Raw genomic sequence first — 106,461 nt, 5'->3', positions numbered from 1 at the left:
CTGCCCCTCTGCAGGAGCACAGAGCTCCCAGGCACTGCCTGCAGCAGCCCCTGAGCTCCTGCCAGCAAAGGTTACTCACACCTGCAGCTGAGGAGACTCCCCAAATGAAGAGAAATAGGGCTATCAATCAGACACAGAAAACGTGTTGGCAGCCTCAGGCTTTTGGGTGTTTTCACAGAGAGTCAGACAAAACAGAAAATATAGGTTTTTCTCAAGTCTATTTCGAGTCCTCAGAAATAATTTCCTAGCTCAGCAGTCCTAGGCAGTCAGAGCAGGAGACAGCAGTGCCCACTATCCAAACAAATGGTGTGTTGTCCTTCTCTGTCTTTACCTGACATCAGAAAAATCAGCTCCATTAACACAAGGTTACTCTTTAGAAATTTTTCGTCTTGATTATTCCATTTATGTAATTTATTTTGGTCCTCTGATTCCTATTAGTGGGATCAATATTAATTTAAATCACAAGGCATTTTCTCCTGCTCCATTCATGCAGATCAGGCACACTGCATTTTCCCTGCTTGTATTGCTGACAAATTAACCTCAACTGAGATTACCAAGATCAAGGGAGAAGAATGACTGCAACCAGTTTCTCCACTCTGTTTTAGGCAGGGATTAAATGTGCACAGGTAAACTTCTGCAGAATTCCATACATCAGACTTGGGGAAAAGCATAGAATAAAACTGGTCAATTCCTGAGAAAACCAGATCACACTTAGATAACACCTTCCTCCACAAAAAGTGACCAAATGCTGCAGCAGTCATGCTGTGGGCAGGGAGGAAGGATTTGGTGTGGAGCCAAGGTGGGACTGGGTGTAGAAGGGGGCACAAGCTGAGATAACAGAACTTTAGCTTCCAGGAAGAGAATAATTTAGATAGGAGGGTGGAAAATCATGGATTCATAGAATGATTTGGGTTGGAAGGGACATGAAAGCCTATTTTGTTTCTCCCCTGCCATGGGCAGGGACACCTTCCACTATCCCAAACTACTCCAAGCCCCCTCCAATCTGGCTTTAAACCCTTCCAGGGAGGGGGCAGCCACAGCTCCTGTGGGCAATGTAAGTCCTTACAAACCAAGGGGCAGCACAGTGAATCACCTGTGTGGAAGTAGGGGGTAAATACCACATGGGCAGCAATGCAAAAGGCACAGAGACTGGAATAGCCATGGAGGGCACTGGGCAGCCTTAGGACACTGCTCTGAGCAGATGTGGCTGTTCAGGATGTGGCTACTGAGGCAGCCAAGGCTCATGCCAGTGACAGCCAACAGCTGATGGGTCATTAGCCTGTGCTGGGTCACTGAGCTGAGTGTAAGCCAGGAGTTAAACTCCAGATAAATCTGATAAAGGGTCAAAGGCCAAACTATTCACTCACTACAGCATGTGAGCTCTGGGGGCCACACCACCCCTGGCAGGTACCCCTGGGGACCCAGAGAGATCCACCTGTGAGCTCAGATCTGTGCTTTCACATAAAACCTGACCCAATCCAGAAAGACCCTCTTTTCAGTTCATTTAAAATTCACTGTTTGAGAGACTTTCTCAATGCAAGAAGTGAATGATTCACATCGTTCAGGAGTTTCAGATTTCAAGTAGGTTTTTTTAAGAAACAAATGCACTGAGAGGGAATGTGTTTTATCTTCCAGTTTTTTGGAAGGTATAATGAAGATGATACAGCAACTGCCATCTACTCAAAAAATGTCTCTGCCACAGTCTCTCCAACAAGTCCCTGCCAGCCATGGTGGGAAGCTGCTCTCATGTGGGCAGGCACCTGGGAGTGGAGCTGCTGCTGCCAGCACAGCACCCACAGCCTCAGCCAAGGCTCTCCTCACCACTCACACACATTTCATCCAGAAAATGATCTCGGAATACTCCTGTGATACAAGCAGTCAGTAGCATTGTTAATGCAATCATTAATATTATTAACTGGTGCAGTGTCTGTGATGAAGGATCACCGAGCCCCACGCTGAGCCCTGTGAGCAGCAGGGTTTGCAGCTGGCCAGCAGTGCCAGGGCTCCTGCAGCTGACTCTGGGGCACAATCGAGCTCCACAGCTCAGCAGCTCCAGCCTGCCACTGATTCCACTTTTTCTTGGCAGACTCAGCTGTGCCAATGACTTCCACTGCCAGATCTAAGTTGGTCTTCACAGAATCACAGAATTAACCAGGTTAGAAAAGACCTTTGGGATCATTGAATCCAGCCCATGACCTAACACCACCTTATCAACTAGGCCACAGCACTGAGTGCCACGTCCAGTCTTTTCTTAAACACCCTTCCTCAGCTTTCATAACTATAGTGCAACCATTTCCAGCCATGTACCACTTCAATTAATTCTTTGGCATTTCTTGCATCAGAATTAAATTATCTTTGCCCAGCTCTGGGCTCCCTGGTAAACTTCCCACCACTTTGTAAATCTGGCCCCTTATTTTCTTGTTTTTCCCCCTGAGAAGAGTGGAGTTGCTTTATTAATGCGAGAGAAATGAAGTCCAAGGTGCTAAGACACTGAACCAACAAGAGCTTTTGCTATTCTAGACTTGGTCTTGTAAGCAATGAAGGCATGACATGTGTGACTTTGAACAATAAATTGCTATTGAGTAGAAGAAGGTGATTCTGTTTAAATTAAATGGAAAGATAATCAAAACCAAACCTGAAGGACAAACTTTGCTATATTCAAGAACCTAGAAACCATTCAGCCAATGTGTTCAGGGTCCATAGGTACCTGACAGCCTGGAAATTCTTGAATTCAGGATGGTGAATTTCTCAAGAGCTTTTGTCAAAGTCATGGAGAGAAAAAAATGGAGGGCTCTAAGTCCAGATGAACAATCTCTCAAAAAAACCCCAAAAACCATATAATAAGTAAACAGAGAATGCACAAAGAATGGGGAAAAGGTACAATCAGCAGAGAAATCCTACTCAGAAGATACAGAGAGGGGTGGATATTTACAAGTCAGAATTGCATCTTCAAAGGGCCATAAAACCACACAGCTACAGACCCTTCAGCAGTGTAGCCATGGAGCCCTGAGACAATGGAAGAGTGAAGCAGTCAAGCAGTGACAATGAGGTTAAAAACCCCCAAAGTTATAATTACAACTCAAATACTTTAAATCAGTTTTCAATCCCTCACCCCTTCTATTCCTCTACTTCTGTTTTAAACATCCCACACAGCTTGGAAAATCTGAGCCAAGTGAGCCATTCCCTGCAGGGTTTTCACACAATGCTCCCAGCTGGCAGCTAGAAATAAAGCACAGTGGTGGCACTGGGGACAGCCAGTGGTGCTGCTCTGAGACAGCCAGGCTGAGCATGGACAGGGCAGGCTGGCCCCAGGAGACACAGCTGGAAGTCTTCGTTTCGGTCTAAGCAGGGGAAGAAGTTGGTGCACAGATGACTTTTCTTGAATTATGCATTGGTTGAAGTACATTTTTTAGCAATGAATGCTTTCTCTTTTAGGACTACATCCGACTTATTTAGATACTTTTTTTCCTGATACATGCTTTAGCTATGGCAAGTGATCATTCTATTGTCTGATGAGTAACTACACTAAATTGTACTAAACATAATGCCTAAGAGAGCTATTAAGAGATTTACAACAAACAAGATTTTTTCAGGGCAGTTTTTCTGCCTTATCTCAGCAAAGCTGATGTGGTTACCTCCACTCCTGCATTACAAAATCCAGCACAGACCTTTCCTGCTTGCCTGCAGAGGACAGAGGTGGTGCCACCTCTGCCTGGGACTGGCAGAAGAGCCAGTCAGTGGTAAAGTGCTGCAAAAGGCACAGCAGAGTTCAGGGGTTTCATTGCTCTGATGCCTCCTGGAGCCAGTGGGTGGGCCAGAGACCAACTGCAAATTCTGACTGCTGGAGACTGCTTTAAAGCAATGAGACCAGACCAAGCAGAACAAAAATTCACCTTCTGCCTGTGTACTGCTGGAACATAGCAGCCTAGAAATGATGAATTTCAAAGTGTGCCCATCCCTTTGTACATGCCAGTGACAGCTTTGTTACCTGCATAATAAAATACTCATTTGTCCTGCAGATCTCACTGTTGCCCTCAGCCTTGCAGCTCCTGGATTGTGGGAGTGCTCCTGGTCTCTCCAGGACAAAGTCAGCTGTGGTTTTTTGCCTCACATATGGATTCAGCCAAAGCACAACTGCTGATGCTCAGAAGGCAGAGGGGTATAGCAGCATGCAGAGAGATTGAGCTGGATGAGAATCTTGCTTAGACATCTATAAATCAGTTAAGAAAAACCACCTGCCTGCCTTGCATTCAATCTCTTAAAGGATTTATCTGACCTTCAGTCCCACAGCAAGCCCCCTGGTCAGTGGGGAGGGAGAAGCTGTGTCCTGCTTTCCTCCCCTATGCTCTCCCTCCCACTTTCCTGCTCAAGAAGAAAACAAGTGAAAAAGCCTGATGCTTCAGGATTCAGCTTATGCCACCTCCTCAAAGTCATCAATAAATCAGAAAAGAGCATAGGAAGAGAAATTGTGGTCCAGATCCATTATCACTGAGAGTTTCCAACTCTGGAGGTCTTTTCACTGCACAAAGCCAAGTGAGTGCTGCAGCAGTGACCTGACAGAGCAGCCCTTGGTGGCTCCTGTGGCTCCCTTGGCTCTTCTTCCTTTGATTCATTTTAATGAACTATGCAGAGTCTGAAACATAAATTTCAACCTTAATTCCTTTTTTTTTGGCTAACCCCATGATCAGAATAAAATCTTGGCTTCAAATACAGTGATTTTGGAATATGCCATTTATGTCTGGATCAATCACAGATTATCAAAAACTCCCAAAGCATTATGTGTGGGGGGTTTCCCTCCCCCTTTCATTAAATACTAACCTACAAAAATGAGACGCCTAAATGAGCTAAGGTGACATTCTTTTATAATAAAAAAGTTCCTCACATTCTCAGCTCTTTCCCTCTTAGAACCTCCCATCATTTTTCACTATTTGTTAGGTTTTCATGACTTTCTCAGGCAAGTTATAGACATTTTTCCCTTACACACTGAGGGTATCTAGGAATTACATTAACTACATTTGATAGGAAAGGCTGTATTCACCCATGTGACACATGAGGCCAAAAATCATGTTAGAAGAACCATGAATTAACTGTTTAAGTGGCACAGCATAACCCTGAATGAGTCCCAAAAGACACCAAAATATGGAGACCCCAGTTTTAAATCTCAGATTGTTTTTCTGAAGATTTTGCTTTTCTCTCAGGTCTGGCTGAGACTGGCGGTTCCATTGAACTTTCAGAGATCTATCTAAAATGAGGTGTGAAGAAAGATACAATAACAGGGAGAAGCATCACCTGGATCCATCAGGCCATTTCTCATCTCATCCTACATGCTGCTCAGACACAGCTATGAAATGAGCAGAACTTGATGACAGAAGTCTTCAGGTTCATGAAAGGTCTTTTCTGTGGCTTTAGAGTAGAAAGTTTTGAAGATGAGAGTTAGGCAACAATTTCAGTTCAAACTAGGTGATGTGTTTATTTTGTTGCCTTCTGGAAATTTCAGTGCAAAGCAAGGACAGCTGGGTATCCCAGAGGAACCCTCACAAGCAGAGTGCTCTGGTTGTTGGTTTGGTTTTGTTCTCTGAAAAGGTTCAGGCCTTCAGGAAAAGATCTTTTGAATTTGACTGCACCTCTACAGGGACCTGAGTGCTCTGTTGCCCTTGCAGTGTCTTTGGTGGTGAACATGAAGAATCTTTGGCTTCCACAAGGCTTTCCTTGTTTGTCCTGACAGTTAAATGCCATCACCTCTTCTCCTGAGAAAAAATATTAATGAAAGATGAGACACTACATTTCATAGTAAAAAATTAATGCTCCACCAGTAACTGCTGAGAGCTCACAGCATGGAAAGGTGAAGCAGCAAGCCAGCTTGCTTCCAAAGGAACAGTCTCCTCAAATATTTGTCTTGGAAGCACTCATATCTTCCTGAAATTTCAAATTTCACTAAGCTCCAAGTCTCCTGCACTCATAACTTTTAAAAAGCAGTCATATTTGGAGAATAAGCTTCTGTACTGAGCTCTGTGGGTATCTGACACATGTCAGGCCATGCAGTCTCCTTAAATCTGGCTGAATGACATTACTGAGGCTTCTTTCTAGGAATTCCTGCTGATAATCTGTGTCCACAATGCTCAAGGATTTTGGCTTGACAGAGACAAAATACAGGTTGTGTGGGGTCCTTCAGAGGTCCAGGTTCCTGTGCCTAGGTGCCAAGGGCAGGGTGCCTGACATACCTATCCCCTCCAGGGAGTGAGAGCTCCCTGCTGTACCTCGTGTGCTGGAGCACAGCTCAGATCCTGCAGACCCACAGGTACCACACACAGACCTCTCCATGAATGTGCCTCTGCTCTGAGAATTCACCATGCTGCTCCTTCCATCTCCACAACAACAAATGGCACAGTTTCACAGCTCAGAACAGCTCTGTGAAGAAGAACCTCCTTTTAGTTGATCTTGATCTTAATCCTACCTGAGACCATCTTACCTGAAGGTGGCTTGCTCCCAGTGGTGTCATCCCTTTTTGAAATGAAATCTGTAGGATATCAAAACTGGATAAAGTGTTTAAAATGTGGGCACACAACAGATCTATACAGCTGCATAGCAATGCTTTCTTGCTTACTCACCAGTCTTTTCCTAGTAATTACTCCCATTCTAGCTGGGGTTTTGGTTTGTTTAGTCTTGCTTTGTTGCTGAATTGACAATATAACGGATAGTCCTATAAAACCACCCAGGAAAGGGATCTTGGAGTTAATAGCTAGTTCAGAAACCATCACTGAGTGTGTTTTTCCTCCCATGTGCATCACTGCACATTTATCAACAATGAATTTCATCTGCCATTTTGTCAGAGTGTTTGACAATATGAGCTTGGGGATCCATTCCTGCAAACTCCACTTGCCCTGCAGGGTTGGCTCAGCTGAGCTCAGGACAGGCTGCTTGGAGCTCTCTCATCAGCACAGGGGGAACAAATCTGCTGGCAAACTGCACCAACACAGAACAGTTAACTCCAGTTAAAAAAAAAAAAGTGGCCTAAAAGAGGTACGGCAGGGCTGCCTTTCAGAGCTGTGGGAAGCAGGAAGGAACTGGGGGCTTTGTCCCACCAGCCTGGGAGCATGGGGACTGGGAAAGCACGTAGTCCCAAATCAACACTGCTTTTGCAAACACCAAAACACAGTGCAAACGCACATTAAGACAGAATACAAATGAACAAGCCCTCAAAGAGGCACTGTATCATTTTTATGTTACCCTACAACTCCCTGTGGTGTGATTTGATGTACAGAGCAGGCTGCTTTTCTTACTTGGTGCTTTCCCTGAGAGAGCTTGCACACACCCCCACCCTACACCCAGTTCAAGGAATCAATAGTGACTCCTATGGTTAATCTGTTTCTCACAGAGACACTTGCCTTCCCTTCTCACAGTGCCCTGTGCTTCTGCTGAAGGCAAGCACAGCTCCAGTGAGAGACAGTTGCTTTTGGAGAGCTGATTCAGACAAAGCACCTCAGAGAGAGGAGTCATCTCAAGGCAGTGAATAACACCACAGTTATCAGCCTCTATAAAATAGAAAAGAGCCTACAGTCTGGGACAGGAGTGTTTAGTCATGTCACAGCTCCATGGTCTCCAACATGATGCAGTTGTTAGTCATGAAAGACAAGGACTGCTCTAAATTCAGGAATTAAGCTTTGCTCCAAAACCTAGCAAAGTGAATAGAAAAACTGGGTTTGGTTTTGGTGGACTCTGAGTGGTTCAAGCTTTTAGATTAATATTTTAGCAACAGTTATAAAAAAAGGCCTTACATCAGACATATTGAATTATATCATAAAGGATATTGGATTATATCATCATTATATTATATCAGACATATTGCTCAACTTGTGTGTTCAACAATCCAGACAAAGAGACCTCAAAATTCAGCCCACAGAGAGCCTGGGTTATCCTTCCTGAAGGAAAAGTCACAGCAGGAGACACATGAGAAACATATGGCCTTACCAAGAGCTTGAGCAACACAGCTGCAGCCAAGCCTTGCTGGTGCAGCACGCAGAGTGCAGGTGAGAGTGCCCAGGTGGTGCTGGAGGTGCTCCCCAGGCACAGCCTCTCTGCAGAGATCTCCCTGCAGCTGCACAGAGGAGCACCTGTGTACAGACAGGGGCACACACACCTACCAGCTCAGGAGCAGGGCCTGATTTCTGCAAATCCAGACTTTGACACAATCTAATGAGCTGATAACTTCACTGGCACTGATCAGTGCATAATTTTTTTTTTTCTGACTTTCAGGAAGGAGAATGCTGTAGCTCCCTCCTATGGCATGATTCATACCCTTTTTCCTGGTCATTTTTAACAGTGATCATCCTATTCTAATATTTCATTAACGTTCTTCATTTAGTAAATTAACCTGCAGTGACAATTTCAGGGAAGCCAGACACTTTTTGCACTGTGCCATTCTGCTTTCCCTTAAATTAGAGATATCTGTCCATAGGCATGCTGGCCAGGATATAAATTACTTAAGGAAAATGGATAAAACTCATCAATCAGGCAAAATAATTTATGATCTTTCCAAACACGACAATCTATCTTGTAATAATTTCCTTCATGAAATGTCATCCTAGAGTTGAATGGCCCAGTTCAGGACCACATTGGGAAGAGACCAAATGCAAGTAGACTGACACTTTTGGCTCGTGAGTTTTGTCAGTACAGAGGGTACTGGGTTTCATGGGGTTTCTGTGACACTTCTTGTTTTCAGAGCCACCTTCCCCACACCACTGCCCTCCCTGATCCCTTCAGTCCCAACAGTTGTTGTGTTGTCCTTCAGAGTATCTGCTTGAATGGCAGCCTAGAAAACATCAGTACAGGCAATGAAGCTGATGCCATTATATGAAAAGGGCCATTAAATCACCATTTAAAAAATAATTTTTAACCTACACTATTGGGGTCACTAATTAAAAATCAATTCCTTTCTCTGTTGCAAATCTGACAGTAATTCTGCCTCCAATGGGTACAGGCAAGATTAACAGCACATCAGGTAAATGCAGCTGGGAAATGACATTTTCATTAGTGATTTATTGGGTGTGAAATTTCCACCATGGTGAAATATTCATGAACAAAGCAGGTTAGAATGTCTCCATAAATATCCATGTTACTAATTACTGCTGAAGCCCACGCTGGATTAAATGTTCACAAAGCAAAGCATTCACAAGCCACAGGAGAATTCTCTAGGACAAGACTTTTAGGGAGAAACCAAAAACACACAAAACCCAATAAGCAGCAAATTAAGAGCTTTCCTACTAATCACAGCATATCACTTCTCCCATCCCCAGAAAAACAATCAAACCAACCCCAAAACCCCAGTAAAAAGCAAAGCAAAGTGATACAGTCTCCATTAATGAAGAGAGCCAGAGAATGATCCTGGGCCTGAGGACCAAATGGTGGAAAAGGCAGCAGCTGCTCCATGTCCCCATCCCTCCAGCTGGGGCAAAGCATGTCCAGGTGAGCACGTCCAGGTGATCTCACCCAGGCCCCAGGACTGGAGAGCCCTTGCTGTGTCCTCACCAGCAGCCCAGAGTGGCCAGCAGTGGCCAGGTCACCTTGCCCCTGTCCCCTGTCACCTCAGTGCAGTGACACCTCACTGAAATGGCCCCAGCAGACAGAGATACCTATCTGCTTGCCTTTAGCACCTGGCTGCTCTGAGCTATCCTGTGGGACAGGATCAGAGGAAGCTGGATTGCCACAGCACCCAGAAAGCTTCAGACAGCCCGTGCAGCCCCAGCCAGCAGAGACCTGCAGCTTCCTCAGGGCATAAAGGGCAAAGCCAGCAGAGCAGGAGGCACTGATGGGAACAGCCCAAGCGTTTCTGTCTGCTGACTGCAGGCAGACAAAGAGTGGGACTGCAGGTCCCACTCTGGCACTGGTCAGCGATTGTGTGTGAGCTTGTGCCAGCTTTCATGAGCAGCCACATCAGGTCTGGGCACTTCCAGAACCTGAAAAGGTGAATTTAAGCCACACTGGCTCCCAGTCGTTGGTACTGGATATTTTTGTATTCAGTTAGATCACATCACAGCTTTGTGTTAAAGCACAACCACACAGATGTGCACAGAGACCAAAACTCTGGTGGGAAGGGTGAAGAGGAGGCCACCAGGGAGCCCCTGGATTGGGATGGACACCCCATAAACCACTTCTGCTCTTGACAGATTGGCAACATAGGGCCCCAGACATAAACACATTTTGTCTTAACATGAACATCTGCATTGTTGAGCAATCTGGCTTTTCCTTTTTCTTCACTTTTGTACAAATCTTCCACATGATCAATTGCTGAAGCCAAGGTAACTTCTCTGTCAAATATGGTACTTGATCACACCAAATATTTCTCATGTTTGGTACTTTCCAACTGGCACAGCTTCAGTAGGATTCATTTCCAGTGGAATGAGCTGCACTGTGCAACAAGGCCCAGAATGGGAGAATCAATAGCTGGCCACAGTTAAAAATCTGTTAGGTCTCCCCTGGCTTTGATAGCCCCTGAATAAAAACATGAAACATAAAGATATTTAGAAAGAAGTGCAGTCCTCAGAGTGCTTCATGTCTTGTAGACTGGAAGATCCAAACTGTTTAAAAATAGCTTTATGAAATCCAATTTTGCATAGTTTTGACTAAATAGAAGAAACTGAAGAAGCTGATGAAAATGCAAAAGCAGCAAGTTTAAATGAATTGAGCCTCAGAAGCTCTTGGAAGATAATGGCTTCAGGAGTCATCTATTCTGTTCACTGCCAGCTTTACACCAGGGCTTCTGCATCTCTTTTTGAGCTCATTGCTAAAAGCATCACTACATATTACCAACATTGTTGTTGCTGACTAAAATACTTAGTAATGACACAAACATCATTCAAAATCAAATTATCAGATGCACTGACAACATACTCTAGAATTTAATAGCATGTTAAATGATTGTGGGGAAATGTTCTGTGAAGTCAGTGAAGCAGCAGCAAAAACTAATTCAATTCTCAAATGAGTAAAAGTGAGAAACTGTTCTTATAAAACCAATATTGTACAAATACAGGCTGGCACACACTGCTCACTTCTAGGGGAAGGAGAAGGAATTTCTTCCTCTAGCAATAACCACCTAATTTTGGTGACTTATGTAGTTCACCTTGAATCAAAACTGCTGCATGTGCCTGGAGAAAGAGTGTCCAAAATAATACATTGAGGAATGTCATACATTCAAAATACCAGTCATGACTCAAAACAATTTACCATTGATACAATGAACATATGGATCTCAAGTTAAATGAAATTCATCTTAAATTTCTGGAAACTGCTGAAGAGCAAGAGCCAAGTCTGTCTCTTACCTTCTGGAGCAAACAGCACCCTGGCATGAAATTTGCATGGAATACAAAAGTTTCACATTTCCCTAAATTAGTGAAATGTGCAGTGGTGATCACACAGCTCCATCAGCCTTGCTCTGGCAGCATGTCCTAGGAGAGCTGTAATTCTCCAGCCATTGCAGCTTCCAAACACCTCACGCCAACAAGAAAGAGTTTTCAAAATACACCACCCCTTGGAGATGGGTTATAATGGTGCTTGAGATTAAGTAACATGTAATTGAATGGAGACAATAAAATTATGGAAGTTTTAATAAATTGATGAAAGTTTTAATAAAATATGTGCCAAAACAAAAAAAACCCCACAAATCTTGTTATAAACAAGAAATCACAGTATGTTTGCACTTTATGCCTCTTATAAGCTCTTTTTATTAATGTTTTCTTTACAAAGCTCAGCATGTCTTTAAAGCATTGAGCAAGTCACAGCATTCACAGTGGGCCTATATATTGGCTTAGAATGGCTGGTGAGGTGCTCCTGTCTGTAACAGAAATCGAGATTTATAAACAAATAAAGCAGGCAAAAAAGCTGTAAAGTTCAACAAATTCATGCTCCCTAGTTTACACAGAGCTGGTTTGAGTGAATGAAGAACACCAGGAAACTCACTCCCATTTATGCATTCCTCCCAGCCTGGGATCTGCTGTCCTGCACTGGGTATCCACCCCAGGCCAGGCTCCGGTCCTGCCTAAATAACAGATGCAGCACCCAGCAGAAGGATTGCCTTCACCCAGACCTGCTGAGCCTCTGTGGGTTTGCAGCCTGCTCATCCTCTATTCTCTCCTCCTGCTGGAGGCAGACTTCAGCTCTGCAGACACAGGGCAGGAGCAGTGCCCAGGTCCCCTGGGTGCAAACACTCCATTTCAGCTCTGCAGACACAGGGCAGGAGCAGTGCCCAGGTCCCCTGGGTGCAAACACTCCATTTCAGCTCTGCAGACACAGGGCAGGAGCAGTGCCCATCTCCCCTGGGTGCAAACACTCCATTTCAGCTCTGCAGACACGGGACAGGAGCAGTGCCCAGCTCCCCCGGGTGCAAACACTCCATTTCAGCTCTGGAGACACGGGACAGGAGCAGTGCCCATCTCCCCTGGGTGCAAACACTCCATTTCAGCTCTGCAGACACAGGGCAGGAGCAGTGCCCATCTCCCCTGGGTGCAAACACTCCATTTCAGCTCTGCAGACACAGGGCAGGAGCAGTGCCCAGCTGCCCTGGGTGCAAACACTCCATTTCAGCTCTGCAGACACAGGGCAGGAGCAGTGCCCAGCTCCCCTGGGTGCAAACACTCCATTTCAGCTCTGGAGACACGGGACAGGAGCAGTGCCCAGCTCTCCTGGGTGCAAACACTCCATTTCAGCTCTGGAGACACGGGACAGGAGCAGTGCCCGGGTCCCCCAGGTGCAAACACTCCATTTCAGCTCTGGAGACACGGGACAGGAGCAATGCCCAGCTCTCCTGGGTGCAAACACTCCATTTCAGCTCTGCAGACACGGGACAGGAGCAGTGCCCAGCTCCCCTGGGTGCAAACACTCCATTTCAGCTCTGCAGACACGGGACAGGAGCAGTGCCCATCTCCCCTGGGTGCAAACACTCCATTTCAGCTCTGCAGACACGGGACAGGAGCAGTGCCCAGCTCCCCCGGGTGCAAACACTCCATTTCAGCTGGGAGCATCAGGAACACCCCACAGCCCTGCACTCCCCAGAAATCACTATTGCAGAGCTTCCAGCAGAAGTCTCACACTGAAGAAACTCCCCCACATCTGGAGAAAAAGATCATAGTCCTGGGTCTGTGGCTTTGATGAGCAAAATGCCAACACCAATGGAGAGGATTTATCCCTGTGGTACAGAAGGGGAGTGTGACAGGAATGTTAACAATATTCCAACACTGCTGGAAGCAGGGAGCTCACACACAGCCCTCCTCTCCACAGCAGAGCCTGACTGAGGTGCAGACCCGGCCAGCACCTGAACTGAACTCAGAGCTGCAGGACAGTCACAATTCATTTTACTTATTGCATATTGTACTTCACATTTAGTCCTTCCTGCTTCTAGCTATATTATTTAATTAATAACATACTAATAGCTAAATTACAAACCTTATTATTTTGCTGATCTTCTCAGGGTCAAAAACTATCCCTAATGAAAAGCAATCTCTAGCTGCTCTCTGTATGTGGGGAAAACAGGCAGCAAAATTCAACAGATATCATGCACTATTGTTTTGACAGGAATCTGTAAATCATCTTCCCAGAAACAGAATTTATTTGCATTCTAGCAACAGCATCTTTTTATGCCATTTATGAACTCAATAGGAAAAAGATCAGAGAAACCTAATAGATATTAGATATTCTGTTTTCTGTTTCTGAATATTTGAGAATATTGATATTTGTAGAGCTGTTACATTGTATTTCCAAACATTAAACATTAAAGTATCTGTTTTTAGGCAGATACTTGACAACAGACATCAAATTTCCATTAGCTGCTTTCTTGTAGAGACCTTGCTTTTAGAAAAGTGCTCAAGACAAGGAGACAAATCCCAAGGACTTTTCATTACACTTATAATCCTGTCTCTGTCTGATATTTTTAAAAATTAAAAAAGCACAGAAAGACAACAACAACAGCTCAGGAAGGGCAGCCCCATGGTCAGCACTCAGTGCCTTGGTTCACTTCCCAGCTTTGTTTTTAGCTACGGGCCATTCAATTTGTCTTTCTTTTTCTCCCCTACAGCAGGTATAACACTCTGATCAGGAAATACTTAACAGGCACATCTGGGAAGAGGCAATTGTGCTGACACAAGTTAAAGGGTAAGAAAGACTGCTTTAATAGTCAAATAGCATATTTAAAAATCCAGGTAGGGGGAAAAAAAAAGGTAATTCCAAAAGAGAAGGTAGCACAAATAGCCACTCTGAAGTCAATGGGAGTTTTGCCTTGACTTTACTGAAATCAAGATTTCTGCAGAGATCCTGTGTCCAGTCCCTGAACCTGCTCCATCTGATGCAGTATCACAATATCTGCACATATTTCACAACATGTTAAAAGAAGTGTACAAGGGAATACTGAAAACCTGCAGCCAGTGTGCTCAGAGGAGGACAATGTGCTGGCATGTGTGAATTAGGATTGTTTCAGCTTATAAAATCATCTTTTATAAAGACAGGAGGATGACTCCTGCAGCATTCACACTTCCAACACAGCCAGAATCTTTCAAAGCCCAGCATGCTCAGAATGAGATCCCAAGTCCCATGTATTACATTGATTTTATAATTGATTATCTTCCCAGGGTCACTATCTGGAAAGCTGTAAGACATAATTTTTTTTCAACTGATTTGTCTCCCTGGACAGCTGCTGCTTACAACTTCCAACTTTCCAATAAATGATGACAGCACAGTGAAGGATGGCTCGAGTGCTGTGATCATTCACTTCCACCCTGTGGGCTGCAATCCAAAACTTTCCTACACCTCATTTTTTTCATGCAGTAAATCATCATTGGGAAGAAAGTATCCAGATTTCCACTAATTTAATTGCTCACCAAAGTGTTGTGAGGGTTGATTCAAACACATCTGGTGTGAAGCAAGGTGTTCACTCTCACTACTGACCAAGGTTCCCTCTGCTCAGCAGCTCATCTGAAGACACATCTTCCATTTGCAGCTCAATATTTCCAATACCTTGGTATTTTAAAGCCTGTCTTTCCAGGCACTTACTGCCTTGTAACTATATAGCTAAGAATCCAAAGTCCACTAAAATCAATGAGAGTCTTCCACTGGCTGTGTGAGCTTAGATTTAACTCCAGAAAGATTTGGCAATATCAGGCTTTCATACTGAAGTACTGTCCTTATAACCTGACAGCCAGTGGCTGATCTGGGAGGTCCCTTTGAGGGTCACAGACACCAAGGACTGTGGTGAGGCTGAGGATGTGGCATTGCCATTGCTCCTTGCAGGAGTGCAACTGCAGGGAGCAAAATCACACGTCAGGAGCAAATGAGTGGGTCTGTCACCTGTCCCTGCTCATCTCCCAAGGCAATCCATACAGGCAATTCCTGTGAAGAATTCACTTACACACCCCAGCAGGACATTGCCAGAGCTGTGTGAAAGCAGGGGCCAGCACTACTCATCCTGCAGGGAAGATGAAATGGGAAAACCATCCACAAAAGACTAAGAATGCAGAGAGCACTTCCTCTTAGTGGGGGCTGTGCAGCAGCAGCATCCCCTCTCCCATCCCAGCATGCTTCCAGCAGGCTGGAAAAGGAGCTGGCACTGGCCCCTCTGGCAAGGACACCCAGCTTAGTGAGCCTGACATATCCAGAGATCTCAGAGACCCTGCAGGTGAGGAGGTCACTGGTGGGGAGTCCTGCCCTGCAAGCAAGAAGGAACCAGGCTGGTGGTTTCTCTCCAGACCCCTGGCTCCTCTCCAGAAATGGGATTTGTCTCTCCAAGTGCAGAGGTATCACTTTGTAAGTTTTACTAAACATCACCACCCTAGCTGGCTTTAATTCCTGATTACTTCTTCAGAGGTTACCACTACACCTCAGCTGGCAATTATTTTGCTGTGATTAATTACTGGTTTCAAAAGTACCACCTTCATATTTACTGGGCTATATTATAAAGAGCTTTAAACCTTTGCATTTTATTCACAGTAGGACAGAAGTCCAGTTATGATCCTCTAGTAAAAATGCACTATACAGACCTACCAGAAACCAATTGCTGCTCCAAAGACATTACAATTTAAAGCTCTGATTGAACATTTGTTCACATCCTTATCTTGAAGGAGGTAGGTTGTTCCAAAGACTCCAAAGTGATTATTCATCCTATTCATGAATTCAAGAGCATGCATATGTATTTGCACAACTGGAAAAGGCCACAAGAGTTGGAATAACAGCAGGAGGATATAAAGAGAGATAATTGTGACTAATGCAATAAGCAGTGGTTAGAGAAGAGGAGCTGCCAAGCTGTTGCTGAATATTTTATTGGCAGTGTACTAGGGGCAAAAGTCAAGGAGAGATTTGAAAAAGGACATTGTAGTATTTTGGTTGGCTATTAGGAGAGTCTTTCTTGTCCATTATTACAGGAAAAAGCACAAAAATTTCTGATGGAGATTGGGTTAATGGCTTCATTTCTAGGGAGTATTAAATTACCTGGCATATTGTAGAAACATTTATAATTTATAATTTATAAGTAAAATGACATTAGCAATTTACATGAAGCTTACAGAAATAGTCTAGACAAGAATAATTATATTGAAATCCCAGGTTCACACTACAGGAGTGTGTTTAACACCCTTATCCTGTAAGAGGATCCACTACACAGAGGAAGACATCAGTTTTCCTTCTTTCCTTGCCTCTGCCCTCATGCAGACAGGAGTCAGGATGGAACAGCAGTGCTGGGAAGAAGCAGCCCAGGGGAGCCACTCTGAGAGTGCAGGTGAATGCAATCCCACTCCAGCTGCACCACGTGTGGATTGCAGAGCACCAGGAACTGGGCTGGATCCTTCACAACATCATCCATCACTGAAATGCATTGCAGAGATGGAAGCTAGAAAACAACATAAAAATCTCTTTCTGCTAAATGATGTTATGGATTGTGGGTTTCCTTCACACGTGTCAGCATTTTACTTTTAGAGGCATGCTTCCCTGTTGTGGCTAAAACAAATGTTGCAAGCAATAAAAATAGTACAAGGCTACAAAGAGCTATTTATCACCTTGCAAAGGCCACACAGCTGAGATCTGCAGGTACAGGACAGGAATCATGGCTGGCTCAGAATTACTGCAGGCTCAGGGATGAGGGTGTCATCCCCTTCTCTTTTATTGCCCATTGAACATCCACATTTCAAAATTCACTTTACTCCCCTGTTTTATAATTCCTAACCCTCCCTATTTTTAGCTACTATTTTATATTCCCTCATTTTTCAGGCCATTGAGACGTGCAGACAACATTGCCTGCCCTTTTAATAGGCATTCTGGGATTTGTAGCAGTAAATTTTGCCCCCAGAAAGCCACACCAGAGTGATGAGCATTGCTGATCAGAGGTCTAGCCATGCCACAGAGATAAAGGACAGGCTGCCAAGAGGCTGACTGGCAAACAGGCATTGTCACACAGAGAGCAGGGTAACTCTTCCTTCCAGGGGTGCAAGGAGGTCACAACCAGCCCCCAGCTGCCCTGTGACCCCACAGGGCTGCCTGCAGAGTGGCACTGTTCCTAGAAAAGAGGGGGACACAGCCTAGGTGCAAAGCATCTAAACTCCATTCCAAGTCCTACTGTCTGAATGTGAATTAATCCTGTCCTCTCTTCATGCCCAAAACTCTCTGTGCTGGGTCAGGGGGATCTGGCAGTGCCTGGGTTTGTGGGAAGGTGCCCTGTACCCTGTCCTGTGCCAGGGATGGGGAGCACGAGGACATTCCTGCAGCACTGTCACAGAGCTGCTGTGAATTAGGGCTGAAAGTAGGAACAACACGGTAGTGACAAGGAGGTAATGAATACCAGATAGCAAAAAATTTCCAACTGTTGGCTAGCTGGTGAAAAAAGGGATCAAAGCTCTTGGGTTTTAATATCTTTATAGATAGCTGTGGCTAGGCAGTTTTCTTCAGGAGTTGCCAATACAATTTGTTTTAAAATATTCTAAATATAATGCTAAAAATAACGGAAAATTAATTACTCACAAGGAATGCCCTTTCTAATAATCTAAAACACATCTACACTTAATGTCACATTTTCAACTTCTGCAAAATGCACTCAAGCAATGGATTCTGTGCAGCAGGGAGGTATTAATTTAACATTTTAGTGTGAGCCTGTTGTTGCTCAGTTAACTTTAGGCTATTGATGTTTTATTGAGTGAATAAATTAGTCAGGTTCTATTTATTACATATCTTTATTTGGTTTTACATCTTCCTGGTGAGCATTGAGGGTGAATAGAGGCAGTTGAGGCCACAGACTGGTGAGTTCTTGGGCACACCAAGACTTAGACTCTTCTGAGCCACTGGCCAAAACCAAGAACATCATAAACTACATTTTATCCTGTAGGAAGCCTGTGATGGGCAGGGGAATACCATGAGCCTGCCTGCTCAGGAGCTGCCTGGTCCCATGAGCAGCACCTTGCTGTAATGCTTGGTAAGGGCTGTTTATACTGGAGACCAAATCAATGTCCCAAAAGGGAGAAAGTCTCTGGAAGCTCAGCATGGAAGAAATGCAGTACCTCACTTGATAACTTTGAATAAAACACAGCTTTAAATGCTGGAAGAGGCAATGACTTTGCTCGTTCTTTAAAAACCCTGGCAATTTCAGTGGCATTGCTTCTGTCTCTCTTGCCCTAGTGTGATTTCAGTGTCTCTGCTGCACCTTGGAGCATTCCAGAAATGGAGGAAGCATTAAAGTGTTTGGGTGCAAGCAGCACGCTGGCACTGCTGGGATTCAGCATCTCCTAGCAACCAGGAGGGGCTGGTTATCCCCAGAACACTGTGCTTGTTTTGAGGAGCCACGCTGGAGCTGAGCTTTAAACAGAAGGCCTAAGTAAATCGTTTTACCTGTTTTGTAACTCCTACCATATAACCAAGAAATAAACCTGCTCTTGTACAAACCCTGAGCTGAAGCAGCTGCTAAATCCCTCTCCTCTAACGACTTCTGCTGTGAAGCAGAGTAATTGTTTTTAAATGCTGCTCAACACTTAGCAAAACTAAACTGAAGATTAATGGTTTATAGTTTTTATTTGTATTTCCACTAGAAACAAGAAAAGCAGCCAAGCAAATATCCAATTGCCTCTGTGCACAGCTCTGATACACTATGATCAAGCAAACGAGTTCTATGTTTTCCAAAGAAAAGGAAAACAAATCTGTCCTACAACAATCTTACCTTTACCTCTTTGAAGTTTGGCTGTTGTGAATTTTCAAGCCAATAGTTTCCCTTCCGAGATTATTTCTTTTGCTTGCAGGAAAAAGGCCAAATATTGGGATGAGGTTATTATAGACCCATCTTTTCCACAGGGTACAGTAACTGATCATGTGTGTTCTGATCCCTCCTCAGAGTTCTGTTTAATAAATGCTAATGACTAATATAAATAAACAGTATCAGGTTTTTATCTAAAATAGTTTTAATTCAGGACTGATCAGAAGATTTGGGCTCCCTGGCCTGCCAGCCAGTTTGGATTTGGACAGGGGCATTGTGGATGGGTCACTCCAAGGTTTAGAGGAAAGTTTCAAGAGTCCCAGTGAAAACAGTGCTTATATCTTTGAAATATTTTAATGACTTGTTTTCCCCCTATACACTATTAGTCATGAAATTCATTAAGGATTTTGCAAGAAGTATTTAATTAGTATGTAGTTAACACAACGAGACACAAAACTTCCAGGAGCACTGGCACATTATAAAAGTGATTTATAAAACACCATCACTGTGGTCAGTGTAGCTGCAGTTACCCCACACTGCTCTGTATAACACACACCTTCACAATTACCCTCGTGTCCTTCTCTCTTTCAACTCAGATGATGCTGAGAAATCAGAAATACCTTGCAAAATAGTTTTGCAAGTTCATAGGTTAAAGTCTTCAGTATTTGAAAGCATTTATGGACTAGAATCTCATCTTTTCAGAATTTAAAACAATCTCAAAACATAATTTCTTGGAATTTACATTTCAAAACAGAAACATACTATAAAATTGTAATAAAACAGCATTTTCCACTGAATCCTATGTTATTAAATGCATTGCTTGTAAGGGATCTTTTAAATACTGACTAGAAAGATAAATAAAACCCTGCACAGGCCACAGGTCTGCAAAATCTCCCCTCAAGGAGCAGGGATGCCCCAAGCTCTGTGTTTCTCTCCAGTTGTTCTCCAGAAGCACAAAATCTCTTCTGCTGCTCAAAGGGCTCATTTCAGAGCCTGTCTTGGTCCTGACAGCCTCACAAACACCAGCAGAAACCATTCTGTGAAACTGAAGTCTTGCCTTCAAAAAAGAAACAAAGAACTTCTGTACAAATATTGAATTCCGTGAACAAATTCTTTTTTTATCTCCTACTTCAAAAAGTCATTTTACAGCAAGTGTGTTGCATGAGCTCACAATATCATTTGTCACATTGGACAATACCAGTGCTGGTATCGACCTTCCCCCTGCTGCTCACTGTAACTATGAATAAGATATTAACTTGTCCCATTTAAGTGTTTCTCCTGCTTTTACTCCACAAGCACAAAGAGAGCTGTGCATAAATATGTCCCTTTTTGTTAAATATAAAAATCCATTTTGCAGGGAGGTGAAACACAGCAGGGACTATTATTGCATGTATCATGAATTAACTGAGTCATCTGTGGGGACTTTCATATTTTCAAGACTTCAGCAATTACATCTATTTACAATTATTATGCAAAGCATACTCATGGCTGAGTACTTAAAAATATCTCGATGCAACCACTTGGGAATCTACTCCCAAATTCTGTATGTGTGTGTGTGCAAGGGTGAATGTGAAAACTCTCCTGGCAATGTGTGCATTTGTGTGCATTGCACTTTAGAAGCTCCTTCTAGGGGCCAGCCAGGACACGAGGCACCAAGAAATGCACTCCTGTGACACTGATAGGTGACTCCAGAAAAGGACCAGCCCAGCACTGCAAAACCCACAGTGAAGTCTTTTTCCAAAACACAACTCCTAAGCCCCTGAAACTGTTCGGAGGAAAAAAAAAAAGCAGTAATGGAAGAAATAAGAAAATAATGAAACCACAAATATGACATCTATTCACAGATGACTATAAAAAGATTAAGCTATTATTACTGGACACATCTCTAACACAACAGCAGTTTCTCTCTAACACAACATTTCAGGATTTCAAGTAAGAGTAGAATAATGTCACGTTAGTGCCTCTTGCAAACATGTAATGCAAAAAGGTGATGTTTCCTCTATAGAGGGAGCAGGTACTGGCTGCTGCTGGGTCTCTGAACCTTCCTACCCTGGGCTAGCCCATTTTGGGGAAAGAAACTTTAATCTGACATGTATTTAAACTGCCTTTCAATGTAAGAATGCATGAAATTTTCTTTCTTTGATGCCAATCCCTTCTCTATGGTTATACCAATGCAAGGGATCTAGGATGTAGCAGACAGTAGGAGAGGATCTAAGATGCTCTAAGTGGAAATTAAAAGCAGTCTCTGGGTAAGGATTGAAATTAAGCTATAGCAAAGAAGATAAAATCTGATTCAGGTGTGAGTTTTGGTTAACCATGTAGGTACCATGTAATGGGAAAGGAAGCACTTCAACACAGTCATCAGGAGTTAGCGAGTCATAAGTGATGGAATTTGACAAGGAAAATTAAGTTCCCAAAATGCAAAGATTTCATTTTAAAAACCCCAAAACACCTCACACTCACTGACACTAAAGTAAAGGTAACTCTGTGCAGTAGGCAGTATCATTTTGATAGGCTGGGAGGGAAGGAATGTTTTAATAAACTAACAAAGAGACACAGATGATTAGGCCAATAAAACCAGGAAGATGGAGTTTCATTATCCTATCCTGTTCTGCATACTGTTCACCCAAGTGTGCACAGCAAGTGGAAAACTTCAGCTGTACAACTTCAGGATGTTCAAAACAACACAATAACAACATGTACTTGGGGGCTAATAATAGCACTGTAAATAGACATCAATTTCAGCAATCAAGGCCACCAGAGCACAGCTGTCATTAAATGCATAATAAAAACCTTCAACTCAACAAAGTGGGAGTAGAAAGCAAATCAGAGCTGCCTGGCTGCTCTGCAGGCATTGGTTGTGCTGACACCACACAGAGTTTTAGCACACAACATTAGGTATGGACTTGTAGCACTGGACTCTCAGAGTTTTTTATCCCCTCAGAAGTTTGTTGGTGCCTTTTGGAGATGATTTGACTTCACCCTTGATGTTCAAGCTGATCACTAAATTTGTTTAAATTTATTTTTATATTCTTAATATTAAATATTTATATTTTAATAAAATTTTTCACTAGAAAGTGTTAAATTTGAGGAACATGAAATTATTAGAAAGGGATAAATATAAGAAGGACCATCAAGACCATCCACTGAACAGCCAGTGTAGCAGTCTATTTGCCAGCATGGAATTTTTACTGAGATGTCTCAAGCACCAGAATCCTTTCAGACACATTTGCAAATAACACTTTAACCAATCAATTAGTTTGCTTCCCCAAATGCATATATCTATAAAGTGAGAGTTCATGCTAAAAAGTCACCTACCAACAATTAATCATCCCACTTTCCACTTAGAGAGAAAGCACCAATGCCTTTCTATCAATTTGTTTCCATGACATTACTAAGTACAGCAGAAATAAACAAGGGTAAGATTATTCAAAGCACTCAGCATATCAGTCTCCTTTTAATATGCTTTGATGAGGCAAGTCACCATCATAATGCTGTTTAGAACTAATTTGTATGTTAAGCACAAACCAATTAATATAATCCAAAAAGCCATGCAGAGTGCTTTTTTGTGAATAAAACTGCACAAAGCAATGAGCTCCATCCCAGTTCTGTCTCCTGGCACACTGATGGCTGCAGACCAGGCACCAGCTGGTGCCAGTGCCCTCCCCTGCTGCCTGGTGGCACAGGTTCCCTCTGCTGTCCCCCTGCTCCAGCCATCCTTCCTGGGCACTGCTGTCACCACTCTGAGACTGTAAATGCTCAGAGGTTTGTAATGGAACTCCCACGGGACTAAAATACTGCCCAAAGTAGGACTAGGAAAAGGTTTCGATTTAACAAAAGGCTTCTGCATTCAAAAAGAAATTAACTACTATGTGGTTTCACTTACACCATATTAAAATATATTGTGATAGGATTCTGTTATCCAAATGTAACTTCTGATACTACAAGATTTTCAATATAAAAAAGAAATCTAGGGAATTATCATGCCTGGGACTCTGTGCTCCTGTACTCAATTCTTACCAGATTTACAAGGCATCAGTGATGCTACTCTGAATTAAGTACAAGTGAGCTTTGCTTCACTCTGCAGAACATGTCACTAATAGAAAATGAGAGGCTGCAAATACCACAAAGCCTCAGAGAGGAAAATGGAGACACTCCTTTCCTATGATCCTTTGTAAATGGTCTCTTGAATTCTCAATCCAGCTCTGCCATTGACATTCCCAGACTATTCAAAGTCTGTCACAAAACGTTTTAGACAATGCAATGCACCCACGGATGGAGAGAAGAGACATGCTGTGCTATCTGCCACTGGCAGAGACTTCCCCTCCTGACACAAACACCTCAGTGTGACAGCAGCTCAGGAGGTGTGAATATCATGTCCCACCCAGGAAGTTAGGACAACTGTTTCAACCTTATTTGGTTTGGGGTTTTTTTTGTTTGTTTGGTTGGGTTTTTTTGCTTGGTTTGTTTTTGGGTTTTTTTCTTTTTTTGTTTGTTTGGCTTTTTGTTTGTTTTGGTTTAGGGTTTTTTTTTGTTTTGTTTTCCCACAATTGCAAACAGATTTGGGTATTCACAAAATTCATTCTCTTACTGCTCAGACTGGTGCAGTGGCAGTGACTGGGCACAAGGATGCCTGACAGTCCCTCAGAGCGCCAGCCAAGCCCTCTCAGGGTGCCTGGGTAACTTGTATTTACTGCCAAGTGTGTTCTAGAGAGCACACAGGTCTGGAAACATCAAACGTGTCATTCAAAACCATGCAGCACAACGTGAGCGTGTCCAGTGCTGAGAGCACAGGGAGAGCTCCCAGCCGAGGCTCAGGCACAGCCGGGGTGCCCAGGCTGCTGCAGGGCTGGCTCCCCACTGGATGGGCACTGCTGCCAGCATCCTGCCGGGGCACAGCTCCTGGGAAACGGCTGAAGTGACAGCCACTACTTGGAGCTGCTCTCCAGACTGGCATTTAACAAGCTGTCAGGATGACTTAAAAATAGCACAGGATCTAACTGCAAAACAGAGTTCTGCTTTGCTTGTTCTGCTTTCCCTGCTGTGATTTTATCAGGAATTGGCCAGCTTAATTTAGCTTTGCTAGTTGCCAGGAAATAGCATAATTTTGTTTTAAATTTGCTTCTTGGCTGGGTTTTCCAAACTAACCCAGCCCTAATTGCCCCTCAGTGACAGGCTGCAGCAGTTTGCACTGGAGCAGGAGTGCAGGGCCCTGCCCTTGCTCTCACTCTGAGGACACGTGGCCACCAGGCAGCCCTTGTGTCCCCTGGTGCTCCCCTGCCCACATTTATAAAAGCAAGTTATAGTTACTGCCTATAACAAATCTGACACTTTTATAAATGCTCAGAAGCAGAAATGCCTCATTGCTGTGTTACCTTGCGAAGGTGTAAGCTTTGGGGATGAGCTGGGAGGAGGTGTGAAATAAAGGAATATAAAGCACCTGCAGCACTGACACTGGAGCATCTTCCAGCTGGCTGTGACTTTGCATTGCTTGCAAGACTGAGATCCTCCTCCAGCTCAAGCAAAAGCTGTTTTGTCAGTTTGAAACTAATCCAGCCAAGGTAAAAATCAACGTTTAACTAGCACAGATAAAACGAGAGTGATCATGCAGTTCTTCAAAAGGTAATCCATTACCTTGCTTAAAACTTAATATTCAGACAAAACAATAGCATGCTTTTGAACAGGATTTAAGATTACTAAAAGTAGAGAGATCATTTGTAAAATGTCATAGCCTTGGTAAACAGATCTGGGGATGGATGAAAGTACCTAGGGGCATATTAAAAGATTAAAAGATATTTACAATTCCTCAAAATATAGTATGAGGATCTCTTGGATTTCTGGTTTATCTATCTCCATCTTTCAGTTAGCCTTCTTGCATTATATTTCAATGTTTTGAACTTGACTTTCTCCTTCAGATACAAATGAAAACTATCCCCAAGGAATTCACAAAATTCTTCTAGTAAAGAAGTGATCTACTATCTGTTTGCAGAAAGACTTCAACACAGCTAGTCCCTGGGTAGCTTCTCTTTTCAATTTCCTTTAGGTGTTCTGGTAGAAAAATACTTTCCAATATTTTTGAGATCAGATTCTCTTCTAACAATCCTATTTTTATCTTGCTTTTATGAGACTCTGAAGAACATTGCTTGGTCATCATCCAGAACTGCATTTCTTTTCATGTATCAAATTCCATCTGTAACTGCTATTCAACTGCACTAAGACTATTCTTTAGCTAAGCAATCTAGAAATATTGCTTTTCTACCCATTTTCCTTTTCCAGTCTTTCCAGTTCTGTAACACAGTCTTCCTTGGTAAAATCTAAAACCACCCCAGCCCTGCCTCATTTTTTGTCCCATCACACAGAGCAAATTAGTCAAAGGCTCTTTTGCAATCAAACCACATGAACTTGTGTTGCTGAGGTGTTATGTAAGAAACCAAACCTGACCTGATTTCCCATAGAACATTTCCTCCACCTCCCACCTTCACAGGTGTCTGGCTCCCTGCCAGGCACTTTAGGGACCCAGGACTTCCCAGACTCTGGCAGTGGCTGCCTACATTCCCAGTTTCAAAAATGGGAGCCAAGATGTCTTCATGTAAACCCCAAACATGATCCTCCTGCTCTCTCTGGTTCTCTGAATTCTTACCTGCCTAAAATCCCCCAAGGTTCATGGATCCTGCAAATGGTAATATACCTCAAACAGCAAATTTCTATTTGTTTTTGTAGATTTTAATAAATCCCTCCCCAAAACAATGCAAACTCTTCCTGGTTTTACTGAAAAAACAAATTAATTTACACATGTATGGAGGATGCTGCTGCTTAAAGGAAGAGCCTCTTGTGCACACTGTAGAGGAAATTGGGAGTTGTCAGACACGAGTTTCTCTCGTTATTCTGACATAACCCTCCCGAAAAGAAATAATCAGAAAGAAAAATTCTCAAAACTCAAAGTATGGAGAGGAAATGTGGGCAAAAAATATTTTTAAAGGTTCCAAGAAACATAATTTACATATCTTAAATCTGTAGGCAGCCCTGCAAACCATATTTCTTTCTCTTTTGAAAGCAACTTCTCTCTGCATTCACAATTCATCCTAATAAATTTCACAGCAACCCTGTAAGGTGCACAAATAACAGACCTCAATAAGTCACAGTAAGAACTCAGAGAGCCTAGGACAGAAAGAGGTCCCAAAGCTGCCTTGAAATACCTGTTTTCTCAGGAGAGTTACCCCCCAGCATTGACACTGCCTCTTCCAAAACTCCAAATGGGGTCTGTATCTCAACTGCCTTCATTTTCCTCTGCAGCAATACCAACTGCTCTGCAGGACTGTGCACTCCCTGCAAGAGCAGGGCTTGAGGTCAGTTCTGGCTGTCACAGCATCCTCACAGGCAGCTGTGAGCAGGGACAGGAGCAGCCAGAGGCAGGGAAGCACCCATCAGGAAACAGGCCATTGATCCACTGAGGATCAATGATCCATTGGTCATCATCCAGAGCTGCATTTCTTTTCATGTATCAGATTCCATCTGTAGCTGTTCTCCAACTGCACCAGCCCTAACCCAACAGGCCACTGATGTGAATGGTTTGCGTCGTAACACAGATTTGTGATCTGGTCACAGTAACATAACAAATACCTAAGAAGTAACACAAGATATAAGAAAAGCATATTCTTGGTTGCAATAACTATTGAAATTTTTTTTAAGACTTACATTAATATTTATCCTCTCTCAATCTCTTGCAACTCCCCACTTAGCTGCAAGAAGGAAATACTTAGACATGAACATTATCTGGTCCAGCTAAGTCAAAGAAAATGAACATTAATAAAAACATTTCAGGGCTAAAATTATTTCTTAGGAGATTCAAATAACTGCTTGTTATTCTAGCAACACTAAGTATTGACAGGGATAAACCCAGGTAGAAGATTGCTTGGGTTTCCTGAAGAATAGACCAGGACCTGGCTGTCCACTTGGAATATTGCAGCAGCCTGGGTGCACCTGCAGATCCTCATCTTGTAATGTAAGGACTGAGTGTGAGGGCATGGCAAGCCCTTGTAATGGTTTTTCAGGTGCTAGATTAGGAACAAATTCCACTGGAGATGCAGATGAGAGCTGGGAAGCCAGGGAGAGGACACAGCAGGCAGCCTTGGAGCCAGCCAGAGGGAGCAGCCTTCAGGGAGACCATGCCAGGAGCACACAAAGGCTTCAGTCTCCACAGCTGCTTAAAAAGAACACAGAATCCTAAACACAACTCTCTGTATACAAAACACAAATCTTCTGGTTTAAAAACACATCCTACCTCCCTTCCCACCGCTGTGTCCTTGCAGAGTTACCTTCTTTCTCCCTCTGCTTTCCACACACCTGCCCTGACTCCCCAGCAAACATTCCCTTTGTCTGCCTGCAGCAATTCCTTTCCCCCACTGCCATCTGTGCCCCCAGCTCATGCCCTGTGTGTGGCTGCTCCTGGAGTTTGTCCTACCCCAGTGCTCCGGAGGTGAGAGCTCCATCCATCCATCCATCCATCCATCCATCCATCCATCCATCCATCCATCCATCCATCCATCCAGGAGGTCTCTCTTGCCAGACCCCAGAGCTCCACAAAGCAGTCCTGACATCACAAATGCTTGTCCTTGGAAAATTCAAAACACAGGAACAAGGTTCCTCCTGTCATGCTGTACAGGACCAACACAGTACTAAGAAACCCACCAGCCGCTTGCTTCTCCTGTAATGTCAGCACCAGGTCGGTACACTGAGCATTTAGGAGAGAGCAGTAATAATCTGGAATAACTGCATGCAGGCAGAGAGACAGCTCAGAGGCAGCTCTGTGCATGCAGATCATCAGGTAAAGTGTCCCATCAAGGAAACAATCAGGGCTCTCCCTCACAGGAAAATGTCAACAGGCACATCCCACTGCTGCCCTGGGGGAGTCCCAACCCATCAAGGCAGTTGTGATATCTCCAATGGCTAAACCACTTCTGGTTTACAGGATTTATGTTTTTACTTTATTTATCTGAAAAACTGTCAAGATCCTCCTTCATGAGACCAGCAAACTTTTAGGAACACACACACACATCTCATGCTGAAAATATTTGCAACTACTGACTAATCTCATGCTGAAAATGTTTGAAACTACTGACTAATCTGCTTGAAATGTGATTACTTATTAGTACTTATCTAAAAAGCAGTTCAGGATTCCTATCACAATCTCATTTTTCCTGCATCTCCCGGTGTTACTATTTTAGGTACAGAACTAAGAATGGGAAAACACAAAGAAAGGAATGAATATACTTCCCAGAAAAAACCTGCTCTTTGAATTTTGTTCTAGGAGCCAGCAGAAATCCAATCCTGTTGTGCTTTTTATCTATCATTTTCCCTGGAAGGTGTTATTAGCTCAATTAGCAGAGCAATCCATAGTGAAATTTCTCCTTCTATCTATTCTTACTTTACAGCTCTTGAATGTAAAATTCAAGAGGCAGAACTTTGAGACACAATTTATGGCAAGTTTGAGAATCTTGCAATCTTTTACCTTGTTGCCATCCACTAAGCTGTGTATTTAACTCTATTCCAGGCTGTGGTAACAGAGCTGGTCTGCAGTCAGGCCACCCCACAGCAGAGCCCCTGTGGACATTCAGGCACTCAGAGTGTCACTGCAAGGGCCTGGAAGCTCCTCTTGGGGACATAGGACCTGTGTTGCCACCAGCTGTGGGATGGGCAGGTGAGGTACCCACACAAGAGCACAGGGGCACAGAGACCACCTTTGGAACAAGAAGTTAATGATTTGATCAAATGCTAGTCCTGCCTTGCTGCAGCAAAGCCATCTCAGGCCATAAGGCAGCCTTTCAGCACTCCTATCATTGTTATTCTATTAACACACTCTACCTTTTATTCTGCCTGAAATAACATTGACTTATACCTTTCCTTGAGGGCAGTTTTAGGATGTGAGTGAACTGCTACCTCTGGAGTATCTGAAACAGAGCAAACGTTTTCTATCAAGTCTTCACCTCTTCAAGAAACACACACCTGCACTTGTGTGCACTCAGTGCTGTGCCTGGGAGGGATGCTCACAGTGTCCGCTTCAGCTGGGGACTCAAAGGGAAGCAGATTCCAGGGGCTGCCTGCCTGCCGTGGGTGGTGCTCAGCGGGAGCCAGGAGCGAGTGCCTGACATTTCCAAAGCTGTGCTTTGTGACTGCACAAACCAAGCACTCCTTACATCTTCCTGTGAGCCCAGCAGCTAAGGCAGAGAGCTGCCACACAGGAAAGAATAGTTTTTTCTTCTCAGTCTCCCTTTCCCTCCAGATCCATTCTCTCATTTCTGTGTACCCTGTGCAGAACAGGATGTTGAAGGATGCAAGCCAAGATCTCCCAGTCCTAGGGTAGCCCTACAAACAGAACCCCTACAAGAACTAGATTTTGAGAATGAGCTTCCAGGAGAATTCCAAATGCTGTCAATAGGGTTGCTCAACCTTTGGAGAGGGCAAAAATACTAATAAAGGAGTCAAAAGAGATTAATTGTGTGAGTCAATGTGGCCTGTGCAGAATACATGTAGTACTTTTGCAGAAGGCAATGCAAGTAAAGGGGAAGCATTCAGTAGCTTGGTGTCATATTGTCAGCATTGTTACCATCGCAGCATAGTGGCCCCAGCAGGATCTGTAAATTTGTCTGTAGAATAAAGAGGCTTTTCAAATATTACGACTGTATATGAAAACATCGTACTTTCAACAACACAAATTAGGTGTTCATTTTCGTACCTCTATCTAATAAAGTCTAGTGCAAAATATGTCAAAAGCATCCCTTTATCTGAAGTCAAAAACATCCTTTATTGGTAGACTGACAATCACTGCTGTTTCTGTAAACTGTGAATCAACTTCCCACACCTTAAATCAGCAAATTACTGTATTATTTCTCTTGTGCTTGTCATTCAGAACACTTCACCTCAAGAGGAAAGAAAGAATTTGTTTCTTTGACAGTGGCTGATAATGAATGTACTTGTAGAAAAGCATTTTATAAGGGTCAGTAGCCTGTTACAGAGGGATTCTTCTATAGCTTTTCATCACAGAGCAAATGGAGACCATGCTTTTGCTGCTATTGAATCATATCCATTCCTGAAAATTACTGTGCTTCCTCAATTTACAGTGTGATTGAGACAGAGAAAGAAAAATATCAGGTCAGTACTCGCAGCATGTATCAACAAAATCAGTATTACAACAATACAGAAATTCTGAATATCATAAAGCACTAGAAAACATTATGTTACCGTGTTGCTCCCATTATCACCTGCCGTGCTGGACGGGAATGGAGGTAGGACAAGGCTTCAGAGCACTAAATACATCAATCCATGAGGATCAGGCAATTTGTCTTGTATTATTCTAGTTGTACTAGAGCTTCCATAGGTTGGTCATGACTTCGTTTGAAAAGCAGGTATATACCTCTATAAAGGAATACTAGTCTTTATTTATTTTATATTAATTTCTTTTGTATTATCCAACATTTGTGGAATGTCTCTCATTAAACCATAATTCTGCATTGAAATAGGATTAGTAATTTTTCTGCTCTGAATCTACTGGTGTTCCTATCAGTACTTTGACATACAGAATTTAATTTCTGCTTCTGAACCACATTTCAGAAGGTTATTTTTGCCAGCAATTTATATTGTATTATTCTCATTAAGAAACAGGCTTAAAAAGAGAGCAGTATCAAAGACTTTTGGTTTTCAAAAGCTGAAGAGCTGATGGGAACAGAGGGAGCTCCATATCTAACCCAGAACCACAAACTTAAATTGGCACAATGTGTTAGCAAAACAAAACAATTCAGAAGAACAGAAATTAGAGAATGCATCAGATAGAAAGAATTGATTAATCCTATTGATTCAGAGCAGCACTATCTGCATTTAACACTATTTAGAAATAAGACTCTTCCTAGTTTAGAATTTACATGTCTAATAGAATCATCATAACATTAAGGACAATGCACACTGGGACACAGAGCCACCACCCCCAGCTCCAAACAGTACAAAAAACTTTCCAACTTGAGGCCTAAGACAGTTGAGACCACACACCTGAGCAGCTTTTCATGATACAGAAGAACAATAACCTTATATGTAATCTGGTATCAGATGATCAGCTGATCTTTAGTCTTTGCCAAGGGTCATCTCTTTCACAACACCTCTGAGAGAGACACATCTCCAAGGCAACTTTCTAACTCTAGATAATAATCATTATGTGTGTACAAACAGTGGACATTTAGTGCAGATAAGGACAGAACAAGCTCACTGTTTGGTCCAAAGTTGCCTGGAGAAAAGGGATAATGGGATTCCAGGTGACTAAATTGATTTCAAGCTACTCTCACATTCAGCTCACTGTCCCATGGGCCCTTTCCTCAGTCACTGCAGTTCATGGCCTAGGATATTTAAACTGCCATTCACATTAAAATGGCAGACTGTGAATTGTAGGGGCAAGACAGAACCAGAGATTTGTCTCCAGCATCTCTGCTGCACAGGCTGTAACCTCTGGCAAGAGGGCAGAGCTGGGACCCAGGAGTAGCAATGGCTGAGTCACTGTTAACTGAGGCAAAAACTGTACCCAGAGTCATGACGGGTGGAAAGCAAGGATCTGGAGGATAGAGATATCAAAATTTAAGACAACGCGTATTTAAAGAAATAGAACTGAAACTGCACCATCAATTCTCCACTAAATCTCTTGCTGTAAATAAAAATCAATGATAATCTTGTCTCTAACTTTTTAGGATGTGTTCAACAGATCTATTTCAAAGACTCTGGAAGCTAATGGAGCCTGGAATATGAGTTTCATCCTTAAAACGATATGTAACACAATTATGCATAATGTTCTACTGTGTTACAAATTTACAGCAGAAAATTGACTTCTGTATAATTGCTTATTTGACATTAGTGTCTGCGTAACTGAAACCACATTGAGCTTTCAGCTTGTCAAATATTTTGTGCCTTTCCACCTGTGAAACATTAGAATTAGCCTGACTTTTGCACTCAAATCTAGCCCAAGTGAAATGCCCCTTCTGATCTTCATGGCTTTTGGTATTGTTTGAAGCCACTCACAGCCACCTACACTGTCACCATGAGAAGTAAATGTCCTTCTCAAGGACATGAGGCACAAACAGTACACCAAATCCAGAAAAGACAGAAACATGTTTCTCATGTTTCTCAGCATTTCCTGGGCTGAGAAAGAGGAAACCTGATTACAAGCAGCAGTATTTACCCAGTTGTAAGGTAAAATAAAGGTTAAGAGAGTCCCCCCTCTAGGACACAAGGTCATCACTCACACATGGGTGATCAGAATCCATTCCCCTCTGCACAGGATTTCCTCTCCTACACATTCTACTTTCATTACGTGGGACAGTATTTGGATCCAGACAGCACAAAGAACCTGCAACAGTCCCATGCTAGGCAGAAACTTGAAGTGAGCCAAAAGAGCACCCTTGGTCGGCAATTAGCTCCTTCTCACCAAAGGATCTACTTAAAAAAAAAAAAAAAAAAAAAAAAAAAAAAAAAAAAAAGTTGGGCTGAAGATCAAATAGACTGGCAAGTTTAGCTGCAGTCAAAGGTGAACATCCTCTGCACCTAGTATAATACCAGTAAGAGGTATTATAGCCAAGTGGCTCCAGGCATTGCTATATGAGCACATTATAACACCAAAATAATCAGGCTTTAAGTATTCTGAATTCTTACTTGAATGCACTGCTACATTGGTAAGGGATTTCTGTTTTAAATTAACAATAAGGACAATATGAATAAAGATGATTTTGAATTCATAAAGATGAATTTATTTGGATTAAAGGAACAGGCATGCAAACATCTGACACAGCTAAGCTTCCGTTATCTGGCAGCAAAAACAAAGGCAACACCACAGAATCACTAGGAACTAGGTTAAAAAAGACAGTGTGAAAAGAAGATGGAAAAGGTGAAAACCAACAGCAATGAAGGTTAAAACCCAATCCACATACTCTGCCTTTCCATACACATAATTCACCGCAAAGAAAAAAACATAATCTCCCACCAGTGGAATGGCTCATTGCCCCAAGGAAATACAAAACAATTATTGTCACAGAATAGAAAAAGACCACAGGAGAAATACTGTAAGCCCCACCCCGCCCCCCCCCCAAAAAAAAAAAAAAAAAAAAAACCCAAAAAAAAAAAAAAAAAACAAAAACAAAAAAAAACCCCCGATAACAACTTTACTGCATACAAATGAATGAAAACACACAGCAAAATGACATCACAAAACCCAGGTTGAAGTCATGTGATACAAACACTTACAAACTGAGTTCTCCAAAAAAAAAAGAGAATATTCTTTCCACATTAAATTTTGCCCACTCAAGCAATCAGCCCATGCAAAAATCCCAGGAACATCTCATGAAGTTCTACCTGTGTCTCACACAAAAGAAAATAATTTCATAATGCATGGCAACAAAAGAAGAACTGATCCTGATTTTTCATTGTTATTATAAATTAGGAAAAATTTTACAGCACCCACTGAAATTACTGTACCCAGACAGAAACTCTGCAGAGGAAAAATGAAGTTCAGGTTCAAGAGGAAACATTGACTCCCTATTTTTGAATCCTCCTGCAGCAGAAGGTCTTTTTTTATTGACACAAGGAAGGAAAACACAAACAGCAAATAATTTTTGACCATGTTTTCAGTTTATGATTAACATAAAACAATTTCCTTTTTTTTTCATAGCTGTTTTGGTGCTTATAGCACTTCCATCACTGATCTAACATCATGGAATGAATATTTTAAAGAAAAAACAACACAAGTGGCAGGACAAAGTTTGTTTCTCAGGCAGGCAAGCTGCCATCCCTCAGAAGACAGCTGAGTCACAGAGTGTATAAATAACTCTGTCAGGAGAATAACTTAGCCTGACTGTGAAACCACTGAGCAGAGCCAAAGAGGTGGGACACAGCAGGTGTTACCAGGGCTCAAGCAGTTCCCTTTCTCCCCACATCAATTGCAACAGCTTTTGCCTCTTCCCAGCAGCATGAAGGCAGACAGGAATGTTTGCTCCCAAGTGGAGGCATCAGGTTTTGTGAGAATTCATTAACTCTGACAATTCACCAATCTTAACAGTGCTGGGAGGTCCCTGGAGCGACCATGTGTCAATTAGATGTGAAAAGAAAGGGAGCCATACACAAACCTGGTGAGGAGAAGTGGAGGGTCACATCCCACCCAGCAGGATTTCCCTGCTCCCAGACACCCTTCACCTGCCCCTCCCTGAGTAGCCAGAGCACACTGAGTAGGAACTCAAGGTCATTGGATCACTGGCACAGAGAGGCAGGGATTCTCTGGACCACACTCATGGAAGCATAGAAACATTTGCCTGCATCAAGTATTGCTTTGGGGAACAGGCTTCCTTTAAATTAACAAAGTTTATACAAGAGTTTAGGTGTATGACACCATATATAACTTAACTCATGACCTCAGCACTTTATATAAAAATTAAGATGTAAATACACACATTCTTCAGCTAAGACTTTTCTTGTACCTTAACTCTTTGTTCTTTACATCCAGAAGTAACAAAAAGGCTTTTAAGCCTGTCTCTAGAACTGTACTTAGCCAAACTCTTCTGGTACAAAGTCTTGGGAAATCCACTTCATCAGTGAGACAGTCTCACCACTTCCAACATTAACACAATATTGTCTCATCTGTTGGCAGGCTCAAAAAACACAATACTTTATATAACTTCATAAAAATATGCAACATAAGGCACTAAAGCACCACTTTACAAACTGTTTGCTCTTCTGCTCTTATGTTCCTTCAAGTCCATTTGTCTCTCAGGAATTTCAGTCCTCCAAAGAAATTCTGAAAAAAGCTCCCAATCTAAATGCAAAGTTATGCCATGGATTTCTGACAGGTGAAATATGAGGAGTCCTTTGAGTCCCATCCTGAAGTCTGCGTGCACTCACTATTTCCACTGTTCAGGGAGAAGTCTGATGGAAATATGAGCCTAAAAAGAAATGTAAAGATCCAAAATAAAGATGCAATTCCAGATGTACTTTTAAGACGTGTCTTGTATGACTTGTACTTCCTTAAGAGAAGAAACCAATTTCTTGGTTCCTAGGCTGCCAAATTTTATTCCAAACTGTGTGATGCATTATGAATAGCTGGAAACATCAAAACATGTTTTGCTCTTCATCTGTAATCTGCCCTCCATGGTAAACACCATTACAGACCTGAATACTCAGCTATACCAATTTCTTATTTTTAGCTGGAGTAAATGTAGAATTAGCATAATTCATGGCCAAATATTATTTTATTTTATTTTCTTTTAACAGAGGCAACAGCTAAGGTCAAGTCATCCATAGCCCAATGTCCTGTCTCAAAAACAAAGCTTTCTCTGGGTAGTAATGCTCATTATTCTTTTTTATCCACTCCTTTGCCCTCCTCTATCCTCTCCATCTATGCTGCAGATATTTTTCTATTTTCTACTTTATTTTTACACTCATTTTACATCTGTGCCATTGATGACCTCAGGTAAGGATCACAAAAATGATACTGAAGACCTCCACACTGCTGACATTTTCTTTCTATTTGATTTCTATAGAAAGAAAAACTGGGCTTCTACCTACTGTCATCGCATTATCATAACATGGCAAAACGTTTCAAGCTTGAAATGAAAAATTAACTTCTCTCCTGTATCTTAGGAGTAATTGGTGCCCTGGGGACAATGTGAATGCAGAGAGGGGCAGGCAGTGCTGCCAAGGCTGCTCCCTGCCCGTGGGACTGGGAGGTTCCTCGCTGCCAGGCTCCAGCAGGCAGGCATGATCCCACTGCTGCATCCCACCGGGAGAGCAGGAAGGCTGCAGCACAATGCAGCTTTCACATTTATCTCCCTTTCACAGATGCCCAACATCCATGAATACAAATGAAGGGATACGATGAAAATAAGTTTGTTTGTCATTGAGAGTCAACTGTGAATGACTAACAATCAATGAATAACCCAGTGGGTGTTTGATTACATGGCCTGCATGTTAGGTTTTTGAAGACTAACCTCTCAAAGCATATTTCCATCCTCTTGGCTCCCTATGAGAGGATAAACTTTTCAAAGAAGGCACTGTCTCCTGCAGTATTTGTTTGTACAGTGCCCTAGCACAATGGGACTCTGTTCTCCAAGCAGTTCTTAATGAGAAGTTCAACACCCATTTTCTTTTACAATCACACAATAAACAGTTTGTGTTTAGTCTTCTACTTTCGTGGTAGGCAAAAGCTTTATTGATCAGATCCCCTGTTAGTTAGTTAGTTGTTCACCTCAGCAAGAATCCTCTTTCTTGGTAAGAGAGGAGAAAGAAATTGTTTTCCTCAGCAGCTGCATTCTTGCTTGTGTTCACTTCCACTGATAATTTCAGCTAACAACTGCTTTCTTTTTTTCCTCTAAGAGAGGCATTTGTTGAAATTCATTTTGAGAGATGAGTTGAGCAGAAGTGAAATTTTTAGAGAGCACTTCAGCTGTGAATACTGGTCTCTTTGCTTTGCACCTTTGAAGACATGTCTTCCTGAGCTACTAGTGATCAAAATTCCGAGCTGAACTGTTAGAAATGAGATGTTCTAAAGAGTGAGCATGTCTGCAGCACCTTTGTGTCTCTTTAGATGAAGCATTCTTAGGCAGGTTGACTCCCAGATGAGCCTATACCATACTTTATCTCATCAGTTTTTGTTAAAAAAGAAAAAGTGACTTAAGCTCTGTTTGTGTGTGCTTCTAGGCTTGGAGATCTGGTTTTGTGCAAGAAGCCTCCCCAGGAACAACTCCACTGCAGCAGCAGACACGCAGAGGACCAAGCTCCAGCAGTGCCCACCTTTCCTCTGCCCCAGGGAGGAATGGGCGATTCTCCCCAGCAGGGCTGGAAGAAGCTGTGCAGTGTTTGCCAGGGCCACCTGCAAATCTGCCTCCTCTTCTGCCCTTTGTGCTCCTCCATCATTTTTTTACTGATAATTGGTGTGCCCACTTTCATTTCATAGTTCTGACTCATAATGGTTTAGTGCCATTTGGTGTTGGAAGGCAGATTAAATTTTTTAAAGTGTATAAGAGGGTGTACCACCCTCCTATAAAACTGAGCAGTTATTTATCAAAAATGCAAATTATGTAAAGCAGTAGAGGAATCTGCAAGACTAAGACTAATAAACTCTGGGTTTGTACCCTTTTTTGGACATATTACTGCTGGAAATCCTGATAAATAGGAAAGAAATTCCCAACATTCATTGAGAAATGTGTAAGCTGAGGAGCAAACTTGAGAATATTAATTTTACAGAATGTTAACTGCCATGAGCATGTGAAGTGGGGAGGATGATGAATTTGCAGAAATGCTATCTGGTCACTTTTGTAAGTTTGAGAGCTTGGAAAGATTAGTAAATATAACTGGCTTACATGGCTGAAGGTGCTGCTACCAGTGCCAGCTGGTAATATAAAGGACAAACTACTTGCTCTAAATGCAACAGAGCCTTTGAAGGAAAAGGGGTTGAACAACATCTAAATATTGAGGGAAAGGAAGAAGTCCAAAGGGCAAAGAAAAAAAGAGAGGACATCCTCTGTTTTGGTTTTCCTTACACTGACTGTAATGCTTTTCATAAGCCAAACCACTTGTCAATCTACCTCAAGAACAACATGAATGAGGCTTTTGAAGCTGTGGTAACTCAGTGAAGTTGCACCTTTTACAGATGAGCATCAATGGAAATTCCTCCAGGTGCCCACTGTTAGACTTTGCACCGGACCTTGTAGGAGAGCATTGCCCCAGATATGGTGAATTAGGACATCAGTGGAGAGTAATGAGATCTATGAAACCAACATAGCAGAGACAGAAATAGTCCCTTGATAAACGCAACATTCACTTCTTATCTGCTTTAGACTCACTGTCAAGCTGAGACAGCTCACAAAACTATCAATTTAGAGTCACCTGTAAGGGTAGTTTCCATATAATGGGCAGCTGGTCTGCTCCCAGTGAGTCTGAGCCCACCAATTCATTTCATGCAGCAATCAAACATTAATAGGTTTCTGTTTTAACCTGTTCAGAGCAGAAATGGTGACTGAAAGAGATTAAATTGCATTCCATCATGGGTCTGTACAGTCAACGAGGTCCTTTCATCTTGCAATCACTTTTTTTCCTTTGTGGTAAAAGGAAAGTTGGGATCTGTAAAAACTTCAAACACATTGCATTCTCCAAGCAGGAACTTCCCTGTCAATTTATCATGGATTTCAGCCTCTTGATCTTTTCTTTGTGTCTCCTGATAAGACCCAATGCCAAGAAAAACTCTTCTTAAAGGGCCAGGCTACAAAAACAAGAAAGGGGATTTCATTTCATACCTTAAAATTATAAATGCATTATTGATAGAATCATTAATTATATATTTTGGATTTATAACCAAGATTTGAAGAAAAGCACAATATTTGAATGTACATAATTGCTATCACAGCATACAATCGCTTTTTTTATTAAGCACAGACCCTATTTCCTCCTTGTATGAATATTTTATTCTGAATATGTGTTCCAGTTATTTGGCAATATCTCCTTTTCCACTTCAGCCCTTATTTTGAAAGAAGGAAAGTCAGATGTGAAGATTTCCTACTGATATAATCTAGTTCTACTTCTAAATCAAAATAAATTGGAAGTGTGGTGTCTTAAAAAAACCTCAAATCCTCCCAGCTCTCTCCAGGCCTCAGACCCACAGGCTGGGGATCCTGCAGGCTCTTCAGGCCATGGATGCATCTTCCCAGCCCTCTGGAAGTCACAGGGCAGGACCTGCCTTGCCACGGTTTGCACAGGATATTCACATTGCTGAAGGGTTTTGCATGGCCCTTCAGAGAGCTCTCTCTGTGTTTGTGTACATGTGCATCATTTCCTCTCAGAACAGGAGCAGAGAAGGAATCTCTACCAGATTTTCAGCCACCCTAAGGAAACTCCACTATCTTCTAAGTGAAGGCTTGATCCAAGACTCCAGGGAGATTTATCAAAATAGAAACCAGGCCAAGAAAAGTAGATGTACCAGAAGGAAGATTATAAACTTTTGTGGACATATGTCCCACCATTTTCCCCAGGTGTGCTACGGTGTGTCCCAGGAGTTCTGGCCTAAACTCTGGCAGGGGAGGATGAGCTGGGGGAGCCAGGGCACAGGAGAGCAGCAGATCTGCAGGGCTGAGGGGCCATGATTCCCCCCAGCCTCACAAACTTCTTTGTTCTGTGACAAAAGGCAGCTCTCGTACATTAAATGCACTGATGAGTGACAGTGTAGGTCAGGCTTCCTTCACATAAAATTAGAGCCTTGCATTGAAGGATATTTGGGTTACTCTTTTCCTTTCATGGAATAATGAAGCTGTTTGATTCCCACAAACACACACACAACTTCCAAGCTTAGACAAGTACAGCAGAAGTAGGAGATGATGGACTATGCTTTAATCTTTTCATTCATTCAGCAGTGGCAAATATTTACAAAACCTTTATTTTCAGAACCACAGTTAAGAGTCCAAGCTCAGCTGACACACTTTGAAGATGCAGATTCAGTACCCCAAGTTACCACATGGGATTTAGGAGTGAAAACCTGATCTTCAGCCTTGCTGTTTCACCTCCCCAAGGGTACAACAGGGAAGCCAGCAGACGCTGCACCAGCCCCAGCTTGCTCAAGGCAGGGCAGTGGAGCCAGGAGCAATGCATGAGTACAGGTAACTACAGAAATCAGTGGTAACCAGCTGCTACATTGAGTAACTGAGAGCAAAGGATCTGATATTCTACAATTATTTTGCATTTCATGTCTCTAGGTATGACTACACTAATAGAAAAACTTTAAAGTTACTGAGACTGAGAAAAAGGGATCTTTGATGTCTTTTATGCTTACTTCATTTGTAGTGCAGGTACTAAACCTCCTGCTTTAGAAACTGAAGACTGCTTCATTACTAAATGGCTGTGCATCATGGCCCTTACAAATCTCTATTAAACTGAGGATTAGGCAAGGGCTGGAACAGATAGACAGTATATTTTCATTCAATCTCCTTTAAAATAATGATGCATGCAACTTCATATCATTACTCTTTAATGGTCTTGAGCCTATTTAATAGCACAGTAATATTCCAAAAAGGAAAAGGGAATTATTTCCACATTTAATTTTCATCACAAAAGTGAATGTGGTTCTTTCCATGGCAGATAAGCAGCTAAAGCTGCTTGGTACCTTAACTGGGATATGACTGCATTAGCTCTGCTACATTACAGCTGGGCTAATGAAACAAAGCAAAATGATTAGCTTCAGACTCCCTGGAGTATCTGGAAGTAACATCTGGCTTGTTTCTAGGGATGTCCTTAGGGGCAGTGGGATGTGCAGGTGACAGACCCGGATGGGAGCAGGCTGGGTCTGTGTGACCAGCCTGGCTCCCCACACCTTGGTCCCTGGCACAGGCCCTGTGTGGCACAGGGACTGTGATGGCCCTGGCCAGGGGACCTCTGGTGCAGCAGGAGCTGGGTATTGCCAAGGGAATTGTTACCCTACCAACACTTTGTCCTGCCCCTATTTCCACTGCTGGAACTCTGCCAGTGCTGTAGATCCACTCCTGCTGCACCTCTGCACAAAGCTGCAGAAACCTGGGCTTCCCAGCTCCTGCATCTCAAGTGGAAATGAGAAGTCCTTCCTTCTTAAAAAAAAAAAAAATTCAAATCACAATCCAGTAGTTGTTACCTCAGAGAATCTCCTACTAGTTAACTTTAAAAAAATAAGATTCAGATGGAGGTTATGCAATTGAGAACACAAAGGGTATCTGAGCCAAGGCTCAAAATCTTTCTTTTAAAGCAATAATGTGATTGATTTTTCCCCTCCTGGGGGTGTTACTATATTAATATTTCAGCTTTAATTATCTTCTCCAGGATTGCTAGTGCTTCCACAAGATTCCTTCCAAGTTCTAATTATACCTACTGGATAGATTAGCCAGTGTTTGATAACCTTTTATAGCCAATTGACTTCAGCTTCAATGTGTACAAAAATCCAAACTGGAGAAGGAAGAGAAGTTGTATCAAATGACTAAAATCAAATCATTGAAGCAGAGCAGCTCTACCTCTACCTTCTTGTGCTGGTACATGAGCCCCACCAGAGAGAAAACTCTCTTCAGGCAAAGAGCCTGCTTATAAGCAGGGCCCAGGAGATATTACACAGATATTTAATATAAAGTTCTACTCTTTAACAGAAAAGTTGTCTGTGGACCAAAAATATAGGGTTATTTGCACTAGGATTATTTGTCTAGGGTAAGTGGCACTACAATCTAAAATATTTAAAGATTTTCCTTGCCAGGCTGCACTAGTCCTTAAAATCTACAAGCATTTCATTGACTTTTCCCAAGGATTTTTCCCAAGGATGTAAGAACAAAAATTGCATTAATTTTTATCAAATATATTATTTTAATCTATGAAAATTCTAAAAAATTCCACAAAGATATTATAAGACTGTAAATGTGGACAGAAACACATAAAACTGGGGAACTTCACTAGGTAAACACACTGACTGGTAAAATAAAACATAATTTTGCTCCTCATGCAGGAATAAAAATCTGTTGGGTTTTTTTTTTTTACCTTAACCATTAATTAATGAGGTTTCAACAGTATGAATGATTTACAGTGACATGCTCTGACAGGTTATACACAGTGAGTAATGCCTTGTCAGATGCCTCAGTATTTATATTGAGATGAATGGCACATAATGTGATGCACATGCTAACAATGAACATCAATATTTAGTACTCCCAGCAAAGCCTGCTGGTATGATAAACTTGGCCTTAACTTCATATCTATCTGCAGACTTGCCTATCAGCTATTTATGTAAAGAAATGTTTCCAGAGAACCCTTATCAAGTACATTTATACATCCTCACTGCTTTGGCAAGAACTTTTACTTCTCCTTGGAGCTGTGAGCTTTGCTCACATCCCTTTACAAGGGCCTGAAGTCCATCAAGGCCAGCCAGGCTTGCAGCATCCTGGTAAGAGCCCAACAAAGTCACAGTAACCAGCAAGGCTGCTGGCCACACAGACACCTCTTACATTTATACACCAACATGGACTTGGTGATCTTGAAAAGACCCCTTCCAACCCCAGTAATGTTGTAACTTCCTTCAGGAAAGGCAATGACACAGCAAATGCAGTTCTGATAAAAGCCATGGAGAAGGTACCATAACGCCAAGCACCATCACACAAATCAACAGATTAAACATAGGCAACAGCTACATTCTGCAGTTTTGTACTGTTGTTTCCTGCCACCCCAGTCCCTTTCATCCTGTGGTAAGATGGTGCTATTCTCAGTGACTGGGCTCAAAACCTTACTGCTTTGTATGGTCTGAAGTGATCCTGTAAAGAATTCTTTGAAAGCTACTATTAGGATGATGTATGGCCTAATTTTGGTTGCTATAGTATTTAGAGTCAGACTTATGACTGGGGAAACAATCTCCCACTCACTTGAAATGCAGGAAAAGCTTTCAGTGCTGCAAGAAAAGGCTTTCTGGCTGAAAAGCCATATTTTAAAGTTTACAGCTCCTGCTTCTGGCTCAGCCCTGCTACAGCAGCAAGGAGAGGAGAGCCAGCCTGGCAGGGCTGTGCAGGGCTCTGGCTGAGGCCACTCCAGAATTCTGCTATAGCTGCTTTATGGGATGAATGTAGCAGCAGTTTATTACCAGAATTACCAAGCTGCCATTCGAATTTTTCTACAGTTTTAAAAGCAGTACGTTTTTATTAAGATAGAAATGACTGTGAGGAACCAAGTGCATTTTAACACAGGCAGTGAGATGGAATGCAAGAACACTGAGCAGGCCTTTATGGCTGGCAATACACACCATTGCTATCAGCCTTTTCTGTTGCCTTCCATCAAGTTTAACGTGCATAACCTTGGTGGCAGAACCTCATCTCACACTCTCTGGCCTTGGGGCCATATAAATAAATAAATCATGCTAAAGCCAAATCCCAAAGCAGACAGGAGAACCTCCTTTTCTCTCTTCATTCCACATATATCTGTTCATATGACAGAGAACCTCAAAGCACTACTGAATATATGCATTGTACTCCATAAAATCCAATATTCATTTTAGAAATGAACATAGGAAAGTCAAATTTAAAACCTTCCTCCAGTTCTGAATGCTTCAAGTTATCCATTTTTAGCTGGATTTTACAAGTGCTAAGCACCAGTTTCAGAAGCAGCTTATACTTGTACCTAGCTTCACTGATGTTCAAACAGACCTTTAAGAGTCATGAACTAGGTTCTCAAGAATTAGGAAATGCATTTAAAACATAATTTTCAAGGCAGGAAAAATGTCCTGTTATTAATAATGTACCTTAGATAAGTCCAACCAAGCCAATTAGAATAATCTGTCAATTTCTTGGATATGTGACAAACACTTTTACATGCAACCACAACTCTCCAGACTGAGAATGTACACGAGTCATTTAGTTCAGCTTAACTTCCTTTCAGGTAACTTTTCCAGCTGGGGAAAAGAATCTTTTTTAAGAACACACCTATTTATGACAGATACTAAACTAGTTAATGTGCTTTGTGTTGCCTCTGCAGATTTTCACCAACCTGATGCATGAGGTGCATGTCGCTTACAGAATACACACGGTTGATGAATTTTAGTTAAACAAATCTCTGGTACAGTTCTCACTCCCAGCAATTTTAGCAGTGCCCACTCCCATTACTACACTGAAAAGTCATTCCCTGATCGCAAAGCAGATGTTTGGATATCTCCCAGAGGACAGAAGTATGGTTCCAGGGCTGCTAAAAAACTTATCATTTCCTACCACTGACACTCTATCCTGCCTCTAAACCTTAAACAGGTGCAACTCTGAGTTCTTACATACAACACAACCCTTTCCCCAAGAGATTCATGCCCTTGTTTAGTTATTACCAGAATCTTTGGTCCAGCCAACCATAGCACACACATGATTGCAAAATGTCACCTCCTGTATCTCTACCTTTCTTACTCTCTCTCCCTCCCTCTGAATGCCAGCCTGCTCTGCTGCAGGAAAGCCATCGCTTCCTAAGGGTTTCACAGGCAGCTCCTGCAACCACGCAACACTCCAGATCCAGCAGAGCTGGCAATGCAGCATCCCAGGTGACAGCACTGCATTTAAAATTCCTGTACTCTGGCACAATGCCACATTTGCACTAAGCACTAAACACACATAATACAGAATATTTCCTATCATTAAAAATACTCTCCAAGAAATAAGAATTTTCTTGCAATATTCACTTGGGACTTTGTGTGGTCTGATTGTTTCTTTGGGGTTTGTTGGGGTTCATTTGTGGTTTTTTGGGGGAGAGGAAGGATTTTTATTTTTTTTCCTTAAGGAAAACCCCATAATTTAGTGACTTTTCAGTGAAATCCTTATATGTTTCCTTCAGAAATCCACAACACATTATCCAGAAGGTCTGTACTGACAGACTGGATGTTAAAAGACTTTTTATTATTTTGTTTCTTCCTTGTTTTACTTCAGACATTTTCCCAGCAGTTCTAATCTGTAATAGAATATTAAGCTGTATCTCCTGTAGCTCTGTTGGTCACAGTTACTGATAAGATTTGATTCCTACTGTTCTTAAAATGCAAGGGACAGGCTTTGCCAGGGCATGCATGACCTTTCCAAAGCCATGGCCTGGTAGGAGCTGCGTTGATTGCTCTGACCTGTCAATGGGCAAGAGCTGCAAAGCCAGCAGGAGAGCACGTTCTGATGCCTGTAGTTAAATAACAGCACCTCAGGAGAGCACATATATGAAATATTTGAAAGCTGAAAGGTCACTCTCAATGAATCTCCCCTTTCTTGGGAGCAAGAGCTGCCATTTCCCAGGCACTCCTCTGGCTGGGCAGGCTGTACCACAGCGGCCTGGGCTCCAGGCCACTTCAGAAGAGGAGGTATTTTCATAGATATGAGCTTTTCTCTATAATGTATCCAACTTAAAGCAACACCGAACTTCTGGCAGAAATTTTAAACAACCCCAAGGGGTGGAAGTTCTTTAAACCAGCAGTAAGGCCCACCTGCCTTTTCACACAGGTTCACCGAGGTCTCGCACTCTCCCTTCTGGGACCAAGGGCCTCCAAAGACCACCCACAGCAAGTAAGGCTTTTATCCCTTCAAACATCCCACAGTCAGAGTTTGAAAACCTTCCAAAGCTTATCACAACATGCTAGGAATCAAACTTCCTCCAAGTTTTTAACCTGGACAGCTCGGCACACCCACAGAGCCCTCATCACACCACGCTGCTCTGGCCCCAGCTCGGCAGCCCCGAGCTCCTGCCCCACTCCTTTCATTGCCAATTCCTGCACATCCTCACAGCTCCATGCAGCAACTCTTCACTGAGCAGAGCCTGACTTGCAGGAAAAACGGGAACTTTCACACACCCAAAGGCTGTAACTCCTACATTTGCCTCTTTCTTTGTGTTTTCTCCTGATTTCCATGCTGCTCTCCTGCTGCTTTTTAGGTGCCTCCACACCTGTTCAAATGACAGATGCAAATCAAATTGATAGCGTGTCTCTGTTTGTACGCACTCTGGTCTTTGGATACTTCAGCTTACTTTTACAGAAAGTACATTTAGAGTTTTCTGTTCTTAGTCCAAGTGAAGGGAGCTGGTATGGGTACCAGTCTCTATGTCTGGTGTGGTGCTTTTTGGACTGTACACATCCATCAGCATAACAGGCACATCTAAGAGCTGAACAGTATTTTTTTACCATGAGCTGTTTTGTTGCCAGCTTAAAGAGCAAGTGTCTCAAAACTAGATCTGTTGTTACAATCATGAGCTTGAAGTAACACAAGTGGTTTACCTTCTTAATTTTTTTTTTTCTTTCCTCAAATCTGCCATCTCTTGACACCTTCCCTCCCTTGTTTAAAAGCTTTTCTAATCCAGAATGGCATAAGAAACAGAATATTGTAAAGTGTATACACTGAAGTCTGACTGGGTAATTTGGCAATAGTCTTACAATAACTGTTTTTTCCAAACCCACTAGTACACTTTCTCAGTGTTCCAGTTAATATATAAAAAATAATGATTAAACTGTACAACTTCTATAAAAACCTAGAGCAGGCAATGCATTCCTTGACACAACCACACATTTCAAAAATGGGATTTTTATCACAGTATTTCATTTCCAGTCAATCGAGGTCTGCATTCATAGATCATTTTGCACACACATTACTCAGCCACTGCTGCTTCTATCTCTACTCTGGTAAATATTTTCTGCCTTGTGCAAAGGATATATGGGCAACACAGCCAAGATGAATTCTTGCATTAGTCTTGCAGCCCAGATGACAGTGACATACAGCAAGATATTAGAGCACTATGGTATCAGAAATGTACAGTAAGCCTGAGTAAAGGATGTAGCCTAGAGTTTTATAGCCTAAGACCCAGGAAAACAAAGATAAAAGGTATACTTCCACTGCAGCATACGGCCAAGTTTAGTCATTCAGAATAATACACCACATCAATTAAATTTAACCTATTGATTCATCATCTTCCTGGAGCCAGCCCAGGTGCCTGAGATGACAGCTTGGCCTATTTCATGCAGTGCAAAAGAGATCAATAAGGAGGTGCTATGGGGTAGTAGATGGTGCCCATGTGTCTAGCTAAGAAAAAAAAAAGTAACTTAGAGTTATTAAACTGTTTTACTGCTCCTAAATGGCCATCAGTATTCAATAACATAATCCAGTGATAAAGCAGTAGAGAAGTGTGGCTCTTGAAATTGTTAAAAGGCTGCTGTGATTTTCTAAGGGGCAGCAGGATGTTGCTCCCAGCAAGTTCCCAGTTCTGGGAGCAGGCTGCTGTCAGTTTTATGGGCACACCAGAGGCAGCTGCAGAGCAGTGCATAACCAGTCTGTCACGAGCAAAGAACACTTTGTTTTTCTACACTGATGGGAAATCTTCATTTCTTCACAGGCATTAATGCATTGAAATCAGGCATATTTAAAAGAGAGTTCAGGTTAAGCCATTCTTTCTACAGCCCAGCAATGCTGCACATACAGCTTTATGCTTCCAGCCTTATCAGCATTCAAAGCCACATCAGTTTAGCTAACAGTACTAACATTTTTAAACAGCTAATGAATTCTGAGCATGGCCAGCACTACTTTAATTCAAATTTGCCTTATAGTGAGTTCTCTCAGCTCAGCAAAGAAGGCAGTTTAATGTGCAATTAAGGCTCTCTCTACTATGTAAGCTGTTTCTATTATATCAAAAATCATAAATGAGAAGAATTAACACATTGGAGAGTCAGTGTAAGGTGATGAAGAAGAGGCAAGTTTATACAAAATACAGAGTGTATCCAAGTTTCAGTCACCTTGAAGACCATGGAAACACCAAACATCTCATTTAACATTTTATTAATCAATTTGCTAATATGATATGGAAGAACCATAGAGCTATAGCAGCGTGACTGCTGAAATCCCATCATATGTGACCTGTACTATCCTGTTCTTATTTGTAAATTTATATGAGATGTCGTAAACACATAGATAAATAGCACAGAAACAATCTTGTGATAGTAAGTAATCCACACAAATTCTATCAGAGCAATAAACTCTCTCAGAATTTTATCCTCAGGGTACCAGATAACCTCATCCAGTGAGGAATTCGATAACTCCATCACTCAAGAACCAGAAAGCTGGGTGGTAACTGGGTTTGGAAGTAAAGCTAGTGAAACTCTACAGATGCAGCTTTTCAAACTGAATTAATTTGATGAGAATAGAACACAGAGAATCATTTCAGGCTTATTTTTTGACATCTTTCAAAGTTAGAATACTTCCAAATTTATATGCTTGAAACCCTGGCAACTGCCTCAATTTTCTAATGTAATGTCTTTGTGAGTAGAATCCTGGAAGACAAAAATTTATTAGCACATGGCAGTATTATTTAATCTAACTTGGTCTGCAGGCTCAAAATACTTAATCTAAATTCTTGTGGAGGAGGGAGACATAAAAACTGAGCTACTAATTTTTTGCTTTCAAACACTTGCAAGTTCTTAATTTTTAAAAAGTGAGAGAACTCCAGGCATGGCAGATATCATAGTTTGGCAGGTAATCTATAAAATGAGATTAAACTAAAAAATGAATACTTTTCTTTCTTCCAAATAACTTTGAATTAAAATATGAAAAAAAAATTTAAAAGACCAAACAGATCAAGGCATGAAGAAACAGCACTGCTTTATGAAAGCTTAGTGGTCTAATGCCAAGTGTCCCTCATTTTTTCCCAGCAGAAATATTTTGAGGCATTTGATGATGTGATGGGCTTGTGTGGAAGTGGGAACGTGGAAAAATTTCAAATAGGTGGCTCACAGCAGCACACTTGGAGGATGAACTGGTGGGAAAGGCTGAAGAGAGGGGAGGATCTTAGAAGAGAAGGAGACATGGTAGAGGGGTCACATTGAGAGCCTGCGTCAGTGTTCAGTGGAAGAGAGGGAAGAACTCAAAGAGCTCAATCCAGAGCAGGATGAGCTCAAAGAAACTGTCTCAAAACTTGTTTTAGCAACTGCACAGGGTAACTCATGTATGCCAGAACTCTCCTGTTTCAAAACTTAGACCACAATTACCTTTGCACTCAGAAATACAAGTTAACTGCGATAATAGACTTTGTAAATCAGGACTAAGGGGGGTACAACTGTGCTGGCTACTGTCATTTCTGCTGCTAAGGCTCTAACCACATCTGGGGGAAAAAACACATCTGCTAAAACATTATAGTTTTGGCATGTGATACTAACAGTAAAGTGGCACAAGTTTTCAAGGGTGTGTTGCCATGCTAAGATGCAGAATCAAACAAAACGTTGTAACTTAGAGAAGCTGCATAACTTCAGGCATTTGTCTTTGACAGGAATGGCCTGTGGGAAGCACATCTCTCTTATTTATACAGAAAAATTCAGGCTTCTAAACTGAGAGGGTCTGCATCTCCACATTGACTCAGGCTGTCAAACATAGCCACGATAAAAAGCACCATCCTATTTGGATTTCTTATTGATCTGTGTTCTGCCATGAATGGCATTATTTTCTCCCTTGACCTCAGTTCAGGGAACAATTTGGAAGCTTTTCAAAATCTGCTTTTCTATTATTCAGAGACAGATCTGAATTTATTGAACAAGAACTCTTTTTACAAATGCTTTTTTTACTGGATTATTTTTTTTCTTTCCATCTTGCTTTTCTGTTCTCTCCCTCCCATCCCAAGGTGGAAGTGAACCTCAGGCTGCCTGAGTAGCTTTTAAACATTAAACAAAACACATCAGCTTGCCATGTCTGTCTCAGCAGAAAGTCAATATTCACTCCAGGAGCAATCAAGCACCCAAGCACAGAGGCTATAGCAAAGGGCTGTAAAAAATGTAGTAACAATGCCTGAAAGTGCTTTGAGTAAAGGTTTTCTTGTAAACCTGCAGTTGAAACCAACTTTATGTAAGAATAACAAAGGTTTTGATCAATCTGATCTAAATTTTGATATTACAAACCCAATATGTGGCCAAGTGTAATTTTGAGCCATGCAATGTATGAGGACCTTCTACCAAGTTTACTGAAATTCTAGTAATACATTTTTTGTATAAATTTTGCAATTCTATACCTTTGATGTGCACAGAATTTTAGCTAACCTGCACCTCAGGATCTTTATTGCTGCTATAAATTCAAATAGTGAGAAAAATATTGGTTTTCTAGAAGTACAGCTTTGAAAATCTTTACCTAATGAACTTATTTCACATATGTCACTGATCACGCATGGGATGACAAATGCTTTTTATCACTACCAATTTCAAGAAAACTTACAATGAAGAAACACCTAAGTAAAGAAGAACACACACTATAAATTACTTTTTTCCCCAGAACAACTCAAAAATAGTGTAATTAACCCAGCAAAGATTTTAACCTTCATCCTATGAAAGTAGAAATGCTTTCTTTGTTGTGAAAAAGATGCATAAATAAAATGACTAAAAATTCTACAGACTTAAAGATAAATTGCATATTATTGACTAGCCAGTTAAGTGCTACATCATTTTACCTTTAAATAAGTAACCTTGAGAAACATTTCTAAATCTGGAGATTGGGTGGTCACTGTCAAAGCTACATTCTGAGATGCAGAATGGACAGGAAATTGGTTCTGTGCTTATCCAGCTCTCACCACCAAAGGATAAAAGCACCTGTGTTCTCAGGTACTTGCTGAGGTACAAGGAAGTGATTTAATTTCTATTTAATAGCATTTTGTTTCTTCAAAAGAAAAGGCCAAACTAATTCTACTGTCATTTATCCAATAATTCAGACTTCTTAAATTGCTCTCCATTCCCAGACATGCAGTGCTCCTGGCAAAATGGAGAAAAGAAAAGGAAGAACTCACAGGAAAAAAATACATTATGAAGAACTAGGATTTTCTGTAAAGACTACAACAGTCTTTACAGACTGTTATAACAGACTAGCACCTAACAAGGTAATAATTTCTTTATATCTAACAAAGGCCAAATCCCACCATGATTTAGGAGCACTCTCAGCATTCCCTGCAGCTGAATCCAGTGAGTGCAACCAAGTCACACCATGAAACAAAACAAATGCTTGTAGAATGAGAGGCTTATGAGATCAAACAGAAAGCTATTCAAATTAAAATGGGGTGAAGCAGGCACCTGATATGGGTAAGTATGTCACTGAATATAACTGGTTTTCATTTTTCTAACAAAAAATTAATCTTGACATTATAAAGCAGCATTCAATGAAAGAGACAGAGACTAATCCTGGGAAACAGGAGTGGGAGGTGAAAATAGGACTTTTGCCTGAAATACAATCAGAGTAGCAAGCATTCAGCTTTCCACCTGAAATTTAGAAAATAACTCAGCCTCAAATCTCTGAAGGTCTAATATATAATCTAAAAAAGTACTCCCCAACACAGAGCATTACACTTGCTTTCAGAGAGAGCACTGCTTAATTTACAGCCTATTCAGTAACAAACATGTAAAAGTTAGGATCTACATTCTTGCAAGACACCATTGAAAATCCACCTTTGTTCATCTTTAAGAGATGCCTTTTTTCTTTTTATTCCATTTACTCCATGTCTGTTCTTTGTACAGAAAAATAAGTAGCATGTTTCAATTTGATCAGTGGCTCATCCACCCCAGCTCTGCTTTGCAGGAGCTGCCCCCCAGGTTCTGAGCACATGTGATCTCAAAGGGGAGCCAGGCAGAGCAAGGGACTCATCCAGGGAGTTGATGAACCTGACAAGTGCCCTGGCCAGCTGGATGCCACCTCTAATGGAACTCTGTCACCAATTGGGCAGATCTGATCACTCTTATAAATCAACATTTTAAAACATCACACAATGAACTGAAGAATACTCAACTGCTCATCAGCATCCCCAGTGCCACAAAATATGTTTTTACTTGATAATGTTAATAGTAACGTTCCCTTGAAGACTTTTGAAGCTCAAGATGATTGTGGAAAGTGCTGAAGGCCTGAGAAACACAAATCTCATTAAAATTGCAATCTTAGTTGTGAAGAAAGGTTCATTAATATGAGTTAGACTGTGAGTCAGCAATGCTGACATCCTTGCTAACATAACAAGGTGGTCTCAGCTCAGGAGCCTTAAATGTGGGAGCAAACAGCACTAGCAGAACACCGGCTCTGGAGTGTAAACATTTATCATCAAGAGAAACTGATCCTGCTCCTGACTTTCTGGGCTTTAAATCTTCTTATAGTTTGCAGCATTTGCACAAAAATACTGGTGAAAAAAATTCTACAATAATGGGTAATGTGTAAACTACAGAGTTGAAACATTTCAGACAAGGAAAGTCATATCAAGGAAACACCAATTCCTCATGCTTTCAGAATATGTAAATATTTTACACTTAGAAAAACATTTAAATGCTCATAATTGCAATGGGTATTTATCCCCTGAGAGCTCCAGTTGATTCAGGAACTGACACATCAGCAGACATGCCTGTTCAAATTTAACTTAAAAAATAAGTGAGAAGAGTATTTCTATATATCTAACAAAGAATCTATCTATGTTTCTATCATGGAAACATTATTTTACAACAGGTGTCGTGGAAACACTCATCAACCCCAAAAAAAAGCCCCACCAAAAGAACAACTTCAGCACTTTAAATCAGGATTTATGAGCAGTCACAAGCTCCAAATTATCTACAAATTATGATTATCTGTCGCAGAATTGCACAGCCATCTTGCACACAAGCATGACTGCTCTGGAACTCATGATTTTTTTAAAGCCAAACTTCTGTCTTGGCAGCAGAATTTAATCTTTCTTATTTATGGTTCTCCCAATTCCCCAAACAATTAGGTGGCAGCAGAAAGAGGGAGGCACCGACAGAGGCTGATATCTCTTCCCACACCACAGCCATGGGGCACTCCCCCTTTCTGGCACTCTGGAGTCAGGGTGGCATCACAAGGTTGTGATGATTTGTAGCACCAGAGGATTGCAGAAGCCTCAGGCAATTGTCAGAAGCCTTGGCTTCCTAATAGAGCTCACTGAATTATTTCCAAATTTATTACTATGGCAAACAGCTGCCGAATAATCTCAGCGCCCACAGCCCAGAAAAGCAGAGAGGAGTGAATTAAGTTCAGAGGAGATGCAAAGTTTCTGTGTATACAAGATGTCACCATCACATCAACACAGGCTGATTTACTTTTTAGTGGCCCAGCTGCATCCTTTCAGTGCCTGATCATTCTGGAGGCCATGAGAAAGATGACACTTCTCCAATAACAGGTTAATTATGAACTTATATGGTAGGAGACAGAATACTGATGTAATAGATCAAGATTCTCCCTAATACTTATTTAAAAGAAAAGAAAGAGTATTTCTGCAGCTTTAGTTAGCAACTGTTAAATAAGTGCAAAAGGCAAAGCCTGAGTTAGAGACTGAGGGGCTGTATAACAGAGCAGTTCCAGCACACCTGGAACACAAACACCAGGTTTTAGTTCACACTTCCTCTTACCTCTGCTTACTTATCTCTAAACAGAACTGCAATTTCTTACAATCTTAGCTGATACATTTGGAGGATTTTGGTATTTGAGAGATATGGCATGGTACCAACATGGGCTGTGCCTGTGATTGTGACGGAGGAATGGTTTGCCCAGCCAGGGAGGGGATGTGTCACCAGTGTGTGTGCAGTGCAAGCCAAAGTGTCTTACTGTCCTCACCCAGCTCACCTTCCTGCTGATGGAAGAACACAGGGATGGTCCCACCTAGAGCCTTTGGAGAAGCCAGAGAATCAGTGATGACCTCCAGGATTTTGGAGTTGGGGTTATAGGGAGCCCAAGGCCCACTAAGACCTCACTGAAATAGAGATGCTAGCAGCATATGAAGGGGTTGGAGCTGCTTCAGAAGCAGTCAGTGGAGAAGAACAGCTCCTCTTGGCACCACAGTGTTGAATTATTTGTTCCCAACACTTGTCTGTTTTTTCCTTTACCTGCTCCATCACATACTCCCTTCACTATATAAAACTCACTATTTTCTTAAATAATGATCTGCCAAAATTTAAAAAAGCATTTTATTTTAATAAGATATTTTCAACTGATTACGAACAACAAAACCAAAAAACAATACCTTGAATAACAATATAAGTAATTTCGGTAGCTGATCCATGTCTTCAGAAATGACAAACAGAGAGCTTGCTAAAAGCCATGTGTAACTCTAAAAATGTCTCTACTAGCATAAAAAAGCAGAATGAAAAACTTGCAATTGCTGGTCCTTAAAATTGTGTATTTCTTAAAAAAAACTACTCTGAATGTTCATAGTCTTCTCACATTAAATAACTATATTAATAAAATATCAGTTTATATGTATATTTATATGCAGCTCAATGACTAATATGCATATTTTAAAAAGAAACTGCTATTTGGTTTGGATAGGGTATTTAGAAAATACTTTTTTGCATTTGGCAATCTAGATTAGCAGTCTTTGAGAGAACATACGAGAACAGATTTTAATATGTGAAAGAAATTAACTACAATTGTTACAGAATTATCCTAACCCTTACACCACCACTACTGCATTTTCTCTTGCATTTCCTCCCTTCTGCAGTATCCTCTCCTACTCTGAGACAGGCCTAAGGAAAAAAGCACAAATGTACTCAAGTCCTTTCAGCCAACCAAAGTCCATCCCAGCTAATTCTCTTCCAAACTTCCCCTATTTACCAAACTCAGCAATGCTGTGTACAGTGCTGCAGTAATAAAAATATCATCTTTTGCACTTTGCTGCTGGCACAGCTGTTGTGTCATCCCTTTGATATAACATACTCTCCCTGCCTACAATGTATTAGAAGTCTCTCCTACTGCTGCTATGAGTTTTTGCTCTCAAATGAGGTGCATGAAACAAAGGACATCAGTGACTAGTATCTGGTAATTTTGCTTTCTCAGTTATGAAAGAAGTTTTCCAATATAGCTGCAATCTCTCTCTGCTCTCAGTAAGGACAGTTCCACAAGTCAAGGGAGCCAAACCCATCTGTCATTCATTTGCACTGAGGATTATCCACAGCTGCCTGGAAACAGCTCCTCCTCCTCCTCCTCCTCCTCCCTCACCCCATTCTCTCTGACAGTGTTTGCATCTTCCTTTTACCTACTACTCATTTAGAGAAATTAATTCATTTTTAGCTCCACATAATTTCAAAAACTTTTCATGTGTCACACTCTGCCCACAACCCGGTTTGCTCCTCTCTGGGAGCAGCAGGGAGCTGCACAGCTGCTTACACACAGGCTTGGCTATTTTCACCTAAACAAAGGCAAAACTACCCAAAACCTTCACATGCTCCATGTGCCCAGCCCAGCTGCTCACTCCCACCACGGACACCAGCCCTGGGAGCCCTCTGCTGCTTTCATTTGGTTACTCTGATCTCTGACTTTTACTTCTGGAAGATATTCCCATTCAGGACACCTCTCTGTGCCTCTCCCCTGCCTCTTGTAAAGTGTTTTTGTAATTTCTCTTCCCTGGCTGATCTAGGTCACTACAGAGCTGCTGTCAGTGTGGAGAAGCCTCACTCACAGGGCAGAGCCAGGGTCTGACCTGGAGGCTTTGGAGCTTGACAGGACAGCACGGGGAGGAGCACCCACGCAGTCCTGGGCTGTGAGAAGCCTTGCCTGAGCCCAGGGACACCGAGGAGCTGGACACAGCTCAGGGACTGCACATCCTGAACAGCCAGCACACACTCACCTGCTGGGAACACTCCTTGGAAGGGCATTGTCTGCCTGTAAAGCTGCAAGGAAAAAATAAAAAAATCAGCCCACGTTTTTTCCTCAGTTTCTTTCAGTTAGGTGAGTGAAGTCTAAATGCATCTGGACATGAACACATCTTTATCAGGCAGATTAATTGGAGGGATATTTTCAAAAACTTATCAACAAAATATAGGGGTGTTTGGCAGGCATTAAGGATGGCTTCGGACACTTCTGCCTTCAGAAAGTAGAACATTTGAACAGAATAGGAGAAAAAGGGTCATGTCCAGCAAATGAAAGTATCTGTAATGGTACAATCAGTCTGAACCAGAAAACTGCAGAAATCCTGTGCACAAAAGAGAACAGTTCTGCTTCAAATGACAACCTGTCAAAAAAGGTGCTGCCTCCCTAAACATATCAGAGAGAGATTTAGCTTTAAAATTATTGAACAAGAAAAGAGCCAAGAAGGGGAGAGGAGGCTGCTATGATGGAACATGCAGTAACAGTGATCTTAGGGAACAGGTACCAGCTATTCCCAAGGGATTAACAACTACAGCAGAGCCACAGTGACAGGCAAGGAGCCAAGCATGGTAAAGAAGATAGATGGAAAGCTTCCAAGGTCTAGTGATCATGGTAATATTACTTCTAAATTTTCCTGAGGTAATATTAACTTCTAAATGTTCAGAAAAAGCAATTCTAATTTATTAAGACTTCTTAAGAAATCCACACTTGAATGCAAGCAATAGAAAACTGATAGTAATCAATTGTTTTCTACAACAAAAAAGCATTTAACTCATGGTTAAAGACAGAGCTATAGTCAGCCTGCAAACCACACATGAGTAATTTTTGAGGACTTAAATCACTCAAACCTTAATCACAATTCATGCTGAAATTTCTGCAAGTTGAGTTTTGTGGCTGTCTCAGTACACACCTAAAGCATCATAAAACCTGTAAGAACCAGCAGTAAATAAATGAATGTATAAATAGTTGTTTGACATAAAGGATCAAAATTCTTTACAAGCATTTAGCCCTTGGATGGATGAGGCCAACATCTGATAAGACAGGAATATATCAAGAAAAGCAGAATTAAACATCAAATTGCAGGACACTTACAGGCAGTACCACCTTTTTCCAAGAGGTCTTGAAAAAGAGAAGCCTGTTCCCCTCTTGATTCTTTGGGCCAAGCTCACAACACCACCACACTTCTTTTACTGTGATCAGGTAGGATTAAGGACCTCATCTGAAAGCAGCCTTAATAAGGACTTTTCCTCTGTGCAATTTACCCACCTATGTTCTCAAATTTAATTCATAATAATTAATACCCCATTCCCACATAATATCTGTGAAAAGAGATTAAAATAAACATCACAGAAGTGGACAGCCTTATTTCTTTGGCAGCACTGATGGTAATAGAAACCTCAGAGATAATGGTATCATTCTCCTCTGCAAGGCCACTCACCAGTTTTTGCGCTATCAAGGAAAAACAAATAAAGGAAACCAGGAAGAATCCAGTTCCTAAGCAACGCTGTATTTCTGTACCCCACTCAGGCTCTGGCAGAGGTTTATCTTGCTCCAGGCTCTGAAACAGGACACAAAAGATCTGTGGGACTGTCTGGGATGCACAGTCCAGCTTCCAATGGCACCTTATTAAATCACGCTCTTCTTGGGCTGTTATTACTAACCTGTGTAATGAAAATAATTTCAGGCTTTTGTGTTTCTCATCTATCTACCCAATAGAGCCATCAGAGCAGTGATCAGACCTTTCTGTGGCTGCACGATGCCAGGCAACAGGAAGCCCTGAATTCAGAGGGAGGATCTCTGATGTGACTGCAATGCAAAACGTAACAGCACCAAACAGCCTGGACAAAAACCCAAATTTTCTTCCTGCCAGTTGCTACATTTGGTGTTTGTTTCTCTGAACACTTCACCTGTAGCAAACAGAGCTTCTCCTGCAACCAGAATCAGGTTAAATTGCAGCACTGCCACAGACCAAGAGCACAACAGGGCACAATTCATGAGGAGTCTCCATATGCACAGGAGAACCACCCAAAACACCCTGGGCAGAAACTGCTGGCCTCCTGTCAGCCCCTCGTCATGACAGTGTACCAGGACCTGGGGAAACAACAATATCTGCCATCTGTTCAGGAAGATATGGCACAACTAAAAACATCCAGGTAAGGAGGGGAGGAAAAAAAATCACCTTTTCATAGTTATCACTACAGTATTTGTTACAGCAGCCACAAAGCAGTGGCATAGACCACCAAAACATCACTGTTACAGGACAACAAACCAAAAAAAATTGGTTTTCTCTAGCACACAGACACACACAAAATGCATCCTCTGATTGTATAAAGCTCCATGGGCAATTTTGTAGAAGGATTATTTTGTCTTCATGCAGTTGCCTAGTGATAATATTTGTCCATCTGTTGTAAGGCATACTTCCATATCCAAAGGCACAGTACACATTGCCATGTGCTGGAAGGGATGCAGGATTCTTGCCTTGCAAATCAGCCCATTGATCATGATGAAAAATGGCAAAATGCCAATAGTTCATGCACTGAAACATCTCAAGAATTCACAGCTGAATAGCTATTTAAATTATAAACCTACTCTACTTCAAGTCATATTTAGAGCTAAGATCACCAGACTAACAACTTTTTCAGCAGTACAATGTTCTTTATAAGTAATAAGCAATGTAAATTTTTGCAAGCTGAAGCATAAAACCATAACTATCCAAATAATCACTGCATATAAAAGTAGAACTTTTGACCTCAGCACAGTTATTTCACTCAGAGGAATACTTCTATTTATGAAAGGTGTATTTGTTCTGGCCCTACTTCTTTTAATGATGGTCTGCTATAATCACAAATAGATGTGAGGTTGATTTGAATGATTTCTTTTGTTCCTAAAATTGGTATTTGCATCTAAGCATTAGTGCACAAAGTCCAAGTTGTTCCACTACATGACTTTAATCACAAGTAAAGGAGAAAATGCTCTCCAAACAAAATTTTTCCTATATATCTTATGTTTCAACAGCAGAACCACCCATTACTAATTGGAAATTATCACCTTACTATTAATCTAACCATTCACCAATTACAGCATTGAACAGGTGTCATTAGAGAGCCTGGGTTCACTCTGGTGACTCCCTGAATCCCAAACAGACGAAATTTCAATTCTCATCCTGCTTTTCAGGAGTCCCACGTACTCCTGCCTTTCTAAACTACATCAGCAAAGCTGTAGCATTCAGTTACAAATGATTAGCACTGAGGAAACACAGGTTTAACCTTTATGGAGATGTTTGCAGCATAGGCAAAGCACAGCACTCTCAGAGTTCACCACTAATGACTTTAACCCAGTCTAGATGAGCCAGACTTCCAAGTGGAAAGGTTCAGGGTATGAAAAATGCAGTTTTCCAATATTTTCCTTCCAAGAGCTCTGCAGCCCCTCTGCCCAGAGCAGGTCTCTGACACAGCCTCGGGTGGCTCAGCTGTCCCAGGGGACAATTTCCATGGCTGTCACCATGAGGGGCCAAAGAGCCCCCTGCTATGGAGAGTCCCACTGAAGGGACATTTTTGCATGGTAAGACACCTTTGTGCACCTGCTGCAGAGGATTATCTGAACCTCTTGATACCCCATGGGAACCTTGCTGTAAGAAGCTTCTCCCTCTTTTTTACACAAGTCCTGCATTTACCTCAGTGGTGCTGCTGTGAGACATCAGTGTCATTGTTGAGATGGTCACGGTACAAAGCAACACTCCATTTTCAGAAGGCTTCAAACTCCATTTTTATTCTAGCATATATGCTTTTTATACATTCTTTAAAAACTCCTGAGTTTACACTTTACTCACTGGTCAGAAGAGGCAAAGTGCTCATTGCAATAGAGTTGCATGTTTCTCTTGTTTATCCTTCTGTCTTTCTTGGTTTCTATGTCAACAACCTTGGTAGGAAATTCTTTTGGAGTAAACATGAATTCTCTTCTCAAACTTCTCTCTAGCCCAGAGAAATTCCTGTAAAACCTCTCCATCACGTCAGGGATGTGCTGCCAGCACTGGGGACTGACTCTCAGGGAATGAGCTTGGCTGGCAGGTGGTCTGGAGAAAGGGATATTCAGTACAGGAATGTGACACCAAACAAAAAAGATCTGTGTTATGTATGCTCAGCCTGGTGTTGGTTTTGACCCATCAGCAAAGAAAATTGAGAGCTGGATGCTGAATGTTGTTAAAATACTATTCTGGGTCAAACTCCAAGGCCACCAACCCAACTAAATTTTCCTCCAGTTTTTCCCTGACCTCCCCATTTTCAAGTCATAATTGTATCACCTTCTTTCCTGCACAGGAAATTAAAAGTACATAAAAATTATTACCTATGCCAAAAGTTATCTGTATTTTTTAATGCACATTGAAGATACTATAAAAATGTGCAAGGCTTGTAAAGAGTGGAACACTGAAATTGCAAGCAGGATCTCCACTGAAAATTGATACCAGGAGTTTGCTGCCTTTTCAAAAAAAAATTCAACATGATGCTACCAATTCTTTTTGCTTTACATAAAAATACCACTGCAGAAAGTCAGATCCCCTCTACCCCCTCAGAGGTGGAAAAATGTAAATGTTCAGAGATGTCTGGATCATTATTTTAAATGTCACCAAATCCAAACCTCAGCATTACAGGAGTTATTAGCTAAATCCATGCTCTGTACGTGCCAAAACATTTGGTCTCTCATAAATCAATCAATTATTTTCTACTTTTCTCTTAATTTACTAAGTTCTGAACTCACAGATGGCTTCAGAAAGTTTAGCTTACAGAGAAAGCAATACAGGAGAAGAACTACACCAATGAACAATGTTTTTAACAAGTCACATTTAAGGAGATCCATAACATCTGACTTCTGAAAGAATGCAGTAAATCCCTCTCACCTGTCTCACATTCACATACTCACAGATAATCATGAAAATCTGAGTTTATTTGGATAAACTGAAAACATAAAACTGATAATTTAAATCACTAAAGCATATTCACTTTTGCTTTCACCAATTTTAAACAAGTAATTTGCAGACAAGATATCTTCATTTATGGATGGATTGGATAAGGAGCAGAGAATCTGACCACACAGAGGAGAAATTAAATTCACTTAATACAGCCTCTCATGAGAGGGGGGAACAGGAAGAACTCTGAACAACCAAAATACATGGCTTTATTGGAAACCTGCTCATCATGATGATTCCATTAAAATGGAATACCAATAAAAATGGCAGTGATGGTCTCTAATGAACCTGTGATAGCAGATTATATGTGTGAGTGAGAAATTTTAGCCCAAGAGCCAAATGCTAGGCTGAATATTTTGTGTTTTCACAGCTCCAAGCAGTTTCTCCCCTCACTTTCAGTGAATACAAGAGTAACATTTGGAGCAGTCACTTGCTCATACTGTATCCCAGTGAGCTGGAAATATCCTCTTGGGAGGGGTGATAAGGTTATAGCTCTGCATTTCTGCTCTCCTCTTTCAATTAAGGTTTTTAATGTCCCCAAAATACGTTTTACATAAATGCTAATCAAGGATTTGTTACTGAGCTGCATTTGGTATTTATAAACTTCTGAGAGAGCAGACAGTGGGGCTCGTGGTTTATTGCTGCTTTAAGCCCATTGTAATCTACAAAATATGATCAATTATTGTGGCAGCTCCGAGTATTTAAAGCAAAATCCATTTTTCTTTGTCAACCACTTTATGTGATATGAGATGTTAGACACACAGACTGAGTCATTTTCTCATTAGCCCAGCCAAGCATATACATCTTTCCCTATCCACTCCTTGAATTTATGTTATGAAAAGATACATATTTTGAAGCAAACCATTTTCTTTGCATGTTAAAAACAAAATGAAGGTGGGGACTGAGAAGGGGAGAAAGGGAACAGCTGAAAGTAATCTGAATCCCAGAATACATTTAAAGGGAAGAACAATGTATACTTCTACTGGAGATAAGCCATATTGAGCTTATCAAAAAGACAGTCCTTGGATGCCACAGTTTGCATGTGGCTTAAAGATAAAGAAACAATGCTGCTTTCTTCCACTCTCTAATCCTTCAAATGTGCAGCTTTAAAATATCCCATAATTTAAGTATGGATTAATGATCAGAAATCAGGTACATTTATTTTTTACAGCTAATTACATTCAGAGTGATTAAGAAATCAGTATATTCTAGAGCTTTTGGAAAATAAGTAGTGAAATTCTAGGACTGTTTCTACAGTGCTGCTCACTGGGCTCATAGTCAGGATTTCTGTACCAAACAGAGATTTGCTAAACTTTACCCAGAGAGTTCTGCTGCGTTCTATTTATTCAAAATTAATATAGTTTTAATTTAATTAACTGCAATAAATGGAGATAATAAATCAGGAATTACATTTGCAATGAGTCAAAGACAAAGAAATTAAGTCTGCCTCAAAAAAGCAAAAGACTGAAATTCCAAAAAACAGATTTCCAGCCTCTCCAACACCTGAGTAACTTAAATACACAACTCATCCCATTAAAGCCACAAGACAGGAGCGTGCTTGGCTAGGACCACATGCTTTTAGACAAATTGATTTGTGTGAACAGAGCTCACTCCTCTGCCCACAGCCTGGGTGAGACTGAGGTGGGAGTTTTTCCATCAGGTCAGTCAAGGGCCAGGTTTTCACTCTGGAGGCACAGCAAAGATCTCTCAGCCTCACAGAGTTTTACCCCCAGTAAAACACAGCTGGGTCCTGTGCAGGCACAGCTCTCCCCAGGGAAACAGAAGTGCCATTCCAATCCTTCCTTCCCAAGCTGGAACAGGACAGCCTGCAAACTGCTGCAGGGAGGGGGGGTGCTCTGTAAAACTCCCCTGCACTGCAACATTTAGTCTCTGTTGTTCCACAAGACATATCCCCATGCAAAAATAACGCAATATTCCATTCAAATTGTGTTTTGGGGGAACAATAGCTTGTTATTTTTGAACACATCAGAAGCAATAGAGATTTCAAGGCACAAACTGCATAAGCAACAAACACTAATGCCTGCTTGAGCTGCTCTGTAATATTTTATCTGGAGATCTGCCAAATTCTTTGTCTGAAACTCAGCTGAAGTTTGATGATCACAAGTAGACTGGGCTATTTTTCTATCCAACACGCATATTATCAGGAATAAAAAGACAAATTGTCAAGTGAATGGCACTGTTGTTACAAAGGTGGTATTTAAACAATTGGAGAACTTAGAAGTAAATAGAAGGCAACCAGCCAATTCCACATTGCTTCAAATGACATTTTCACAAAGCTCCATATTCCAATTATTTCACATAACATGCTCTGCTCTATGGGATTGGATCTCCAGTGCAAGGCTGCAACACAAACTCCATAGAGTGCTGGGAAAGAGACTTCTTAGGCTATTTTGAAAAACACTTTTTTAAAAAGTAACTAAAGCCAGAAGGACAATTTTCATGCATAAACACAGCTTTCTGGCTGTTTATCACTGCTGTCAGGCAAACATTAGCTGTGCTCAGCATGGCATTTCCCCTCAGCTTTATTTTGTAACTTCCATTGCATACTGGATATGGGGCTCACCAAGAAAAGTGTTTATAAAAGGTTTACTGCTAAGGATAAACTAATTCAAGAAAATTTCACCCACACTCTAAACATCCCACAGCATGATAACAATTACAATCTCACTTTCTATCCTATCTGCTTCTCCAAGTCTGGAAGTGCACATTCTCTCCCACTTTTGCATGACACTACCAACACACACAGACTTGTATCACACCCAGTCCCTCAGGCACCCTGCATTTCCTTTCCCATATCACAGTTAGCCCAGTATCTCCTCTCTTTCAATGATTTTTTTTAGACATCAATTGTCTCTAGATGCCCTGTGCCCTTGTCCTTGTTCTTGTCTTCAGGTAGTAGCAAAGTACAACCTTCTCACAAAACAGACTCATCAGGATAAACTTCCTTCTTCTGGTTCCAACAGGAGAAAGAGCAATGGATCAAGAGTTCAGTGACAGTGACCTCCCTAGAATAATGAATTCTTCTAAAGCCCTTTAAAACAAATCAAAAGACTCATGTTTCATTTTATTTATTAAATAGTACCCATGGCAATATATCTTTCGCCTACAGATACTTGCTTTGGGGGTCACCAAATACTAAGTTTCACTTTTCACCTGTGGACATTTTCCCCTCTTGACCTAAAAGCTGTTGGAGGAGAGGAAAAAGGAATGACTGAATTAGCATAAAGACGGTCTCTCTTTGTTCCATTAGTCATAAAGACACACATTTTATTAATCAAAATAAAATGGTTTTAAGTTTTGCTTGCTAAAACAGTGCTGCCACCTCCCCCACAGTCTCCCAGCCATCTCTGCCAGTGGCAGATGGGCTCAGAAGAAACCTCCACAGAGCAGCCATCAAGAGCATGTGCAAAGATTTGCTCCAGAGGAACACAAAGGGAAGGAGCTCTCTTCAGCAGCAGCTGTTCTAGGAACAGCCTCACCAGGTGACTGACAACAGCCTTATGTCATCTCAGACTTATCCACCACGATTTATATTTTCCCTACAGCTAACTTTTTGAAAGAAGATATACACTGATCATGTCGTCTGCTCACAACTCAGTGTCTATTTTTTAAAACTTAACTTGCTCATCTCTAACATGCACAGGCTCTTTCATCAACCACAGACTGCCTAGACATATGCTGTGTGACATGTCCAACCTGAGCACTTCATGCAAAATCCCAAATCCTGCTGTATTGTGGTCGGAGGTTGTTCTGGTTTGCATCTCTCTGCCTCTGGGCATCCCACACTCTGTCCCTCACCTTAACAGCTGGCAAGCCAGATGTGAATTTGAGACAATCTTGAGCATGTTCCTGTCAGAAGCACTGTAAGCTGGAATGCTGATTCTGGCTGCAGTGACCTGATCTGCCTCAATATTCCCTGGAAGACTTTTCCCTCCCGCTGGGTGCGCACCATTATCTCTTGCCTGCAGCACTGCGACTGAGCTCTTGCATTTTCAGTGCCTCCTTGCTTTATGTCATGAGGACACTGGTTTAATAAATAATATCAAACAGACCTGTGGTCCCAGACAGGTAAACTTCTGGCAGTATAAAAATGCAACAAATAATTACATTTATGCTATTGTAAGCTATTATGTAAGGCACTTGCAGCAAAGAAATTAAATTGACAGATACCAAAATCAGTATTGAGAGCAGCAGCTTGAATTAGGAAAAAAAATAAAGAACAAGAAAAGAAAATCTCTCAGAGATTGAGGTTCAAATGTTCCCAAATGTGCAGACACAAGCAGCTGCAGCAAATGGGATGTCCTGGGTGCTCCAGCACTGTGGCTTACCCAGTTCAAGCCACTCTTCACTTTAACACAGGTGCAATACTTCAATTCCTCCCCACGGAGCTGTAACAGCCCTCAGAATGCCCTTAAATAAGAATATTCATTTACTGAGCAGCATCACCCAGGGAAACCAAGCTGACTCTAAGCACTCCACTCAGTTGCCAGCCACAACCCTCAGCATTCCTGGGCTCCATGAGCAATCCTCAACTCCCAGCACCGAAGGGACAAGTTCATTGTAAACACTCAGTTATTCACCCAGCCTGATAAAAGGCCTGCAGGCCACCTCCCTTGCTCATTCACAGAGAGTAGCATGCTTTGCTGATTAAGTGTATTTCCATTCTCTGAGATGATAATTATGGCTGCTGGAAGTGATTATAGCCTCCCAGGATATTATCATCATTCAAAGCCTGCTTTGGCAAAGACATTTATTTAATTATCCAAGGGGCATTTAGGAAAATGTTTTTGTTATATATATGTAATGAATGAACACTACACTGTGGTTATCACTACATCAATCAAGTGTGATTATGGGGTGACTGCAACATTCTCCCCCAATTTTTTAGAAATTAGGAAACGATAAAACAAATTTTCTTTTAAGCCTCTTCTTTTCCCATCAAGACTTAGGCAGATATAATTTTCATTATTCTGTAAATACCAGGTCTCCTCTTCCCCATGTCTCATCCTGTCTAATTATTTCTGTCAGAAGACCCATTTAAGACTCTATACCTAAACATTTCAGCAGAGAACCTCGGAAAAAAAATAAATTGCTAAGCACTAAGCTTTTTTTTTCCCCAAGTATGAGACTTCAGATGACCATAAAATAATCATTCTATGTGGACAGAAGTAAAAATATCTAAAGACCTGACTATACATTTAAAATAATAATTTATTATGGTGTCATAGACATAAGGTATATTAAGTAGGATTAGTTCAGAAATGTATTTAAAATGCCTATTTTAAAAGTACATTTCATTTCTCAAAGAGAACACACCACAGCCTCTCTTGCTTGAATACAACAAAATTTATGAATGTGGATGAGGATCCTCAGCAGGAAAGGCTTTTGAACAGGATCAGGTTTTTACCTTCAAAAAAAGAGCAATTCTTTTCTCCCCTGCCAGTCTCACATTGCATGGAGGTTGTGCTGAAAACTCATCTCATCAGTCAGTGCTTTGATTTTACCCTTGTACAGATATTGAAGACAGAGCAACTCAGAATGTAATCACTGGTATAGCATGATATACACAATAATTTAGGAGGTTCAAGCCTTCCACTTATTATCCTTTGTTATAAAAGATGTTTGTCCTTGTCAAAGGCATTTAGCAGGGTGTGAAAAATAACTATAACATTTAACAGTTCACATTAATGTGTTGATACAACTTTAACTTCTAAGCTGAAGTTTTTGCTGTTTCATGCCCATTTCAAAACCAAAACCCAAATACAGCCTTTTAGCCATTTTGCTCTGCTTGCTCTGAAGGTGCTAAGTCACTGGGAAAAAAAACCATTATTAGACTGCAGTAAATTTCTACCACTTCTACTTGGACTGTACTTCACTGTCCTTAGTCCCAGCTTTCTCCCACTGCTTACAGATTGGCCTCAATCTACAGGTACAGGAACTCACATATCTACATACCTATCTACACATCAAAAACACAGTTTATTGTTCCTCATTTTAATTATTTAGTTGAAATTCTTAAGGAGGCCTTAAAGGAATTATTTTTCTGCAGAACAGAAACACTGAAGGAATTCTGATCCTGCCAGCACAGAAACCTGCATCTGAGTGCTCAGTATTTTCAGTAAGGCTTGAGTGACTCATACAAGCACATGGCTGCAGAATAAATGTTTTTATTAATTATTTATTAATCTTCAGTGTTTTGGTGCCATACTGAGTTAGCATAACTTTCTGAATAAATTATTCAGCTTCTCACAGTTCAACCCAAGCACAGCACAGCTCAGAAGAGATGACAAAACCTGTGACATATAACACATACCCACTAAACCCCTTCTCTCTTTGAGCTCTTGATATTTTCATCACATTTCTACCCAGGGATGCACTCCTTAGCATCAGGCAGTGTAAATCAGAGGAATTCAGTTGTAAACACTACAGAAATTCAGCTGCTGTCCCAGTTAGCACAACAACAAACTGAACGAGCCCTGGAAGGAGGAGGAGGAGGTCCCAGCATGGGATGCTCCCGCAGGGCAGCCAGGCTGGCTCAGGGTCCAGCCTTGCCCTGACCCTCTGGCAGTCTCACAGGGGCTGGCACAGCCGCCAGGAACTTCCCCACCTGCAGGGAAGTGCTCCCTCATGAACCATTGTCTGGTGACCTGGGGCTATGGCACCTTTGGCATTCGCCAAATTCTCGTTTGCCACTCTCATACTGCAGCTCTGAAGAACCTTGCACATGCATAAAAGGCCAGTTGAAAATCTTGCCAAGTCTACAGCCTAGGTGGTGTTGTACAGCCATAAAATCCAGAAGCTCGCTGTGTATTATGGTGCTCAAAAATAAAACAGGGAGCCATAAAATGTCAATGCCTGAGGAAAAAATTACCCATAATGCAAACTAGATGAGAAGGCTTTTGAGCATTTCTTCCTGCAGAGTTACCTTCACTGGAACAACCTCTCCTGCCCAGGGAGAGCAAACTGTGCCCCGCTCATTCCTGCAGCTCTGCAGATCCTGTGCCCAGCCACCCACCCAGAGCAGCTCAGCACAGGAGTGGAGTGAGAAATTGCAATGCACCCTGTGCTGCTGAGTAAGGTACCCTCCAAAAATCAATAAATCCCTGATTTAATTTACATTGGCACAGTCCCCAGGTGCAGGGAGGATTTGGTTCCTCATACAAACTGCTCCCCACAAAGGGATAAGAGTGTCCTGCTTGAAGGACTCCTGAGATCCTCAAGAATGTGCCTGCAGCCTGGGATTTCTGCTGTGCCCAAGGACTCATATGCTTAGGGCACTTCACTCTGTCCAGCTCCTTTTCTATGCCTGAGGCTGCACAAGAAAACTACTACAACAGAAAATACAACCACTCAAACCAACCTCCAGCCAACCTCTCCCAGCAAAGCAGAAAACTCAGATAAAGGGAGTAAGAGGCAACAAAAAATAAATAAAATAAAAAACCCAACTTCCTAATGGATTATAAATTATAGAAAGAACATTCTTTCCTATGTAATTAATGGAAATTTACTATTTTTAAGCTTCCTGAGGGAAATTTTCCATGTCAAATCAATTTGTAGGTAGGACCCAAGAGGCAGAAAATCACAACTGTTCCAGTATGCTTCTTCATTACACTGTTGCTGGGGGTTTAATTTTCAGTCACGTTCTTTGGTGACTTTGATCTTTGATGACAGTGTTAACTCTATTTGGTTCTCAGTACTGCATTGATTTTAAAAAGCCTTTTGAGATACCCTCACTAATTATTTCAGTGGAAGTTTAATTAAATCTTGTCACACAGGAATAAGCTGCTTCTTGGAATAGCTGCTAAACATTATACAGCATGTAATTGGAGAAAAAGGAGGATGGATAATTATAGTTGGACAGACAAGCACATGAAGAAAAAGAAGAAAGCTATTTCTAAATATGAATTTAAGTGCAAGTGTCTGTGAACCTTCTCAGCCTCCTTTGTGCACAGAAGTAGCAGTCTTCTTGCACTTGTTCTGTTTTCTATCTGGATATTTCTGTATCAACACTTCAATTCCCAGATCTCACCCGAATTGCTGCAATACAGGCAACTTTGTGATATACAAATTTATTGAGATTCCTACTGAAAAGGAATCATTAACATTTAGCCAAGAATACTTTAGGAGTGGATGTCTTCCTTCAGACAACTGGTCTGCTTATGTTTATTTAACAATGCAAAAAAAGAGAAGTTGCAAGGATTTCTTTTTCATTAAATTCTTGTACCCACAATTCCTCCCTGTTGATCTGTAACTGCCTTTTATTTTCCATATGGAGTCCCATAAATTTATAAATAAAGGATATTAGATTTTAGCAGAGATTGAATTTATTCCTCAGCCAGATATACACACACAAAAATGGGGCCTGTTATTTCTTTTTGTAAAAGATTTCACTATCTTTCTATTTCCTTCTGATTCTTTGATCCCCTAGAGCAATGAATAAGCCTTTTACTACAAGTATTTCACCCAGCTCTAATGTTGAATGTCACATGTATATATTTCATACTGAGCCAGCAGCTAGTCTAGTATGTTCCACTTGGAAAACTCCGCAAAAAAAGAAATATATGTGCCTAAGGTTAAGCACATACTTTTTGCAAGCCAATATATTTTCGTATTAACTGATATAAATATGGCATTCATACATAAACACCATACTTTTATGATGATGCCAATATTTCTTTTTGGGGGAAAAGAAAGATAACCTGATTTTGAATGAGCCGTAAGATCAGAACAAGCTGTTTGGAAGGTGTATCAACCAGAACAAAACAGGAAAAGGAAAATTAAAGCTTAATGGTAAATGAAATGAAACAGCAAAATGTATTAATTTCCTAACCTAAATTTTGATACAATAACTGCATAAGACTGCAGGATCAAAGTTCCCTAGAGATTGAATAAAAGCCTCAAGAGGTTTGTATGATAAACAAAAATGGCCAAATTGGACTCAACAGAAGGAAAGAAACACCATCTGTTTTGAGGGGGAGGGTAACAGCAGTGGCAGCCACCAACAGGAAAGCCAGGCCTTGGTTTGTGTTCTCAGAAACCCCTTAAGGGAAATTAAGGACTTGAACAAGGCATTACTTTTAATCTCATTAATACATCTACAATATGGCTGGAACATTCAAGAACAGGAATTTGCTTTCCAGCCCTTGAACAAATGAGTGTGGCCATCTGGAGAGATTGTTCTTCATCCAAATGGGCTGGAAAGACTCTGAGAATAAACATTCCTGCTCGGAAATTAAGAATAAAATCTCTGTCATTGGCACTGTTTTGACACCTTTCTCAGGTCTAGAAGAAGCACCACAGGGCAGAAGTTTGTTTCTTGTTTAAGGAGAGAAAAACATAGCACTTCCTCATGTTACTTCAGAAGTATTCCAATAAATACTTGTATTTATTGGACTGGTATCCCCTGTACAAGATGTGGGGGCTCTCTAAATCCCCCCCAGCAAGGGTTTAATTATCAGGTTCTGCAGAACTTCATCATTCTCTTCCTCATTGTGCTGCACAATAGTTTTTCCCTCTGCACATTAACTTTATTTTACTTCTATTAATTATTATCTTGTGTTCTTACTATAGGTCTCTCACCTCTGAAATAAATGCTTTAAAATTTGTCACCTCTAAAGCAATATCCAAGCTTTTCTGTCACACTCATCCTACCTGAGAGAGCTTCCAGCAGGATGTCTGCAGGGGCTAAACTCACTAACAAACCCTTCAGAGCAGTTGACCTCGTGTCTGATCACTCCCAGCAGATTTTCACATCACAATAACAGAATTCAGTTGGTTTATTTCAAAGTACAGCTTCAGACCACTGATCTCTCCTCTGACAGGTTTTTTACTTTGCCCACAGGTTGTTTTCAAGCACTTGCAGGCAGGGAGAGGTTGATCCTGCAGAACCCAGCCCAGCTCCACGAGGCCAAGTCGCACTGGCCATCACTGCAGCATCACAGGGATGCTATTAGAGCAGTTATCACTGGAGTTATGGATGGCAGGGATGACATATGGATCATATGCCCCTCTGTCACCAGGGATCAGCAGACACACTGAAGTTACTGATTAGGTCAGCACACTGCACAGCTCCAGGCTGCGGAATCTATATCATCCTTCATTCTCTGCGGTTTTGGAGCTTCCCACAGATTAATCTCTTCAGGCTGGGGCTGAAACATCCTCCAAACACATGCTGCAGCTGTACTGACAAGAGTTTTCTTGAATTGTGTTTTTCCTAGTTCCCTTTCCTTTCAATAACAGCCTGGCTGGCACTGGCAGATCAGGGTGTCCATTAACTGAGGAATGACTGGAGCAGAGGCTGTAGAACATCCCTTTCCTACACAAAACCTGCCTCACTGACAGTGCTCAGCAAAGCCATTTACTGTGTCTGCCTAATCACCATTGCACAGAAAATGCCATCATGTTCTGTTTCCACACTCAGCTCCTGAGGGCAGGAGTCCCACCCTGTGTGTTCCTGGGAGAACACCTACATTTTCAGTTGTGGCTACTGGAACTCAAAGATGTAAGCAACTGTCCAGTATACAAGGACAGAAAAGAGAAAACTGTTTTTTCTTCTCTTATCCATGTTCAATCAAAAGAACTTTGGGTGTTACCTTGTTTAAAAAAAATATATAAGTGTGTTTTTTTAGAGATTTGCAGAAAGTATGATCCTCAAATATGTCTCTCTTGTTGCATAAAGCTTAGCAAAATGATGGAACCAGATATCACTCCTGTTCTGACTCTGAAGTACAGTATAATTTATTTGTTTCTAACCTCTCTGAGACTGACATTCCTTAATAAATAAAAAACAAAACAGAACAAAACAAAGCAAATACACTACCAAATCAGAACAGTAATGGGAAGATAAAAATATCCAAAGTAAACAGTTCAACCAAATCAGATATGAAAGGGAAGAAAAGTGTGAAGACCTCTATTATGGAGACTGATTATCAGCAAATGAATAAGCACTTAGGAAAGCCCTTCCTCTTGATCTGAGTAGGAAACAATGCAGACCTCTGTAGAAATAATGCCAAAAGGGATTTTCCTGCAAGGTTCTGTGGGAACAGCAGGCAGTGACCCTTCACAAACTATTTGTTTGACTTTACACTTAGTGAAAAACAACAGTCCCTGCGACATAATTTCTGACTTCTCTGCTAAACTGTTTGAGACCTCCAGAAGGACACTCAGCAATTTGCTCTGCTGAGCAGTAAACAACCCCTGCACACAGCAGGAACATGTGCAAAACAAACTCCACCTGCATGTTCTTCTCCAAATTGCCAGAGGCTGTTAGAACAACTGCATCTCATTTTTAAAAAGAAAAAAAAAAAAACACAGGAAAATTGCATCATTTTCCAGAACAAGTTGTTAAAGCTCCACATAAAGAGGAAGTACCATCTGATGTACTGTCAATAGCTAAAATTAAACTCACATTTAACATGGCAATAACAAACCTGGCAGCCAAGCTTCAGTTTGTTCTTTGCAAACATTTTTAAGTTACAATCTAATTCAGGTATTCCAGACCCTGCTCCTGGCTATGTTATCCCTATAAGTTCTGATTTGTCACTAATGAATCCCACCAAGGGCAGCCACAGTCATGACTGAAAATGTTTTATCCAGTATCTGTGGAAGGAGTAAGGAAAATGCATAGTGTATAGCTCACAAAAAAAATTTTAAATTTTTAAAAGACAATTTGCATAGCAAAATGTTCAGATAGAGGAGTTCTGTGATATTGTAGAATTAAAAGACATATTAATAGATTTCACATTGATGAGTTTTATAGTTCACAGAATTGCCCAAGGCTCATTTGGAGAAGTTTTTGCAGGAGATGGCAAAAGAGTCTGGAATAACCTCTGCAGTCTGTGAGAGTGTGATGTTATGATATGGAAAACAAGAATCGTGATAGATCAGTCACCTACACCCAGGGTAGAGATTCTTGATTTCTGTTACATAACACAAGAAATGCACTCACAGAAGTGCAGAGCCTAGCAAGTACTTTTAAAAGTGTTTTTCAATCATTCATTTTGTTACTTGAAGATATCTAAGGGGACTTTCATTCTACTGTCTCTTTTCAAAAGAATTTTTTAGGCAAAAATCTGCTAACTATTGTATGGTCACAAATTGTATAATATTAACATGAGAAAATGTAGCTAAGGGCAATATTTGTTATCTATATGATTCTGTCAACTATATGGTTTACAAAAGGAGACCCCTTCCTCTGTTATCTGTGAATTTTACTGAATTTCACAGAACCTTGCAAAGATACGTCTTTATGACTAATGACAAAATGATATTTTTGAATTATCTAGGTTGAAAAATATTTTTAAGGTAGTGGAGTCCAACTGTTAACCTATTTGTTTAAAGTTTTGCAGGCCACTTGTTGGCCTGCAGCAACAGCAGAGATAATTATGGTCAAGATAAAGAATTCCATCTAAAACACTTGAATTGTTGTTTTTAGAAGCATAGGACGATTTAGTTTGGAAAAGAGCTCCAAGATCCTCAAATCAATCATTAACTGCCACATCCACCAGCAAACCCTGTGCCCTTAAATGCCTCCAGTGGTGGTGACTCCACCACTGCCCTGGGCTGCCTGGTCCAACCCTTGGCAATTCTTTGGGGAAGAAATGTTCCCCAATGCCCACTCCAATTCTCATATATCTACCCCACTCCACTCCAGCACAACTTGAGGCCGTTTCCTCTCATCCTACTGCTTGCTCCCTGGGAGCAAAGCCTGACCCCACCTGGCTCCAGCCCCCTGTCATGGAATTGGAGAGAGATTTATCCTTTCCTCCAGGATAAACTCCCTCAGCCGCTGCTCATCAGATCGGTGCTTCCATTTAAAATTTTTTTATTACCAATCTTTCTACACATTTGTGTCTACTACAACTAAAGCACATCATGGTACTCCTCAGGAAGAGGCAAAACCTACAAATCTTTGTAACTAAGATGTTCTGTGGGAAACCAAAGATGCTTTGAAAGAAAAATATCTGAAGAGTTTGTGCCAGAATCCTTCCCAGGACCATTCCCCTCCCAGGACATTGTAGCTCAGCTGCATCTAGACTCATCTGTGATTAATTAATTAGAAATGCCTGCAATTTATAGATTTATTGCTCATTTACCACAGTAGGTTGGTGTTTTGGTCTTTGTTTTTCCAGAAATTGTTTAGCCATAACTTCCACATTAACTGAAATATCAATTTTATGTGAAAAAAATTATAGCAGCACCTCACACAGTAAATTTCTTAGGAGAGTCAGATAGTTATTTGCCCAAACAGAATTAAGAAAAAATACCTATTGTACAGAAGCAGAAAATGTTAAAGAACATGGTTTATAGCCATATTCATTGTGTCTCAGTGCTAACCTCGGGGTATGTTGAATTGAGGGACACTTTATGTGAAATCAATGCCTATTGTGTACACACAGGCTTTTTTCAAATATTAGTGAACAGATTGACATGTGTTTTAATGGAAATGTCATTTACTGCACACAGCCAGCCCTAATACTATTGAAAGATGTGATTATATTTGCACTAATGGTATTATGATGCTGCAGCTACAGGCTTGTAATCTCAAAGCTGTAATGCCCCAAGAGCAGTAAGAAGCCTTGTACAGATGGAATTACCAGGGATGCTCAACTGATACTCAATTAATACTCCTGTAGGAATTGGGAATGAGAGCCCTGGCACCTCTGTTGTGCTGCAGCTGCTGCAGTGTAAATCTCCTTCTCTCAGAGGAACACCAAGTGCTTTGCAGAAATAATCAATTGTCATATTTGCTTCTACTTACCTGTGTTCAGTAAATTGAGGGCCACACCTAAAGACAGCTTGTCTGGTAACACTTCAGAGAAAAGTGGCTGTTAGCAGACTAAACGCCAACACCAAAACTGGTAAAAACCTCTTTTTAAACCCAGCCTACACTCTCAGCTCCACAACCTGCTGCCCTTACCAATGAAAGCAAGGACTGGGTGCTTAATGGCCTTTAGGAAGGATTTGTTAATCTGTAGGATAAGCTAATTAAGCCCAGATAAGTACTGAAGAAAATTTTAAATCAGAAAAAAAAAAGTTGAATGAGGTTAGGCACAAATTCAAAGGTCAATACTCAGGCTTACAGAACCAGATGTTCAATCAGGACATTAATTAATGCAACTTTTTATACAGCTCTGGAAACAAACACACATTTGCTTATCAAGAGACAGGGGCTGGTCCTGGGTGGTTCTGAATATTCTGATTCCCTGAAAATGATGGAGTTAGAAAGAAATCTGTGATACACTGAGGAAAACCAATTTTGCAAACCCTGAATTGCTCACAATACTCTTTATAATGTGTACAAACCTCCACATGTTTTGTGTTAAATAACACAGAGGATCAGTGCAGAACACAAAGATGTGTTTGTGCTGCTATTTCTCTGTCTCATTTGCTTATTTGGGGCATGCTTAGTCATAATTAAACAATATTGAAGGGATGTTTAAACAATTTCTGTATGGATTTGCCCACAGGGCTCCCAGCAAACTATCTCTTCCTGTTCAAATGAGCAAAACAATTCAAGAGTTTTCACCAGACATGCACATTGTAACTGTCTTTTAATGACAGAATAATGAATATTTTATGGCTGCAGCTTCTGCTTTAAATGAGATACTTTTATTGATGTTGGGATTGTCCTGGAATTATTCCATTTCAAAGTGGGTAGGATTATAATGAGGTATTTTTATATGTTACTTTTTCTGATCATTCTGATAGGTACAAATTTTGTATAGCTGGATATGACAATCATTAAAATGACTCAGTTGTAAAGCAAATAGATCTGTTTGATCAAAAATGCAGTGTAACAGATTATGAATCCTTTTTAAATTGTGTATTCATGTCTTTGAACATACTTTTGAAATACACATTACAACAGAACTAGCAAACTTATATTTTTTAATAACATGTCAAATTTTTCTTAGTTTTACTCATGAAAACTTCGTTTTATGCCACAGAAAAAAGAAAAAAAAAACAAGAGAATTTTATTGTGTCAATGTACAGAAAAGATTCTGCATTAAACAACCACAGTGCTGGCTATCTGGAAAGAAATATACAACCTCTATAAATCTCTTCAGTTTGGGAAATGGGTGAGTTCTAGACACTGGGTTTTTTCTCTTAAGAATACCATGATCTAACAATTTTGCAAATACACACAGACTGTGTATCAGAATTAACAAGAAAGTGGATTGCAAAGCTCTCAGTGCCCTGGGCAGCCCATGCAGAGGTGACCAAACCCTGGGGCTGTGCTGGGAGCACTGGGGCACCAGAAACCCCCAGCAGCCACAGGTTTAAAGCTCAACCATGTGTTGAGCTTTACTAATTCAGAGAATCAGACTCACTCACTCCAGTGAGTTCAATAGAATAATTTTCACAGAATTCACAGAATGACTAGGTTGGAAGAGGTCTCAAAGATCACAGAGTCCAACCCATGCCCCAACACCTCAACTAAACCATGGCCTCGAGTGCCACATCCAAACTTTTTTAAAAACACATCCACATGTTCATATCCATCTGACAAAGGCATACAGTTTAGTGACTTTATTATTTGCCTTAATTTTACAAAGAAATGTTCACATTTCATTAATTGAAAGTATTAGAAAATAGCCTAATTTTGAATAAGGAATTAAGAAAATATGCTTACTCTAGAAAACCAACTTTGAAAAACAAAATGGAACATTCAACATTGTAGTAAAATTACATCAATAAACAAAATTATAGGGAAACAGAGATTACTGTAAAGTGGCAGCAGTAATGGTGGTTATTCAATGTTACGCTTCATCTTGAAATGATATACTACCTTGTCAGCAAAGAAAATTCTTAGTTCTCGTTTGCTAAGTGTTCTAACAAGCAATAAAATAGATGGTTTTGGTTCATTTACCCCTAGAAGTTGACTCCAATTCAAAAGTTATTTGAGTTAATGATGTATGACCTGAAGGGTATAATACAGATTGAGCCAACAGGAAGGTCTTGTACCTGATCTATGGCAAAATATGCAAGCCCACCAGTCCTGATGCCTGTATGGTGCCATGTTCTGATGTTTCTTATGTTTCTAAGGAAATGGGGTTCAGCAGGATAGAGTCATCTGGACAATGAGCACTTCAGCAAATACTCTACCATCACTTTCCTCTCATTTTCCTTTGGAATTTTGCTTTGGAGACACATTTCCATTCCATTCTTAACAATGAGTGTGCTCACACATTACTTCCCCTGTTCTCTAGGGTATGCTCCAGGGGCTCTGAGCCTCCTGCCATCACAGCTCTTCTCCATGCACAGTTCTGTTTCAGGGGATGGTAACTGCTAGGAATAGATTGTGCACTGCAGATCTGATTATGCAGCTCAGTCAATAGGAAGCTGCCCACTGACTTTTAGCAGCTGCATTGGACCCAAGTTGTGCAGTCTCATACTGGGGAGTATGGAAGTGATGTGTTCCTAGCAGAGTGCTGGAGGAGCTGTTTATTGGGGCTTTTTTTTTCCCAGGTTTTGTACAGGAAAAGGGGGAGAAAAAGGCTGCTGGTGCAGCACATTTCCTTGCTGCATTGTGCTCAGTTTTCAGGTCATGGATAAACAGGTACTGCAACACCTGTTTTTATAGGTGTCATCAAAACATGGATTGAAGGAATTAAAGAAACATATTGTGACCTGTTTTGCTTGCTCACAAATCTTGGTGGTCTGGTTGGTTGCAGACATTGTTGGTGGGAAGTTTTTGCAGCATGGTTCTATTCACCTGGATTTCCAGATGAGGTACTTTCAGTGATTGATTATGATCTTGCAAGACATATTTCATTCTCAGACAAATTTCCAAAACATTCCCTGTTCCTGGGGATGATACGTTGCAAAATTTATGCATTCTCAGCTTTCTCTCTCCTCCCCCTGCATGGAGTTTCTAACAACCTAGAATTAAGGTGGGAGAGATGAGTAACACAGAATTGAAAATATCATCATGGCTCTTGCATATGCAACAACAGCTTTGGAAATGCTAGCTGATAAGTTTTCTTCAGATTTGCATGTAAAAGCACTGAACTTTGCCTTCCCACTTCCTAGTGTGGAATTAAATACATTTCTCTGCATGACAATCAGATTCTACCTCTGTAGAAGTGATGAGAAGGAGCCTGTTATTGTGTGATGTATGGTCATTCAAGCAGCTCTGATTCTTCCAGGGGTTCATTTATCTCTCTAAGGTGGTAATGGTGATTATCCCATTTACAGAAATTGTGCCACATTAACAGGAGGATCAGCACATTCAGGCAGCTGGCCTGGGGGCTTGGTGCATGCTCTGCTCCCACCTTGCTGCTGACTCCCTGGGTGACCTTCAGCAAGGCTCCAGCCTTTCCTGGGTCTGCCAGAAATCTCCCCATCACCAAGGGTAATGATACTGAAATACCTTTGTAATAGGATAGGAGATCCTTGGAAGTAATAGACTTGCTGTACATACCTCGCCATGTATGCTAAATTCTCTTCTTTTATTACAGTGTTGCTCCCAAGAGAATATTAAGTGGACAGGGTGACATTTTCTGTAACACAAAGTTCTGGTCTAATTCCACTCTTGTAAAAGTTTATGAGCACTTTGACTTCACTGTCCTGTGAATCATTCATTGTACTAAACTCTGTCTGACAGCCATTCCAGAAGATGGGACAACACTTTTTCCTACAATTTCCTTGTCTACTGATATTGCATGAGTGCTTTTTAATCTGAGTTGGCAGAAACAAGTGGAACCTCAGGGGATGATTTTGTGTTTTCAAGTCATACATGGTATAGGTGCTGAGTGTCTGAAAGACCATTTATTTTTTTCAGGTGATGACATAATGTTTGTCTCAAGATGGTGTAAGTTCTAGCACACCTGGTTGGAAAGAAATGAAGCTGTTGACAAGGCCTTATTTAAAATGATTCTGTCAGTCCAGGGTGGTTTTCAAGATCCAATGGTCCAAACTAAAGCCCATTTTTAATCATAAAAAGAGATTGAAGAAGGGAATGTCATTTTTTATGTGCTTTTCTGGCATCATTCACAATGGGATGCAGGCTGGCTTGAATTCTGCTCACGACTGCAATAGCAGTGTTTTAAATCAATAGCAATGGTATTGCAGTCACAGTGCTCTAAGGATGTAAAAAATATAATGTTCACACAGTGAAGTTATATCTTTTGTTCAACCAGCGCAACGAGATAAAGCAGGTAAACTTTCAGGCAGCAGTGGTAATTGTAAAATCATAATGTTTATAGTAAACACTAACGTTAATAAAAATATTGCATGTTTCTTAGCAATACAGAGTTTAAAAATCTTTATACCAAATATAAAATAATTGCTAAGCTAAAAATTCCATCCTGTTTGAATCACTGCAAAAGGCCTTAGCATTAGTAATCTGTTAGACTTTCATGAAATACAGTTATTATAATAATAATTGTGGTTATGAGCTTAATTATAATCACTTGCACAAGAACTGCAACTATGCCCGTGCCAATATATTGGTCTAATAATTTAATTTTCTGCTTTAGAGAAAGCTAACCAGGAAAAGCATAAAAATATGTGTATAGTAAATTAGTATTAAAGGAAATAAAATAAACTTCAGAATACTATTACAGCAGTCGGTTAAAAACATTTCTTACAGCAAAGCCTCGTTCCCCAGACACATCTGGGAAGTGTTCTCTGATTTGGGACCAAATGATGATGTTTTTGTGAATAGCTGCCAGTTCAGTATCTTGTGGCTGAGGCTCTTGTGCCAGAGGAGGGGCTGATCTGGCTCCTGAGCACACCACCCCAGCAGTCCTTTCTTCTGCCCCTGGTGGAAAGCTTGGCAAGAGAAGCATGAGGGACTCCCCAGCAGGAGAGAGAAACACTGGGTGTTGGGTGAGCCCCTGCTGTGTTTGGGTCAGAGCAGAAACCCTGACACACTAAACTGGGCTGGGCGTGGATTTACAGACAGAAATCCCATGGCAAACAACTGGTTACTTCAGAGCAGGTTGAGCAGGACAGCTTCCTCAGACTTGTTCTTTTCTGCAAGCCAAAAAAAGTGCATGCTGTCTAGTTATGGGGGTTATTTTTAGCTGGTTGCATGCTGTTCTGGTCGTGGCTGTGGAATATCAGAACAGGAACTCCACTTTTCCTGTCTATCATCTCTTAGAGACTTTCCACAAGTGAAGGTTTTCTGCATTTGTACCTATTTGAAAAAATCACCTCAGCAGCTGTCAGAGGTTTGTGGGGGGAGAGAAGTGTCTAAACCTCCTCTCAGCAGAGAAAGGTGCTGTGCTGGCCTGGGACTGCTCAGTGGTGAATAATGTGGTCGTTCCAGAGGCAGCTATCAACTCTGGAGATTTCTTTTTTATAACATCCTTCCACAATTTCATTTTGCTTCATGGTACAAAACAATGCTACCATGAAATATTAGTGTGTGTGCAATCACTGCATGTCCTTGCAATTATACAGGTGTTATGCTCATTGCAAAGGACTTAGTCAAGCACAGCTGTAAATGAAAAGGCAAAACACTGGTTAAGAATGATTTAGGCCACTGGGGAAAATTCTGTGTCCCCCCTATGGAGTACAGATTGCTGTGGACCTGCTGCACTGTGAGGAAGTCGTTGACTTTAGCCACGCAGCCCCAAGGAGCAGCAGAAGGATTGAAAAGCTTCACCACCATGTGTAGAGTTCCAATAATATGCATGAGTGCAATCTGAGCAGCCTGAGGGACACACAGGACCCCTAAACACCAAACCACAGCAAACAGGGAAGCAGGAATTGTGGAAGTCTCTCTTGCTGCGGGGTGGCAACATTTTGCAAACTTTGCCCTGTGGTTTGAGCTTTGCAGGGAGGAGAGGTCAGCCTCATCAGAGCTCTGGTGCCACCAAGCTGATGGGAGCCACTGCCTTGTCTGCATCTCCAGATAACTGAAAGGGATTTTTAGTTTGGCCTCCAAGAACAGAGCAAAAAAAGAAAATAAAGGATATATTTCTTGTTTCATGACCATTGTCATGGTCTGACCCTTCAGGTTGTCTGTGCCTTTGCCTTAACTGTGTTGTTTTTTCCTAGAAGAGCCACTCACTGCTTCCCTCCTAGAGTAGCAAAGCACACACTTTATTTGTAAATTCATTTTCGCCCTACTCTTTTTGTAAAAGTTGTATCAAAACAACTTGTAATTTTTCTACCTAACATTTAATCATTATTTTGTATTTGAAATTTTTGTCCAAGTATACTTTGTCTTCCTAATAGCAGTCATTGTCTTCCAGGCAGAACTACCCAGGTGACTGTAGAATATTAGAGAAAATTCCCTGCAATAATAGTTTTTAACATGTTTCTTTTGCCACATTTCAAATTTTTTTTGTGCTGTTGATATCTTGTTTGGGTACAGGCAGTGGACTGTCATACTGATTTCCATATTGCTCTCACTGCACTGATTTAAACCATCCTGGTATTTAGGTGACTTTCCCTTTTGTTGTGTGTAGGAGACATTTGATAGGAGGAAACCTAAATGGCAAGGTGATGAATTTGTAACTGTGCATTTTTTTATAGGAAGGAAATTCTTAATCTCTTTTAGTTTTTTTCTTGACTCTGTTCATTCACTCAGAAATAAGCTTGGAAAAGAATTCAGTGTTTGACTTTGCTGATGGTCCACAACTAGATCTGCGCTTCTAAGAGCAGAGCTCCAGCTTAGCCCTAAACAAGGGACACCAGGATTTCCAAAAGCATTTGGCATCCTCAGCTCTATTGGAAATCTGAGCTGGTGCATTTGCAAGTTAAACTTTTTAAATGCTCTGTCACTGTTGTCAGCATTTCATTATTCAGTGATGAATTAGCCAAGTAGAAACATTAACTTTTCTCTGGAATGCAAATTTGCTGATGCTATTTTTTCCTACTTATTTTTGAGACATTTATTTTTATATAAAAAGCCTGAAATGATGATGATGGAAAAAAACCAGTTTCTTTCATTATTTTCTCTTTTTCCTTCCATGAATTCTGCTCTGTAATGTTAATGTGAATGAAGCCATTCAAATTTTAATTCTCTAGCTTGGTGCAGCCTTTCAGGGGGACAGTTTTAACTTGACAATGTATTAATTCCTGGGGAAACCATCCAAAAAATATGCTTTGGCTATCATTTCACCCACTCCCATCTTCCACTCTCCACTGACAATCAGTTTTCCAATGGTATATTACTAACACTTTGAACAGAAATACCATTATTTGTCTGGCAGGCTTTCGTTGCCTGCTGCTGTCTTGGTTGTATAATTAGACACAACTATTTTTCTTAACTTGCAAGTGCCTCCCCAAAAAGTAGATTGGAAAGAAAGGGAGTCTGGGAAAGGGAAGAAATGGAAAGTATTTGACAGTGTTTCTCTTCAGGTTTTTGGGGTTTTTTTCCTAGCAAATATTAAGAGGAGGTGCTGCAGGCTCCCTTCAAAGCAGGGTGACATGCCTCCTGCTGGGATAGGAATTTTGTTCCTCACTGCAAGTGCAAAGGTGTCTTTACACGTGTAAAATATGTATAATTGCAGGAAAAAGACAAACAGCTCAGCACTGTTTAAAGGGGGAAAAACTTATGTGGTTTTTGTCACTTAAAAGAGGAGATAAGATGCATCTCACCCATGGGTAAGCAGCAGTAAGCAGTCACATCTGGTCACTCATCCCTTGGGGTAATCAAATAGAACACTGGTTCTTAGTCTTAATTGAGAAAGTGGCTTCAAGTAAAATTAATAATATGTTAATTAATTTTATTGACAACAAAAATCTTCACATAACTCCAGAGGTACACTCTTAAAAATAATGCTCTCTGCAAACTGAATTAAGTTAGCACTGGCAGTGCAGTTCCCCAGTATTAGATGGCAGCATTAACACTGTAAAAAATTCTCATTAGTTTTCTCTGGTTTTGCTTTGCAATCAATATGGATCAGTGAGAAATATGTTGTTGGAACGTAAAAAGCAAAAGTATAATTTCTTATTGATTATTCTAACATAGCCAGACGCAAAAGAAAACAGTGCTCCAAATGCTAAAACAGGGAGGAAAGCAAGTTAAAGAGCACGATCAATTTATTGAGTTCCAAAAGTTTGGGGCTTGTTTTGAAAAAAATTCACCAGGAGTGTCCAGTGATTTGATTAATGAAAGTGTTCCTTGATCTTCTCTGAACAGAGTTACAAAGAAGGCAGAATTTAGAGCAAAGTGTGCATGGAAGAGCCTGTCTGCCATGAGGATGGGAGATCCCAGTCCTAACTCTGTTAGATTGTCTCAGAAAGAGAAGAGTTAAAGGCTGACTGAATTGCTCTGTGTAAGAAACTTTTATACAAACTGTTCCAAAACCTTTTTCCATCAAGATGTACCAGCTAGGTCAATAACTCATTTGATTACTTTGTGTTGCATGCTCTGGGTTACAAAAGACTCTTTAAACTCAAGGAACTATCTGGTCTCCTCATTCTGTCTCTCCTGATTTCACCCTTGAAGCATCCCTTTGAGTTCTGGGATTTTTGCAATACCAGGACAAAGTTGATGAGGTCTTTAAAATGTGGTATAAATTTAGAGGCATAAAGATAGGAATCTGGGTACATGTGAGGAGTTTCCTCTTCCTATTTAACCAAACATTAAGATCTCTCACTTCCATTTTCTTTACTGAGGATTAAATTCTTCTTTAATTTTGGGGTAGTGCTGTATGAGGAAGGCAGAAGTTTTGCATCCTGGTTCCCCACTGCTCTTGGTGCTGACAGATTGTATTTTTCACCCTCAGCCAGGGCAATGCAGTGAGGACAAGCTTCGGGATCTTGTGTTTTATCTTGATACTTGTGTGTGTTTTTACCTGTAAAAAACAGTAGATTTTAGTTGTCTGAGCCAGGTTTGTGTCTGGCTTGTTTTTATTTGAGAGAGCAGTCTGCTTATGTGGGGAGCAAAATGCCAAAGGAGCCTGAATTCCTCTGTAGCAGACCTGAAGTGCAGTCCTACTAAAAGTCCCATAGGTAGGCTAGGATTGCTCAAACTGTTGTCACTGTGATTTTAAGGACATCTGATGGCATTAGAATTGGAAATTCTATTTGGAAAATACATTTCATGTAGTAGTAAAGTGCTTTGATGAGGTAGTGTAAATAACAGAGTCAACACATTTGGGATAGTGCAACTCTGGGGATTTAATTTCGTAAGGAATAAATCCTGTCCAAAACATGGGAGTGAATCTGAGGGGCCAGCACTTATTGTAATATATTATATATATATATATATAATATATATAGCTTGCTGTTGGATTGTGGAATGCATTTGATTTAGATGTTCTTGGAGATATTCAGTGTTAAATTATCTATGTGTTAAGATTGTGATCTGATCTTTTCTTGTCAGAGTGCAGTATCTAGTTGTTTTCTACATTTTTAGGGGGAAATATAAAAGCTGGAAAGAGGCATTTAGAGTTGAAACACATTTGTCAGCATATGTCTATGGAAACTGCTGGGAAGAAATGGTAAAAAAGCTTCTCAAACCCAGCACCACTCACCCTCCTCCTCCAGCCCTGAAGAAGTCTCAGAGTTCAAATCTTATCAGTGTGGTACAGCTTATGCTCAGAGCTGCTGCATTTCAGGAGGTGCTTCTGGGAGCACTTGCGAACGAGATGTAGAATCTGTATCTTTCTTCCTTTTTATAGAATAATTTGCTTGGTTCTTCTCCAAGTATTGGCTCTGGTTTATGTGTGGATTAAGGCTGTGCTGGTTGACCTGCCCTATATCTTTGTCTTCTCAGCTGTGACTGCAGAAAGTGGCCCTAAGGCACACGTTCCACAGATGATCAGAGAAGCCTTGTGTTTGAGCTTTCAAATCCTCTCATAATTGGAATCTGTCCTAATACCGAATGACACTGAAAACACCAGAATGTGCGAAAAAAATCTTTGCCATTTTGAAATATCATCATCTGCTCTTTGCTGGAATGTAATTTAATTCATCAAACTGCTTCATTAATCCAACAGACTCATTCAGAGAGACATTTGATCACATGCATTGAGTCATCATGTCATCCTAACTACTTCTGAAATCATCTGAAAATCTATTCCTGTCATAGAAGCAGTAACAAGACTGTAAATTTGAAATGAAATAGAAAGGCAGATAACTGGATCGATGATTTGTTAATGATGATATTGAGCAACTCCCTTGCTTTTGATCCACAACAAAATTTTCAAAAACTAGTGTGGGCAGGGTGTCCAAAACTGACAAGGTGCCAACAGAGAGCTTGTGTGCAGGGATAATGACACTGCTTGTAGGGCTCTAAGCAGCCATGCCAGGGAGCAAAGCTTTTGGCATAGCTGGCTGTGGTGGAAACCCATCTGTATTTCTCTCTGCACAGCTTTGGCTTTTGTTAGATGAGAGGGAGCAATTGTTCCTGGCTGTTGCTTTTCAATATGCCGTGCAGGAATTACGAGTGGCAAACCCAAAGCACTCATTAGTTCAGCCTTTTGGTCCTTCCTCTGGGCCAAGCCAGCTCTGAACTTCAGAGCAGCTGCAGCCCAGTGCTGTGGAGTCGTGACCCAGGCTGCTCTGGGCATTGCTTTTGGTATTAATGACAATGCCAGCCTCCAAGTGGCACATGCTGCTGCTTCATCACTTGTGCCAGGCAGTGGCAGAGGCTGGGCAGAGCCTGCCTGTCCCGTGCCCAGCTGGGGAAGGAGCTGCTGCCACCTCTGGGGTGGGGCTGGGACCCTCTGCAGCCCCATCCCATGCTGAGGGCTGGCAGTAAACAAACTTTTAAATCTTAGCTCAGTAGCTACTACACAAATGCCTGGGGAAAATGCCTGATTTTGAGGTTTTTTGGGTACAGTGACTCAGGTATGCAAACCTGGTTGTTGGTCACAGATATGAGTGAGTGGCCACATCTGACCTGGTGTTTGACCCCATCTGCCTTCTGCAGCAAATGTTACTCCTGCAGGATGATATTTCTCTTTAGCTCAAGAGGCTGTTGCCTAGAGCAGTGAGTTCCTGCAGACGGGCAGCCAGGACCCCTCTCCTCCTGGAATTCCATTGCTGTACTTGCTGCTGCTGAGCACTAATGGCAAGGTGCTCCCACCCTGCCGTGCCACAAGGGTGGGAGCAATTCCCTGGCACAATAGTCCCAATAAATCCCTTTTTAGGAGAAGTGGAAAGTATCTCCAAAGACTTGCTTATGCTTCTCCAAATTCCTGAGCTGGCTCTAGTAAGTTAGATATGTGGAACTCGTTGCTCCATCTCAAAAATGAGGTTGCAATCCCCTGTTACAAAAGATCACTTTCAATTTCAGACGGCCTTAAGCTCCTTATGCCTCTGGGCATGTGCTAACTAATGCCACTGTTTAGCAGTCCTGTTTGCAATATATATTTTGTAAATTATTTCTGCCTAAATTTCCCCAAACAAATTTAGTTTGCTGTTTAAATGAGTCTCAGATACAGTCCCAGGCTTTGCTTTCAACAAGCAGTTGTCTGAACAAAACATAGTGCTCATAAATATTTGCTGAAAGCAAACAGCTGGGGCAAAATTCTGGGCTTTAAGTGGCTGAAATGGCTCTGAATATATTTGTTCTTTGCTCATTGTGATTATTCATCACTCTTCATCTTGAAAGGAGAATGAAGCTGAAATTCTATGCAGTCCTGCTAAATAAGAAAAAAAAAGGCTTTGTTGGAGAAGCTGGGTGTTACATGTCTTTAGGTCAGATTCCTTTACTTCTTGTATTTATTTTTTCACTGAAACAGTAATTTCAGGCAGTACTCTTGCTCATCCTGTGTGCAAGTTTGTGGGGTTTTTTTCCTAGTATCACTGTCATCATGATTTACTGATGAGCTAATATCAGAATCCATGGACTTTTGATCTTTTATGTGAAATCTAAGATAAATTGGTACATCATCACATACCCCTGTCACTGATGTCAGAATCCAGTAGTTACTAATCACTAAAGGCTGGCTGACATTTACACTGGTGTTTCCACAGCCATTCAAGTGCTGTGTCATCAGAAAGGGGACTTTTGCTGAAGTGACAGCTGCTATCTGCTACCTGCAGCTGATCCCATCTTGATTTCCAGCTTATTCTGACCCTCCCTACAGACAAGAATTACCTGAATAATGCAATGGGTAAATGTACAGTGAAAGGAACATATGATATTAAGGATTTGATTTTAGCCAGCTGTTTTATTCCCTGTATGCCAAAGAATAAGATTTGCCTTAATTCATTAATTTATAAATTGGTCTAACAATTTCTTTTTAAAACCTTGTCTGGTTTCTAGAACGGAATAGAATATTAACAAGGAGAAATTACTGTGCCACAAACCATCTAGAGTTTCATCAAAACCTCCGTGAAAACAATCATCTGATGATAAAATTTGGGCACTAAACTGCAGAAGGTAGTTGTACCCCTTGTCAAGAGAAAATTCCCAAATGTCAGACCTTTCCAGTGTGTAGCGGGTGAAGGTATGGATGTGTGTGGATGAGTTTCCCAGTGTGCTGGAGGAGGTGTGGGGATGTCTGGTGTTGAAGAGCCTTGGGTTTTCAAAGCCATTGTACCACATATTGCCATACCAAATATTGCCATACCACACATTTCCATACCAAATATTGCCATACCACACATTGCCAGAGCCAGAGCAACGAGCAGCAGACACAGGTGGGGGGCTTGTTCAATATCATCATTAACAAATCATTGATCCAGTTATGTGCCTTTCTATTTCATTTCAAATTTACAGTCTTGTTACTGAAATGCACGTGATGCTCTCTTGTGCTTTTGAAGAGGAAGAAATGGTCCCAGTCTTAACTTTTAGGTGTCCTGCATTCCTTGGGAGATATAAGTAATTACAGTATCCAGTTTTAAATTACTTTTGTATCTGCAAATACTTCCTGAGATGCTCAAATGCAAGCAAAGAGTCTACAACTAAATTAGGTAGTAATTTACTTTCTCTGAATTACACTTTTTCCAAATCTCCTTTCCATTTTTGTTGGCTCCTGTATATGTTTTCCTGTTTAAATGCTTAAGCTAGTTGATCTCCTTTTGGAAATGCTGTTCTTTTGTGCACGGATAATTAAAAGTATGTCATCACCACATTCTTTTTTATTTAGTTGCTGTCTCTTAAAGTCTGTCCCCTGCTTTACATCCCTCCCTCTACCTAGTGGAGTAAATTACAGATCCCCTCTTGGAGGACAAATGTGTATGGGCCAGGTAATAGAAGGAAAGGAGTTTTCTGAAGAATAACACCCAGTTCTAAATTTTTAGGGAATACATCATAATAACACCAAAGTAACATTAGATATGAAATAATATTCCTATTTTTTTTATGCAATAAATCTTGCGAGTAACAAGATGAAATTCAAGTTCAGCTCCTGCAGGAGCCCCAAGGCAGATGGGAAGCCTTATGAATATCTGCTGCAGGATGTCCTGGTAAGGTCCATTTGTCCAACTCACCTTTGGAAACAGAGAATCTATTTTTCCAATTAATGAAAAAATACCAGGCTTTGTTCTGCCCTCGTTTGGAACTGTTCAAATGCAATTGCAGGGGGTTATGCAAGATGCTTTAAGTCTGTTCTGTTTTTTCTAAAAGGTGATGAGAATTAGCATTAAGGCCACTGAACACGTTTTCACAACACAGATCATGTGGTTTCTATAAATCAGTACTTCGTTTCTGTATTCTTTTAGTTTATATGCTTTTCTTTAATGAAGCTGCTGCAATTTAGGCTCTTTCCTGTTATTTAATACCTGTCATTGAGAGAAATTATTGTAGAATATGTTTCTAGAATATCTATCTATCTATCTATCTATCTATCTATCTATCTATCTATCCATCTATCATAAAGATTTCTGTTTCTAAAAAAAAATGGCTCCTTGCAAGTACCACCAGTCCCAAACATAAATTCTCCTTGGTCATGCTGCTGCATTTCAGTCTTGGCTGTTTGAAAGAAGCCAGTGCAATCAGAAATACTAAATTGCTAGGATTATAACAAAAGTGAATAAATGCTTTGAGTATTTGTCCAACATAAAACTGTTAAGATATATTTTATTATTATTCTATAATATACCTACATTTAAGCTCCCTGAAATGAGTACTTAAACTAGAATTTTTCTTTCCAGTATGAAATAGTCTGAGGAGAATGGCCTGGTAAGGTTAGATAAGATATCCTAGTTATAGAACTTAAGCCAAACAGAGTTTATCAAAATACAGTAAATGATGAAGTACAAACTAAAAGAAAACAATTTTGCTTGAGTGATTGGAGCCTATATAAAAGAAGAAAGCAGAAAATATTAGTTTCATAAGACTGGTTTGAAACAACATAAAGCAAGATAAAATTTCTGGGTTACAAACACATGGGGAGATCATGGGACCACAGAAAGCTGAAGATGCAACCTTGTGTGTGTAATGCAGTATTTATAATTAATGTGAAAATGGTTTGCATCCCTTTTACCTGCCCTTGTTATACAAGTAAGATAAAAATAAATTGTGCATGGCTTAAACTCTTCATTGTCAGGATAAACATTTCTTGGAGCTTTCTAAAGGTCCAATCTAAAAGTATATCGTCATGGGGCTTGAGCATAAATTGGCAAAATCTGTTCATATGATTAAATTATAAGTCTAAAACCACCTCATAAATAGAATACCTTGTGGAGGAAGCCAGTAAGAATGAAAATAGTTTGTTTTATATTAAAGATATAATAGATAAGCCATAGATCTCTGGGTAGAGAGCTAAATCACAGTGATTATTTTTGTGTTGGAATACACACCACATGGTACTATGCAGTCCTTGTTTAAGAGCACCCTCCTTCTACCAAAAGGTGAAAATTTTAATATAGTTTTGTGCTACCCATGCTCCAAATAGAGCTCAATATTAGCAGCTGCAAATTGGCAAAATGAGTCAGTGTGCAGTGACCCTGGGCATTAAACTGCAAAGACTTGTCCTGTGCCTCTCTGGTACCTGCAGTATCCAAGGGCTGGTCCTTTATCAGCTCACAAACTGAAGTTCTGAAGAAGTTCAAATTAATCTTTTGCATCAAAAAAGCTCTGTCAGAAAGATGCTATGGTCATTTGTAATTCTCAGGGATAAATGTATATCTGATCTTTGGAAATGCTGCTGTGCCTAGTCAGTGATTCCTTGAACTAATTCTGTTGTAATTAATGAAGACACTATCTAATCCCATTTTTCCAGTCTTCAAGCTGGCTCATCTCTTCTCTGCCACCAAGCCAAATCACCAGAGAGGTGGAGCCATTCCCATTGTAACTTTCTAGGGAGATAAACACAGCCTGAGTTCAGCTGCAAGGTTCCCCAATTTTAATGTAAAAATTCCCTCCTGTTGGGCAGCCAGGTGGCAGCAGGAGGAGGCACAGCAGTTCCACACGTGGGTGTGCTAAGGGGAAAGGGTGTTCTGAGCCCTTGCTGGGCTCCTCTGTAACCAAGAACAAAAAATGCAGGAAATTACTGATCTGCTGTGATCTAATCCGAGAATAGAAGCTTTACAAGAGCTTCTGTTTTAGAGAAAGATTCCTTTAGTTGATTTTGGGTGCATGCTGGGGTCAGGACTTGGGCTCTTGTCACTTATTTTTTGGAGCATCTGCAGAGAAAAGCAACACGTGCTCCACTGTGCTATTCTGAACTTGCTGGCTTTGCTGTCAGGCTAATGAGCCTGTCACATGAGGCTGCATCCCAAATGCTAAGAATTATTTGGATGAAATAATACCAGAATGTGTAAGGGGGAAAAAATCGTATTCTATTTTTAATGTAAAAGGGAAAAAAATACCCAGCAAATCCAGCAGCATCTGCTGCTCTCAGGTCACTGCACAGTCACAGGCTTTGTGGCTCAGAAATGGGCCTCAGTGCAATTAGAAGATACTTTTGGGATCTGAAAACCTGGCACTTTCTAGACCCTTTACCTGGTGGACTTTGAAGCTCACACTTTCTAGAGCACTTTTTCAAGTCCATGCCAGCTCACTGGGCGTGCAGCTTATCCCTGAAATAACATCCATTGTGGTGCTGGGTGCTGCCTGGATGGCAGCAGTGACGCTTCCAGCCCTTGTCACATTTGGCTCACGTTTGGGATTTATAGTACAGTGAAAAACTAGAGATTTCTCAGCAATCACTGGCCTGAGAACTTGCTGAAAATGTGGTTGAACATGTTTCGCTTGTTAGATGGAATGCAGGGAACTGCAAGTAGATTGGGTTTTTTGGTAAAGAATTTTGCGACTTTATTGCCATTTCAACTTTTATTCTGACTAACAGAGGAGTGTGGCTATTTGTCTGTGGTTCCCAAGATCACATACTCACTCTTGCAGACATAGGTAAAAACATTTGTTAGTTAGCATGGCAGTAATTTTAAGGATCATTTACTATGTTTTGTTACTGGTTTTAGAGTATTGCAAGGAATTGATTGAAAAGAAATATCTCTGGCTGAGAGATGAAAAATACAGTGTAATAAATACAAAAGCTCAAATGGTCAGAAGAATAAAGCTTGAAAGCCTCTGAGATTTTTTTTGCAAGAGGAATTCCCTCTAAGAATAGTAAATGTTGATCTTTTGTCATAGGTAACCTGACCTAGGTGAGCTCAGAGTTGAACAGAATCATTTTTAGAGCATCTCCTTTGGGACAGCTGGAGGCTCTCCCAGCCACACACATGTGCAAAAGGTTGGTGGTGGGAACAAACCAGCATTGCCAGGTTAGGAGAAGTGGATATAAATGGTGAGGGAGCAAATAGAACACACAAAAGGGAGCAAGGCCATTGCTTGGGATGGAAACCACAGCAACCATCTTAGAGGCAGCCTCAGCACTTTCCAGCAGTCCTGATCAGGACCAGGGTAATTGTTCAGACAGCTTCAGCAGAGCAGTTGATTTCCAGAGGGAATAACTTTTGCCAAAACATAAAAAGAAGCCTTGAGTTAGTTTTGAAGGCAAAAAGAAAGTGAAGGGGCAGCTGAGTCTCCAGCCCAGCAAGTTCTGAGGCTCACTTGCAATAAGCTTCTCTGCTAAAGAGACATTGGAACTCCTTGTCCTTTCTCATAATCAGGGACCACTGGTTTCTGCAGCTCTGCCTGGTGCAAATTTATGCTTTGAAAGTGCAGAGCAGTCTGTGGTGTGGGCCATTGCACGCAGTGGTTAATGCTCAGCTGGTTTGATAAACCTTTCTGAGCTTTCAGCTTGCACGCCAAGTTCTCTGTGTAACCTTTCCTCAGCACCCTCGAGGGCTAGAAGGAGCTAAGGAAGGAGCTGAGCTTCTCAACTAATTACATCAGTCTCTGCAAAAAGTTTCAACAACTGCCTCAAATGTTGTAGGACTCCAGATCAAACTTAAATAACTGAGATTACTTGTTCTGGGAAAGGAATTGAAATGGCAGATATGGCAAAAGCAGGAGCAGTGGCATGCTTGGAGCTGTATTGGCCTCATCATATGCAAACACATTTCCAAGCACCAAACTGTATTTTAGGTCAAAGAACATTTAAAAGGAAGAAAATTAAGGTCTTTAAACAAATGTGAAGTTTTAATATCAGTTAATTTCTGACAACAGATATGTTTGTCTTGCTCTGCAAATAGGAAGTATTCTTCGTTATCCACTGTGCTGCTGAATGCTGGCAAGTATTACTCCCAATGAAATAAGTAAACTGTCATTTTAAATGATAAGGATGTTCTTGCATTTAAAAATTAATTTTTTTATAATGATGTCAACTTTGAAAGCAGTTCTCAAACTCTGCTGCCAAAACTAAAACGTTCTTGCAGGCAGCAGTCGTAGAAAAGAGTTGCTTCTAAAAAGAGAATAAGTCTGGGAATTCCTTTTATTTGTAACAATTTCTTCAGCAAGCAGAAAAATCTTCTGTGAATATTAAAAGTGTTCTGTGGGGCTGTGGTGGAGTTTTGGGGGACTTTGGGGACTGCTGGGCTTGCAGGACAGCTGGGGCTCCCTCCTACCTGTTGGGAGAAAAGCTCTGTGAGTGCCTCCTGCCCACGGGTCTGTGCAGCCTGCAGGAGGGTCCTGTGCCCTGAGTGTCTGGTGGGCTGTGCTGGGGAGATGGGAATGCCTCGTGCCCTGGCAGGGGCTGCTGGCTGTGCCACCTGCTTGCAGAGCACAGCCCCACACTGGCAGGGCTGTGGCCAGGGAAGGGGGTTTGGTCACAGCCCTTTGTCTCCTTGCCTTTGGGAGCAGGGGTTGATGGAATGTTCATTCCTGCAGACAGCCCAGCATCCCAGCACCACTGTTCATAGTGCCTCTTGCCATGTTTTATTAAAGCAGCAAGTGGGAAAAGAGCTCTTCTGACAGAAAGGAAAAGTGTTTAATACTGGAGAATACATTTGTTTCCCTTTCATTAAAATGGAATAGAATTCACTCTTTTATTGATGTGAGGCACCACATTTTATTAAGAGAAAGGCATTTTATGCATGGGGAGCAGTTCATGTTTGGGAAGTTTTGTTTTTATGAAATTTTAATTGCTTCTTGTATAAAAACTTTTATACAGGAAGTGGAAGGATTTGAAAGAAACAGGTCTCTACAAGGCTGAGACATTAATGGTCAGCCAAGGGAAGGAAAGATGAATTTGGGAACAACACTGAGCAGCAAATTTTGCATTCTCTTGCTTTGGGGTGAGTCCTGTCCCAGCTGACCTGAGCTGCAGCCTCTGGGTCTTTGAGGGCTCAGTGCTGGGTCCCTGCTGCCTGGGCTGCCTCACCCTGCCCCTGCATCTTGCTGCTGGAAACTGCATTGCCTGAGACCTTTTGCTGTTAAAAATCAGCTCACCTGCACCTTCAATGATGAGTTTCTGGGTGTCAGATCTATCAGCAAAACATTTCACTGACCAGACTGTTTATCCTTACATGATGTTTCTATAGAGAGGTTGCCTGTAGCAACACCAATAGCGAAAAACCTTGCAAGGAGTTTACTCTTTGGACCTCACAGAAATATTCAAGGATTTCAGCAAAAGGGTAGTATTTAACCAGAAGATTTTTTTGGTGCTTTTATGTGACAGAATATACTGAACTTTAAACAAACAGCTTTTGTTTTGAATGAGAATCTTGGCCTCATAACAAAATTGGGAAAAATAAATTCTTTTCAAACAGAAACCAAGAAGAATTACAGACAGCTTTCAAAGTTTTTTGTGTTTTACAGCCAAAAAAAATTTCTTCCCTTTTAGAGGTTCTGTTAATTTTTGGGATAAAAATGGGTTATTAAAAAATTTCTGTACACTTGGGTTTTGTCATGCATTCAGGTCCATTTTTACAAACAGGTACTGGGTACTCATTACTGAGAAAAAGAGACATCTTAAGACTTGAGATTCCAAAATTCTCTGGAGAGCAATGCAAAAATACGAGGAACATCCAAAATATGAGCAGGAGAAACAGGTGCCACTAACACCAGACAGAGGAAAACTGAGTGGCTGAAAGAGTGCCTGTGAAAAACACACATGCTCTGCATGGCCTGATTGAGTGAGTTTGGAATGGAAACGCTGCAGAGCTTTATATGGATTGATGCTGCTCTTTGCTGGAATTTCCAACACCTCTTTCATCAAGTTAGTAGCTGGAGCTTTGTCCAATATTCTTCTTCAGGAGAAAATCCCCTTGCAGGGGGGAAAGCCCACAGCCACCCTTGTTTTGGTCTTTGCATGCAACTGCTTGGGAAAAGAATGCCCCATGCTGCAAAAGCTATGGGGTGACCAGAGGGAGCAGAGGCAACCTGGAGGGAAATGTAATAAGCTCAATTAATCCACAAGTGGAATGAGTCTGTGATTTCACAGGTCTGGTTTCAAGCTCCTAAGGCCACCCCATGGCTTTGTGCATCTGTCAGGTCTGCTCTGCAATTTACACCTAAGCAAGGGGCGCTGCAAGGGAGCAGAACTGGGCAGGCTGCTCAGCGTGTGGGTGGCCTGTGGGGAGCACCTGTGTGTGCAGCTGTGGCTCGTGGAAACAGATTGCTGAGGGGAAGTTCAGATTTTGGTGATGCTTAAATCACTGTTTGCAAAGAGCCAAGTTCAGAGGCTGTGGCTCTGCAGCCATGGAGAATGAGGTGCAGTAACCAGCAATCAGATGTGATTACATGAAAACACAAATAGCTGGTTGTTACTGAGGCTTGGCTCTTCTCTTGCACCATCACACACTGTGCTGGACTTTGTGGAAAAAGCACCTGAGGGGGATCTGATGCTAAAGAATGTTTCTCACAGGTGCTGACCAACTTGGGGTGAAGAATGAAATTTATCAGTGTACAGAGGAAAAAACAAGAGGATGTAGTGTCTGATCCACTATAAATGGAACTTCATTAAAAGGTATAAAGCCAATTAACTCTTCCCCAGGCAGAGCACAAGCACAGCACAGGCTGATGCTCCAGACTGTGCTCTTGCTACAGCAGCACAGAAGTGAGCAACAACCCAGAGGGGCAGGCTGCTGTGTGCCCCCAGGGCTGGGAGCCCTGCACGACTGGGAACTGTACAGCATGGATAGGGGCTGGGCATGGCGTGTGAGCTCTACAGAAAATGGGATTCTTCTGTATAATTTACAGACAATCTGATATCCTTTGGGATAGATGGGAAGCTTGGACTTCACTGTAGGGTTCGGAAGCCCAGAGAAAGGTCTTGGGGCTGGGCTCTCTGGACCCAGGGCTTCAGACAATGTTGTCTGTATGATGTTGACAAGGCACAGGGCCAACATTTAATCATAAATGTGAAAAAGAAAATCAACTTTAGATGTCACAGTTTTATTTGCAGCTGCAGCAAATGCATTGTACCACAGTAGCAGAGCAGTCAGAAGTTTGATGCTAACCAGGGCATGATGTTGGCTTTATGAACTGGTAATTTCAGTGCTCAATGAGAAGTAAATAACCTCCCCAGCAGAATTATGCACTCAGAAAAACACATGACTGAAAGTGACAGGGGCCACCAATGCTGGAGAGCTGACTGTCTCATCCCATGGCTGGGGATGGGGGCTAGGGAAGAGGTTTGGGTCCCAGCTCTGCTCCCAGGACAATGTGAGCAGGTTTCAGGTGATTGGTTTGATTTCAGGAGATTGGTTTGCATTATTTTGTCATAAGGTTTCTGTCTGTGTAAGATGGGTTAATGCAACAGGTGAATAGACAGTTCAGTAGAAAAGCAGAAGGATGTGTTTAGAAGCACAAGTCTCTGGTGTATACACACAGTTTTGTTCTATAAATCAGTTTCCAGGGAGTTTTCTCAAGCATTCTGAAAGAATAATATCTGTGGACTTCTGTTACATACTTGCTTTGTTTTCAACTTTACATCCTTAGCTGGTCTGGAAGGTTTCATTTTTGTGAATATACCAAATATTTAAGGTGTCGTTTCATGTGGCATTTGTTCTCTTGCTGTGTGAGGATTAGTCTCAGTGGATATATTTTGGTGAAGGAAAGTGATGCTTTTCAGTAGAAAAAAATTATTTTGTCAACAGATCTTCTCACTCTTATTTCAAAGAATGTTTCCAACACACTTTGTCAGGCAGACAGAGATAGAACACCTTATTGCTTTAATATTCAGTGCTACTTTGTCTCTATCTTTTATTTCAATAGCTACCCTAATTTATAGCAGATGAGCATGTGACCTGTAATTAATTTCAATTTTAAAACTAATGATGGACAATATAAAATCTGTAAGGGCTTACATGTAAACAGCTTTATGCAAGGAACTATGAATAATAGAAAAGAGCAAATGGAATGAAAGTTTACCTATTTGTTGCCTTTTTACTCATATTTCAAGTATGAGTTTCTAAATGAGGAAGTCTCTTTAAATCTATTTGTGGATCATTGAGTGTCAGTTGGCGGAAAGTTATTTGGGTTCTAAACATTGATGTTCAGATTTTCAGACATTTTCTCAGTGTTTGTTCAGGAACTTAAAAAATCAGTAACTGTTTGCTTTGCTTTTCATCAGTGGTCTGATTGGCAAATCCTATTTCACAGGAGCCCTGCTTATGTAGAAACAATTATACCTGGAGTAGACTCATCGGGAAATAATATTATGTATATTTTAAATATCACTAAAAGGAAAAAATCTCGTTATTGGATGTTTGGGTCTGAGATTCTTTGCTAGTTATTAGAAACCCACACCTGTATATGTAAACTATGTTGTTGTCTCTCTTTTCAGCCTACTTAAAAAAATTATCCCTCCTCTTCTTATGTTTTTATGCTTTGAAGAAACCATTAAAAAAAAAAAAAGGAGCTGGTAGTGGTTACTTTGATTTTTCATGGGCCAGGCAAGGTGCATTTCCTAAGTGATCACATAAATATCTCTGGTGTAGGGATGATGATGATGAAGAGATGATGATGCTTCATCAGTGTCATTCCAGTTGTGCACAAGAGGCACAATACTGCAAAGGCCAGTTTCCACACAGTTCTACTCTATAAACATGTATATAAATATATCACTTTGGGCACTATTAGAAGACCTGGACTTGGCTCCCTCCTGTGCAATAAATGCACTGTGTGACCTTGGATGAGAGGTGGGCCATGCTTTTTCCACAGCAATCCCTTATTTTTGCAAGTCCAAATTATCGCAGCAAATTCATTTTGTTCTCCTTAATTAATTTTTTAGGAATGCTGATAACCTTCAGCTCCTGATGGTTCAGTGGGACTTGTGTGTAATTGGTGCTTCTGGTAGATGAGGTCTGTTAGCTCCAGCTGGGCTCTCAAACATGGCAAACACAGGAGCACTGCAAAAATCAGTAGCCACTTTGGAAATGCTGGTCCTCAGTACTCAGTGCACTTCTTCCCAAACAATCAAAGCTGGGATAATAATTCCTTTGGCAGTGCTTTCAGAGCTGTGAGAGGAAAATGCTGCCATGGATGCGCTGTTTGTTCCTGAAGCATTGTGCTCAGCCCTGTTGTAGCTGGTTCACCATTCCCAGGTCTGTTACCAAATCTCACCTGTGCTCCTTCTCCACTCTCTGGAATCAGATCTCAGTGGGCTGAAGGGAGTCATGACAAACATCTTTAGTTTGATGGAAGAAACAAAATTTTCACTTTTGTTGCAGTATTTAACAAAATATTGGTGAGAGGAAAATGGGTTCAGATGCAAGAATTTCAGCACTTCATGCTCCTTTCTGAAAGGCTGTGCAGCACTTGGGAGTGCAGGCTCTGACACCTCCCTGCAGGTTCAGCAGTGCTGCCCTGTGTGTATCCTTAACTGTGTGCAGAAAATGCTGAACTGTTTTCCTTCTGGCACCAGGAACCACTGGCTGGGCATTATCTCCAGAGATCACATTTCAGAAAAGGAAGAGCAGGTTTTTCACAGCACAGAGAGGTTTGGCTTCTTCCTCCCACTGTGATGGGGGAAAAAAATCACTTTTTAATTCCCACCTGTGTCTCATCAAATTTAGGCATTTACTGGGGTAATGCAATCATTCAGAAATTATGCTAAAAGGATCATGAAGAAGGGCTAAGCTGTAATTGAAGTTTTGCTGTTATCTACAACAAGGGAATAGTGGCATAATTAGCTGGTTTGACACAAGATATTCTGTACATGCACCTGAAGGGGGCACGGGGAATGTAATCTACTAATATTCCCATCAGAAAGCAATACTGTTTTAACAAAAAAGTGTCACTTCAGCACAGAAGAATTGCTGGTGCAGGTGAAAAAGACAAGGGAATTCCAGGAAGCTTCTGTTGGCTCAGGCAGGAGGTTAGGGGTTGAAGGGAAGCACACCCAAGGCTGGGATGAGTTCAGCCTGTTCTTCCCAGCAAATTCCAGTGTGTGTGAGCAGGAGCCCCTGGACTTGGCTCCCTGGGGTGCCCAGGTTGAGTTAGGCCCAGCTTTACACCACAGGAATGGAGGGTCAGGTCCCACAGTGCTCTGAGCTCCCTGGTGCAGGGGTCAGATCCCAGCTGTGTGCACACCCTGGAGAGCTGCCTGACCCTCCTGGGCACATCAAAGGGAGGAGGATGTGCAGGAGCAGCTCTGCAGAATGATATGGAAGCAAGTGTTGGGAAGGTCTGGAGCAAAGTTTTACTTTTTCCACAGAGAAATGAATTAGCCACTTTGAAATTTGCCCTGTCTTCTAATGGTGTAAAAACTTTTCTTCTGTATGGTTCTGTCTCTCCTGTTTCAAATACACACAAAAATGTAGAAAGTCCTGCAAAATCTCGATAATTAAAATATCTGTTGAAAATGCCAGGGATGCAGTGGAAAGCAATAGCTCAACTGGGGAATGCCTATCTGAATTATAATTTTGAGTTTGGTATTGAATATATTGTCTGGCTATGGAAGTGATCGATAGAGGAGTATCTGAGACTGACAAGGTGATTTTATATCCTTGATTGCTGCTCTCTCCCCTCAGCTGGCATTGTTCTCCTTGAATGTTTCTGGCACACAAGGAAAAATACAAAATACATTCACTCCTGTGTTGTTTCCAGTTGATATAATTGATTTTTGAGCAGGACTTGCCCTGGGAAGGGAGCCTTACTGTTTCAAATGTGTAGTGCCATGCAGGTGGGCTTTACTCTCTGGTCAAGGTGGTGAGATGGAACACAGAAGGATCTGTATTCAAAAAATCACAGTACCTGGAAAATTAATTATTTTGAGGAACCTCTGAACAAGGCTGCCTTTCTCAGCAACACCTGTGAATGCATATGAGCTAAGGGGTGGATCCCCTAAATCAGTATTTCCTGTGGAGAACTCTTTTGTTGCTGATGACATTGAGATAGTATCATGCTGAGTTATGGTAACAATTAAGAGGTTGTACTACTGGAGCCTATTTTCATCAGAGTCCCCTTGGATCAAAGCACTTTTATATCTTTCAGCTTCTGCATCCTAGAAGACTTTGATCATAGGGAAGGGATTTACTGTGATAAATTTAGCAAAGAATGAAAAATGCTGTAAGACTTCTGAACAGCAAGTAATGACTTTAGTCAGGATCTTGTGTAATTGGAAGGATTTATCCTGCCTACAGGATACAAAGGCCACAAAATCTTTTATTTTCCTGTTTGTAGCCGCTGTCACTTACTGTCTTAAGTCCTGATGTGGTGATCTGCCCCTTAAAACAGGAATATTTATGAAAGAAAAGCTTTTTCTTTCCTTTACCAGAAGTCATTTCCTGCAGTGTGTTACCAAAGGGGTGCCTGGTCTGATGAAGAGACTGTAGCATGGACACAAATGGCTGGGATAATGTGGAACATGTTTTTTGTGTTTTGGGTTGGGGCCCCGTGATGGAGGCAATGGAAGAGAGAAAAAGCAAATGGAGAAGGAAGGATGTCTTGTCCTTTGAAGATCTGAAGAAAAAAAAAGTTAAAAATCTCTGCCATTCCATATAGTCTGGCAGCAAAAACATTGATCTTCAGAAGCAGCTTGAGGTAGGAATTTTAAAGTCATACCAAAAGGGCTCAGCACTGTCCAGAGAAGGCAGAATACTTTCCTGGGGTGTGGAAATTGCATTCTTTCAGCTTCCTCAGAAATGCTTTAGGAAGATGCCACCTCAGTTTGGTCCTTTGGGATTGCCTGGAGCCTCTTTGCTTTTATCAGCCAGTTACTACACTATCACCAGAAGAGCAGCTTTACTCTGGAACACTTTTGCAGACTGAAGTACCTTTACCCTGAAGTGTGGCTGTGCCACAGCTGCAGTGCATCTCGGGCTGTGCAGCACTGCAGAAGAAGAGGTGACCATGGTGTGGAGATGCCTGCTCAGTCTTTTGCTTGGTAACTGTCAGAAAACCTCTTAGTTGGACAATTTTCTATCCCACTTGGAGGAGGACACTACAGCACTACTTACGGGCTTCTGCACCACCTGCATGCCTGGTTGTATGTAACTGGTGGATTAAGTACAGTAAGTGCTACTGCCTGCTCAGCTTGTAAGCAGACAGCTAAATCAGCCACAGTTTTAAATTGTCATTCTGTGCTCAAAGGGTGAGTTTTTCCACTTCAAAAAACACTCGAAGTATAAAATCAGTATTTATTATTTAAATTGGTTTCTATTTTTCAGCTTAAATATTTTAAATAGATCTGGAATTTGAAGGTGTTCCTTTAAACTTACGATATAATAGAATTTTATGCCCATAGTAAAGAAATACACTGACATAGAATCTGTTCTTGTGAAGTGTGTGTTTTATTCTTGTAAACATGTTCCCCTTTTGTAAACAAACACAATCAAAAGATACCAGACTTTTACAAGAAATACAACAGGTCCTTTGTATTTATGCTATGTCCTGAATAGCTTTTTCATTGTTGAATACTGTAGATTTCCACCCTTCTAGCCTCCTGAAGGATTAGCTCTGAAAAGCACAGACTGGTGTAGGTTACTGAAGAGTTCTCTGCAGCAGACATTGTGTTTCCATTTTGTGTTTTCTTTTCTCATGGATTATCCCACACAGAAAATCCTCACATCCATGATCAGTGTTGTCAAAGTCTGACAGAGCTTCTGGTGATATTGGGCTGCCCTCAACACCAGTGCAGGCGGATGGATGGATGGATGGATGGATGGATGGATGGATGGATGGATGGATGGATGGATGGATGGATGGATGGATGGATGGAGAGGAACCCTGCCAAAAATAACTTGGAGGTGGATGAGCTGGTAATGTGTACTTGCAGCCCAGAGAACCAGTCATATCTTGGGCTGCATGAAAAGAAGTGTGGCCAGCAGGTTGAGGGAGATGCCCCTGGATCCCTGCAAGTGTCCAAGGCCTGGCTGGACAGAGCTTTGAGCAACCTGGTCCAGTGGAAGGTGTCCCTGCCCATGGCAGAGGGGTGGCAATGGGATGATCTGTGAGGTCCCTTCCACTCCATGGCTTGATTAAAGCTAAGATCACCTTCTTTGTTTAAGTTTTGGACCAAATTGTCTTCAAAACATGCAATGGACACAACTGACTGTTTCTAATTCCTGCTGAAGCTGCAGAAAGTGGCATAGTTGAACCTGACAAGTCACTCACAACGTGAGTGTTGTGTTCTCCTGTGATTTGTGTAAATCTTCTGTGAACAATTTTTGCCTCCAGAAATTCACTGTGTTCTGCCTTCACCTCATTTTTCTTTAAAAAGTCCAAGGCTGACCTCCTGCCAGGTGCTGCTATTTCAGTTATCAGTCTCACTTCCCATCCCTTATCCAAGACATTTCCCAGAGTCCTGCCATTCACAATGAAGGAAGAATCAAAAGACAAGGCATTTTCCTTCCTCACTTATCATCCAGGGGACTGTGTGTCTGTTAAGTGCTAAGTGAAAGTCAGTGACATCTGTGTCTTAATTATAGCAGACTTTTGGAGCTGGATATGCCCACAAGACTTTATTATAATAGAGGTAGCCTGAAGAAATGGTATCAACAGACTCATTAGTAACCATGGAAAGAAGGTGTTAATTAGGGAATGTGTGATCCTACCATAAGACCAATTTGGGGCAAAAAAACTAGGTGAATGATATGGAGATGAGCTGCCAGTGATATATTATATGAAAATTATTGTGCACATTGGACTGGCATTAATGGTAGTGGCATAGCAGAGTGGGATGCTGGTTGATTCACATTAGTGTCAAGTCAGGCAGTTAAAACCCTAAAAATGAAATGAGGAAGTCTAATTGCCTGTTCAGAATCAAATAACATGCACTTTATTACCAAATTCCACCATTAACAGCCCAGAAAACCAATTGTGGCTGTCAGGAAAAGGGACAGCTGAATGACAAATGTAAGGGGGGAACCATCTGGCTGGGATTGGGTACCAGTGCTGGTCCTGGCTCTGCAGCACTGCAGGGCCACAGGGCTCAGGAGAGCAGCTGCTCCTGCTAAACACATCTGATAAAATGCTGGAGCCTCTAGAAACAGAAGTCATGTGCAGGTTAAGGATAAACTGCAGCTTCATGCAGTCACTACTTGACAGAGATTTCCATGGAGATTTGGAAGAGAAAGGAAGCAGTGAAGCTTGGCCTGAGGAGGGTGGAGATCCTGTGACTAAAATACAGACAGGCAGAGGTTGAATAATCTTGCCCAAGGAGAGATTTTTCCACTAACTTTCAAATATTTAGAGCTTGAATTAAAAAGTGGCTTCACAGCACATGTCCAGCCGTGCTGATGGAACAAACTTTAGTTTCTGCCCCTGAGAGCTGGGCCCGTGTGTGAGCCCTGCTGATTCAGCCCAGGTAACTGCATCCAGCCCAGCTCAGAGCTCCAGCCTGCTTGGCCAGACTGTCTGTAGGTTTTGCATAGTACATGATCCTTTTACCCTTCACTAATCTTCTTTGCACCAGCCTGTTCTGTGGTGGTTTCCCTTTCGTGCTGCTCAGTTCCAGTGCTCATACACCGTTGGTCTCTGCCAAATGAAGTGCCTCAATCAAGGCAGTGCTATTTCTAATCAGCACAGGCATCCCAGGGTAGTTCAGTGATTTCCTTCTGGGCAATGTGAAGCCATTAGCAGGTTCATAGCATTTTGCTCTTATTTAATTACATCCCAAGGAGAGCACGGAGCTGGCAGGACAGCTGAAGGCTGAGGTGACCCAGTAAGGACTCCAGGCATGAAGGTTTCTTTTTTAATAATATATGCAGCATCCTTGCAGCAGCCTATGGCAGAAGGGCCCTTGGTTTCACTCAAAGCACACATGCAATATTTCTGTCCACAGCCACAGAAACACCCACTGCTGCTGGGGAAGGTGTGATTGTAGGAGTCACTGCTGATATCCTGTAGCCTGAGACTTTGGTGGGAGCTCCTTTGATCAGTGCTGAACAGCCACCAGTGGCTTGCAGTCATCTGGTTCCACATTTCACAGGGCTGCAGACACCACTGAAGTGTGTATAATAGAGCACACACACACAAGGAATTAGGTAAAAAGTGACAAACAATATCAGAAATTAGAGGTGCTTGAGATTTGTCCACTAAAAGCTAATGAGAGAAAGATAACAAATAGAATTGTAGTCAGTTGGTTTTTTTTTTAAAAATGCAGAGATAATTTGGACTTTTTTATTGTACACAGAAGCTAAGGTGACTAAGGGCTTTATAAGGTAATTAACATTTTCTACTGATAAGATTCATACTGTTTTTCCTGTCTTATTTTCTTGTGTCTTTTATTTTCTCAGCTTGCTTTTGATCTATCTTTCCAGCAGAGAAAAATAACTACTTGCTGCTAAATTAACACTCATAGATGAGCAATTTTTATAGGAATTCATTCTCCTGGTCTAATTAATGATGCCTAAATTTCCACTGGTGCCTCCAGTAATCCTTTGACAAAGGGTGTCTTCAAAACCTCTGGAAGTTTTAACTTTTCAAGGAGAGAATGAAGTGAAGCTGGAACTATTTAGGATGGGATTAAGGAGGAAGCAGAATTAATAACAAATATGCTTTTGGAGTGCCTTTTTGATAAGGGACCGAATCCTGTGCTAGCTTCTATGGAAAGGAAATTTGAGTAGGAAAATGAAGGGAACAAGTGAGAGTAAACTCACCTGGGGGAGATGTAGCAGAGCATCTTGCCTGCTTCTCCCCTGACATTCCATGCTGACAAGTGTTTAGTGAGCATTCAAAAGCACACAGGGAGACTCAGGTGCACAGCTCCCACTCATGTTCATTTACTGGAAATTTGGGAGCTGCTGCTGTGGATTTTACAGGGTCTCCCACCATCTGATCAGAAATAACACCTATGACTTGATCCAAAGCCTGCTGAAAGCAAGAGTCTCCCCACAAATTTCAGTGTGTCTCCTTGTGAGCTTTAATAGAATGTCAGTGTGCTGGGGCAAATTACTCAAATGAAGCTGTCAGTCAGGACTCAGAGCATCAGTCTGTATTTCATGAGCTGGGAGAGATACATCACCCAGAAAGTCTGAAAGCACAGTTGGCTGAATTAGCTTCAGCTATATAATTATGGTAAACCTGTTGATCTATATTGTGTGCATTTTTAATACCTTCATATTGAGGCTTCTGATCTCTCTATATTAATGCTGATAATAGTTCTGCTTCTCTCTGCAATCAAAGAGCTTAAGTTGAGGTTTCTTTCTTCTTGCCTCTTGCTCCCACAGTTAATTACTGCTTTAGCTCAGTAAAGCAAATGGGGATTCTATTATTTTATTATTTTACTAACTTTGAAAGAAAAGAAAGTAAAAATGTCCATACCAGGAGAGTGAGCCCATGAGGACTCCATTAGTCCATAATAATAAACCTTCATAAATCCTTGAAATATTGAAGGCTAAAAGAGCAGCATTTCACCTATAAGAGCTTATTATTTACCTCTCTTAAAAAAGGGAAATAAGCAGTATAATCCTGTGTTCATCCTTCCACAGAACTTGGTTCCAGTTTTCTGTTTCCTCTGCTTTCCCCTCTGCATTGTGCTGTTTCACCTCAGCTGTTTCAGCACCATCACAGTTGCTCCAGCTCCAGAGCTCAGGCAGGACACACAGCACTGCTGCTCCTCAGGAAGGACTTCAAGTTTCCTTGAGGAGCTCTGAGTCTACCTGCCTGCCATGGCACCCTTTTAGAGGTTAGAGGATTTTCAAGGTTATAAATCATTTTCATCAGAATTCAGCTTGAAGACTAATGTATTTGACATCCTAATATGTTGAATTCTGTTATGTGCAAGTCAAACTTGGAGATGCCTACAGCCAAGGACTTCAGGAGCCATTTAAGTAGCTTTCATGGTCTATCCAAATATATAAAAAGCAAATTAATAGATAAAGTGAGAGGTGGGACTCTTCTCCTATAGATTCTGATTTATTGAGTCACTGATTTCATTACCTGTAACAGAGTGCAGATCACATCTCCACCTTACAGCCTTGCACTGTGGTGCAACCCATGCACCTCAGTGTGAATTGTATTTCACAGAGGATTTTAGCTGAAGCTCTGATTTGACTCTCAATGAATTTTATGAAAACCTTTAGTTAACACAGGGGTTATTTTTTACCAAGTACTGCCCTGCACTGAAACCCCATCAGTGTCAAATGGAGCAGAGGGTGGGTGGAGGATCAGAGCTGTGCCTGGCATAACAAACCACCAGCAATGTCAAAGTGTGCAAAATGTGCAAAAACTACAGCTGCTCACCAGAAAAGGCAGCTTATAATTCCTATAGGACTTCCATGAACTGCACAATTTATCACATTCATGCAAATGCCAGTCTAACTTTCCTAATGAATGCAAATCCTAATAATCCAATATATGTCAGGCTATAGCCCCAGACTCATAAGCCTCTCTGTCTGCTGTTTGACTCATTCCATTCAGATCCTAATTTGTACTAAATCTTGTATTTGGAAGCTGCTGTGGCTCATACCATTTGTGTCAAGGCCCAACTGGTAACAGGACTTGTATCTGCTGATGAAATGTTGCAATCAAACCCCTGTATGTAATGGATTCTTCAGTAAAAAGTGGCACAGGTGATTATCTCAGCTACTTTCAGTAGGATTGGAGTCCTAAGTTCCATTTCAAAACATTCACCAGGATGTACAATTTCTTTTCTGTGAAAAATTTCAGCCCAAATAATTTGAAAAGATTGAAAATTAAAGATTGTTTTTTCCCCTAATAGAACAAAAACGTTTAAAAATAGATTAGGAAATGGCACCATTTACCATTCAAGGGAAATTTTATTTTCTATTAAATGCAATTAAAGTTACTCTTAATTTAGTTTAGTACAGAAATTCTGTTGCCTGAAGCAGCACGTTCCCTGGTGCTCATGTAGGGTCATACTTGTTGCCCTTGGTGATCTTGAATTAAGCATATCAGTTCAGTTCAACAGCAGGTCACCACCACATTAACTTCAGGTGAAATAACTCAATTTGATTTCCCAAAGCCAGATTTTCTTTATGTTGAAAATGTTTATTTTCTGAAAAGCTGTTGATTCGGTGGAAATGAAGGGTTTAGTCAAAAACCATTCAAATGCCAAGAGATGAACTGGAGCAGTTTTAGTGGTCCATTATTTACTGCTCCACCATGCCAGTACCACAGCAAAGGCAGTGCTTTGGGCCCAGGGTGGGTACTGCCAAGCTGGCTTTAAATAAAGCTCTTTGGATGCTGGGCACAGTGAAATGGCAGCAGCACAGGTTTGGAGTCCTGCTGAGAGCAAAGCAAACTGCTCCATGCTGAGAAGTGACTCAGCAGTGTGGGCATAACCCATCCTGCGAGGCTGAGGGTGAAAATGGGAATTTGCCCTGAGCTGGGGCAGGCTCGGTGCCCTGGAGGTGTTGGGCTGCACTGCAGGGCACATTTCCTCCTGTGGAATGCTTGCACCTACCCCAAACACCTCTTGGAGCCAGGTCCCTGACACAGCTCCCACCAGCAAAAAGGGGAAAAGTAAAACCGGAATGTTCTCCTTCTTCACAGAGGGTTTTAATCACTTAAAGTTAAGGGATAA

General features: G+C 41.3%; 3 long non-coding RNA genes across 5 annotated transcripts; 2 read left to right on the top strand and 1 right to left on the bottom strand.

Annotated features, from left to right (window-relative positions):
- Positions 1–10,276: 10,276 nt before the first annotated feature.
- Positions 10,277–57,074, bottom strand: LOC135281556 (uncharacterized). 2 transcript variants are annotated; one of them, XR_010348160.1, is made up of 5 exons: positions 57,000–57,074; positions 56,777–56,896; positions 56,431–56,557; positions 55,319–55,361; positions 10,277–10,488 (listed from the first exon to the last, which is right to left on the bottom strand). It is a non-coding gene; the product is annotated as an uncharacterized LOC135281556 (long non-coding RNA). The 2 variants fall into 2 exon arrangements; XR_010348161.1 differs by lacking the exon at positions 56,431–56,557.
- On the top strand, positions 24,684–29,633 carry LOC135281234 (uncharacterized). The gene is made up of 3 exons (XR_010347938.1): positions 24,684–24,765; positions 28,755–28,901; positions 29,116–29,633. It is a non-coding gene; the product is annotated as an uncharacterized LOC135281234 (long non-coding RNA).
- LOC135281555 (uncharacterized) lies at positions 44,816–56,779 on the top strand. 2 transcript variants are annotated; one of them, XR_010348158.1, is made up of 3 exons: positions 44,816–45,068; positions 50,456–50,593; positions 55,109–56,779. It is a non-coding gene; the product is annotated as an uncharacterized LOC135281555 (long non-coding RNA). The 2 variants fall into 2 exon arrangements; XR_010348159.1 differs by having other exon boundaries at positions 44,816–45,270.
- Positions 57,075–106,461: the final 49,387 nt, after the last annotated feature.

The sequence above is a fragment of the Passer domesticus genome, chromosome 15, assembly GCF_036417665.1.
Source record: "Passer domesticus isolate bPasDom1 chromosome 15, bPasDom1.hap1, whole genome shotgun sequence".
Lineage (NCBI taxonomy): Eukaryota > Metazoa > Chordata > Aves > Passeriformes > Passeridae > Passer > Passer domesticus.
The sequence above is the reverse complement of the archived record's forward strand: the minus strand, read 5'-3'. Positions and strand labels throughout refer to the sequence as shown.